This window comes from Hyperoodon ampullatus (assembly GCF_949752795.1).
Source record: "Hyperoodon ampullatus genome assembly, chromosome: 10".
NCBI lineage: Eukaryota > Metazoa > Chordata > Mammalia > Artiodactyla > Ziphiidae > Hyperoodon > Hyperoodon ampullatus.
Window position 1 is genome coordinate 92,413,729 of NC_136923.1, and position 144,179 is coordinate 92,557,907.

General features: G+C 41.1%; 1 protein-coding gene and 1 pseudogene across 2 annotated transcripts; both read right to left on the bottom strand.

Moving 5' to 3' along the window:
- Positions 1-53,779: 53,779 nt before the first annotated feature.
- Positions 53,780-85,867, bottom strand: STMND1 (stathmin domain containing 1; the record flags this gene model as incomplete). Its single annotated transcript, XM_079712694.1, is given in 8 exon segments — positions 53,780-53,884; positions 53,888-54,064; positions 54,759-54,821; positions 55,029-55,110; positions 68,035-68,173; positions 73,399-73,494; positions 73,497-73,578; positions 85,541-85,867. Coding segments are annotated over 8 exon segments (1,071 nt in total).
- LOC307058682 (actin-like protein 6A) lies at positions 77,259-78,545 on the bottom strand (annotated as a pseudogene). The gene has a single exon. The product of its transcript is annotated as an actin-like protein 6A (transcript).
- Positions 85,868-144,179: the final 58,312 nt, after the last annotated feature.

Below are 144,179 nucleotides of genomic sequence, written 5' to 3' on the forward strand. Positions count from 1 at the left end.
TAGAGAAGGAGTAATCGTTCACAAAGTGTGGTTTGGAGGGTCTTAGAGAAGAGTCTCCTGCCCCCAAATGCCTCATTCATCCAAGTGTCCAACTGGCTGGAATTTCACCATGTGGAAGTGCTAAGCATTTTCCGGCTATTTTTTTTCCCCAAAAGGCACATTAAATCACTAACAATTTAGTGTGAATGAGATGATCCCATTTCTTTCAGAAAAGAGGAGAACCTGAAGCAACAGGAAAGCACTAACTTGTGGATTTGGAGGTTGGGAAGAGGCATTTAATAGGGGGAAATAGTTTAGAAAGAAGTGATACGATGCTCTGGAGCTTTGCAGATTCGCCTGGGGCCCAGCCCTGCCCCATGGGTAATGCTCTCTATGGGGGGTGAGGGGTGGGGAGGAGTCACACACTCAAATGTACACCTGGGAAAGAAACAGGAGGGTAGAAGAAAGACTACAGCGCTGGCGTAATAACGAGTGAACCCGAGACAAGGGAATGGTTGGAACATGGCACCTGTGGGTCTCACTAAAGGGACGACCACAGCTTAGCTCCAGCCAAATCTTGCAAAGGAGGAACGCAGGCCCTTTATTGGCAGATCTTTCAAATTTTCAGAATCTGGAGGTTTATGTAAAATCTTCTGGTTTGGGAATGCTGAGCATGATGCCAAGACTCAAACAAAATATTTCTTGTGAAATCGCAAAAAGACAAATTCAGAGAAACAGAGAGTAGAGTGGTGGTCACCAGGAGGTGAAGAGGTGGGGGAAATGGGGAGACAATTGCTCAAAGGGTGTAAACCTTAGGTTAGAAGATTAACAAGTTTGGGGATCTAATGGACAGCATGGTGATTATAGGTAATAATTCTGTATCATATACTTGCAGTGTTGCTGAGAGTACATCTTAAATATTCTCAGCACAAAAAAGAAATGTAACTCTATGATGGGATGGAGGTGGTAGGTAACATTATTGTGGCCATAATCTTGCAATTTATAAATGTATCAAATCAACATGTTGTACATCCTAAACTTACACAATATTATGTGTCTATTTCTCTCAATAAAGCTGGGAAAAATTTTTTGAACAAAACAAAATAAGAACAAAAATATCCAAATATCTCTGCTGCCAGACATGGCCAAGGCTACCAATTTGTGGTCTCTAACATTACAGTCTATGCAATAAGATCTATAGCTACATCTATTTCAATGAAGCAAGCGGCAGAGGCTCCAGAAGTAGCAGCTTAAGTAAGATACAAGATTCTGCCTTACCACTCCTTAAACCTGAGAGGGGCTTCAAGGAGTCTACTTGGAGAGCTTGAAGTGCGTCTCCTGGAGTTGGAGGGGAAAGAAAGCATGATGCCCGATGATTCATATTTGAACAATCTAAGGGGCAGGAAGCTGTGACCGTCTGCCCACAATGATGGGTCAGAGAGAAAGGGAATTCCATGGGAAGCAAATAGCACTTTGCAGTTCTGTGTGTGCTTGTGTGTTACCAAGCGAGTTTGAAAAAGCTATAGAAACTGTCTGAGGCAGAACTAGATGACAGAGTGTGTTTGTACAGGTAGTGAAGATGGAAAAAATACTCAGGTATGTCTTCAGCCCATTCAATAAAACACACACACGCACAGAGACACAAATCTATGTGGTTTTTCTTTTCTGAAACTTCTTATCAAGTTAAAGTATATTGGAGATTTCTCTGCATCAGTATCAGCCTTATTCTTTTCCTCATTTGTATATTCAATGTACAGATTTTGTCTGGATTGTATGGATTTCTCCCGTCTGCAAATTCAATTGTATCCATTGCTCCTATTGTAGGATTACTAAAGTGGACTTGCTGAAAGCCTGTGCACTTATTATTTTGAAGGGTGTTACCAAATTGCCCTCCAGACAGGTAATGTAAATGCACATGCCCACCAGCAATGCATGCTACACAGGGTGTGGTCAGTGGGCCCAGTGCAGGCATCAGCAGGGAGCTTGTTAGGAATGCAAATTCTCAGGCCCCACTCCAGACTTTATCCATGAGATCCTGCAAGTTAGTCACATCTCCAGGTGGTGTCTATGTATGTAAGATTCAAGAAGTCCTGTTGCCTCTTTATTGACAGCTGTCATTCTGTGTCTTTTTACGGTTTTATTTTGTATTTCATCTCGTATGAGTAAGGTTGAGAATATTTTTAGGTACTTTAAGAGCCATTTGTAAGGCTTTATATAGTAAGGAAATTATCTCCATGTCTGTGATATGGGTTGCTGTTACTTTTCTAGGTGATGGTTGTCTTGAATTTTTGTTTTTTATTTGTTGTGCAGAATTTTAAATTTTCACATGGTTAAATTTATCTTTTTTATAGTTTCTGTGTTCTGAGTCATAGAAAGTTCTCGCCACTCCATAATTATTTAAAATTTTTTTGTTTTCTTTAATACTCTATGGTTTTATTTATATTTAACTATGTTTTCTACCTGGCATTTATTTTGGCTCAAGGAATGAGATGTGGATTTATTTAATTTTTTCCAGGTGGCTACTTCCTTGTCCTAGTACCATTTATTGAATAATTGAAATTTCCCCATTTATTTGAAATATCACCTTTAATACACACTAAATTTCCCTATGTGAACTCTCCATCAATTACTTATTGTATCATGCTGGCTTTTGATTAACCAAGATTCTCCACTGAAATGCTGAATATGTCCTCCCAGGGCTGTGCTTCTAGCCTCCAGATAATAATTAAAAGGATCAAAAGTTATTGCCTTGTACCCCATCCCATCAGAATTCCTAGAGGTGACAATTCATCTGATAAAGAAATGCAGGATAAAGGCTTCCCAGCATTTACAGGTGAGTTTTTTTTCTTTCATTTTGTTTTGTTTTGTTTTAAATAATGCCTCTAAACAAAGAAGTAACTGAAAGGGATAAGAAATTCTAGAATAGGTCAGGTTTTTAGAACTGATTATTTTATATCACAGAAGCAGTGGCTTATTGTGCTTTCCCAGTCCTAGTTCTAAATTAGGAAACTAGACTTAAATTCTCCCCCCTCAATTTTCCTAAGTTTTCAGAGCTGTTCGTTGACCATCTAGCACTCTTTCTATTGCTGTCATCATCTTTATCACCTTCTTGCCTCCGATCCATTCCTTTTTCTTTTCTTTGACTCAAAACTTTAAAGTACTTAAGTTTCTTGACATTCTTTTTAGCATCTCTCTCTTTAAAGAAATTTGTGCAGCAACGCTGATAAGGGAAAACAAGAACTGGACCTCAGCTATTATCACTTAAAAATAGGAATATCGGTTTTTGCTGTATGTTTTTGTCATATTCCTTCTAAATATGATGGAGTTATTTTCTCTGATGACGTAAAATGAGGACATTATGACCAGAACAAGGCTGGTTCCTTGTGGGTCTCAAGATATTCCTCAAACACACTTGTGCGAATGTTAGCAGATGACTTTATGTGAAATGCAGGCAGTTTTCCACTAAGAAATGAAATTCTGGGAATTCAACTGAAGATTCCTTCTTAGGGGCACCACACATTTTAACCACAGTTTAGTTTGGAAGAAGAAACTCCATTAAACTCAATAATAAGAGGGATATGTTAAATTTCCTCGTCTCTTATCATGATAATTTTCCTCTCACCCATTTTGGAACAATTTTAAGTGCCCTCCTTTTGTCAGACTCGCTTGAATTTTGCAAGCCTGCAATCTGGGGACACTTGGTTGTTACCGATACCATTAGCAACAAGCACATGGTAGCATAATGTACAGTGGATTGAAATTCATTTTCCTCTTTAAGAGCTCTGTGTGATAACATTGTCACAGAGCCTTGGCTAAAATCCATGGAAGGCTTATGCCATCCTGCTCTTGTGGTCACCCCCGCTGTCTTAGCCTGGAAACACATAGTCAGAGACTAGGGTTGGTGCGTAGTCTCAGACTAGAGCAGCCAGTATACTTAGGGACTTGAGCCCAAGAAACAGAAGGAGGGGGCACTGGGGAGAGTGAAACGGAGAAAGAAGGAAAGCCAATTCAAGGAGGCATGATTGAACTTGTTACGCCTGTAATCAACGGGGATCTAGCCCACTGTGGCCCCTCTGAGAAACTTTCTAGAATGTACTTTGGGACTATCCAAAGAGAGGGAGCATGGGGGTATTTACTCCTTGTCTCGACTTCTCTTGCTCAAGGATTATTCTGAAAGTGTTGACTCCCTTCTCTCCCAGAACTGTATAGAATGTGGGAGTAGCTGTGGCTGAGTGGTCTCTGCAGACATCCCAGGTGGAGAGCTCCCGGCAGCCAGCAAGAGAGAAGCCACTCCACCTGAGGGCGCCTGGCGACCTCGGCAATGGGCAAAACAAAAAGAGGTGCTGAGAGGGTACAAAACAGGCATTAAAGATGTCCCCCAGCCCATACACCAGGAAACCTATTCCTAAATGTAACCGGGCTTCTGACTACACGTCATCACCTGCTCCTGGCACCGGGGTAGATGTGGACATGACATTTTAACACCAGCAGGATGGTGAGTGACAGAGCACTGCTCCTTGTGGCTTCCATCCACAGTTCTCAGGGCCTGGGGCAGCATTTGCAGAGTCCCACAGAGGGCAGGGCACCCAACCAGCACCTACCGCCTTGTCCACTTGGGAAGCGTCCTTGGGCTTCTGTAATACCACAGACCATTTCTACCTACTGACACCGGCCAGGCCTCAGTGCTAATAAAAGAAATCACATCACAGGGAAATAAGTTCTGAGGTTTTGTGGTTACCTGCTAGTGCCAGGAACACGGCTAATGCTGCAGGGGGCGCTGCACAACTCACCCAGATTCAGCCAACTGGGGCTAAAGCCACACACATGTCATAAAGCTATTTTTATGGGCATCAGGTACGTACTAGCCCAGCCTTTGGCAAATGATGGGTACCAGTTCACAAAACTTTCTCCGGTGGCCTCAGATCATTTCTGGAATAAAATAGAAACTCCATCCTTATGTCTATATAGGTAAGCATAGCTATAAACATATACATGCCAAGACCAGTCCTAGTGTGAAGACAGACAACTGTCTATAAAAATCCTCTCGGGTTGTCTCTGAAGATCCAAGTCAAAGAGATGTCTGATGAGGGAACAAAAGGATATGTGGCCTTTCAGGAAGAGAGAAATTTTATTTTTCTGGGAGAACCAAGAGCAGGACCCAGCCTGATCCTGATACTCCAAGAGACGGCAGATTCAGGGAGCAGTCAGGTGTGGATGTGCATGCCTGCTCAGCAACATGGGATGCGGGGCGGAATTCTGACCTGGCTGGACAGCTCACTTTACACCCAGGCTCCCTGCCCCTCTTTGTTGTGTGTTAGCTGACCATCTCAGCCCCTGCATCTTCACAACTTGTTTGAAAGCACTTAAGAACACACATTATATGTCAAGCATTAATCTAAGAACCTCACAAGCACGGACTCACTTAGCTCTCATAAAAATAGTATGAAGTGCGTAGTATTACCACCCCCATTTTACAGATGAGGAAGCAGAGGCAGGAGAGGCTACGGAATTCAATGCAACGGTGAGGGAGGGGAGAACTGGGACATAGGGTGCTTTCTGTGCCCTTATTTTGTCTGCCACTGAAGATGGATTCACCACTTCCCCCCTTTTCCACAGTGTTTATAGTTGTGGTATTTGATTCTAGTCTGACCTATATGATTCTCAACTGTTTTGCATGTTTGTCTTGTTTCCACAACTAGATTGTGAGACACCCACAGGTAACATGCAGAAGCTTACCAAGTCACTGAAATTGTCAAACAGAGTCTGAAGGGTATGACCTTTCAGAGTCCCCAAATTGTCATTGGGGGCTTATTAACTCCACTGATAATCTTAGCCAGCTTAGGTGTCTTATTTCATGTAAAGAACAGACCATCAGCAGAAAATCAGAAGTGGGGAGGTTGGAAGAGGCAAACACACCAATGGCAGGGGGCACAGTGGAGAGTGACCGAGAGTGTGGCAGCAAAAGAGAAGCAGACACTGCCTTGTGGCTGCGTCAGACATGTCAACCTTGTCCCTCAAGGAAAACTTAAATGATGTTCTATCTTTTTTTTAAGAGATGAGAGGAGATCCACTCTATCACGAGGCAGTCAACATGCAGTAATAGACTAGGGAAATTAACTGCCTTTTACAGAAAGAGGGGAAAGCAGTGTTTAATAACTAAGCATACGAGTGCAATTTCTCAGCTCTGTTGAGAAGCCAGGTTAAAGCACTTACTATAAGCCAGGCATTGAGTGTTATTCCCAATCCTCCCTACAGCCATTGGAGGTGGGTATTATTATCCCTAATTTTATGATAAGAAAAGAAAATACAGGGACATTAAGTCACTCGCTCTAGGTCCCAACCCTAACAAGTTGCTAACACAGGAGTCTAGCCTTGAACATCTGATCAAGTTCAAACCCTCTCTCACGGCCGCACTGTATAATAGAATGTGGATAAGTGAAAGGCAGGCAGAGAGATGGAAGGATGAAATGATCCAGGGCAAGGCTGTGAGGTGGCATTTGGCTAGAGAAAATGCCAAGAGTAACCAAGAGCTGTTCTCTTGGAGGGAGAGCTGAGATTCCCTGATGGATAGTAACACTGGACTTTACTTGTCCTGCCTCTGTATTTTGGGGGGGGAAATTGGGAAGGCGCAAGACGCAGGTCTCAAAAATTCAGCAGGAGTAAGTGTGTTGTGAAAGGTTGTTGTGTGGTAGGAGGTCTCCCTGCTGCTCCAGTGGAAACCTAATTGAGGCTGTGCTTCGAAATGCAGCCAGGGAGTATCCTGGTAGCAGAGGGGAAGGGGGAGGTTTAAAGGAGAATAGACATTTCTCCAAAGAAGATATACAGACTGCCAACAAACACATGAAAGAATGCTCAACATCATTAATCATTAGAGAAATGCAAATCAAAACTACAATGAGATATCATCTCACACCAGTCAGAATGGCCATCATCAAAAAATCTAGAAACAATAAATGCTGGAGAGGGCGTGGAGAAAAGGGAACCCTCTTGCACTGTTGGTGGGAATGTAAATTGATACAGCCACTATGGAGAACAGTATGGAGGTTCCTTAAAAAACTATAAATAGAACTACCATATGACCCAGCAATCCCACTACTGTGCATATACCCTGAGAAAACCATAATTCAAAAAGAGTCATGTACCAAAATGTTCACTGCAGCTCTATTTACAATAGCCAGGACATGGAAGCAACCTAAGTGTCCATCGACAGATGAATGGATAAAGAAGATGTGGCACATATATACAATGGAATATTACTCAGCCATAAAAGGAAACGAAATTGAGCTATTTGTAGTGAGGTGGATGGACCAAGAGTCTGTCATACAGAGTGAAGTAAGTCAGAAAGAGAAAGACAAATACCATATGTTAACACATATATATGGAATTTAAGAAAAAAAAATGTCATGAAGAACCTAGGGGTAAGACAGGAATAAAGACACAGACCTACTTGAGAATGGACTTGAGGATATGGGGAGGGGGAAGGGTAAGCTGTGACAAAGCGAGAGAGTGGCATGGACATATATACACTACCAAACGTAAAATAGATAGCTAGTGGGAAGCAGCCACATAGCACAGGGAGATCAGCTCGGTGGTTTGTGACCACCTAGAGGGGTGGGATAGGGAGGGTGGGAGGGAGGAAGACGCAAGAGGGAAGAGATATGGGAACATATGTATATGTATAACTGATTCACTCTGTTATAAAGCAGAAACTAACACACCATTGTAAAGCAATTATACTCCAATAAAGATGTAAAAAAAAAAAAAAAAGGAGAGGAGCCCAGAGAAGAGAGAAGGGATATTGCATTTGGCCTTGGCTGAGAAATCAAACAAGTATTTGGATGCAAACATGTATGACAGTTTATTCGCTCAGCTGCTTGGTCTTTCTGGTCCATTTCAGCTGAGCCACCAAGCAAATCACTAAGAGGCGAGCTCTCTAGGTGCTGGAAAACGGGGACTAGAAGAGCTTCAGCTCCTTAAAAACAAACATACCAATCCCTGACTCCAAGTCTTTTGAAAAGAAAATCTAGACCTTAGAAAATAAGCAGCCATTGATAAACTCGGGGTAAATCTTGTCTAACTGGCAAGGAACAGTGGCCTCCTGGCTGGGGTGGGGGAAGGCAGCGGCTGAGTGTGTTTGGACCATGTTCCTCCTTTTAAAGGCCCCTTGGCCAGCTGGAGGCTTTACAAGGGCCCCTACTCAGGCCAGCCAGCAGGGAGTTAAAGTAATCTAATTTTAATTATGTGACAAAAGCATGAAGAATCATTTAAAGGTCTGTCGAAGGGAAAAATGGCTCCAGTCTGCCAGGACTCCTTAGATGGTAATAAAGAAACCTATGGGCTAAAAGCTGGGTTTTGGTGCTTAAAAAATAAAACTCACATAATAACCAGATTGTACACTATTGAAACAGAGACAGGCAGTGAGGAGACAGCCACAGCTCTATCAGATAAAGACAAAGGCGGCTATGAGGCAGCCGGCTGCATGACAGTAATTCTAAATTGTTATTGGGGTTAAACAGTCATAAAAATAAGGTTAGTATTCTCCATTTCTCTAAAGCCAAGGAAGAGAGCATTTCTCTGGATAGTAGCAAAAAAAAAAAAGTTCAAAAAGCACTTTCAAGTACCTTATCCAATTGGGGCTTCAAAAATATTAGCTCATCAGTCCTTTAAGGAAAGTTCTTAGCTTTAAGTAAAAAGGGTTGATTTTGAGATCTCATCTGTTTTAATTTACCACTGGCTATTATTTATGTAACAACGAAATGTCCTTTTGACTAAATGCTATATTCTGTAGCACTACTTTGAAATTTTGAGAGCCTAGAGCCAAGAGGTCAGTTTTTCTTTGGAGCACCTGGCCTTGACAAAAAGATTCTGGAGGGGCTTCCCTGGTGGCGCAGTGGTTGAGAGTCTGCCTGCCATGCAGGGGACACAGGTTCGTGTCCCGGTCCGGGAAGATCCCACATGCCGCGGAGCGGCTAGGCCCATGAGCCATGGCCACTGAGCCTGCGCGTCCAGAGCCTGTGCTCCGCAACGGGAGAAGCCACAACAGTGAGAGGCCCGCGTACCGCAAAAAAAAAAAAAAAAAGATTCTGGAAAATTGGAGGCAGCCTAGTGCTATAGAAAGTCTTCAACATCGGTTGAATAAATGAGAAGGAAGTGTTGAAATCATTAAGCACATTAAGACCAGTGGCTTCTTCAAAGGTGTTGCCACATCTTTTTCCAAGTCAGCACAGAATTCTTTCCAGGCTCGACTCCAGGTAAATGCAGTAAGGTTTACTGAAAAGTTGGTCACAAAAGGCATTAGTCAGGAGATCAGTGGGGACCTCAGAGAACTAGGCAAATAGATACAAAATTATCTTGCCTCACAATGTTCGTATCTCATCTGTCTTTGTGGCTCCCATCAAGTGGGAAGGTAGCCTTCCTGAGTTGATTTCTAAAGTAGTGGCCATAGTCTTTCCTCCCTTACATAGTTTTCCAGTAAGAAGAAGAGCAGAATCTTTTCCCCATTTTCCTCAGAGACCACGTGAGTCAGAGTAAAGCTAGGTTATGCTTCAATAACAAATAAAGCTCAAGTAATTCTCAGGGGCTTAATGTAACAAAACTGTATTCGTGCTTGTAACAGGCTAATGCAGGCTTCCCTTGGTAGCTCTCATCCAAGCAGAGATTTTGGAGTCTGGGCTTCCATCTTACTGCTGTGCCATCTGTATCATACAACTTCCGGTCACTGTGCAGAGGGGAAGGGAGAGGAAGCACTTTAGCTTTGAAGTGTCCAGGCTTGGAAGTGACAAACGTCACTTCTACTTGAAGTTCATTGTCCAGATCTAGTCATTAGGCCCCTAACCCAGCTGTAAGGAGTTGTGGGCAATGCAGGGAAGCCCACCCATATTTGGGGGATATTAACCATCTCTGTCCCTGAGGACTCTGTTCAGCACCATTTCCCACTACACCCTTGTCCAGTTATTGTGAACCAAAAAGGAAGTTCTTTCACATGAGAGATCAGGTTTATACAAGAAAATGGTGGTCTGTGTTACTACTGACCAGAACAAATTTTTTCCTTGCTTCTCTCATATGACTATCTACAAACTATTTTAAATTTTAGATTCCATCTGCCATAGAGTACAGGCATACCTTGGAGATATAGTGGGTTCAGTTCCAGACCACCCCAATAAAGATAATACTGCAATAAAGTGAGTCACATGAATTTTTTGGTTTCCCAGTGCATATAAAAGTAATGTTTGCACTACACCATAGTCTATAAAGTGTGCAATAGCATTACGTCTAAAAAATCCAGTTTACATATATTAATTTAAAATTACTTTATGGCTAAAAATGTTAGCCATCACCTGAGCCTTCAGCTAGTTGTAGTAGTAACATCAAAGATCACTAATGAAAAAGTTTGAATATTTCAAGAATTACCAAAATGTGACACAAAGACACGAAGTGAGCAAATGCTGTTGGAAAAAATGGCGATGATAGACTTGTTTGATGCAGGGTTGCCATAAACCTTCAATTTGTAAAAAATGCAGTAAAACGTGTAAAAAACACAATGAGAACATGTTTTGTTTTGCTTTTCTCTCGTGATGCTGAAAAATCAACTAGTCATGGTAACTGCTTGTTAATAAAAGTAGATATAAATGCTGAAAAGGTGGAGTGCTGTCCCAAGGACCTTGCATTTAATGTACAAGGGGAGCAGAAAGTCTCTGGGGCAGCACTGCAGCTCCCAAAACTATGTTCCTATTTACCTGATATTTGCATATCTGGAACCAGCCTCAGAGTGGGGGGGTGCATCCATGGAGCAAGGGAAAGTACTTAAAAAAGCAGCTCCACCCCCTTATTTGTGTTTCTCAGAGAATGTCAAAAGGATCCCTTTCATAATCCACAGTAACACTTTTTCTCTCCCACCTAATTCTCTCACACCCCAAAGCTGGTCCAGAACAAAATTCTCTCAACAAACAGCCAATGCAGTTTTCTGGTATTTCTCCATCTTCCAACTTCTGCCATCTAGATTCCCTTCCATCTGGGGGGCGGCGGGGGAGGAAGAGAGTTGAAGTTAAGTGGACAATCCAAAATTCTCTTCAGCAGTGGGGAAAGGGCAATGCCATGAACACTTAGGTGCTCATAACTCGTGCCCCATCACGGTGGCCTGCACTGCGATCCACAAAACATCTTGCACAGTCCTGGTTCTTATCACCTCTCCCCACAGTCTCCCTTAGCATTCACGTTACCACTCAAAATCAGAGGCCCAAATATGGATCGTGCTCATGAACGCCTTTGAAATAGCAAAAGAAAAACAAAAACTTTTAACGTGGGGCTAGAAAAAGACATTTGAAAGGGAAATTAAAATCAGAATCCCTCTCAGCAGAAAAATATCTATTTTCTACTCAACTGTGAAGAAAAACTTTAGTTGGTGCTAGGGTACCTTCATTTTCCATTAGTCCAAAGTTATAGAAATAGAGTTTTCCTTTCACATTCTTCCAGGTTCCACCCTGTATTGTCACGTAGTCTTACAAAGAGTGCCTCCTGCTCTCTTCCTAGTGAGACATCCTCACAGACGGACTTCACGGTGGACTCTGCCAGCTTCCAGTCTCTGTAGCCCTCTTCCTCACGTATCTGGTGCCAGTGACTCCTTTGTAGCTCACGTTGCAGACTCTCAGATCCTAACTCTCCTGTTCCGGAGTTCTTAATCCTGGGTGCATGTTGGAATCATCTGGAAAGCTTTGACAAATCCCAGTGCCCAGGTGCACCTCAAACTGCTTAAATCAGCAGCTCTGGGGGTGAGACCCAGGCACCAGTATTTTGTAGAGTTCCCTAGCTGATTACAGTGTGGAGCCAAGGTTGAGAACGACTGCTCTAACCCAATGCCTCTCTCTTTTCTTTTAAAATTAATTTATTTTATTTTTGGCTGCATTGGGTCTTCATTGTTGCTTGGGCTTTTTCTAGTTGCGGTGTGCGGGGGCTACTCTTCATTGAGGTGCACGGGCTTCTCATTGTTGTGTCTTTTGTTGTGGAGCACGGGCTCTAGGCTCGCAGGCTTCAGTGGTTGCAGCACGTGGGCTCAGTAGCTGTGGTGCACGGGCTTAGTTGCTACACGGCATGTGGGATCTTCCCGGACCAGGATTCGAACCCATGTCCCCTGCATTGACAGGCATATTCTTAACCACTGTGCCACCAGGGAAGTCCCTTGACTTTTAAAATAATGATTTAAAATGGTTTTACACTCTGTCATCATCCTGTCACAAAGCCCAGTATCTTCACTCTACTTGAGCCCTGTGTTATCTCCTCCAAGGTCTCAACCCCTTGAGCAGTGTGGTGTACACAGTGGGTACTCCATAAATGCTAATGATTTCTTATGATTACAGATGTGTATATACAACACACACATATCCTCCATCACTCTTGAGATTGTCACAATTTATTAATTACAATCCATGAATTGAGTGACTATTACATGTGTAGGACTGCATTAGATAACCCCTGAAGATAAAGTCACATATACATGCTACTGCCGCTCAAGGGTTCCAATAAAAAAAATCTATAGTCATTTTAAAATATATTAAGTGGAATGATTGGTACCTTTTAAAATGTACTGTTGCAAATTCAGAAAGAGATTATATCATTCTGTAAGAGTTTTTATCAGTAATCCCTTTTTTCTTAAACATTTTCTTCTTTATTTCAGGCTTTCACTTTAGGGAGTCAAAATAATTTCCCCTAAAACAGCCTCTTCTGTCATGCCCCATGCCGGCCCCTTTGTTATTTTTATAGTATAGACTCAAAGAAACATAGCCTTGTAGAGCTGGAAGGAAGGCTGGATACATATCCCTTTCCAATTTTCTCTTTGAAATGTGTGTCATGTTACTTTCCACTCCGTTATATATATTGTGCAGCTGTTCAAGTTTTGAACATGGGGAAGGTCACTGGTATAAATAGGACACCTCACCAAGTGGGGGATGTGCTCCCAGGACCTTTGGAAGTGAGGGAGCTCAACACCGTCACCATCACTAAGATGGAGATTTACTGTTCCCCTTGCTCCTTAGTCACTGCAGATGGGAGAGGTAAAAGGGATTATGGAAGCTGAGCAGAAGCTGGGAGAGGACTGTGAGAAGTGATTTCCTCTGCCAAGTTGTGGCCTCAAACTAGTTTGGTGTTTCCAAGGTTCAGGTCCTTGGAAATGGCTTGGGAAAAAGTCCTCAATAAGTAAATTTGTGTAATGCCCTTGGTGGTATTCAGGCCCATCTCCCAGTATCATTAACTGACTTTAGGAGGGAAGAAAAACATAATCCAAGGTGTTAAATCACCCAGAATGAGGTCTTTAACCACAGAGTGTCTTAAGAGGCCTGGCATGTCGTCAGGTTGGCTAAATAAAGTTAAGGTCTGTATTAATTTCACCTGTATTTATAACTACCATATATTTTAGAAATACTGATTAATTTTTCTTCAGAATGTATCTTACATTTAACATATGAATGATAGGAATAACTTTCTTAACTTTGGAGCCTGCCAACAGGAGAATTCACAGTGGAAAAGAGGAGCGTATTTGACCACATAATTATAAAGAACATTCATTTATTTATTTATTCAACAAATATTTAATGAACTCTCATTTTGTGACCAACTCTGTGCTCAGGGCTCGGGGCCCTGCTAAACTTGATCATTCCATCTCTGTATGTTGAAAAATAAAAACTAAACACAAATATAGTAGGAAAATATTTCCATGAAACTGGCGAATTGCTCTTCTATTTACTATATAAAGTTCAGTAGAATATAATTTGTGATACTGATACTATGCCAGGCTAGGTTATTAAAACATGAAAAAGCTGACAAGATAATAAGAAATTAACAGGTTAAAATCTAAATGGAAATGGGAACCAAGAGGACTAAATGGGAACCCAAGTTCTTAAAACTCTTGTGCCCTGAGGGCATTTGTTCAGCCAGGTAAATGTAGGCTTACATTTTGACAAGGTCCCTGATGCGAAGGGGACAGATGCCAAAGGCAGCTTCCCCCTAAGGTAGGGAGCCTCCTAGGAGCTTCTCACTGTTATGGCTAAATATTGCACCCCCTTCCCAAACTCTTGCATTGAAGCCCTAAACCCCAGGATCTCAGAATGTAACCCTTTTGGAGACAGGGCTTTTAAAGAGATAATTAAGTTAAAATGAGGCCCTTAGGGTGGATACTGATGCAATCTGACTGGTGTCCTTTTAAGAGAAGATTGAACTAAAGGTTCAAACTAAAGACAATACATTTTAGGCAGTATAACTTATTCATTTAATGCCCAAATTTTGTAGACAGATAGATAGACAGACAGAAATGTAAGTAAAAAGACAAATCCACAGTCATAACAGATTTCAACATACACCTTTCAGTAACTGATAAATTGAGCACATAAGAATTAGATAGGGTACAGAAGATTTTAATAGCATTATTAACAAACTTGATCTAATGAACATAGATGTAAAACTGAACCCACTAACTGCAGGATTCAGTTTTCCCTGGCACACATAGAGTATTTATAGCAAAGGACCAAATACAAGGTCATGAGGCACGTCATAATAAATTTCAAAAAACTGAAATTTTACACAGCTTGGTTCCAATTGCAATGTAATTAAGCTGAAAATCAATAATTAAAATGAGTAGAAAAGCTTACATTTTTATAAATTAAATATGTAACTCCATGTAACATACAAGTCAAAGAAGGCACCATAATAGATATTACATAATATTCTGAACTGATTATAAAACTAGTATATGTTTAGCTGCTTATGGAATGCCGCTAACATGCCTTATAAAGGAAAATATATATTAGATAAGAAGAGTGGCTGAAAATTAATGAACTAAGCAGCAGAAAATACCCACTGTGCCCCCCCCAGAGTAGAAGAAAGGAAATAAAGTACAGAAATAAATTAAATGAACATTAAATGAAGAAATCATATGCAGAATCAATCATGGGAAAGGCAGTTCTTTGAAAAATATATATACTGAAAAATGTCCAGGGCTTCCCTGGTGGCACAGTGGTTGAGAGTCCGCCTGCCGATGCAGGGGACACGGGTTCGTGCCCCAGTCCGGGAAGATCCCACATGCTGTGGAGTGGCTGGGCCTGTGAGCCATGGCCGCTGAGCCTGCGCGTCCAGAGCCTGTGCTCCGCAACGGGAGAGGCCACAACAGTGAGAGGCCTGCGTACCGCAAAAAAAAAAAAAAAAAAAAAAAAAAAAAAAAAAAAAAAAAAAAAATGTCCAGTGAGATTGTTTAAGAACAAAAAAAAGAAGGCACAAATAACCAATAACAAGAATGAAACCAAGTTTCCACTACCAATGTTCTGGTAATTTTACAAATAAGAGGATAATATGAACAACTTTATTCTAAAATTAACATCTAACAACTAAGATGATGACCTCATTTCTAACTACCATGAGAAACTGGAAATAGAAGAGAACTTCCACAGACCTCGACCACCCAACACAAGCACCCACATATTTCTTATTAACATAATGAACTTACCCATGCTCCTAACCCTTCCTTTGTGCCCTAGATCCCATCCCTCTCTCCTACTTAAGGATATTGCTTTATCAATTCTCCCCTCTTCTTGTTCCCTATTCAATTTTTTACTCGTTACTGGGTTATTTCCACCAGTGCGCAAACATGCTTATTTCTCCATCCTAGGGAGAAAAACTCCTCTCTTGGCCCCAAATCTCCCTCCATCTACCCATTTTTCTGCTTCTGTTTCTGCTTACCTTTCCTGTCCTCCCATTCTTTCTCCACTCACTCATGTCTTTTCTCCTACCACTTTACCAAAACAGCTCTTGTCAAGGACAACAAATGACCCTGCTAAATATAATGGCCAAACTCTGCTCTCAACTTAAGTTACCAATCAACAGCATTTGACAGAGTAGGAGTGCCCTTATTCTTTCTTCTTGAAGTACCTTTTCCTTTGGCTTCCATGACAGCACAGTCACCTGGTTCTTCACCTCCCTCACTCTCTATTCATCCCCTCTCTCTTTTGTGGATTCCTCCTCTTCTCCTCAAAGTCTTAATGTTAGGGTTCATCAGGGTGAACCCCTGAATCCCCTCTTCTTATTTTTATGTACATACACTTCCTTGGTAACCTCATCCAGACTATTAACTTCAAGTATCATCCATATGCTGAGAACTCCTAAATTTATATTACCAGCCTGAACTTCTCTCCCAATTTCAAGATCCAACTACCTAGTTGACAAAACCACTTGGCTGTCTAACAGAAACCTCAAACCCAACACGTACCAAAGTGACCTTGAGATTTTATCTGCCAAACACTCATAACCATTCTTCCAGCCACACATGTGAAAAAAATTTGGAGCTTGTTTTAATTCCTCTTTTTTCCCCCTCACTCTCCACATCTAATCGGTCAGGAAGTCCTGTGGTCTCAGCCTTCAGAGCATATCCAGAATCTAACCACCGTTCACCAGCTCCACTGTTATCACCCTTCCTTGAACCACCACCACCTCACGCTTGGATTATTTTAATAGTCTTCCCTGTTTCCAAGCTTGCCGTCTTATAGTCTATTCCCAACACAGCTGCCAGAGTGGTCCCTTTAAGGTGCAAGTCAGATCATGTCATGCCTCTGCTCAAAACCCTCAGTGCCTCTCCATTTCACCCAGAGAATCCCAAATCTATCAATAGTCTACAGAACCCTACATGATCTAGCCCTTTAACTTTCTGACTACCTCACCTACTGGTCTTCCCATTGTGACTCCAGTTCAGCCACACAGACCTCTTTGCACTTACTCTTGCTCTTCCCTACTCCTAGAACACTATTCATCAGATATCCACATGGCTAGTGCCCCTTATCTAGTTTAACTCTTTTCTTAGCTGTTATCTTTTCAACAAGCCATATTCTTATCATCTTATTCCACTGCACCCTCCCATCCTATCCCTGAATCTCTGTATCCTCCAGCCCCTGCTCCATTTTTCTTTATTCCATAGAACTTTTCATCTTCTAATACACTGAATAGTACTTATCAATTATGCTTAGTTATTCTTTTCTGTCTCTCCCTGCTAAAATTTATGTTCCATGAAGGTAAACATCCTGGTTTGTTTTGTGGATGTGGAACTGTGCCTGGCACATTGTATGTGCTCAATAAATATTTGCTAAGAGAATGAATGAATGAAATATATAAATTTCCACAAAAATCAAATCCATCAATATTCTAAAAGGGCAATATATTATGACCAAGTTATGTTTGTCCTAGGAATACAAGGTGATTTAGCATTAGAAAAGTCAACTGCAGTAATCCACCACATGAAATTCTTACAGAAGATTCATCCTATTATTTCCTTTATAGATTAAAAAAAATACGTTTGTTAAAATTCTGCATCCATTCATAATAATTTAAAAGATACTTTTAGAAAACTAAGAATAGAAGAAGAATTTCTTATGTTCATCTGAGTATCTAAATAAATCTTAAAAAAAAAAAGGAAGCTTTCTCTTTGGTTAGGATCAGACAAAGATATCCACTATCACCACTTATATTTACCAGAGATTCAAGTCGGAATGATAAGACAAAAATAAATAAAGATAGTAAGATTGAAAAATAAGAAATAAAGTTGTCATTATTTGTAAATGATATGGCAATGTATGTACAAAATACACAAGACTATACAGATAAATTATTAGAGTTAATAAATGAGTTTATCAAGGTTGCTGGATACAAAACCAACATGCAACATTTACTTGTATTTTTAGTGCTAGCTACAAACAACCAGAAAGTGAGGTAAGAAAAAGAATGCTTTTAACATGAACAACTAAGCATACCTAGGAATAAATCTAACAACAGATGTGCAAAAGACCTGTATGGAGAAAATAATAAAACCTCATTGAACATTAAGGAAGGCCTAAATAAATGGAGAGTTAAACCATGTTCATGAATTGGGAGATTTAGTGTTACTTAAACATGCTAATTGTCCCTAAATTGAACTATAGTCCTTTTAAGCATAACAAAAATTAAAGCAGATTATTTATTGAAATTGACTCATTGCTTCCAAAGTGTATGGAAATGTAAATAATTTTTTAAAAAGGCCAAAACACTCTTGAAGAAAATATAAGGGGTGAATTTGTCCTCCCATATGGTATAAAGCTACAGTAATTAGTGTGGTATTGATGCAGAAATGGTAAACAGAGTGATGGAATAAAGACCCCAGCAACAGAGATATACTCATATAGAAAGTTGATATGTGACCACTATGTCCTTGTATATCAGTGGGGGAAAGTGGACTTTTCAAATGGTACTGTGGAGACAAGTATTATTCCGTAACATCCAATGGGGAAACCGAACGAACTTTTTGGCCAACCCAATAGGTATCCATATGGAAAAAAGCAAAAGTGGATCCTTGCCTCACATTGTACATAAAAATCAATTCCAGGTGGAGAAGAGACCTAAATATGAAAGGCAAAATTATAAAGCATGAAGAAGATAGGAATATATCAATGACTCAAGAGTAATGAAAGATTTCTTAATCACGAAGGAAAAGTTGATATATTTAATTTTAATAAAATTAAGAATTCTGTTAATCAGAAGACATCATAAAGTGAAAATGGGGGGGGAAAAAAGCCCGAATAGAAAAAAATAGTTGGCAACATGTGTTTCCAAAAAGTCTAGTATCTTGCATATATTAAAAATTCCTACAAATCAATAAGGAAAGAACTGAGAACTCATAGAAAAAAATGAGAAAAACTCCCACATAAACAGGCACTTCACAAGAAAAGGAAATAAAATAGCCAACAGACAAATGAGAAGCTGCCCAGTCTAACTGGTGGTCAGGTAAAGTACTTTAAAGTCACATATAGAATCTACATTTTAAACACTTTCTAGGAAATTTTTAATTCTTTTTAAAGTTTCAGAACTATCTTGTAGCCCATGAATTATTAAAATCAATGTTGCATATATGTTTTTCTCCTTCTTTGGGTGATTTACTTATCAGAAATTAAATGACTACATCAAAGGAATAAAGAAGAACTAAATAAATGGAAAGATATTCCATGCTCATGAATAGGAAGACTCAATATTATCAAGATATCAGTTGTTGCCAACTTGATCTATTGATTCAATGCAATCCTAGTTAAAATTCCAGTAAGTTATTTTGTGGATATTGACAAACTGATTCTAAAGTTTCTATGAACAGGCAATAGACTCATAATAGAAAGCACAAAATTGAAGGGCAAGAATAAAGTCTGAGGACTGACACTACCTGACTTTGAGACTTACTATTAAGCTACAGTAATCAAGACAGTGCAGCATTGGAGAAAGAATCGACCAATCGATCAATGGGATAGAATAGAGAGCCCAGAAATACATACCCATACCTATAGTCAACTGATCTCTGACAAAGTAGCAAAAGGTAATACAATGGAGTAGAGATAATCTTTTTAACAAATGGTGCTGGAACTACTGGACATCCACATGCAAAAAAAAAAAAAAAATAGAATCTAGACACAGGACTTATACCCTTCACAAAAATTAACTCAAAATGGATCACAGACCTAAATGCAAACACAGAACTATAAAACTCCTAGAGGATAACATAGGAGAAAATCTTGATGGACCTTGGGTTTGGCAATGACTTTTAAGATACAACATAAAAGGCATGATCCACGAAAGAAAGAATTGATGAGCTGGACTTCATTAAGCTTAAAAATTTCTTCTATGCAAAAGACACTGTCAAGAAAATGAAAAGACAAACCACAGACTGGGAGAAATTATTTGTAAAAGACATATTTGATAAAGAACTGTTATCCAAAATATACAAAGAACACTTAAAACTCAACAATTAAAAAAAACCTGATTTAAAAATAAGCCAAAGACCTTAACAAACATCTCACCAAAGAGGATATACAGATGGCAAATAAGTGTATGAAAAGATGCTCCACATCATGTGTCACTTGAGAAATGAAAATTAAAACAAAGACCTACCACTAGCACCTATTAGAATGGCCCAAATCCAGAACACTGACAACACCAAGTGCTGACAAGTTTGTAGAGCAACAGTAGCTCTCAATTATTGCTGCTGGAAGTGCAAAATGGCACAGCCACTTGGGAAGACAGTTTGACAGTTTCTTTCAAAACTAAACGTCCTCTTACCATACAGTCCAGCAATCACATTCCTTGCTATTTATCCTAAAGACGTTAAATTTATGTTCATATAAAAACCTATACATAGATGTTTATAGCAGCTTTTTTTCACAATTGCAAAAAGTTGGAAGCAAACAAGGTGTACTTCAGTAGGTGAATGAATAAATTGTGGTATGTCAAAACAATGGAATTTAATTCAGCACTTAGAAGAAATGAGCTATTAAGCCATGAAAAGACACAGAGGAAAATTAAATGCATATTGCTAAGTGAAAGAAGCCAATCTGAAAAGGCTACGTACTGTATGGTTCCAACTACATGACATTCTGAAAAACGCAAAACTAAGAAGACAGTAAAAGCATCAGTGGTTGCCAGGGGTTAGTGGGGAGGAAGGGATGCCTAGGTAGGGCACAGAGGATTTTTAGAGCGGAAAAATGACACTGTCTGAAACTAGAATGGCGGATACATATCATTACAGATTTGTCCAAACACACAGAACGCACAACACCAAGTGTGAACTCCAATGTAAACTGTGGACTTTGGGTGATAATGATGTGCCAGTGTATGTTCATCTATGGTAATAAATGTACCGCTCTGGTGGGGGATGTTGATATGGGGGAGGCAGTGCAAGAACAGGAGCAGGAGATACATGTGAAATCTCTGTATCTTCTGCTCAATGTTGCTGTGAACCTATATCCCCATATACTGGGTAAAGATAACTATACCACAGAGACCTGACATTGGAATGTTAGCAGGGAGTGCTGGAGTAGTGGAGCATGGAGTGAAGTAACAGGGGAACTTGGAGTTAGGGGGACTGGATGATGGACCCAGGAGGATAAAGTTAAGCTGGATGTGAGAGCACTTGGTGCTCTTGGGAAGAGTAATGGTCCTTCTCCCAGCTGGTCCTTTACCTCTCCTCTGCCTTGTTCCTCCTCGGACCTCTCGGATCTACATTCTGAAAGATGACCAGACAAAAGAGAACTACTGTATTCCAGGACTTCCCTGGAAGTCCAGTGGTTAAGACTCCGTGCTTTCAGTGCAGGGGGCACAGGTTTGATCCCTGGTCAGGGAACTAAGATCCCACATGCCATGCAGCCAAAAAAAAAAAAAAAAAAAAAGAACTATTCCAAGAGATTTTAAACACAATAATTTAACTGTACACCCCCAGTGGGTTATACCTTTAGGATAAACATAATGGGGAAAAATCTAAACACAAGTTACAGTATTCATATTGTCAGTGAGTAGTGGCATTATTTCTCTAAGACCGTTGTGAATATATTGTGGGATAAAACAAATGAAAAATGGTATGATATTCTACTTGTATCATTTCCAGTGTCACTGACAACCAGTTTTATTGATGCAGGAAAAAGGACATATCTAAGATAGAAAAGGTTAAATAAACCCTTTACTCCTGAATTTGAATTGGAAGTATCAATATGTTCTCATGATGTATTTTGTCTTTTAAAAATTAAAAATAAAATCTTTTTCTAAAAAAAATTCCTAGTTCTGTCTACAGAAATAGCCAAAAAAATAATGATCAACTTCATAGCAATGTATATCCTGAGTGGTCCGATTGTGATCTTACAATACCATTTCCCACTATAAGGAAAGATTTCTCTGGAGAGATGACTTCTTCTAGGTCTGGGTCAGGAAACATACAAGAAAAACCTGGAATATGTGTTCGGATCAGAAATCAAGGAGGAAAGGATGACAGCAGGCATCTTACTAAGGCAGGTCAAAAGGACTTGGGGCTGACCTCAGAGGCTCTCCCTAGCTAAAGATTGAGCAATTTTAACATTATTAAGGGCAATAATTGCAATGGATCAAAACACATAAAATATGTTGAAATCCACAAGTTCACAATGGTACAAAAAAACAAACCAAAAAAACCAACTCAGATTAATTACCAATTGGTCCCCTTTGGAGAATGCTGGTGAACCAACACATTAATCTGAAGCCAATAAACAAAGGGAAATCACCAGGATTTATCCTGATGTTGCTATCTAAACTGTACTGGATAACTAAATAGTAGATGAGGGAAAGTTTCTCTTTATAGAATTATTCCAGCTAATAAATAAATAAGGATCAACAGAATATTATCATTTTCATCCCTTAATGAATTAATGGATCTATGTATTAATCATCAGTACCTGCCAACATCACAGAAACAACTAAATATTATTTTCATTCACATGGAAGATCACAGCACCCTTATAAAGCAGTCTTAAGAAAATTCGCCCTGAATCTTGTCAAGCCTATAGATCCAACTAGCCATTTATAGGAGATCACAAAAGAGAGAGGAACATTTTAAAATACCATGAAGATAAAACAAGCAAATCCAAACAGGGGAACCCTATAGGATAAATCGTCTGGCTTTCCCCACAATGACAATAACAAACAACAACAACAAATTCAAGGCAATAAAATAATGAATGTGGACCCAATAGATTATAAGAGACTTAAATGACATAGAATTAACTGCCATTGATGGCCCTTTTTTGGACATTGACGCAAATAAATTATTTGTAAAAATAAAAATGCACACATTTATGAAACAATTGGAAATGTGAATATTGGGTACTAGACAGTTGACGGTATTGAGGAATTCCTGGTAATTTATCGGGATGTGATCATTATGGTTATTTCTGAAAACTCCTTATCTTTTGGAGATAATGCAAAACATTTTATGGATGGAATTTAAAAAAGAAAGAAATCACCCCAGAAATAATAGAGAACTCACCACAGATGTGAAAGAAACAGAACTAGTGTCAGGAAAGTTTCATTGCCTCCTCACCACACCCCTGAGAAGCCAGAGTTTACTGTATTGATTCATGGATGAACAAGCAGAGCCTCCTTGGGAGGTGGATCTTCAGCTACAGACAGAGAGGAAGGCAGATGAAGAAATGGTTCCATGTTGTCATAATCTTGGCTCTGACACTATGCCCCCTGTATCAGTCACCTCAGGTTGCCATAACAAAATACTGTAGCCTGATGGCTTAAACAACAAAAATTAATTTTGTCACATTTCCATAGGCTGGGAAGTCTAAGATCAAGGTACTGGCTGGTTCAACTTGTGGACAGCCACCTTCTTGATGTGTCCTCATGTGGTACAGGAGGTGGGGAGAGAAATGGAGAGACAGAGAGAGAGAGAGAAATAGAGAGAGAGGAGAGAGGTCTCTTCCTCTTCCTACAAGGCCTCAGGTCTACGGTATTAAGGCCCAACCCTTATGAATGCATTTAACATTCATTACTTCCTAAAAGCCCCATCTCAAAATACCCTCACATTTGGGGTTTAGGGCTTCAACATATGAATTTTGGGAGACACAATTCAGTCCATACCACCCCCATGCAGGACTCTTCTGCTCAGTGCTGGGTCCAAGCCAGGTCTCTGTGTCAGTAGCCAAGTACCTGGAAGGATCCAGCTACATGAATATTTGCTGGGCTTCACCACAGCCCATATGGCTTTGCACTGTCCGCCAGGGCTGAATGAACTAGATCAGATCAAAGAAGAGAGCCCAACAGGATACTGCTTTTCGCTCGTTCTTTCCCTCATATGAACAAATACTAAATATAATTAATCATGTGACAGAAATGGGGAAGGTTGGTTTTTTGTTTTGTGTTCATTTGGTTTCATTTTGTGAGGGATTTCTGCAAGAACCCTGCCCACACGTTTAACTCACCTGCTTTTTAACATTAAGGATAATGAACATGAAACAAATCTAAGGAAACAACAGATTCTACCGGGAAGACGTCAATATTAAGAGCAGTTGAAAGGCAGGGAGGAGCAAGAAAGACAAAAGAAATAGAGAGAAAAAGAACAATAACAAGAGAGAAGGCCCCGCCCCCCCCCCAAAAAAAAAGAGAGAGAGAGAAGGCCCAGGGCAAGTCTGGAAGGAGGGGGAAGAAGCACAAGGAGGACAGGGGGGAAGGGGGAGGGTGAGGGAGGGGAGGAGGAGGGAGGGGAGGGGGCGGAGAGCTCCCTGGAGAAAGGGCAGACACCAGCCGTATTCCAGAGCACAACTAACAATACAGCCACTATGGAGAACAGTATGGAGGTTCCTTAAAAAACTACAAATAGAACTACCATATGACCCAGCACTCCCACTACTGGGCATATACCCTGAGAAAACCATAATTCAAAAAGAGACATGTACCAAAATGTTCATCGCAGCTCTATTCACAATAGCCCGGAGATGGAAACCACCTAAGTGTCCATCATCGGATGAATGGATAAAGAAGATGTGGCACATATATACAATGGAATATTACTCAGCCATAAAAAGAAATAAAATTGAGTTATTTGTAATGAGGTGGATGGACCTAGAGTCTGTCATACAGAGTGAAGTAAGTCAGAAAGAGAAAGACAAATACCATATGCTAACACATATATATGGAATTAAAAAAAAATTGTCATGAAGAACCTAGGGGTAAAATGGGAATAAAGACACAGACCTACTTGAGAATGGACTTGAGGATATGGGGAGGGGGAAGGGTAAGCTGTGACAAAGCGAAAGAGAGGCATGGACATATATACACTACCAAACGTAAGGTAGATAGATAGTGGGAAGCAGCCACATAGCACAGGGAGATCAGCTCGGTGCTTTGTGACCGCCTGGAGGGGTGGGATGGGGAGGGTGGGAGGGAGGGAGATGCATGAGGGAAGGGATGTGGGAACAGATGTATATGTATGACTGATTCACTTTGTTATAAAGCAGAAACTAATAAAAAAAAATTAAAAAAAAAAAAGAAAGACAGGGGATGGCTCAGGAGCCCCTGAGGTTGGTATTTCTTTTTTTTTTTTTTTAACATCTTTATTGGAGTATAATTGCTTTACAATGGTGTGTTAGTTTCAGCTTTATAACAAAGTGAATCAGCTATACATACACATATATTCCCATACCTCCTCCCTCTTGGGTCTCCCTCCCACCCTCCCTATCCCACCCCTCTAGGTGGTCACAAAGCACCGAGCTGATCTCCCTGTGCTATGCGGCTGCTTCCCACTAGCTATCTATTTTATATTGGGTAGTGTATATAGGTCCATGCCGCTCTCTCACTTCATCTCAGCTTACCCTTCCCCCTCCCCGGGTCCTCAAGCCTATTCTCTACATCTGTGTCTTTATTCCTGTCCTGCCCCTAGGTTCTTCAGAACCATTTTTTTTTTTTAGATTCCATATATATGTCTTAGCATATGGTATTTTTTTCTTTCTGACTTACTTTGCTCTGTAGGACAGCCTCTAGGTCCATCCACCTCACTACAAATAACTCAATTTCATTTATTTTTACAGCTGAGTAATAGTCCATTGTATATATGTGCCACATCTTCTTTATCCATTCATTGGTCAGTGGACACTTAGGTTGCTTCCATGTCCTGGCTATTGTAAATAGAGCTGCAGTGAACATTGTGGTACATGACTCTTTTTGAATTATGGTTTTCTCAGGGTATATGCCCAGTAGTGGGATTGCTGGGTAGTATGGTAGTTCTATTTTTAGGTTTTTAAGAAACCTCCATACTGTTCTCCATGGGATTTCTTAAAATAAACAGCTCCCATTTCTTGCTGAGGTTGATTTGGGCTGAAAGCATAAAAGATGAAATCATAATCTTTTCTAATTGTAAGGTTAGTTAAATATTGTTCATGCACAGTTCTTTAGCCTTAAGTCATGGGACAGTCTGTTCTAAAATCTCAAAGCCCCAAGTGAATAGAGTTTGTTTTGGCATTTCAGAATGATGTCAACACGACTGTAGAAAGGAATCAAACCGAGGACCAAAACGTTTTTATCCCTCAATGTGCGCTTTTTAATTAGTCGGGGAGACATCATTGGTGGCCTCCCCAATAGCCATTCTCCATTCTTCGTTGCTAACAGAAGAGCAATTTTGTTTGAATGGCAATGTCCCCCACCCCATGGAACAATCCCATGTGCCCTTGGTAGTGGCAGGACTAGGGGTGAGCAGAGAGGGATAAGGGAATGTCCGCTTGTGGGTTTATGGGAAAGATTTTCTACCTAATAAAGGAGAGAGTTCCTTCTTGCTCTGGGTGCTATCGTGTGAAAATAAGCTGCTGCAGCCAGATTGTGACCAGGTGTAGCAGGCCACGAGCTGCTGCCCTAAAATCCTGGTGTTCTTGAACCACTGAGCAAACTCTGAAGCTCCCTCCCTCAAGGCTTCTTGTAACGGGGGACAATTCAGTGCCTTCTCGCTCAAATTCTAGCTATTTTGTCACTTTCAACTAAGCACCCCTAACTGAGAACATTAAGTACAAATAAAGCTAAAGGATGTGAGTAGGATTTGGCTCAGTTATGAGGTACAAACCCCCAAATAGCAGTGGTTCAAAGGAGATAGAAATGTATTTCTCTTTCATATAAGAATCTGGGGCCTCCCTGGTGGCGCAGTGGTTGAGAGTCCGCCTGCCGATGCAGGGGATACGGGTTCGTGCCCCGGTCTGGGAGGATCCCATATGCCGCGGAGCGGCTGGGCCCGTGAGCCATGGCTGCTGAGCCTGCGCATCCGGAGCCTGTGCTCCGCAACGGGAGAGGCCACAACAGTGAGAGGCCCGCATACCACAAAAAAAAAAAAAAAAAAGAATCTGGAAGCCATCCGTCCATGATGCTGTATAGTGCCCTACAGCCTCGGGAACTCAGGGTCCTTCCAGCTTAATGATCAGCAATCCATGACCTCATTTTCCAAGGTCACCTTCTGGTCTATGTTGGCTGTTATAGTTCAGCCACCAAGTGCATTTTTCAACCAACGGGAAGGAGTAAAGGGGGGAAAAGGGGCACAGACATATAGCTTATGTCCAAGTCCTCAAGAAATAAAGGTATAATAATAACCCCAAGTAACCATCCACGTAACGGCCTCTGCTTAATGCCTGGGAGGAGAGCCTCCGTTTCAGAAGCAGCCACGGAGCGGGGCTTTGGAGGGTGCTGACCAGAGAACACGCCTGGCTGGTGGGGCTGGTGGTGCAATCCCCTCACTTCTCACTCCACCTGGATGGAGGCTCAAGGTGGGAGAGGGGAGCAGGAGCCCCTGGGGAGGAGGGGACTGCAGAGCCAGAGAAATATTTTGCATTATTGTCAGCAGACCTCGTTTTCCCTCTGCGTCAGTGTGAACCGGGAAACGTAGGCTCCACAACCGCGCATGCGAGTTACGCACCGGAGAGGCCGCGCCGGGCAGGCAGGACCGTGGGTAGATGATGTGGGAGACGTCAGGCAACTCTCCAGTCCCCAGAGCTCACCCCACTTCCAAAATTAACCCCTACCCTTAGGTGAGCATGAGTGCAGCTGTGGCTTCCCCAGCTGACAGGAGACAGCGAAGGGAGGAGAAGCCTGGGGCCAAGCTCTCGGGAAAGCTACAGTTCAGCTCCCAGGAGAACAAACGAGGCAGCGCAGATAAAGACAGATCTGGGTTTGAAGCTGGCTGTTGGACTTCCCAGTTCTTGCTCAAGAGACCACCTGAGTTCTGAACCAAGAGAATCCCAGGGGTGAACATGTCTTCTTCTTTAAAAGAGAAGTGTTTCTAATTCTTTTTTTTTTTTTTTTTTTTGTGGTACGCGGGCCTCTCACTGTTGTGGCCTCTCCCGTTGTGGAGCACAGGCTCCGGACGCGCAGGCTCAGCGGCCATGGCTCACGGGCCCAGCCGCTCCGCGGCATGTGGGATCCTCCCAGACCGGGGCACGAACCCATGTCCCCTGCATCGGCAGGCGGATTCTCAACCACTGCGCCACCAGGGAAGCCCATGTTTCTAATTCTTAAATATTCATTCCCCCCAAATAGTAAATTCTACCAATTAAAGATTTGTAAGAATCCTCTCTAAAAACGGAAATGTTTTGAGCAAATGATGGCATTATCTATTCTGATGAGAACTGATTCAACCAAATAGATTTTCTTTGAATCTTTAACTGACATGAGCCACATTTCAGAAGCAGGAGCTTTGCTCCAAAGAAGACATACAGGCACATGAAAAGATGCTCAACGTCGCTAATTATTAATGAAATGCAAATCAAAATTACAGTGAGGTATCACCTCAAACCAGTCAGGATGGCCATCCTCAAAAAGTCTGTAATAATAAATGCTGGAGAGGGTGTGGGAAAAGGGAACCCTTCGACACTGTTGGTGGGAATGTAAATTGGTGCAGCCACCATGGAGAACAGTATGGAGGTTCCTTAAAAAACTAAAAATCGAGTTACCATATGATCCAGGAATCCCACTCCTGAGCACATATCCAGAAAAGATGAAAACTCTAATTCAAAAAGATACAGTCACCCCAATTTTCATAGCAGCACTATTTACAATAGCCAAGACATGGAAGCAACCTAAGTGTCCATCCACAGATGCATGGAAAAAGAAGATGTGGTATATATACACAGTGGAATACTACTCAGCTATAAAAAAGAATGAAATAATGCTATTTGCAGCAACTTGGATGGACCTAGAGATTAAGTCAGACAAAGACAAATATCAAAGGATATCGCTTCTATGTGGAATCTAAAAAAAAATGATACAAATGAACTGATTTACAAAACAGAAACAGACTCACAGACATAGAAAACAAATTTATGGTTACCAAAGGGGGAAGGGGAGTGGGTAGGGACAAATTCGGAGTTTGGGATGAACAGATACATGAGAAAAAAAAAAGACGCGGGGCCTTTGATAGTGGGATGGGGAAGTGGAAGGTAGAGATGAGACGTAGTAGGGGGTGAGAAGATGATGTGTAGAAGGGAGGTCTGTGTGGCATGGGGATGGATGCCAAAGGGCTTTGAGACTGTATGAGTGTCCTGTGGCTGCTGTGACAAACTGTCACAAATTTGGTGTCTTAAAATAATAGACATTTATTCTTTGACAGTTCTGGAGGCTAGAAGTCCAAAATCAAGGTATCAGCAGGGCCATGCTCCCTCTGAAGGCCCTAGGCAAGACTCCTTCCTTACCTCTTCCTAGTTTCTGACAGCTCTTAGCATTCCTTGGCTTGTGGCAGCATCACTTAATCTCTGCCTCTCTGCCTGCCTCTTTACACAGCCTCTTCTCTATCTGTATCTCTCTGTGTCCTCTCTTCTTATAAGGACAGCAGTCATTGGATTTAGGGCGCCCCCTAGAGGCTGGATGATTTCATCTCAAGCTTTTCAACTAATTACATCTGCAAAGATCCTATTTCCAAATGAGGTCACATTCTGAGGTTCTGGCTGGACATGAATTTGGGGTGGGACACTCTTCAACCACTATATAGGCATTGCAAGAGTGGGAGAGATGGGAGAGGGCCTCATAGGTGGTGCTGGGTAGGACATGTACAAGCTGCAAAATTTAAATGTGTACTCTAGAACTGGTCCTTTTTCCTCTTCTCTTTGCCAGGTGAGACGTGGCTTCTCCTTTTGGAAAATCAGGCCCAAGGGAGCAGGAGATGGTACCTGCAGATGCCCACTTAGAGGGTCGAGCTCTCTTCCATTCCTTAGACCTGCTGTGTATCTGGAGAACCTTCTCTCCTGCCTTTCTCCTCTGCCTGCTTACTCCTCCCTACAGAGGACCTGATTCTAAGGTGCCTGGGAAGGCTTCACAGGGACAGGGCTATAGTGTTCTGAACATGATAGGCTGGTGTTTGAGGTTTCTGCCCAGGAAAGAAATGACTAGTGGCATTCATTCATATAAATGGCATTCTCCAGTTGCCTAAGTGTAATTGTTAATTACTGACAAGACGTGAATGTGATTGGATTCCCTCAACCTCTCTATAGAGCATCATTTTGAAAATTTCGTCTCTACGTTCAAAGGCTTGCGTTTCACGGATTCCTCAGCTCAGCTTCTTTCAGGACAGAGCACAAGCCCCGGGTGGAGTGTTAGATTCCTATTAACATTTTCCACCAGCCAGGCTGTGTGCTCTTATGCAGATGTGCTGAATGCTTTCCTTTTATGTAAATATTTGTCTGATCCGCAACACGACTAGCCTGTGCCTGCTCTCATCTTGCTCAGTCCTTTTAAGGTAGGGACCATTTGGCAACTCCATTAAAGAAGCTGGCTTCCTTATATCAAGAAGTTAAAATTCTGACATAGTCCTGAAATTTCTTGAGACAAATAGTTCATACAGTTTCAGTTTGATGGCATGTTAGTCGTGAGTTGTTTTTTTTCTTTGAATGTGATAAAAGATCAACTCAAATGAGCTTATGTACAAAGAGGGATTTGATAGGATATGGGAGTTTCTTATATCATCAAAGGAAACTGACACCCAAAGAGCAAGAGGGGTGAGGACGAGGATGCAGCCCCGCTTGAGAAACTATGATGAGAGACTGAAATATCACAAGGATCTGCGCTTTGTCTATGCTTTTCTCTACCTGTCGACTTCATTATCACTACACACGGGTCCACATTTTACATCTTGCTACTCCCACAACTAGAACAGGACCAACCCACTTTCTTCTTGGTCCCAAGGTTAAATAAAATGCCAGGGAAGGGCAGTGATTGGTTCAACTTGGGCAAGCACGTCACTCCTGGATGCAAGAGCCCTCAGATATCTGGAAAAGTTGTTTCCTTTGGACAGTTTATCAAATTATATTGAGTGCTTGAGCCTAAATCATCTCTTTTGTGTAATGCAAATCTTGATGATTTTGCTGTGTACATGTCACTTTTTGAAAAATGGATGCTTTGAATATGGTGTTTGTTTCCTTCAACAGAACCTTTCTGGAATGAGTGGAAACATCGATCCATCTCAGCAAAAAGTCTGCCGTTTATTAAAATGGGTCGGACGTTCTGTTTAAAATCCTGTATTAAATGCTATTGTGTAAAAGATATTTAGTGTTGTGAATAATCTATAGATTTAATAAGCACTATAGCACTGTTTCTAGCAAGAAAAAACTGTTTTAAATATACATTTCATTTGTTGAGGAGTTAAAGCTGAGGTTTTGGGGGGAAAGTTGATAAAAGCAGCTCTGGGCTATGTGCCCATATTTTAAAATAGGAATGAGCACTGGTAGTATGTATCACCATCCTTTAAAAAGCCAAGTATCGATTGCAGCAGAATAGCAGCCCGGGTCCCACCATTAGGTTCAGCCTTGTTGCATTCAATCATCACTTCACAGAGCAGAATTCTTCCTTTATCCCGCCTACTCCCCATTCCCGGTTCCTAGGGGTAGCTAGTACTTCACTGGGGATATTTGTTTGCCCCCTTTGAAGGATGTGGACAAAGTCTGGAAGACCAAGCAGAAAACCTTGCTCTCACAAAGGGTGAGACTTGGAGGCAGACTGGTCTGGATTCAGGTTGAGACCTGGTCACGTCCTGTGTGGCACTGACTAGCATACCCAACATTTTAAAGTTTTTATGTTCTCATTTGTAAAACCGGGATGATATTGGGTTGTCCAAAAAGTGCCCTCAGTTTTTAAGTAAAACTAAAAGACACATTTTTCATTTTCACCAAGAACTTCATTGAACAAACATATTCACCCTTTTGTTCCACTACCTTCTGCCATTTTTCAGGCAACTTCATAATTCCATCTTCCCAAAACTTATTTATCTTTTTGAGCAAAGAACTGTTCCAGGTGCCTTGTACAGTCTTCCAGGAAATTGAAATTTTTTCCATTAAGAGAATTTTGTAAAGACCGAAATAAATGGAAATCTGAAGGAGCAATGTCTGGTGAATACGATGCATGAATCAGAACTTCCCAGCCAAGCCGTAACAGTTTTCACCTGGTCATCAAAGAAACATGCGGTCTTGCGTTATCCTGATGGAAGATTACGCGTTTTCTGTTGAGTAATTCTCAACGCTTTTCTTCGAGTGCTGCTTTCAGTTGATCTAATTGGGAGCAGTACTTATTGGAATTAATCGTTTAGTTTTCCAGAAGGAGCTCATAATAGAGGACTCCCTTCCAATCCCACCATATACACAACATCACCTTCTTTGGATGAAGACCGGCCTTTGGTGTGGCTGGTGGTGTTTCATTTCGCTTGCCCCACGATCTCTTCTATTCCACCTTGTTGTACAGTATCCACTTCTCATCTCCAGGCACAATTTGTTTTAAAAATGGAACGTTTTCATTAAGTAGAGAATTGCATGAGGAAATACGGTCAAGAGGGTTTTTTTTGCTTAACTTATGTGGAACCCAAACATCAAAGCAATTAACATAACCAAGCTGGTGCAAATGATTTTCAGTGCTTGATCTGGATATTCTGAGTATGTTGGCTATCTCCCTCATGGTATAACGTTGATCTCAATTAATGTCTCGATTTGATCGCTATCAACTTCAACTGGTCTACCCAACCATGGAGCATCGTCCAGTGAGAAATCTCTAGCATGAAACTTCACAAACCACTTTTGACATGTTCAATCAGTTACAGCACCTTCTCCATACACTTCTCCAAAAAGAGAGCACAAATCTCTGTTTGCACTTTGGTTGAGTTTTTACCTTTCTTGAAATAATAAAGCATAATATGCTGAAAATGTTGCTTTTTTTCTTCCATCTTCAATATTAAAATGGCTACATAAAAATTCACCAATTTTGATAAGTCTTTTTTTAAATGCATGCTGATATGACAGCCATCACATACAATCTAACAAAATTGTTTTGAATGAAGTTAAAGACAACTAAGAGCTACTAGAGCCATCTTACGGGAAAAAACAAATGAAACTTTTGGCCAGCACAATACTATCACCCAGGGTTGTTTCGGGTATTAAAGGAGATTGTTGATGTAAAGTGCTTGGCACATGATGACTTGGTGAGAGTTGTATTTGGTCACAACCAAACTCTGACCTCCATCCCCCTTTGCTGGGTCATCCGAGTCTCTCTCGGTCCCCTCTGCTCCCCCCAGCACAGAGGGGCATGTTGAGGATGAGCCTGACCATACCCACGTTAGCCTGACTTCCAGTGGCACTGCTTAACTCACACTGTCCCTTCCCTCTCTGTTGTTTTCACATGAACTGCAGGTCATGGCTGGTTGGCTGGCCTCATGTAGGACAAGCACCCATTTGACGTGGATGGTCTGCCTGTCCTGTGTGTCCAGCTTCCCACTGAGGTGAGAAGTCGGCCTTGAGCAGAAGGTTGCTCTTTTAAAAGCTATGACTTAGGTGTTCCAGTCCTGCATCCTCTCACCTTCCATGTTTACTTTTGTGTTCATTCCAAGTACCCCAGGTTCTTGGAGAACATTTCTTAGAAGGAGGAAGCAGCGTTCGTGTAAAAGCACCAGCACAGATGGTGGGGCTCTGCTTTGTGCTGTGAGAGGCTGGCTAACCCTATCCACAGCTGACATGGGCCCTGGGAATGACGGGAAAGAGAATTAACTAGCAATCAGAAAGAGCACCATGTAAACACTCAGGCACCAATATCCTCATCCAAGAAGCTGCTACGAATGTCAAGTGCATCATATTTGCTGAGGCAGGCTCAGAGACCAGCCAAACTCTAGGCCATACCAGTGGAAGGATGAAATACTACTGTCGTTTTCCCTGCTGTTAATATCCAGTGTTCTGAGGTTTCCTCACACTGAGGAAACCTAGTGCGAGAAGGAAGCAAACATGTCTCTGTCCTTCTCTGGCTCTTGATATCAAGCTTAGTTTTATGAAGAAGCACCCAGGCTCATTCCAGTGGTCTATCCATATCAACAAAAATGTCAGAAAGAATCTATGGGGTAGGACCTGAACTTAAATGTGGATGAACGCAGGATACACTGTGGCATTTGGGCTTCCTGGACGGTCAAGAATCCTGCCCTTTCCAGAGTAGCTGAAGGAATGGCAGTGACCAGCTGCCTTTGGAAATTCTGGTCGAGCTTCGTGAGAATTTGCACAAGCACCATGAGTGGCAACTCCACCCTGACCTGCCTTCTGCTGAATACTGTATATTAGTCTAGCCAAGGGCTCAACCACCCAGGCCTAGGGCCAAGGACAGTCCTATTTCTGTTGAGAAGAGTCAGGAATGCTTTTCTTTTAATCCTGTCTCAAATAACATTCAGATGCTTTAACACATAAAAATAAATTCAATTCTCTGAGGTCTAATGTGTGTTTGGATCTTTATATATAGATGATGGGGGCTGTATTTCATTATTGGCTTTAACAGAAAAAGAAGGGACTGAGTGTCTGTACGATGAAGCCTGTGGAGCCATTTTAAAGCCTATAATTATCTTGATAATTGGGTGGAGATGCAGTAGAATTCAATAACATAATAAGGTAGATTTTAAAAATTCTAAAGACAATATTTGGATTGATCGTTATAAATACTGTTCAAGCAGGCCTAACTTCATTTCTCAATTAGAGAAAGGTAAGAAAACTATTTCTGATTGCTGTAGATCCAGACCATGAATGAATAGCCATTTCTGCCACAGAAAGATTGAATTTCTCTAACCGGACCCCCAACTGTGGCAAAGGCAACAGCTTATGAATTTGTCCAGAGCACCACCTAGTGGAGAGAAGTATTGCTGCAGAAACCTCAGGGGGCGATAGTGTAATGAGATTAAATTTCTTGTTAAGAGAAATAACGTGAAAACCCTCTTTAATCTCTAGTTTGTAAAAGATTTTTCTAATATGTACATATATATTTTTTACCTCAGTAAATGTAGCATAGTGAACGTAGCCAACCATTTCTTAGGCAAGTTGGAATCTGATCATGCTTTAAGGTCAGCCTTTTGAAATGATGCCACTGGTTGATCAAATTATAGGTTATAGTTAATTAAGTGGCACACATGGGTATATATACGTGTGTGTGTGCAAATACATGTATACAGGTGTGTGTGTATATATATACATACATATACATATATATAAAATCACTCCCTGGGCTTCCCTGGTGGCTCAGTGGTTGAGAGTCCGCCTGCCAATGCAGGGGATGTGGGTTCGTGCCCCGGTCCGGGAGGATCCCACATGCCGCGGAGCGGCTGGGCCTGTGAACCATGGCCGCTGAGCCTGCGCGTCCGGAGCCTGTGCTCTGCAACGGGAGAGGCCACAACAGTGAGGGGCCCGTGTACCGCAAAAAAAAAAAAAAAAAAATCACTCCCTTATGAAAACATTCAGAATGTGCTTTGCCCCCCAAACCGCCCAGCTGTGAGCTCCCTGAGAGCAGGGGTCACTGCATATGGGCCTTTGCAGCCTGAGTGCCTGGTGTAGTGCTCCTGTGGCTGCAGATTCAAAACAGTGGTTCTCAACCTCGGCTGTACTTTGGAATCCTCAGGGGAGCTTTCCAAAAACAGTGATGCCAGGTCCCACCCCCAGAGACTCTGATTTAATTGGTGTGTAGAATGTGCTGAGAGCTGGGAATTTTAAATGCTCCCCAGATGATTCTAATGTGCCGTCAATGTTGGCAACCAGTGCTTTCAGGAATAAATTCTCCCAAGTTCAGAAATGGCATTCTCACTCCTCTGAGGGAGCAGAGGCCAGCAAGAAGGAAGAGCGTCACACAGAGGCGGCTGGGGATTTGCCTGGAACCACATGGCAATTAACTGGGTACCTAGTGTCACCCACCGAGTTACCTAGTGTGAAAATAGAGCATTACGGGCATCTTTCTGTCCTGCCAGTCACAGGTAGTTGAAATGAGCAAAAGAAAGAGCTTGAGGACATTAGAAAGTTCCAGAAATAAACCTGCCATTGGTTTACAAACTATCACAAAAACAATTCACAAAAGCAAAATAAATTAATAAAGAATATATGGAAAGTGTTTAATTTCAGTAGTAATTATATGGGTGCAAATGGACATTTCTTCCCCCTTAATTACAACGAAAATTATTTTAATGATATTCAGTGTTAACAGGGAGAGAGTGAAACTTATCTTCAATTGACTAAATCCATTTTGGAAAACAATTGAGCAGCATGGATCAAGGCTGATAAAAATGTTTACCGCTTGACCACATAATTCCCCTGAGAATCTAAGGAAACAGTTCATAATACGGGAAAATCTAGATGGACAAAAATGTTCATCATGGTTATCCCTAACAGTGCAATTTCAGAAATATCCAAAGTATTAAACAACAAAAGAAAGTTTAAAAAAGATAAATTTTATATACCCACAGGGAGGAATATTATGCAGCCATTATAAACATTGATAGAAATAAAAATGTTTCACATCCAAATCTTTATGCTCTACTGCTAAGTAAATCATGATATAAGGCTGTTTGTAAACTATGATTTCAATTGGGTTTTTTTTTTAAAAAGTCACCTGGGACATCTTTAATTCCAAAAAATTCTTCTCCAGGAAGGACTGCTATTCTGACACACCAAACATTTGCTGTCTCTATTGATTGGCCTATGATGGCACAATTTTGGCTTCAGGTCTTTGATCTAAACTATCATTTGAAATAGCTGTTGGTTCTTTTCATGAGAGCTTACTATGGGTACAGACTCTTTTAAAACTCTCTCTCTTGCACTTTCTTAGATGAGCCAGAGATCAATAAAAGGGGAGCTAATCAAATCCCATGGAAATGTTCTTTTTGTCCTGGAGAGAGGAGGAACAAGAAGCCCATTCCGTTCATCTTTTAGATGAACTATTCCTGGGGCCCCTCCCCTTCAGATTGAGATTTCTGGGTGTTCTTAAAGGGACTTGCCAACCACCTTGAAAAGCAGTTTAGGGGCACGGTGCATTACCAGCAGACCAGGGTCTCCAACTTGGGCAGTGACAAAAATAACCAAGCAGGAAAGAGGATGAACAAGAAGGGGAACCGCTACAAAATGAATGAGAATCATCTCGCAAATCCATGTGAGGTTTTCAGAACTTATGTGGATTTTGGCGCTTTGGAGCAGAATCAGTTATGTACAAGAAAGCAAAGCAGCTGCTTGACACATAGGCCACAGTTCATTTTTTCTGCTAATGAAACCAGTCAGCACTTTTAGATTGTACGGCAAAATGTGCCACAGCCAGTCCACACCAATTAGTGAACACACTGAGCTAAATGAAGATTCAGTTGTGGTAGAGTACATGTACTCCATTATTAACCTATTATTTAAGAAAGGATTTACAACATTGTAGTCTGAAGGATAAAAGTCAGGCTGGATCCTATAGTATGCCTTTTCCCCTGTTTTTTAAAAAAATTTTATTGGAATATAGTTGATTTACAGTGCTGTGTTAGTTTCATCTTTTTTTTTTTCTTGAAGGAAAAAAAAAAGGAGTTTGATTGTCTCTCCCAACTGAAAATGCCAAAGGGTTACTGTTTCAGGTATTACATGACCCAGGGGCTCAAATGATGTCACTAAATCTCAGTCTTTGTTCATCTTTTGACTTTTTATCTCCTCTTTGTTAAATCATGATTCCTTTCCAGCAAAGAGGATGGAAATCCTTCTAACCAGATAAGCAGCAACCCTACGAGTGAGGTGATAAGTGGGGGTTATTTGGACCTTACGACTCTATCTATCTATCTATCTATCTATCTACCTACCTACATATCTATCTATCTATCTATTATTGTGGTTAAAGAAACATAAACTTTGCCATCATAGTTTTTTTTTTTTTTTTTTGCGGTACGCGGGCCTCTCAATGTTGTGGCCTCTCCCGTTGCGGCCTCTCCCGTTGCGGAGCACAGGCTCCGGATGCGCAGGCTCAGCGGCCATGGCTCACGGGCCCAGCCGCTCCGCGGCATATGGGATCCTCCCGGACCGGGGCACAAACCCGTATCCCCTGCATCGGCAGGCGGACTCTCAACCACTGCGCCACCAGGGAGGCCCCATAGTTATTTTTAAGTGTACAGCAGTGTTAAGTATATTCCCATTGTTGACCTCTAGAATTTTATCATCTTGCAAAACTGAAATTCTATACCCATTGAACAAGCACTCTTCATTTCCCCTCCCCTCAGCCCCTGGCAATCACCATTCTCCTTTCCTATTCTATGAGTTTGACTACTTTGGATACCTCATCTAAGTGGAATCATACAGTATTTGTCTTTTTGTGGCTGCCTTATTTCACTTAGATAAAATGTCCTCAAGGTAAATACATCCATGTTTCATCGTGTGTCAGAATTTCCTTCTTTTTTAAGACTGATAGGCCTCTATTTTTTTATTGTTTGTTTCCTTTAACCTACAAATATGCTCAGTGATTCCATCTAAAAATAAACATACAAACATAATCATAATTCCCTGTCTTTTCTCAGATAAACCCTCAAACTTCTGTTTTTCCTTTTTTTCCTCATTATTATAATAAAGGTCTACTTACCCTGTACTCAGTCCTTTACTCTTTGGGATCCAATTTCTACCTCACCACTTTTCTAAAACCATTTCCTTGAAGAGTATTAGAATCTTCTTCAATTAATTTTAAAAATAAAGTCTTCTTTAGCATGATGTACTCATGGGAAATCTACTTCTACTTCTTGGTTTATGTTTTCTTCCAGACTGGGTTCTTTGCCCATTTTCTGCATGCTCTTTTTTTTCACTTTTAATTTTCTTTTAGTTTAGTTTTGTTTTCAGCCACAGAACACCTGTAGAGCAGACAGAAGTTATTCATGCTTTAAATAGCTCTGTTTAGTTGTCTAATTGCTCTCATTTGGTGGAATGGATTCTACTTGATGTGTTCCCCACCTTATTTTGAGGCCAGGTTATTGTGCCTTTCCAGTTTGAAGGAAAGGTGTTGCTCTTAGATCACTTTCCTGTAGCCTGCTGGTAGGAAGACTGTGGAGGTGGAGCCAAGCTAGGGCTGAAGTCTGAGCCTAGGAGACATGAGCTCTGAAAGTGCTTGGAGATTCTGTCAAGTGTAACAGAGCTCAGTCAACCCAGCAAGGGATACACCCAACTTCTGTGAGGTTTGGCTCATCACTCCAACTCAACCCAATGTCTTGGAGGATGGGAAGACCTTGTAGTCTTTCCAGCATCTTTCAAGGGCCCCAAGGGAGAAAAGGGCTTCTAATCTTGAAGACTTTCCTATAGTTTCTCCCCGGGATGCCAATCCATGCCCTTGGTCCTCTTCTCTGCAAATAGGAAGGTGTTAGTGAGAAGATTCAAGATTTTGTTGGCTTGATATAGTGCTTCTGGGGAGGAAAAAGCAGAAGCCACAACAGACTGTACCACTCCAGGATCACCTGGTTCTTCTGTTGATGCCTCTTTTTCAAAGTGTATGATGTGAAGTTTCGCCTTTTTTCTTATTTAGTTGAGGCTGGTAAGTTTTCATTGTTTCCTTGGCTTTTGTGTGTTTTCAGTATTTTTTTTGTTGCTTTAACTCTTGGGGAGAGAAGAGAGCCCATGAGTTGGCTTTGTTCTGCCATCTGTCTGGAAGTCCAACAGTATCATCCTCATTACGAATCATAATGATCTTTTTTGGTACTCAACCTCCTTCACCTTTTAAGCATTTTAATACAGTTGATTATACCTTATCTGACCCAGGTTACATGGTCTGCTCCTCCTTGACCCTAGGATCTTTTTTTTCCTCTTTTTTCCTAAAATGAAGCTGTTGGACTACATTATAGTTCTTATTGCTGGTTGCACATTAGAATCACCTAGGGAGCATTTTAGAAATACATCACTCCCAGGAACTCTAATTTATTTAGCTTGAAATTGAGCCTGAGCACCAGCATTTTAAAATAAACTGGCCAGGGGACTTAATGAGTGGCAGGAATTGAGATTCCTGGGTCTCTTCGTGGTGACAGCGCTTCCCAGCTCTGATGCTGTAAGGCCATCTTTCTCCCTAAAGGAAGCAGGTGGTACTTACAGATACTCCCCCAAAGTGCAAGTAGTTGAACAACTTTAGCAAGAAGGAAGATTCCATGAACAAACACCACAAAATGCAAAGAAGACATAGGAGCAGCAGAAGAGGATCCCCAAACAGGATGCCAATTCTGTTTCATGAGTCAAGAGTGGGACTCAGGACTTCTCTGGTGGCTCAGTGGTTAAGAATCTGCCTGTCAGTGCAGGTGACAAGGGTTTGACCCCTGGGCCGGGAAGATCCCACATGCCGCAGAGCAACTAAGCCGGTGAGCCACAACTACTGAGCCTGCATTCTAGAGCCCGTGCATCACAACTACTGAGCCCACACGCCGCAACTACTGAGCTCACATGCTGCAACTACTGAAGCCCACGCGCCTAGAGCCCATGCTCCACAACAAGAGAAGCCACCGCAATGAGAAGCCCGCACATCGCAACAAAGAGTAGGCCCCTCTCACCACAACTAGAGAAAGCCCACGCGCAGCAATGAAGACCCAACACAGCCAAAGATAATAAAATTTAAAAAGTAAAATTTAAAAAAAGATAAAAGAGTGGGACCCAGAAGGTAAAATTTTTAAAAGCCACCCAGAAAATGTTGGTGAGATTTGACAACTGGTGCTCCAGATATCCTTTGCTTATCTCCTGCCAAGTGTAAGGTTTCAGAAAGTTCTCTCTAATGCATCCTGTCCTGCCCACACTCATGCCTCTGGCTTCTTTTCAGGACTGAGCTATGTGGAACAGCCTATCAAGCTTCAATTTGTATTTACCCCACTGCATCTTCCCTGTTGTTACCGGAACAGTGGTTCTTAAACTTAAGTGTGCATCGGAATCAGCTGGGCACCTTGATACAGCACAGAATTCCCAAGCCCCATAACCAGAATTTCTGATTCTGAAGTCTGGGATTGGAGCTGAGAATCTGGAGTTCCATCAAGTTCCCAGGAGAGGCCACTGCTGCTGGTCCAGGGCCAAACTTCGAGGAGCGCTGTACTGGAATGAGCGTCCTAAAACAGACTGATGGGTTTGTCCATTGCCTAAAAGCCTTGCATGTTCACAGCAGAAAGCCCAACCACTGAGCAGGGTCCACAGACACTTCAGCTCTCCCAGTGACCTCTCCCTCCTGTCCACATCTCTGGCTCAGGTACACCAAACACTTCCCTGTGCTACCACCATGCCGTGTTCCTTCGTACTCGCAGTCTTTGCAGATACCAGTCTCTCCCTGGAGAGATTCTCCTCTTTCTATATTGGGTCAACTCCCACTCATCAGTCAAGATTCTGCTTAAATGTCACTTTCTCCATGAAACCATCACAGGATCCTTCAGAAATATCATTCCTCTCTCTGCTCCTCTGTGCTCTGATGTGGAATACAGTGCCTTGCATTTTGATTCTGTTTGAATATCTAGATTATCTGTTTGCATATCTTGCTAATGTTTCGTGAGCCTCTTAAATAAAGCTAAATTTTATTCTCTTTATTGCTTGTTCTCTATATCCCTAAGACCTAGCACAAAAGACATGCTAGATTAACACTTGTTGCACGAAAGACTGGATAGTCAAGGGCACTATAGGCAAAGAGTTGGTTGGCTTTTTCCTTAAAGCATAAAAGTACTTAAAGTAAAAAAACAGAATCACTGTTTAGATGGGGGTTAAGCTATCAGTTAGCTAGATCTGGAAACTGTTTAAGGCTGGACAGTGTGGAAAATAAACAGATTTCATAAAGAATGTCCTTAGAACACTATCCTTTCTACACAGGAATTAATGCTACATTCTCCATTCCTTACCCTACCATCCCCAAAAGGTCTTAGCATTTAAAATTTGGTCCAACAAAAGAGTTTGGGTGTGGTCTCTCTCTTCTGAGCAAATAAACTGCAAATAAAATTACTTCACCTGACAAAAAAGAGAAATGGTTTAATAACACCCATCACATTTGAAATATAGGACACGTAATTTGGAGGATAGAGACCCAAAGTCCTTCCTTTTTATTCAGATTAATGCAAGTATCTTAGAGCTTAAAGACACATAAGTGGCTACTGGAGAAACTTATCATGGTTTACAAAAATAAACTACAGTCATCCATTCTCAGGGTTCTAAAATGTTGGCTAGGCTGACAAAATCCTAAATTTATAGATGATTCTAAGGGTGAGGATGTTTTTCTCTCACTGGCTGGTATTTTACAACACATGTCATTGTGTTCAGCCTTGTAGAATTTATGCCATTAGGAGTCATACATTCAGATAAAAGCTGGATCAAGGAAAGAGGATTGTTGGCAGAGTATTTGTCGGTAAATGATTTACAAAAGCATGTGAGTTCCTTTGTTCTGAGTTTCAATCTTCCTTTTCAATAAAACCTTGACCAAGGGCTTGGAGATCTGCCCATGCTTGTACCTCGGAAGGGCAAAGTACTCTATGTCATGAGGGCTAGGTGACATTGGTGTGCTGAGAAATACTGGGATTCAACCACTAATTCAATGTAGAGTCATCATTTATTTATTCACTCATTCAACACGTTTTTATTGAGGGCCAGTCATGTGCCAGGCACCCTTGTTGGCCCTGAAGATACAGCAGTAACAGAACAGATACAAGTCTCTTCCCGCATGGATCCTACACTCTAGCTGGGGAAGAGATGGGTTAAAAAAAAAAAAACACCGAATGTGTGCATGCGCGTGTGCGTGTGTGGGCATGCCTGTGCGTGCATGCGCGTGTGTGAACCACCCCAGAAGAATAAAGCGGGGAGCAGGCTAGAGAATTATGGAAGTTGTAGGACTGGTTTTCATCCAGGGAAGAGCTCACTCACTGGCTGTCCCACCTGGAGAGGTGGAAGAGTGACGCATTAGCTGTCTGGGGGAGGAACCTTCCAGGCAGAGGGAACAAGAGGCACAAAGGCTCTGGGTGGTGTCACGCCTGACACGCCTGAGGAATATGGAGGGACTAGTGTGATTGGAGCAGGGTGAGTGAGGGAGAGTGTTAGGAGATGAGATCCAAGAGAACAGGACGGCGGGAGTTGGGGGGTGGGGTCTGGTCTTACATGGCTCTGTAGACCACTATTATTTTGGCTTTTACTTGGGGTGAGGTCAGCAGTCTTTGTATCGTTGAGTAGAAAAGCGATAGGATCTCTCCTATGTTTTAACAGAGTCAATCTGGCTGCCGTCTCTGGAACTGACTGAAGGGAGACTGGGCAGAAGCAGGGAGATGAATCAGAGGGCTGTGACGACAATCTCGCTGAGAGAGGGCTGTTGACTAGACAAGGATTTAGTGCATAGGTGGTGAGAAGCGGCCAGACTCTGGATCTATTTTTAGAGAAGAGCTGACAGGATCTGCTGAAGGACTAGACAGAAAACGTGAGAGAAGGAGAGAAGTAAAAAATGATGCCAGGAGGGCTTCCCTGGTGGCGCAGTGGTTGAGAGTCCGCCTGCCGATGCAGGGGACACGGGTTCGTGTCCCGGTCTGGGAAGATCCCACATGCCGCGGAGTGGCTGGGTCCGTGAGCCATGGCCGCTGAGCCTTGCGCATCCGGAGCCTGTGCTCCGCAACGGGAGAGGCCACAACAGTGAGAGGCCCGCGTACCACAAAAAAAAAAAAAAAAAAAAAAAAATGATGCCAGGGTTTGTTTGGGGGGTGCAGGTGGGAAAGGCTTTGAGAGAAGCAGAGAGCTCTATCTGGAACATGTTGAGATGCCGATGAGACATCCAAGTGGAGCCTGGACTTAAGGAAGATGTCCATGTTGAAGATATAAATTCGGCGGTCATGTGCATGTAGATGGTATTTAAAGCCATCAGACAGGATGAGACCACCAAAGACGAGTATTGTAAAAGTAATTAATGAGCAGAAATCGCAATTAGAGCTGGGAAACCAGAAGGGGGAGCTCTCACACCCTGAGCCATGCTTAACGCAGCAGGAAGAAGAAAGACTCCTTTCCTGGCAAGGACTCAACCAGTGAAAAGCTATGGACTCTCTGTTTACTACAGCCCTCCCAACTTGCTTTTCCTTTTATAAAAGTGTTCCTCTCTTCCTCTGCAGGGACTCGCATGTGGCTCCCCATGGTTGCAGACCCCGAATTTCAATTCTCTGCTGATCCCAAGTTAACCCATCCTTGCTGGAGAAATATGTCAGTCTGTTTGTTTCAGGTCAACAGTATGTATATAGATAGAAACGAGAAAAAGTCCAAAGCAAAATGTTCTGAGCTCTCCAATGGGAAGAGATCAGGGATATAAGAAAGTCAAGGAACCGAACCAAGAAGTGAAGGATGTGGGAAGGATCTTCCACGAGGATATTGAAATCACCAAGAATTAAGACAAGAGGAGTGTTGGAGAGTGTAACAGTGACCCAGAAGCTAAAATATTCAAGGGATAGACCATCCAAAGTTTTGATTATTATGCAGTCAAGTAGAAGGACTCAAAATGCTGTATACTCCAACAGATTTTTAGTCTACGGTGGAGATGCCTATTTTCTATTAACTATCCTTTAGTGCCACCTGCTGGACATAGATCAAAGCAAATATCAATAACTACAGAAGGATGAACCCTTTAAGGAAAGTCCTTGTGATTAAGAGAATTTCACAGCAGGTGGGAAAAAAAAGTTCTTAGTGTACTGTGATTAATTAGATAATCACTTTGCAATTTCACCAGAGGTAATCAATTTCACAAAGCTTGGTTTCTGAACTATCTAGGGGAAAAAACAGAGAACAAAGGAGGATGTATAAAGAGGGAAGTAGAATTTGGAGAAGACTAAAAACATAGGCACACAAAGGGATAAAAAAGAAGTGGAAATGAGACAGAAGAATTGTCTAATTATTCTATGATTTGTCTTTTGGGAAATATACTATCCATTTTTCAAATTTTCTCATGTGTACATGTGCTATCCCCTCCCCCAAAGGTTAAAGTTTTCTGTAATCAGGTCTCCCGTCTTACACATTACTAGTGACATGCCTATCCTACCACTGTATCTATGACAGAGCCAGGCAGAGTAGATGCTTACTATTCACCAAGGACTGGAGTAAGAAGAAACAATCAAGAGTAAAGATAGTTTAAACAGACTCACAGACATAGAGAACAGACTCTTGGTTACCAGTGGGGAGAAGGAATGGGGGAGGGGCAAAATAGGGGTCTGGGATTAAGAGATACAAACTACTATGTATAAAATAGATAAGCAACAAGCATATCTATTTTACATATGTGTGTGTACAGCACAGGGAAATACAGCCATTATTTTGTAATAACTTTGAATGGAGCACAATCTATAAAAATATGGAATCACTGTGTTGTACACCTGAAACTAATATAGTATTGTAAATCAACTATACTTTAGTTAAGAGAAGAGTAGTTAGTTGTACAATATGAATATACTTATTACCAAACTGTACACTTAAAAATGTTAAGATGATTCATGTTATGTGGTTTTTAAACCCACAATTTAAAAAATTTAAAATAATTTTAAAAGCGCACCATGAAGCATCCTTGTGGTGATGGAAATATCCCAGATCTTGATTGAATTGATGTTAATTAATATCCTAGTTGTGATATTGTACTACAGTTTTGCAAGATGTTACCCCTAGGTAAAGGGCGCATGGATCTCTCTATGTTATTTCTTACAACTGAAAAATAAAAGTTTAATTAAAAAAAAGAATATCTAATAAAATGATTTGGTATTGAAAATAAACTGCTCAAAGACCAGAGCCTGAATAAATTAGATATTGGTGAATTGAAAGGATGGTCTAAAGTTCACTAATGTAGCTTTCTCAAATTCAGCCAAGATGAAAGCAAATTATTCAAATCCCTTAGTGATAAATAGCTGGCAGGAGCAACAGCAGGAGACAATCAGACAGCAGCTTGGGAGGAAGATGCGCTGAATAATTTTAGGGTTTTGGTAGGGAATCTTAAAATAGCTTTCTTATGTGAAATAACCATGACGAAGAAAACCACACAACAGTATGAAAAATTCAACCTATGATATTAGCAAAATGAGTCCAGCATCATATTAAAATAATAACACCTCCCAACTGTGGTTTACACTGTACAGCACCCATTTGCCCTCCTCTTTTCTGAATGGAACCCAATTTTATTCAGGTATCCACCCCTTTCCAACTTGCTTCCAAGAAAACAATTCTGTCCCCGACTCCAAGGGGGGGATTTGATTGTTCCAAAGGTAACTCCCGTTCCCTTGACAGCGGCTGGCTCAGGAATTGGCATAGACATGATCCAGGCATATGGAATGCAAAGGGATGCTTTCAGGGTTCTTTAGGAAACCTCCCCCTTGCTTTTATGGGAGCGCTTCCTGAAATGACTCTCTTCTGCCGAAGGTAAGTGAGCATGTAGCCCCAGCTGCTACTTAAAACCATCCCATGACCACAAGGAATACCTGCCTTAGAAGGAAGCTAATGATGTGGGTAGAAGAACGAGAGCCGGAAAACCTGGATCCAGGATGACTGCTGAGCACTGGATCCACATACCATGGACTCGCCTTGCCTTTTATTTCTGATTATATACATCAGTACATTTCTTTATTGTTTAAATTGGTGCAAGTTGAGTTCTTAATTATTTTTACGTGAAAGAATCCTAACTGATAAAATGACTTGGTTGAGGGTTTAATTCTGGGAGTGACAGTGTTGTTCAGTATTGGCAAAGATGCTGTATATTCACCCCATCAATAGGTCAGAGGAGAAAAACACCGTAACCATTTTGAGACCGTGTGTGTGTGTGTGTGTGTGTGTGTGTATGTTTGTGTATGTACGTAGTGTGTGTGTGTGTGTGTATGTTTGTATATGTATGTACATGTAATCTCAGAAAAACTGGGAATTGGAGTGACGGGGTAGTGACTAAAATCATTCCGAAACTTTCAATTTAAGACCATGGGAAGGATTTGGGATTAGCAGATGCAAACTATTATATATAGCATGGATAAACAACAAGGTCCTACTGCATAGCACAGGGAACTATATTCAATATCCTGTGATAAACCATTATGGGAAAGTCTAAAAATCAATGCATATATATGTATAACTGAATCACTTTGCTGTACAGCAGAAATTAACACAACATTGTAAATCAACTATACTTCAATAAAACAAATTTTAAAAAAGACCAAAGGAAGGAGAAAAAAAATGGAAGCATATTCACTGATCTTGTTGAAGCAACGTGGGAGATGGGGAGAAACACTTCATGAAGTGGGCACCCCTTGGAGGGCTCAAGCTGCCTGGTGGTTGGGAAGTTGGGGGGTGTGGTCACGGTGAGGGTCCTGAGTCCCCCACTGAGGCTGTCCTCACACTGGCCTGGGGAAGTGCTGTCTAGGCAGGCCCTGAAATGCTCCTTGATCATATGAAAGAGCAGGCTTTTATTAGACTGAGTGACATAAAATTGCCAGTGACTGGACCACATTTAACCTACAACTTCCATATTACAGCGAGTTCTAGCACCTGACTGGCAGTCCAGCAGCTGTTCACCTTGGGCTGAGGACTAAGGTCCAGATGAATTTCTCCACCTCAGCTACAGCTGGTAATTACTTGTTTTTTTCTGGTGTGGGTTTCCCACATTCAAGCTGCACAGATTTCAACAAGTCTGGAAGGACAAAGGGATAAACAGTCCCTCCTTGAAGAATTAAATAAATGGTTCCAAGTATTCTGGGCTAATCTGGCAATCGCTCATTATCACCATATTCCTGTGGAAATAGCAATTCTCTGCATCATCAACTTCTCTGCAATGCTAGACACAAGATCCAAAATGAAAATGTCCATTTTATAGAATTTATGAGATGAAATTTAAGACTAATAAGCTGGCATTTTGGTGATGACTGTAGAATATTGTTTATAATAACTTACTGATAAATTGAAAATAACCAAAACCTCCAACAAACAGGCATTGGTTAAATAAATAGTAGCATCTTCCAACTTTTTAAAAACTGTAAACCCCTTAAGCGGTTTAAAAAAATATTTTCTGCAATTTTGAATGGCATGTGAGAAAAAAACTCATTTTAAATTTAAAATGTTAAACATTTTGGGGTCAATATACTAAAGACTGTGTTACAAAATTTCTTAAAAATACAATAGATGAATCGTGTGGAAGATTATTCGTTAATAAAAATAGTCAGTTAGACAGGAAGTCTTAAAAAACAGTGCATATATACCCTAAATATTTTGTTTTAACTTAAAACATTTATATATACTTTCACCTGAATATACTGTGATGTAACATCAAGGCATGGTCAGGAGTCTTACAAAAACCACATTTGTAATGCATTATCTACAACTGCAGGTTTAGTTTCCTTGAACTGGAGGGTGAAATTTGTACATTTTATGAAACCATGTGAGTCTAGAAGCTTCAAAGATTTTTTTTTTACAATCTTGTCTATTCCTTTATAGAGCACATTTTTTCAAAAAGCATTTCAAAATTAAATGTAATAGCCAGTTGTTGGGCTGCACCCCACAGGCTTGCAAGCCTTGTAGTTGCCCAGCCTCTAGACCAAAGAAAGAAAGAGCCCAGAGACAGTGACAGAGACATCAACGGCTATCGGATAGGGGATCTTACGCATCTGAAGCAAAAGGTCCTGGACTGACATCCTGCCATGTACAGCAGACAGCAGGCAGGACACAGCTGCAATCTTCAGTACTCGCAAGAGAAGGAGGCTACCATTTATATGGGGAATTGACATCAGGTTGACTCATCAGTTACCAGGGAAACCAGCGAGTAGGGCAGGGGGCAAGCAGGTAGGCAGCTGATTAAGCCTTATAATTAAGAGAATTGGATAGTCATGAGTGAAGCAGGGACTGGTCAAGCAGGGGATGTACAGAGAGCAAGAGTACAGCCATCTTGAATGGCCTGACCATACATCAGTACAAATGGTGTTAATAGGTTTTAGAAGAGACATAACTGACTCTTGGTAAGTATTCAACTTGACCCTTGGGTGCATGGGTACTTGAACTTGCTGGAAAGTGGCCTACTAGTCATAAATGGGCAGCTTACTCTGGGCATGGCTGGATAGGCTTATGGAGTGAACGAACACACAGGGCAAACCTGAGTGTGCATCACCTGGAGGGCTTGTTAAATTCAGATTGCTCAGCCCCGTGATTTGATACAGAAGGTCTGGGGTGGGGCTGAGAACTTGCATTTATTACATGTTCCCAAATGATGCTGATGCTGCCAGTGTGGGGCCACACGCTGAGAACCACTGGCACAGGCCAATCCCACAGGGTTGGTTAAGGGCTAATCCTCTGTACAGTCTTTCTCCCCTTTAACAAGTGAACACTGCTAGTTCCTCCTTAAGAGGAAAAAGCATGAAGTGTCATATACCTTTTTTTTCTTTGTCATATACTTTTTTAAGCGATATGGTTGGTTCAGGAATTGAACTGTTATTACACAGAGAGGAAATGTATGTTTCAATTACTAGAAATGACTAGGAATTGAATTACTGCTTTCATGATCCTGATGTTTAGAATGACTGCATTTGGTGCTTAAAATAGCTGATCGCTCAATTTTTCTGACAGTAGTTTCTTGTTTCTAAATGACAAGAGAAAAGGTTACGGATCCTTAACTGCAAGCACTTTTCTGTCAATAACACTTTGCAAATGTAGGTAGCCTTTATTCCTGATCAGTGAAAAACTAACTCAGATATAACTGATTCACTTTGTTATAAAGCAGAAACTAACACACCATTTGTAAAGCTTTTGAAGCATACTTGAGATCTCAGTGTGCTGAATACAAACTGTGATGAGGTGAACACAGTTTCCTGAAGAGGAGAAGAGTCTGGAGGTGAATTTGCAAGACTGGTCATTTGCAGGGACAGGGACCAAGAATAAGGTCAACGGAAAGCGGGGTCCTGGACAAGCAAGCATGGCAGCTGTCTGCCTTCCCGGGGGTTCCAGACTGTTGTTAAGCGGGGAGTGTTCAAATTATTTTACTCACCAACTTATAAAAAAACAGAAACAGAAATGTGTTATGACTGGCTTTAAGGATGAGAATCCCTAAACACATAACAGGGAAACTAAACAATGTTACAACAAGAATGATACTGTGGGAGCAGATTTATTTACACGAAAAGATATTGTACTTTTGAGTGAAAAAAGCAAGTTACAAAACAGTTTATGTTGTATTAGTCCATTTATGCGAGGAAAAAAGTTACAGTACCTGCAAAATGTTCCCATTAGTTTTCTTGGTAGGAGGGGAAAATGTTGGATTCTTGGTGTTTTTTGATGCTTATGTTTTTCAGCGCATATTTCCTATAACATATTACTTACGGGCTTCATAAAAATTAAAACAAAGAGGTGGCTATTATTTTTAAGAAGCAAATACAAGTGACACAGAGAGGCCGTAAGGGTCATCTCCCATTGTTTATTTTAAAATAATGCCCTTTATCAATCTCCTGAGACAAAAATTCCACCATCCTACAGGAAGGCGCTGTATACACAGGTTATATGGGTGCAAAAGTGATCTATCTGCTGACACACCGTAGCATTATATATCTTTAGAATGCAGCATTTACTGTATAATTACTCCTTCAAATACGAGCTATTTACTGATAATGAAATAACAAAGACAGAAATAGGCACAGTCATAAATTACTGGTAGTCACTATACCAACACCCTATAATAAATTCTATTTTTGTCCTTGTGATTGCAAATTTTCTTTTGTTAACATAAGAATCTTACATTGTGTATCTTTTAAATATATGTGATATATTTTTAAATACTTCTTTTAAATATTGTTTTAAATAAATATGTTATCCGTAAGTTTTTTTCCCCCAGAAAAACCGGAGGATTTTTACTAGATATCAAAGTACCTTTTATTAGACACAGCAAGGCCATCTTTCACAAGGAGATCAATACAAGGCATGTTTTCAGCCGCCCTCAATTAAAATGCTTACAAAGATGTTTATCTAATCCCATCTCTGACTCATAACTTTCCTGAAGGTTGTGGTTTGGTTTTAATTGAAGTATGCTGGTGATGTTCAAAACTTTGTTTTAAGAATGAGAAAACCAATTATGTTATTTCAATAGATAAAATTAACATTATTCCCAGAGGCAATATTTTAGAAATCTCAATCCTTTAACGTTCAGCGTGAATCATCTTTAAAAAACAAAGAAAGTTGATCATGGAAAAAAGTCACATTTACATTTGAAGTTGTTGGTTTTGTTTTGTTTTGTTTGTTCGTTTTTTAAATTTTGCAGAGATGGGGTTAATGGCTCATTAGAGGCAGAGTGGATTCAAAAACAAGCCTCCTGCCCAGTTGATGCTAGTGGCTCTGGGAAGGTGGGAAGTGCCTACAGTCTCTGAGCCTCCTCTTCACCCCTAAACCCTGAGAAGGTTTTACAAGTAGTAACACGCCTAAGGTTTTAGGGCAGTTCCCAGAATCCAGGTGACTCATCGTCCCTCCATCCTGTTAAAATGGATGGTCTTGCTAAGAAAATATATGGCTGATCGTTTAGGGTGTGTTACGGCATGTTTCACTCTATATATAGAGAGAGAAGTTTTCAAGCCAGGGTATCAGTGATAATGCTCACATCTATACTGTATATATTTTAACTCAATAAACATGTCTTCCAAGCCACTATAAATAGCATAAGCAAGAGCATAAGATTTCAAGAGAAAGTGTTATTTGGGTATTTAGCAAGTTTGAGGATTGATTTAACTTACAAGAATTACTAAAATTTGAACTGAATGTACTTTTGGTCATTTAAATTTTATTATTTGCAGAGACCTGAATGATAGTCCAACTTTTCCTAAGTGTCCCAGTACAATCATTTTGTACTAGTAAATCATCAGCTGATCTAATATTTCATAAGACTGGCACATGCCACCATGAGATCATCTCCATAGCAAAAGCAACGGACAGATGAAAAACATCATGTTGCCCACGTAGCATTTTATATAAATAATATGTTATAAATATTGCAGCATATTCTAGTTCGCACAGTACTTTTAAACATTATTTCATTTAGTATAATTCCGGGAAAATGGCGATCCCAAATTAACATATACAGTAAGTCCCCTACATATGAACGAGTTCTGTTCCGAGAGCGCATTGGTTAAGTCCAATTTGTTCGTAAGTCCAACAAAGTTAGCCTAGGTACCCAACTAACACAATCGGCTAAATAGTACTGTATTGTAATAGGTTTATAATACTTTTCACACAAGTAATCCATAAAAAACAAAAAGTAAAGAAAACATTTTTAATCTTACAGTACAGTACCTTGAGAAGTACAGTCCAACAGCTGGCATACAGGGGCTGGCATTGAGTCAATAGGCAAGAAGAGGTACCAACTGGAGGAGGGAGAGGAGGTGGGAGGTGGTAGAGCTGAAGGATCGTCAGCAACAGGAGACGGAGGGCAAGCTGCAATTTCACTCACTCCTGACACTGATGGAACGCATGTTCACATCTTTGAAAGCTCTCAACTAGACGGTTCGTATGCAGCGGACTTACTGTAAGGTAAAAGAGGTCCAGGGAGCCTAAAGGATTTTCCAAGGTACCAATGTAAGAAGTAGACTGGTTCTTAAAGGTTTTGGTTCTGGAATGAGTTTGGAAAGAAGCCCCCTCCACCACCACCATCATACCTCACTGCTGCAGGAGTCCTCAGTCCTACAAGCTATAGGAAGATGAGGTGTCCATTTGCAACATCCCAAAGGGAATGTACAAACAGGAGGTGCCCAGTGGTCTTCTGCTCAAATCAGCACTGCCATGGGTTCCCAGGGAAACAAGCCATCTCCTGGGGCTGTCCTCCAGCTTCTGGAGGATATATGGGTATACTGATTTATCCACAGAAGAAACACTTACACACCATGTATAACGTGCCATTCACTTTCCAAGGTACAAAACGGAAACCATGATCAAGACGGACCCATCCTCCGTCCTGTTAGAACTGACACATCTACCGGTAAAGATGGACACGCACCCGGTAATTCCAAAAGAGGGTGGCAAGTGTGACACTGAGTAATCTGGGCTGTCAAAAGGCAACTATGAGAGAGAGCCACCAACCCAGACCAGGGGCTTCAGAGGAAGTGCTGTCTGAGTGGAGACGTGAGAAACAAGAAGGCATCAGGCAAGTAAAGCAGTGAGATGGGGAGAGAGGAAGGAGGGAACAGCATGTACAAAGATGCAGAGGCTAGGGAATGTGCTGAGTGTGATGAGCTAGAAGGTCAGCGGGAGTGAGTCATGAAAGCTGAGGGTCTTACCAGTCAGAAGAAGAAGGCTGGACTTTACCTTGACCATAAAAGAGAGCCAGCAAAGGGTTTCAGCAGAAGACCATTGAATAGGGACTTCCCTGGTGGTCCAGCAGTTAAGACTCTGCGTTCCCAATGCAGGGGGCCTGGGGTTCGATCCCTGGTCAGGGAACTAAATTTCACATGCCACAGTGAAGATCCCGCATGCCACAACTAAGACCCGGAGCAGCCAAATAAATAAATAAGTATCAAAAAATAAAAAAGAAGACGGTTGGATAAATACTAAGAAGACTGTTGTAGTAATATAACTGAATAATGGTCGGGTGGTCTGAACAGGTAATGACAGGGAAAAGTATGAAAAGGGATGCAAGAGATCTTCATAGAATGTGGATTCATAAGACCTGATAACTTTTTCATTTTTCATATGAAGAAAACTCCATACTTCATTTAATTCTGAGAAGTGGATATTGCTTCCTTAGGCTATATGGATGAAACTATAATTCAACCAACTTCAGGATATTGCTTTAATCACAACACAACACAAAAAGAATTAGAAAAAAACACACCTAAACACAGAGCATAAGAAGCATACAGATCATTAAAATACTTAACACAAATCCATACAATTTGTCTTAAAGGACCCTCAGAGGGTAGACACAGCCAAGGGGCAGGAGCCAAAAAGAAGGATTTCATTTGGCACGAATACATTAATGGAAGCTGAAAGGTGCTCATAAATGAAAGACATTTTCACATGTTTGAAGCCACGTTGAAGAAGAATGACAACTTTATAAAACCAAAGCTAGTCAAATCTTCCTCTTCTTTTTTTTAAGCTAACATAGCCATTTGGTTTACTCAGCTAAGTTCCAGCCCAGGCAGCTCGCATAATCATTCCTAAACCCAAGGCATATCCCAGTGGGTGAGAGGTCAGAGTGTCAAAGAAAACATGAGACATACTAAGAAAGTCACACCTTGGGGAAAGGATGCCTTTTCACGAAATTCACACAAAACGGCTCATTAGAATACGTCATCTGCTTGGTTGTAAGACATGTCTGACTCCACGACCCCAATACCTTCGTACCTGTAGTTTCTATCATTTGAGGTTGTATCACTTTTACTCTTCTACCTTTTCAACAGCTTTCCTTCCGGCAGGTCAGAGGATTCAAACGCGGCACAACTCACCGTTTTAAGTCCTTTGGCAAACGGAGCCTCCTTCCCACCCGCTTCAGCTGAATCTGAATGATGGGCTGGGGGCAGAAGTCGGTCACTCCGCAGCCTCTTTCTTATTTCTTCTTCTTTAGTCTGAAAAGCAGTATTAAAGAGTATTAAAACGAGTCCGAGTGACTTTCTCCAAGTTCTCATTACTACTGCCTGTAATGAACATTCCTGGCTTCCCTATTTCATTATGCAATCGTTCGACAAGCAGAGGTTGAGAAATTACTGTTGAAGAAGACAGAGCTAGCCGCCAGCCCCCACCCCATACCCTCCAGACACCCTCCAGACATACCCTCACAGGGCTATGGTCTGTCCTTGCTCTCTGAGAGGCCAAGTAGAGACACGGAAGTAGAGGCTGTCAGACCAGAGCTGTGAAGGCTGGTTCCGGCAGAAGGGCAAACAGAGGGTTTATGGGGACCACGCGTGTGTAAATGTTGCAGAAGTTGTCTGAGGGTCTGCACGGCCTCCTCTCATCTCCCATCCTCCACCTGGGACCTCCTGCCACCCCTGGCTCCAACTGAAGTTCCTCTTTTTTTTAATAGGAAAAAAACACCATACTTAATTCTCAGAAGTGAATATTGCTTCCTTAGGCTACAGGGATGAAACTAATTCAACCAACTTCAAGAGAGTGCTGCATTTCTTCACCACACAAAGAGAACTTTAAAAAACTAAACATACAGCATAGGAAGCATAGAGATCACTAAAAGTATTAATACAATCCGTGCAATCTGTCTTAAAGCTGGCGACTGGAGAGGATGCGCGCATTTCAGAGGCAGCACCCCTCACGCGAGACCTGGGCTACCTTCCTGCACTCCTCCACTGCCTGAATCTTCTCTTCTACGTCCTACATCATGAAATCTTTTACTTCCTTTTTTTTTTTTTTTTTCCTGCTGCGGAGCACAGGCTCCGGACGCGCAGGCTCAGTGGCCATGGCTCACGGGCCCAGCCGCTCCGCGGCATGTGGGACCCTCCCGGACCGGGGCACGTACCCGCGTCCCCTGCATCGGCAGGCGGACTCTCAACCGCTGCGCCACCAGGGAAGCCCTTTTACTTCCTTTTTGATTTTAAGTTTTTTCAGCCTGGCTGGTGGCTTTCTCAGCAGCTTCTCCGTCGTGCTTACATGCAGAAAGACACTTTTTAAAATGCAGAAACAAATGTATTTATTAGCAGAGGAGAAAGATAAGAGAGAGAGAATAAACATTGTTTAAGGTTTTAGTCCTATAAATCTTAACAGATTTTTGGATAGATTTGTAAAAACAAATTACGTGAAAACTGGTAACAATTGAACTCATCCCTAAAGACTTTATGCCTGGTAACAACAGAACTAATTCCTAAAGAAAAAATATCTATTAGATGTCTAGGAAAAAACAGGCTATTATCAAAAAACATGAAAGAAACATGCAGTGATGGAGGAGGGCTCTTGAGAAGTAAAAAAAAAACCTGGAGAACAAATACAAGATGGGAAAAGGTGGCGAATGAATGATGCATTTGTAGTTCAAGGTAAAAAGTTAAACCCCATGATTTTATAATATTCCATAAGCTACAAGTGACTTTCATTTGGGGTCGAGATTAGTTTTAGGACTTTTGGTCCTGTGAAGGAGAGAATTAACACTGGTCTTTGCTGTCAGTACTTTACAAATGTTTTCATGACAATAGAAAAAAACCCATACTATTTCCTGATTGACTACCCTTTATGTGTTTAGAGCAGTGATAATGACTTTGATTATAATTTCTAGTTATTAAAAAAGGTTAAACTGTTGTAAAGGGTTTGTAAAGTTTAATTTTTATTTTATTTTATTTTATTTTTATTTTTATTTTTTTTGCGGTACGCGGGCCTCTCACTGTTGTGGCCTATCCCATTGCAGAGAACAGGCTCCGGACGCGCAGGCTCAGCGGCCATGGCTCACGGGCCCAGCCGCTCCGCGGCATGTGGGATCCTCCCGGACTGAGGCACAAACCTGTGTCCCCTGCATCGGCAGGCGGATTCTCAACCAGTGCGCCACCAGGGAAGCCCTAAAGTTTAATTTTTAAAAATTGGTTTTTTAAAATAATATACCTTGGTTATAAAAAATTTTAAATGATACAGAAATGGTCCCCTAATTCTCTGTTTAACCAGCTGGCCCCCAATCCCACTCATCAGCATGAACCATTTTAAAGAGTTTGGTGTGTGTCCTTCCAGACATTCTCTGTGCACATATATCTATATACACATATATTAACAGTGCATCTGTCATGTTCAACCAATCAATGGGATTATACCATATACACTGTTTTGCAATTTACTTTCTTCATTTAATATGGACATCTTTCTAGGTCAGTATATAAAGAGTTATTAAACTGTCTTAATGAACACCAAGCCTTCATTATAAAATGAACCAAAACAGGCAGACCTCATTTAATTGTGCTTCACAGATATTTTTGTTTTTTTTTTACAAATTGAAGATCTGTGGCAACCTTGCGTCGACCAAGTCTATTGGCGCCATTTTTCCAACAGTGTTTGCTCACTTTATGTCTCTGCGTCACATTTTGGTAATTCTTGCAGTATTTCAAATTTTTTCATTATTATTGTATTTGTTATGGTGATCAGTGATCTTTGATGCTACTATTGCAAACCAATAATGACTCGATGAAAGCTCAGATGATGGTTAGCATTTTTTAGCAATATAAGTATTTTTAAATTAAGATCTGAACATTGTTTTATTAGACATAATACTACTGGACACTTACCAGGCTACATTATAGTGTAAAGATAACTTTTATATGCCCTGGGAAACCAAAAAATTCATGTGACTCGATTTATTGTGATACTTGCTTTATTGCAGTGGCCTGGAACCCAACCCGCAATATCTCCAACTAGGTACTCCTGTATTGTTCTAGATAATTTCTCTAAAGACTTGTAAAGACAAAGGAGCTATTGATAACCATTGTCATATCGAAAAGACTGTCTCTTCAGATTGCAATACTGTAGTTACTGAGAAAGTAAATCACACAAAGAGAGACAGGTCAGCATAGCAGGAAAGGGTACCAGATCCAGACACATACAGCCCTGGGTTTGAATCCTGGCTTGGTCATGGTGTGGCTTTGCATGAATTCTTAAACTCTGTAAGCCTTCCCTTCCTCATTTATAAAATAGGTTTTATTTCACAGGATTTTTTTTTAGAAAAAAGAGGAAAATCTTTGCCAACTTGGTCTAGCAGCCAGATCGCTGCTCTGGTTGAGGCACTGACTGGTGCATCTCTCCTGCCACATCTGGCACAGAGAAGCGAGGCCCAGCCACCAGTGGTCAGAACAGAGCAGGTAGTGGGATGGGCCACGACCCTGGATCAGTCAGGGGAGGAGTGGTGCCTGCCGAATGGCATGCCAGGGTCGGCTGATATGCAGCCCCTAGGGATTTCCAGGTGGTAGTGCAAACTCTGCGGGCAAAGGAGGGTGGGCAGGAGGGTGCCCAGCCCATAGTCAAGGAGTACTGGGATGTACAGCTGGTAGGAGAGTAGGAAGAGGCGGAAGAAGAGGAGGAGAGAGTTGGACAAGGAGGAGGAGAGATGAGGGAGAGGATGAGAATTATGTGGACCAAGAGGAAGAGGAGGACGATCCTCCTGAGGGCAGTGCACTAGATTCTGCTGCTGATTTTAAATTGGGATATTTTTTCCGCCAAATTATGATCCCAAAGTCCGTATGGTTCTAAAGAAGAGAGTGAATATCAATATGAAAACGCTGATGAAGAGGAAGAGGATGGAAATGAAAAACCAGAAGAAGGACTTAAAATGGATATGGTCTCAGCAGAGGGCAGCTCTGGAGAATACAGTTGGAAGGCATAAAAAGAAATGGACAGCAAAAGAAAAGATGAATTTGTTCTTCATGGATATTCTAGTTTTCATTAGCCCAAAATACCAATTTTGTTTCAAAGTTCAACACCCCAAAATGATATTAACTCACATATGACTTTGCTCTTACCTTTTAGAGATAAATTTAACAGTTATTGTTCACATGGAAAATAAAAGCTTGTTTGAAATGAAAAAAATAAATAAATAAAGAGGAAAGTATACAGTAGCCACTCAATAAACGGTAATTACTTATTCAGTGAAAGCAGTGACTTTTTTCAATGACAGCACACAGAATCACAACCAAATACAGTTTTTGTCATGAAGGGGAGAAATGAGACTCAGAATCACAGGGGCCAGCAGGCAGGAGGCCTGGGCTCTGTTTAACCCCGGGTCACTGTGTGACCTGACACAAAGCACTTCTCTTTGGACTCACTTTTCTCAAAATTATACCATATACGCTCCTTTGCAACTTGCTGAGGATGGCTAAGGTTACTTCCAGCTTTAAAATCTATGATCCTTGGAAAGAATCCTTCTAAAGGATAAACATTTATTAAAGTTCTGGTTCAGTTGCAGCCTTCAGACACTTTTATGTGATGAGAAAATTTTCACTACAGGAAAACTAGGAGATGTTTGTCAAAGCAAGTTCCCCCTCCCCCATCCTTGTGTTATTTTTTATGATAATTGGCTTTTAGGCTCCCTGCTGACAAAAGCCATCTGCTGAAAAGACTGGGACATGCTTGCTATGGAGGCTCGACTAGAGATACTGTGAAATTAGGATGAAACAGTTTTTGGGGGAAGTTCACTCATAGAGGGCTAACAGAGAATGGAATAGTCATCTAAGATCCAATAAAGCAAGTCTCCATCAGGCTTACATAGGAGTCTGAGCCTTGATTTACATCATGAGATCAACAGTTTCAAGAGAGCTTGGGCTTTCTGGTTTGGGTGACCTCTTCCTGTGGCTTTATCCCAAAATGACGCATAAGAAATCATGTACTTCCTTTCCCTTGTGGAAGTTAATCCTACCTGTGCAGCCCTTGTCCTTTCTTGAGTTTGACACTTTAAAGAAAAGCATTGAAAGACCTGAGGAAAGCTATCTGTATTCTTTACCACTGGATTTTATAGTCAGGAGTTACCAGTTGTTGGCACTTAAAAAATGACAGCATTATATGATCACATAATACGTAGAGAGGTACTACCCATAGAAACTCTAAAAAAAAAATTAACTTTAAAACCTATAGAAGTTACTAGTTCAATTATTCTCTTTAAGAACACCAGCAGGGGATGGAACAACCAAAGATGCTGTGATAAGAAGGGGATCTCGTTTCTAGCCAACCTGCTTGTATACATTACTTCTTGCATCCACTGTGTCTTCCTCAGAGCTTTACTAGTTAATTATTGACCCACAGATAAACCTACCCTGGCTATGTTCTCTTAAGAGGAGTCTTGTGCATAGAATAAGCCAAAGTTTCTCACAATAGATCTGTCACTCCTGCTCTGCCACTGTTAAAACCTCCTAAGATGGTCACTCTGAGCGTTAGCTGCCATTCTTTTGTCTTTACCCTGGTCAACTTCCTCCTCCTTAAAAGACTCCCCAGGAGGTTGAGCAAATAATGTTACAGACTCTGATACATTGTCAACAAACTCCCTAACTGCACTGAAGGTTATCAAGGACGGAGGTTGCCTGGAAAAGGGAATCAACTTGGACTAGAGACAGAAGGGATCAATAGAGGATTGAGAGTCTTGTGTAGGGAAACCCAGAACGTGAGAAATGAGTTTGGATGAAAAACACCTAAAGTGGATAATACCTATGTGGATAAATGAGAGCCACTCCCATCTCTTTAAAGAGATCTGTACTAATCCATACATGTATTTACATGTGTATATAAAACTAATATACATTTATAATACAGCCACTGGAATCCCACTAGAATGTTTTAAAATATACTGGAAGATTCACTTAGTCTGATAATTTAGCTTCTTAACATCGTATTACTTACATACCATTATAATTCTTTCTGAGTGAGCGTAACATCTATTAGCGCGAATGTGCTTGCAGGCAGGTTACCCAGAGGGGCTATGGAATGGCTGTAGTACTGGCTAAAAAGCAGATGATGAAAAAAATTAAGAAAAAAGATGATAGGGGGCCCTGGGGACACAGATACTGCTGTGGATTTCTAGGAAGAGACTAGCTCATAGGGGAGTCCCCTTTTCAGCATCCTTTATTATATTTCACTCTAAATGATAACTGAATTAAAGATAACAACCTGGCTAAGACAGGGACAGATCTATGTCTAAAATTCCCTTGTATTTATATATAATATTGGTCTACATAAGGAGCCTTGTTTTTAAGTATTCTCACTTCTATTGTTCTTTTTCTCATAATATTTCACTTAAAGTTTTTTTTAAAGCAATGAAGAAATGGTGTTCACATGTCTGATTGGATTCATCATATTGTAGTATCTGCTGACATTAACATCCCTTTTTTTGACTACCCCCTTTTTGTTTCCTTTGGCTCTTTGTTTCTTTTTTTTTCTTTTTTTTTTTTTTTTGTGGTACGGGGGCCTCTCACTGTTGTGGCCTCTCCCGTTGCGGAGCACAGGCTCCGGACGCGCAGGCTCAGCAGCCATGGCTCACGGGCCCAGCCGCTCCGCGGCATGTGGGATCTTCCCAGACCGAGGCACGAACCCGTGTCCCCTGCATCGGCAGGTGGACTCTCAACCACTGCGCCACCAGGGAAACCCCGGCTCTTTGTTTCTTAGTTAAAAGTATTAACTGTCTCATAATATTTTCATTTTCAGTCCTTCAATATTCATTCTCATCTTTTTGTATTGGCCTCAGAACTTTCCCCCGAATATCCAAGACATCTGGTGTCTGACACACATGTTCTCAGCTACACCTGGATTGAAAGAGACTTTACCTGTGACACTGAGCAATTATATCTCTTCATTTCCATACGCTTCCTGGGTATCACCTTAGTCCTATAGTGAACACATGTTCTATTTTCAGGAATATTTTAGGACTCTCTTTCACAGTGAATGGGGGATTTCAGTTTTGAAAGCTTTAACCCTTCCCAGCTTGATAATGAATTTGAGGGCTTGGTGTACATTTTTATTGAAACTTCATGGCAGTGGTTCTCAGCCTGGGCTGCCCACTGGAATCACCTGGGAGCTTTCAAAAGCACCACATGCTGGGCCCACCCCAAGCCACTGGTCCCAGGAGTTTTGAAAGTTTCCTGGGTGATGCAAAGGTACAGGTTAAGGACTGCACTGGGCAGTAAGATGCACAGCTGTGCATTACAGCTCTGGCCGGTTGCAAGTCTGGCTTTGGTTGGCCATCTTGGCCCAATTCCAAAGCAAAAAGAACGGTGTTATTCTTGCCTACCTTTGCAGTCCTGTCACATTTAAATCCTTTTAAGAACACTCCAGGGGTTTCCCTCATGGCTCAGTGGTTGGGAGTCCGCCTGCCGATGCAGGGGACACGGGTTCGTGCCCCGGTCCGGGAAGATCCCACATGCCGTGGAGCAGCTGGGCCCGTGAGCCATGGCCGCTGAGCCTGCGTGTCCGGAGCCTGTGCTCCACAACGGGAGAGGCCACAACAGTGAGAGGCCCGTGTACCGCAAAAAAAAAAAAAAAAAAAAAAAAAAGAACACTCCACCTATGCCCCTGACAACCATTCTATTTCTACATAATACGAATACGATCAGAGTCTTCATCTTTGGCTCTCTTAATGACATTATTGAAAGTCAAGCCTGTAGTTTTCATTTCTTAATAGATATGTTTCCTTCACAATGTAGCTTATATTAATTAACCTTGCTGGTGCTCTTGCAAGGTCCGAGTCGGAATTCATTCATCTCTGGCACTGGAATCGCTGAAAAATGTTTTAATGTTACTCCCACTGACGTGAGCATCAAGGGTCCATAGCATGTCTCTTCAGAAGGCTTGCTTAGCTACTGAATGTTCCCACAATCTATCCTCCTCCAGATGGCTCTCCTGTCTATTCTTTTTTTTTTTGAATTTTTGAATTTTATTTTATTTATTATTTTATACAGCAGGTTCTTATTAGTCATCAATTTTATACACATCAGTGTATACATGTCAATCTCTATCTCCCAATTCATCACACACCCCCACACCCCCACCGCTTTCCCGTTGGTGTCGATACATTTGTTCTCTACATCCATGTCTCAATTTCTGCTCTGCAAACCAGTTCATCTGTACCATTTTTCTAGGTTCCACATATATGCGTTAATATATGATATTTGTTTTTCTCTTTCTGACTTACTTCGCTCTGTACGACAGTCTCTAGATTCATCCATGTCCCTACAAATAACTCAATTTCATTCCTTTTTACAGCTGAGTAATATTCCATTGTATATATGTATCACATCTTCTTTATCCATTCGTCTGTCGATGGGCATTTAGGTTGCTTCCATGACCTGGCTATTCTAAATACTGTTGCAATGAATATTGGGGCACATGTGTCTTTTTTTTTTTTTTTTTTTTTTTTTTGCGGTACGCAGGCTTCTCACTGTTGTGGCCTCTCCCATTGTGGAGCACAGGCTCCGGACGCACAGCCTCAGTGGCCATGGCTCACAGGCCTAGCCGCTCCGCAGCATGTGGGATCTTCCCGGACCGGGGCACGAACCCATGTCCCCTGCATTGGCAGGCAGACTCTCAACCACTGTGCCACCAGGGAAGCCCCACATGTGTCTTTTTGAAGTATGGTTTTCTCTGGGTATATGCCCAGCAGTGGGATTCCTGGGTCATATAGTAATTCTATTTTTAGTTTTTTAAGGAACCTCCATACTGTTCTCCATAGTGGCTGTATCAATTTACATTCCCACCAACAGTGCAAGAGGGTTCCCTTTGCTCCACACCCTCTCCAGCATTTGCTGTTTGCAGATTTTCGGATGATGCCCATTCTAACTGGTGTGAGGTGATACCTCATTGTAGTTTTGATTTGTATTTCTCTAATAATTAGTGATGTTGAGCAGCTTTTCATGTGCTTCTTGGCCATCTGTATGTCTTCTTTGGAGAAATGTCTATTTAGGTCTTCTGCCCATTTTTGGATTGGGTAGTTTTTTAATAAAAAACTTTTCATCTGTAATTTCTTTCATCAGTGTCTTATAGTTTTCTGCAGTACAGGTCTTTTACCTCCCTAGGTAGGTTTATTCCTAGGTATTTTATTCTTCTTGTTGCAATGGTAAATGGGAGCGTTTCCTTAATTTCTCTTTCAGGTTTTTCATCGTTAGGGTATAGGAATGCAAGAGATTTCTGTGCATTAATTTTGTATCCTGCAACTTTACCAAATTCATTGATTAGCTCTAGTAGTTTTCTGGTGGCATCTTTAGGATTCTCTATGCATACTATCCTGTCATCTGCAAACAGTGACAGTTTTACTTCTTCTGTTCCAATTTGTATTCCTTTTATTTCTTTTTCTTCTCTGATTGCTGTGGCTAGGACTTCCAAAACTATGTTGAATAACAGTGGTGAGAGTGGACATCCTTGTCTTGTTCCTGATCTTAGAAGAAATGCTTTCAGTTTTTCACCATTGAGAATGATGTTTGCTGTGGGTTTGTCGCATATGGCCTTTATTATGTTGCGGTAGGTTCCCTCTATGCCCACTTTCTGGAGAGTTTTTATCATATACGGGTGTTGAATTTTGTCAAAAGCTTTTTCTGCATCTATTGAGATGATTGTATGGTTTTTATTCTTCAGTTTGTTAATATGGTGGATCACATTGATTGATTTGCGTATACTGAAGAATCCTTGCATCCCTGGGATAAATCCCACTTGATCATGGTGTATAATCCTTTTAATGTGTTGTTGGATTCTGTTTGCTAGCATTTTGTTGAGGATTTTTGCATCTATGTTCATCAGTGATATTGGTCTGTAATTTTCTTTTTTCATAGAATCTTCATCTGGTTTTGGTATCAGGGTGATGATGGCCTCATAGAATGAATTTGGGAGTGTTCCTCCCTCTGCTATATTTTGGAAGAGTTTGAGAAGGATGGGTGTTAGCTCCTCTCTAAATGTTTGATAGAATTCACCTGTGAAGCCATCTGGTCCTGCACTTCTGTTTGTTGGAAGATTTTTAATCACAGTTTCAATTTCATTACTTGTGATTGGTCTGTTCATATTTTCTATTTCTTCCTGGTTCAGTCTTGGAGGGTTATATCTTTCTAAGAATTTGTCCATTTCTTCCAGGTTGTCCATTTTATTGGCATAGAGTTGCTTATAGTAGTCTCTTAGGATGCTTTGTATTTCTGTAGTGTCTGTTGTAACTTCTCCTTTTTCATTTCTAATTTTATTGATTTGAGTCCTCTCCCTCATTTTCTTGATGAGTTTGGTTAACGGTTTATCAATTATTTTTATCTTCTTAAAGAACCAGCTTTTAGTTTTACTGATCTTTGCTATTATTTTCTTTGTTTCTATTTCATTTATTTCTGCTCTGATTTTGATGATTTTTTTCCTTCTGCTAACTTTGGGTTTTGTTTGTTCTTCTTTCTCTAGTTCCTTTAGGTGTAAGGTTAGATTGTTTATTTGAGATTTTTCTTGTTTCCTGAAGTAGGCTTGTATTGCTATAAACTGCCCTCTTAGAACTGCTTTTGCTGCATCCCATGCATTTTGGATCGTCGTATTTTCATTGTCATTTGTCTCTAGGTATTTTTTGATTTCCTCTTTGATTTCTTCAGTGATCTCTTGGTTATTTACTAACGTATTGTTTAGCCTCCATGTGTTTGTGTTTTTTACGTTTTTTTTTCCCTGTAATTGATTTCTAATCTCATAGCATTGTGGTCAGAAAAGATGCTTGATATGATTTCAATTTTCTTAAATTTACTGAGGCTTGATTTGTGACCCAAGATGTGATCTATCCTGGAGAATGTTCCGTGCGCACTTGAGAAGAAAGTGTAATCCGCTGTTTTTGGATGGAATGTTCTATAAATATCTATTTAATCTATCTGCTCTATTGTGTCATTTAAAGCTTGTGCTTCCTTATTAATTTTCTCTTTGGGTGATCTGTCCATTGGTGTAAGTGAGATGTTAAAGTCCCCCACTATTACTGTGTTACTGTCGATTTCCTCTTTTAAAGCTGTTAGCAGTTGCCTTATGTATTGAGGTGCTCCTATGTTGGGTGCATATATATTTATAATTGCCACATCTTCTTCTTGGATTGATCCCTTGATTATTATGTAGTGTCCTTCCTTGTCTCTTGTAACAATCTTTATTTTAAAGTCTATTTTATCTGATATGAGTATTGCTACTCCAGCTTTCTTTTGATTTCCATTTGCATGGAATATCTTTTTCCAACCCCTCACTTTCAGTCTGTATGTGTCCCTACGTCTGAAGTGGGTCTCTTGTAGACAGCATACAGATGGGTCTTGTTTTTGTATCCATTCAGCGAGCCTGTGTCTTTTGGTTGGAGCATTTAATCCATTCACGTTTATGGTAATTATCAATATGTATGTTCCTATGACCATTTTCTTAATTGTCTGGGTTTGTTTTTGTAGGTCCTTTTCTTCTCTTGTGTTTCCTACTTAGAGAAGTTCCTTTAGCATTTGTTGTAGAGCTGGTTTGATGGTGCTGAATTCTCTTAACTTTTGCTTGTCTGTAAAGCTTTTGATTTCTCCATCAAATGTGAATGAGATCCTTGCCGGGTAGAGTGATCTTGGATGTAGGTTCTTCCCTTTCATCACCTTAAATATGTCATGCCACTCCCTTCTGGCTTGTAGAGGTTGTGCTGAGAAATCAACTGTTAACCTTATGGGAGTTCCCTTGTATGTTGTCATTTTTCCCTTGCTGCTTTCAATAATTTTTCTTTGTCTTTAATTTTTGCCAATTTGATTACTATGTGTCTCAGTGTGTTTCTCCTTGTGTTTATCCTGTATGGGACTCTCTGTGCTTCCTGGACTTGGGTGGCTATTTCCTTTCCCATGTGAGGGAAGTTTTCGACTATAATCTCTTCAAATATTTTCTTGGTCCTTTCTCTCTCTCTTCTCCTTCTGGGACCCCATAATGCGAATGTTGTTGCGTTTAATGCTGTCCCAGATGTCTCTTAAGCTGTCTTCATTTCTTTTCATTCTTTTTTCTTTATTCTGTTCCGCAGCAGTGAATTCCACCATTCTGTCTTCCAGGTCACTTATCTGTTCTTCTGCCTCAGTTATTCTGCTATTGATTCCTTCTAGTGTAGTTTTCATTTCAGTTATTGTATTGTTCATCTCTGTTTGTTTATTCTTTAATTCTTCTAGGTCTTTGTTAAACATTTCTTGCATCTTCTCAATCTTTGCCTGCATTCTTTTTCCGAGGTCCTGGATCATCTTCACTATCATTATTCTGAATTCTTTTTCTGGAAGGCTGCCTATCTCGACCTCATTTAGTTGTTTTTCTGGGGTTGTACCTTGTTCCTTCATCTGGTACATACCCCTCTGCCTTTTCATATTGTCTATCTTTCTGTGAATGTGGTTTTTATTCCACAGGCTGTAGGATTGTAGTTCTTCTTGCTTCTGCTCTCTGACCTCTGGTGGATGAGGCTATCTAAGAGGCTTGAGACTCCTGTCTTTTCTTTTTTAATACATTTTTAAATTTATTTATTTAATTTATTTGGCTGCATAGGGTCTTCGTTGCTGCAGGCAGGCTTTCTCTTGTTGTGGTGAGCAGGGGCTACTCTTTGTTGCAGTGAGCAGGCTTCTCATTGCAGTGGCTTCTCTTGTTGCAGAGCACAGGCTCTAGGTGCGCAGGCTCAGCAGTTGTGGCTCACGGGCTTAGTAGCTCCGAGGTGTGTGGGATCTTCCTGGAACACGGATTGAACCCATGTCCCCTGCATTGGCAGGTGGATTCTTAACCACTGCGCCACCAGGGAAGTCCCTGTCTTTTCTTTTTGACCCACCTTTTATTTTCTGACCCCCAGTGATTCACCTACAGCAAGAAAAAAAATCTCTCCTTGTCCCTTCCATATTAAAGATTCATCATTGTTTTAGTACTTTTAAGTAAGATAAGGTACTCGAAAATGCCTTGCATCCTGATAGCTAGCCTTGTGCAAATGTAAATTGTCATTATGTTGCTATCAGTTTTTCCATTATGTGGTCCATTTTTACCTTCCCCTTCCCCCCAGTTCCTCTTATTATTGGCAGCCTGATAATATCATTCATAAGGCTTAACAAACTTCTTTCCTTGCCAAATACTTTCTGCAGTACTTATTTTTCCTTCTTCAAAAGAAAATGCCACTTTGGCTTTTATCTATGAGTTCTCAGCAAGTCCCACACACAGAGAAGGAAATTACCTTTATTGAAACACTAAGTGACTTGGTCTAGGTGCAAACTTGATTTCACTAATGAATCTTTTTATTCCCTATTGTTTTCTCTACAACACAGGGGACTGGGCACCACTGAGGTGCCTTTGATATAATTTCTGGTCTTAATTTCCATCACTTCTGTTTCTTTCTTTTCTTTCCTATTCATTTTCCCTTAAGCCTCTTTTCTGTGTTATTTCTTCTTTTTATCTTCTTTCCTCTGTCTATGCTTTAGGATTACCGGTGCTGCTGGCAAACAGTGGCTTAAAAAGAAACCCAAACCAATGAGAACTAAACAAAACAAACAGCAAATCTGCCATCTTCTTCATAGGTTTACAAAGAAGTTATTAAAAAGTCAAGAACTCAAGACTTTGGCCACAACAAGTTAAAATCAAGCTACAAATAATGCTCACACTACAGAAAAACAATGATAGATCAGTCAAGATGAATCAACAAAGAAAATTAAGGGTATAACAATATTTATCATTGTATTTATTACCTCATGGTTGACCTCAGGATGTGTATATAAATGTATCTATTTTAGCTTTGACATTTAGGCCTATTTTCTTATTGGATAAGTCAGGGTTCAGTTTTATATTCACATGCCTAGTACATAGGCAATGTTTAATAAAAACTGCTGGAAGAATGAAGGCATTTTATTCAGTGGGGCTTATCATGTCTCAAATTTGGTAAAACCCAAGATATGTTTCATTGGATTCATTAATCATTAACGATCAGGCAATTCCTGAATCCGTAGAGAAGGATGGTGTGCAGAGGGGTGAGGAGTTTATGGGAGAAAAAACTGGCTTAGATAAATGCCGTAATCTGTACTGTGACACTAAGATGCATATTGGTGGAAAAAATAACTCGTGATCAGTCATATTCTGTTGCTATTTTAACTATAAGCTACTGTTAATTACAAAATTACTTGCCGTGACATCATACGATTCTCCATTTCTAAATACTCTGCTGTGGCTTTGTATTATTCCTTGAACAATTAACTCCTCTAGGATGTCTGATGACTTTTGTTGCTCTCGATTCTCTAAGTGTTGGGGTTTATGGATTAATCCACTGATCACTAGGTCTTCCAAAGGAAAAGAAAAAAGAAGAAAAGAAAAAAGAAATTTAAGCACGAAGATTTTATCAATCAAATGCTAAATACATGCCTTATAAATCATGCTAATTAACTCTTAGTCTCAACACTTGTACTTAAGAATCTGTTTCTACTACAAATCTTTATAATCCTTTGAACTTCAAATCCTTAATGTTCTTACAGAGGATACACATCAACATAATATACTGTTTACTTAGCAGGTCGAATATTAACATAACAAAAAGTCTTTCTTGTGCTGCTATGTACTACTTTTTTGTTTTAACAACACTTACACACTTGGGTACGATTACACAGGTTCTGTGCAGTAATTATGATGCTAAACCATAGCCACGAATGAGATAGTCTTTCAGTGACTCTGAGTTGCAGTTTGGTTTCTATGCTTTGTATACAAAGGATAAACAGCGTGATGTTGCCAAGAGACTTCTAGTTCTGCAACCCTGAGTTTACAATTACGCCATCTGCTAAATCTACATAAGTAAAAGCATGCCTTTTTGAAAAGAGTCTTTGAACCAAATCAGAATTGGAGTCGAGTGGTAGCTAAATTTTTATTCTAAAAATGGCACTGAAATAGTTTATAGGGGAGCACTAATGAGAGAGACCGTTCCCATTACAAATCACCCAATTATATAAATAAGCAAGCAAGCATCTGTTTTTACAACCTCATAAAATAAAGGTGCAATGAGGGGTCCTCAGAAATGAGCTCTCTTCTATTTTAAGAAGTTCATTTCATCCAGTGGATGGAATCTTTTTATGAAAATTTCTAAACCCACTGGTTAACAAAGATAGTTTTCATGAATTTGTAATGGGAAGACAGGAAAAACACACACGCGCACACACACACACAAACCAGATGTCTCTCACTTCAGAATATTAACCTTCCTGGTATCAGAGACTTCTCTAATTGCCCAGTGCAATTAACTCCAACGAATTTCCTATAGTCTTATCACCTTTCCAGTGCTACGTCTTCCACTCATACACGTGTTTGAACTAGAGTCAGTTCTCATTTGAAAGTGTTCTGTACAGATTCTGGTACAGAGTAGTAAAGCATGGGTTTCAAGGAGGTAAACTAGAAACTAAAAGAACAGAAAAAAATCAATAAAGAAGAGGTGAATCCTCTTCAAGGAATTAGAATGATTTTTTGGTTAGAAGGTGGGCTTATCTGCAAGGGTCAAAATAATAATAATAATGACCCTTTATTGAGCACTCATGTGCCCGGCACTATATTAAGTACTTTATGTTCTTTGTAAGATCTAATTCAAACATAGATTCTGTGACAGAGGTGTTCGTATCTCTATTTTATACATAAACTATATGAGAGAGGCTAATTAACTTGCTCAAGGTGACACAAGCAGTAAGTGAATTAACTAGGATTTGAATCCAAGTCTATTTGACATTAGCATCCACGCTCTTCACCACCTCACTGTACTCCTTCCCAAATAGGTTATGTATCAGTAAATGGCTCCCACTGGTCATGGTCCACTTCTCTCTCAGGATGTTCTTAAAAAGAATGTCATCATTGACATCTGTCACTACCATAATAGAAATATTTTAACCATTTCTATCCATTCTTTTCTGAGTCTACCAAAGTACTTGGCTTGACATTTACAGTAGCTCACTTATACAGAAATCCCTGGACTACATCAGTCATTTCAACTAATATTCATGATTTCTTGGGACACTGAAGACTATTGGGGGAATGTTTAAAAATAACATTGGGCGGGCTTCCCTGGTGGTGCAGTGGTTGGGAGTCCGCCTGCTGATGCAGGGGATGCAGGTTCGTGCCCCGGTCCAGGAGGATCCCACGTGCCGCGGAGCGGCTGGGCCCGTGAGCCATGGCCGCTGGGCCTGCGCGTCCGGAGCCTGTGCTCCGCAACGGGAGAGGCCACAGCAGTGAGAGGCCCATGTACCGCAAAAAAATAAAAATAAAAATAACATCGTGCTTCTTTCTGATTATAAAAGAAATACGTGGTTATCAGAGTAAATTTGGAATATATAAAAAAGAGTAAAGAGGAAAATTAAAATGTCCATACTCTTACCTTTCAGAGGTTGCCAGTTAACATATGAAATTTAATTTTTATAAATTTGACATCATACTGAACATCCAGTTTTATTTCTTATGTAGTTAATATTTACAGTAGCATCAGTTCATGCCATTAGAAATTTCATAAGCATAAGTGTAAAAAGTGAAATTATGCAAGAAAACATGGGTGGCTTTGTCTTTAATCTTGGTGTAGAGAAAGGCTTTCTAGCTATGTCTCAAAATCTAGATTCAATGAAAGAAAGATTGATAACTTTTACTACATTAAAAAAACCCTTCAGAATGGCAAAAAAAAACCCCAAAACCCACAGTAAAAGTCAAAAATAGGTATCACGTACCTCCTGATTTGATGTACTAAGCAGGATACAGTATCATTTTTGGTATTCTTGCTAAAAATGTATATTCTGAACCTAATCATGAGGAAATATCAGACAAACCCAAACTGAGGAATGTTCTACAAAGTAAGTGGCTTATATCTCCAAATATATCAAGGTTTTAGAAGACAAAAAAAGCCAAGGAATTGTTCCGGATTAAAAGAAACTGAAGTCACATGACAACTACATTAAACGTGTGATTCTGCATTAGATCTTGAACCAGAAATTTATTTCTAAAGGACATTTGTGAGACAACTGACAAAATTTGAATAGGTGAGATAACAGTACTGCATCAGTGGTAATTGTCTGATCTGGATCCTTGTACTGCGATTTTGCAAAGAATGTTCTTGTTTTTAGGTAATGCACACTGATATATTTAAGAGTAAAGTATCACGATGTCTGTGACTTACTCTCAGAAAAAATATAGATGTATATGGGAGAAGGGGGGAGAGGGAAGAGGGAGGGAGGGAAGAGAGGGGACAGTGATAACACAAATGTGGTACGACATTAACTTTGGGGGAATCTGGGTGAAAGAATACAGGCATTCTTTGTTTTGGACAACGTTTCTTATCTGAAACTTCTCAAACTCAGAAGTTTTGTTTGTTTGTTTGTTTTGTTTTCTTTGTTTTTGTTTTTGGCCGTGCCATGCAGCTTGTGGGATCTTAGTTCCCCGACCAAGGATTGAACCCGGCCCCTCGGCAGTGAGCGTTCAGAGTCCTAACCACTGGAACACCAGGGAATTCCACAGAAGTGTTAGTTTGTTTTGTTTTCTTACTAAAAGGAAATACTTGGGAAATGTTAGTGTGAAAGTTGAAATTAAAAAAAAAATTTTATTGAAGTATAGCTGATTTACAATGTTGTGTGAACCTTGAAATTTTTTTTTTTTTTTTTTTTGCGGTACAAGGGCCTCCCACTGTTGTGTCCTCTCCCGATGCGGGGCACAGGCTCCGGACACACAGGCTCAGTGGCCATGGCTCACGGGCCCAGCCGCTCCACGGCATGTGGGATCCCCCGGACCGGGGCACGAACCCATGTCCCCTGCACCGGCAGGCAGACTCCCAACCACTGCACCACCAGGGAAGCCCAACCTTGAAATTTTTAACAAATATACTCTGTGGCTGTGAAGAGCAGGGATGGAGAGAGGAGACAGAGAGGAAACTGGGTAGAGAACAAATAGAAAGCTCAGGGTACTGGTTCTTATTCATCCTGTGGGAAGAGCTTTCCTGAAAACGAATTTACACTACATTTTGAAAACACCTGCTTTGGTGGTTCAGTCCCTCCCGCGCTGGTCTCTCTTAGCACCATCCTGCTTACCTGGGGCCCTCCCTCCCCATACTGCTTTCAGCGGTGTACAGATGGCAGGACTGCCTGTCCGAGGGCACCCCTGTCCTCCTAACAATCTCTAGTCTGTTAACACATGGATATTGAGCATTCGTGTTGCAGTCTCGGAGGGATTCTCATCAACAGAATCATCAGAGAGAAAAAATACATGTGCTGGCCCAACCCAGAGGTAGAGGAAGGGGCCATCCCTGCCCTGCATCCGCCATCTCCTCCTTTATCCTCAGAGGTCATGCTACACCCTATCAGAAGCACAAGACGAGGGCAAATGTGAAATTTGTGATGGACCTAGAGAATATTATGCTTAGTGAAATAAGTCAGACAGAGAAAGAAATATACTGTATGATATCACTTATATGTGGAATCTAAAAAGTAACACAAACAAATGCATTATGCAAAACAGAAACAGACTCACAGGTATAGAAAACCCACTAGTGGTTACCGAAGGGGAGAGTAAAGAGGGGAAGGGCAAGATAGGGGTAGGTGACGAAGAGATACAAACTACTATGTATAAAATAGATAAACAACAAGGACATATTTTATAGCCCAGGGAATTACAGCCATTACCCTGTAATTACTTTTAATGGAGTATAATCTGTAAAAATACTGAATCTCTATGCTGTACTCCTAAAAACTAACATAATATTGTAAATCAACTATACTTCAACTTAAAAAATAAATAAAAAGCGTATTAAAAAAGGAAATTTGTCATAACCCGAGTTGCCACAAAAGTCCAGGAAAAAGAATCTTACTTACTATCCAATCTATTTTCCAACTCTAACTGGTCCCTAGGGAAGAAACTACAGCAATGAGGAAGGAAATGAAAGCCTCCCCCTACCCCAAATAAGTCTTCCTTGAAGTCTGTTAAGTTCAATTTGTTTCAAAGGCTGATGAAACAGAAACAAGAGCTCTTAACAACAGAAGGGTAACTCAAGTAAAGTGAAAACATACCACAGGAAAAACCACAAATAGTTTCTAAAGAACACACCAGGTCAACATCACATCTTTCATGTTTTTGAAAGATATTTTTATTGTACATTTGCTTATAACTTTGAATGGGGAGAGACAAGAGAAAAAGTTTGATGTAGATTTTTACTTATTTTTCAAATGTAGAACTTTGCCTTGGAAAGATGTTAACATAGTGGAGGTTTTGAGGAATTTAACTAAAGCCTGTGCAACTAGTATTCCCAAGGCCTTATCCCAACCACCAATAAAGGCTCTTAGTTTAAAAAAAGATAGTTTTAATTATGTCATCAACAAGAAGATTAATGGTTAGTATTACTTACTCACCTAATGAAGGCCTAAGGCTATGTCTTGGAGATGGGACGTTGACATGTGAAGCACTGCCTGGCTCACAAAGCTGTGATAAGTCACCAAACACACATTATAAAATATATTCAGAGAAACAGTATTTTATATAGATCAACATGAACAGGGGCTGTTACCTGAATTTATTCTTCCGTTTCTTTCACTAGGAAATGGGGAACTTTCTGGAATGGTTCCAGGTAAGCTTCCCAACTGGGCCTGCTTCTCCAGCTTCCAGGGCTGCCCACATTATCCTTGGGCAGCGTAGCTTCAATCTGGGGTCTGAAATTCTCCCCGGAATGAGCCGCACCGACGTCAGCCTGTGAAAAGGGAACGGCTTTGTAAGAGTCAAGATTTCTTAAAAAATGGTTTCTTGGAAAATGAAAATGCCACACGGTCTGCTTTGTGAATAGCTGAGTAGTACCCAGCACCCTGTCAATGTGACCTTATGTGGCAAAAGGGACTTTCTTTGCAGGTGTGATTAAATTAAGGACCTTGTGATAGCAGGAGTATCCCAGGTTATCCAGGTGGGCTCTGAATGTAACCACAGGTGTCCTTAGAAGAGGGAGGCAGAGGAAGATTTGATCACAGAGAAGGAGATGGTGATGCGACGTCAGAAGCACAGACACAGTTGGAGATGCTGCAGTACCAGCAATGAAGATGCAGGAAGGGCCACCAGCCGAGGAAGCTGGAAAAATCGAGGAAAAAGATTCTCTCTTCAGAGCCTTTGAAAGGAACCAGCCCTGCAAACATCTTGACTTTAGCCCAGTGGAACCAATTTTGGACTTCTGACCTCCAGAACTGTGAGGGAACAAAATTGTGTTGTTTGAAGCCACTAAACTTACATTAATTTGTTACAGCAGCAGTAGGAATCTAACACAGTGACTAATAGGAATCTACCAGGTACAAGCTATTATGCTGAGTATTCTGGAGGATACCAAGATGAACAAGTTTAATCATCAATGTGAAAAGCAAAGATACTGCTATGTATAAAGCCTTTTTATTTTTTTTTTAACATCTTTATTGGAGTATAACTGCTTTACAATGGTGTGTTAGTTTCTGCTTTATAACAAAGTGGATCAGCTATACATGTACATATATCCCCATATCCTCTCCCTCTTGCGTCTCCCTCCCTCCCACCCTCCCTATCCCACCCCTTTAGGTGGTCACAAAGCACAGAGCTGATCTCCCTGTGCTATGCAGTTGCTTCCCACTAGCTATCTATTTTACATCTGGTAGTGCATATATGTCCATGCCACTCTCTCACTTCGTCCCAGCTTACCCTTCCCCCTCCCCGTGTCCTCAAGTCCATTCTCTACATCTGTGTCTTTATTCCTGTCCTGCCCTTAGGTTCTTCAGAACCATTTTTTCCCCCTAGATTCCATATATATGTGTCAGCATACGGTATTTGTTTTGCTCTTTCTGACTTACTTCACTCTGTATGACAGACTCTGGGTCCATCCACCTCACTACAAATAACTCAATTTCGTAAAAGCCTTTTTAAAAATGAAACTACCATTATTGTTTTTGTTCCAATCAAACACTAATCTAGGCTTTGCTGTTATGGTATTTGGTAGATGTGGTTAACATCTACAATTAGTTGACTATAAGTAAAGGAGATGATCCTCAAATAACCTGGGTGGGCCTCATCCAATCAGTTGAAGGCCTTAAGAGTAGAACCGAGGTTTCTCTGAGGGAGAAAGAATTCTGTAGATGCAGCTTCAGCTCCAGCCTAGCTTTCTGGACCACCTATTCTATTGTGTGGGTGTTGGACTTGCTTTGCCAGCCCTTATAATTGCATAAGCCAATTCCTTATAATACATCTATTTATCTATCTGTTCATCCATCCTACTGGTTCTGATTCTTTGGTAAAACCCTGACTGATATAGAAACACAGTAGAAAATAAGAAAGACCATTCCCTAGACAGAAGCATTATTGACATCTTAGTATATAACTTCCCAAATATGTTTGATTATATAACTATAATCTTTAAAAATAAATTGGAATTGGCCAGTAAGCATATGAAAAGATGTTCAATATCATTGGTCATTAGGGAGATGTAAATCAAAACCACAATGAGATATCACTTCACACACACTAAGATGACTATCATGAAAAAGACACATCATAAGAAGTGTTGTCAAGGATGTGGAAAAACTGGAACCCTTGTACATTGCCGTGGGAATGTAAAATGGTGCAGCCACTTTGGAAAATGATTTAAGAGTTCCTCAAAAATTTCCTCTTAACATAGAGTTACCAGATGACCCAGAAATTCCACCCCTAAGTATACACCCAAGCAAAATGAAAACGTCTGTTCATACACAATCTTGCACACAAATGTTCATAGTTATTATTCAAATATATAAAAAGTGGAAACAACCCAAATGTCCAGCAACTGATGACCAGATAAATTAAATGTGCCCTATCCATACCAAGGAATATTATTTGGCAATAAAAAGCAATGAAGCTTTTTATTGACTTACGTGTATCAGTAGATACACGCTACAATACAGGTGACACCTGACATTATACTAAGTGAAAGAAGCCAGTAACAAAGATCATTCCATATACATGACATGTTCAGAAGAGGCAGATTAATAGAAACAGAAGGCGGATTTAGTGGTTTCTCAGGAAATGCCTGTTGGCTGCCAATGGAGAGTGGTTCCTTTTAGGGGGACAAAAGTGTCCCGAAATTAGCTTGTGGTGATGGTTGTGAATTGTGCATTTTAATGGATGAATTGTATCAATATATGTGGATTACATTTCAATAAAGCTGTTTAAAAAACAAAAGAAATCAGATTATATATTAAGTGATATATTGCATTTCTGTAAACTTTTTTTTTCTATTAACTATTATATATCAGAGACATTTATCTATGTCAATACGTATAGGTCTATCTCATTCTATTTAATGGTGAGAGTAGTTGTTTATTTGACGATTGCATTGCAGTCCATTATGTAACTAAACCACCTACTGAAGGACATCTAGGTTTCTAACTTCTCGATATAATAAACAGAACTGGTATAATATCTGTGCATATACATCAGTGTGAACTCACCCAATCCTTCCATGAGAATAAATTCCTAGATGTAGACCTGCTGAGTTGGAGGACATACACACTTGATATTAATATGTGTTTCCAGAGGGCCTTCTATAAATCCTGCACTGACTTACAATCCCACCTTCTCCTTTTAAGGATGTCTATGTCTCCATACCACAGTTTCACTGCTTGTAAATAGGCTGAAACATGGCATAAAAGGGGCTTATAGGTGATTTAGTAAACCACCAACTCCAAAATGCTGGTCCATGTCAAATTTTTCATAATTCCACAGTAAAAGAAGGAAAATATAAGGAGTCTTTCAGAAAGCTAAATTAATTTGATTTAAAGAACTGTCATTTATTTTGAAAGGAAGTAAATTAATATGTTCAGAAAAACTTTTCTTTCCCACTCCTCATTCAATGGAAGTCAAGGCCTCTAGTAGATGTTATCAGCCAACTTCTTCTCCATCTAAGACACACTTACCAGAGGAATCCTCTATAGTATCCCTAGAAGAGGCAAGAACATAAGCATCTACTACAGACTATTGTCTTCTAGCTATTTTCGGGGGGGGGGGGGCTAGTAATTTTTATTTAATTTTAAAAGCTTAAGGTAAAAAATATAGGCAGTAAGTTTTACTAGTCAATAAAAAGCAATTCTACCAACCCAGTGGTAATATACTAAACGGAGTTGGAAAGCATTTTACTGAAAGCAAAATATTTAGAGAAAATAGACATTTATACAAAATTATAAAACGCTTATAATAAGAATAAGTGCATTTCAAGGAAAGCACAAACTTATTTTAATTTATAGAGCCAGTTAAAGCCTTAAAAAATTTAAGTGGAAACTGAAATATGCAAAAATGTATAAACATTCTACAAAAGATGGTTGTTCTTTTCCTGAGTATACTAAAGCTATGAAACATAAGGTGACATAGAAGGTAGAGGTTTGGGAACTCTTCTCAAGGGCATTTCCTTTCTACACACGGCTTCCCTCCTTCTTCATATTCTTGTTTGGAAATCCACATCTGCTGAAAGGTGCCCAAAGAAGCTAGAATGGAGCCACCGATCCATGAACTAAACCTCTGTTCCACTGTTGTATTATTCGCAATCAGTTTCAACCGCATACTTGGGGGTGTTTTCTGAGAGAGTTCTCTATTCAACCTGTCAGTAAAGCTCTGTATTAGCGTGTTTCCTCCTGCCACTATAACGCTGCCACAGAGACCCGGTCTGATATCAATATCGCACATTCCAACACTTGTAGTGACAACATGACTGACGCCCAGCATTGTATTTCCTGATAACCCCTTTACATTAGAAGGGTCAAATAATCCTTCAGGAATCTTTAACCATTCTGCTCCAAAATCACAGTTGTAGTCATTGGGGAATTCATAATGAACAGCTGGCGTCTGTGTGGCTACTTGTTTACCGTAAGTTGAATCTGATACTTGAAGTACTGAGCCTTGAAAATCCTGGATAACACAGTTACACATGTAATTGTGCCAAGACCTTGTAACCTGTGGCCACTTCTCTCTTCTTTTCCAGTTTGCTGGAGATCCTTCACAAACAGCTTCTTTTGGTGCAATCATATATGGAGCAATCAGTTCTATATCCATTTCTTGGAAGAGTTCTCTGCAGTGCATAGTAATACAGTCTCCAGCAAGAGGGGATTTTACAATGCCTTGCTGAAGGACATAGCCATCGTGAACTGGAACTGCAGTGGTATGAGTGGCTCCACTGTCCAAGATAAGCCCAGTAGAATGACCATTAGCAAATGCTGTCAAAACAGCAGTTTTGCAAAGGAAGAACGCAGGGATGTTGCAGTGTTCAAACATTAACTCTGTCAGTTTCTCTCTTTGCTCTGGTATTCCACGGTGCTTCTGACATGAGAACAGGATGCAGGCTGGCTTCTGATTTGACATGCATTTTGGAGGTATGAGCCAAAATAGCCTGGAAACTACCCCAATCTTCAACCATCCCATTTTTCAGTGGTGGAATGGCCTCTGTATTCTCCCTCGGAACACGCAGGGCATTAGTATCTATGTAATAGGTGGGACTGCCTTGTTTGCCTTTATCACCATCTATTTCCATCAATGTACTTCCATCACCTCTTTCTACACCAGACCAATAGCCGTAGGGAAATCCACCTTGGGAGAGTCCTCACCAGCATAACCAGCTTTCACAGTATAGGATCCAATGTCAAAAACAAGGGCTCCAACTTCATCTCCCCCGTACACCCCGCTGCTCATGGCTGCTCTCGATGTGACTCCTACGCTAAAGGCCACCCGGCGAAGTGACTGCAACAGCCGCGACTGCGGGTCCCGAAAAGCACTGGCCACCGACTCCCTTAACTTCCACCGCCACCCGCCTCAGGCAACAAAGCGGCGTCCACACCCTTCTAGCTATTTTTTAAATGTCTACTGATTTTACTATTTTGGCCCAAGGGGTGATCTTCTTCTCCTCTGAAACTTCAAAGGGCCTCAAGACTCCACCCTCCAACTCCCACTCTTTTCAGCACAGCCCTGTCACACGGATACACGTGTGTGTCTTGTTGGGGGTCACGAATGGTATCAACGAGAAAATGCCTGGATTGGGTCTTGATGAAATATGAGCTTCCAGTGGGGAAGGAGAAAAGGTCACTCTAGACACAGGAAAAAGTACACACAAAGATAGGGTGTGAAACAACACGGTGTGCCGAGGAACTTGATCTATTCCAGTTTAGCAGAAATAGACTGGGGTAGAAAGTGGTGGGTGCTGAGGTGGGAAAGTCTTTTGCGACAGGTAAAGACGTGTCATTTTATTTTGAAGGCAACGGGAATCTTTTGTAGGATTTTTACACATGGATGTAAAATAGAAGCATCAGGTATGATTTTTAGAAAACTCACCTTTGGGTTAGTGCAAATGGCAGGAGTAGAAGGAAGAACAGAGCGACCAGTTACGATGACTACAGTTGGCCACGTGGGATTGGATTACGCATGAACTAGGACCGTGGTAGTGAAAATGGGGGAAAGAGGTGGGCCCCGAAATATTAGAAAGGTGGATAACGGACCTCTCAGAGCTTCAGTTTAAAGGAGAGAGGTCCCTTCTGGCTCTAAATTATGACTCTAGGAACTAAACAGAAAACATTCCCTTCAGGAAAACAATAAAAAGCCAGGACACTGACATGAAACTCTTGGGACTTTCACAATAAAAATCATACCAATTTAAAAACCTAAGCACATTTGACCACTTTCTGGAAGCATTCCAAAGCTCCCTCAGAGGCTAAGGAGAAATCACCATAGCCAGGTTGTGGGTCCCTGTCACCCCCGGTTCTCAGAATTCAATTAGCGATTCTCACACGTTCGGAGGGAGACTCGCATCGCTTATCACCCTGTTTACAGAACATGATCACTCCAGCCAAACCAACATCAGTTCATTGTGTTGATGGTTAATTAGTTCTGTGGCTCAGAACTACATGGGAAAATACGAAAAACCAACCAACTGAACAAACAAGTAAGCAAATAAAAACTCAACAGATCTGTACTATGACTCAGCACAAGGAGAAAGTGTGAGAGGATCTACATGCTTTTCTCTTTCTCTCTCCATCTCTTTCTTCACAGACTCAGTTACTGCCCATGTAGCCCCTGAATGGTAAGCTGACCCAGGAAAAGAGTCTTTACATATTACATGCTATGTTAAATAACAATCATATCAGACAGGGCCTCCTTTTCCTTTGTTATACGAAATATATATAATATGAAATATATATACATACACATATATACACACACACACACACACACACACACACACATTTTATATAACAGCAAAAGGAGGCCATGTCTGATATTTATCTTTTAGGGGCTCACAGTTCACCCTGAAGGTAAAGATTATATCGTCCCTCTTTCCAAATGAACTATTAAAAACCAGTATATGGGCTTCCCTGGTGGCGCAGTGGTTGAGAGTCCGCCTGCCGATGCAGGGGATGCAGGTTCGTGCCCCGGTCTGGGAAGATCCCACATGCCGCGGAGCGGCTGGGCCCGTGAGCCATGGCCGCTGAGCCTGCGTGTCCGGAGCCTGTGCTCCTCAACGGGAGAGGCCACAACAGTGAGAGGCCCACGTACCACACACACAAAAAAAAACAAAAATAAAAAACAATATCTACAGTGATAGTAAGACAGTTATTTTGACGAGTTCACTTTGTTTCACAGATCCATCGTTTTCTGAACCTAGTAAAGCACTGAGTTACACACAGGGACTAATTTTGCCATTTAAGATTTCCCAGTGGAGATCCTGAAACAGGGAACTGATTTAACAACAACAATAAACAAAATGCCCATATTGGAACTGAGAGCAGACTTGAATGTTTTCAGTCTAACACGTGGCTTTTCACAAAGATAATCTGTCAACTACAAGTCAGAATAGATTTAAATGCCACAACCCTGAACAACCTCCCAATTGTTTCAACAAAGCAATTCATCCAGGCCTGAGCAAGGAACTTTCCCATTTATGCTTATTTAGATATGGTCTGCCTTCAAGCTCTGTCAGTGACCAAAACTTAAATTGTAGCCAATGAAACACAAGCTTCCAGCATAAAAGAACATACACCAGCCTTCAGTTTCCAGAGCAGAAATTTAAGGTTTTTCTCTTTTGCAAACTAAGAAGTCTTTCAAACATCTTATCTATGTGCAACACATTCTGGAAATTTTAACACCAAATTTCATAATCTAGACTTGAGAATAGACATAGTCCAAAGATGAGAGATATTTACAAATTAATTAGATCTATGCCTCACAGGGATATGGCATAGACAGTTTTCCTGGTCTACCTATGCGTGCAGTTTATATTTTCACACCAATAAGAAGTCTGTCTGCAATGGTACTGGGGGAAGGGGGTGGGGAGGTGGGTGGAAGGTTTTATTTTTTCCTTGAGATGAAGTTGTAGCAGAAGTACAGGTTCAATGTTTCCACATTTTGTATCAATTTCATTTTATGCTTCATTGTCTTAATAAAAATTGATAAATTTTAGAAAGAATTGAAAAACTGTGAATTCCAAGGTAACAGCTATGCATGGGAATTACCAGCATTCTGAAAAAGGTATTACTTTTAACTACAGAAAGATGTTTTGTTTGTTGGTTGGCTGGTTGGTCTGGCAGTATTATATGTTGTGTTCTAAAGCTTTGGGGAAACAAAGTTGCCAAACAGCTTGGAGGGAGGGAGTCATTTGTCAAGGCTCCCTGGAGCTGAAACCTTCTTAAATCAAATTATTGGCAGATGGGGCTTCCCTGGTGGCGCAGTGGTTGAGAATTTGCCTGCTAATGCAGGGGACACGGGTTCCAGACCTGGTCTGGGAAAATCCCACATGCCGCGGAGCAACTAGGCCCATGAGCCACAACTACTGAGCCTGCGTGTCTGGAGCCTGTGCTCTGCAACAAGAGAGGCCACGAAAGTGAGAGGCCCGCACGCCGCGATGAAGAGTGGCCCCCGCGTGCCACAACTAGAGAAAGCCCTTGCACAGAAACGAAGACGCAACACAGCCAAAACTAAAAATAAATAAATTAAAAGAAGGTCAACATTAAAAAAAAATTATTGGCAGATGCATTTTATAAATATATTTGTCTGTAGACATATAGGAAGAATTTTCTCATCAAATTTTGATTTTTTTCTAGTGTACTTCAAATAAATGTAATAATAAATAGCAACCCTCCAAAAACCAAACAGAAATATATATTCATATTTTAACATCTTTATTGGAGTATAACTGCTTTATAATGTGTATATATATATATATATTTTTTAATTGCACTTTAAAAGTTAGCCCCTTTTACTGACGACAAACAAGAATTTTCTTGTCAAAGTTTAGGGGAAAACTGTGAAGGATACTTAGAGATCATCTATTCCAATCTAGTCTCTCCCCTTTTATATTAAGCAAGAAGCTCTGAGTTAATCACATAGAAGAAGAGCATTTCTACAAATAAGAAAAGTTTCCCATGCTTTCCTTATTATGCATTATTTTATTACCATGTCCTCTTTCCACTTTAAGGGAGAGTGAACAGAAACTCTGGAGGCAGATCTCAAGAAGTTTGATTCAGAATATTTTGAAGTCGTGCCACTAAGAAACATAAATATTTCATGCAAGCAAACATGTTCATCTCATTTAAAAGACACTGCCGAACTAGTAAACTCTCAGCCCTATGCATTTATGAAGGTAGCAAAAAGTACTGTTCTGACAGCCTGAGAGTGTTTAATTAATAATCATACTTTTCCCAGATCAGATTTCCAAAGTCAAATGCTTGGGGTAGGGAAAGAGAGGTACAGACCTGAGTCCACTCTGAGTCTATTTTCAGGTTATTTTCGTATTAAATTTCCTCCTTGCTGACTGTCATTAGTCTAGTTATGCTACTAGGAGACAGGAAGATGCTAAGGAATTGAAGGAGCTGGGAGGGACATGCAGTCACCCAAGAAACAGGCGTTAATGTCTGCTCTGCACCAAGCACTGTAGCGAGCACTGGAGACACAAAGACAAAAAGCAGTTCTTTTCCTCAGTAATAGCTTAGGATGGGAGGCAAGCATGGAAACAAATAAGTACAATGAAATGTTCTGAAATATGATAGGAGAAGGTGTAAGGTCCACTCTGCCAGCATGGGGGCAGGGGCAGGGGGACTGCAAAGAGTGGTCTTGAGTCATATTGAAACCTGGGGGCATATGTGCCTGTGGTCCAGGAAGACAAAGAAGGAAAGGTCTGAAGGAAAGAGAACAGGTGCAAAGGAACAGAGGTAGCAACAGAATGGGGTTGGGGAACACGTGGTGAGGTCTGACCAGAATCGGAGGGAAAGGAGAGATGAAACTGGAGAATTTGACAGGCGTCAGCTCGAGAGTCGCTAGTAAGGCACGCTTAGAACTTAGGATTTTATCTCACATAAATCATGGTAATAATAGTGATTGTAATCATTAATATCAAGTGCTTATTCTGTGCCAAGCTTTGGTATGAGCACTTAATGTGAATTCAATTCATTTAATCCTCACAACTCTATAAAATAACTATTATTACCCTCATTTTACAGATAAGGAAACCAGGGCACAGAGAGGTCAAATGACTTAACCAAAGTCACACAACTAACAAGTGGTGAATCCAGAAATCAAACCTAGGTAGTCACATTCTTGACCATTGGTTGGTGGGTCTACCTAGTGGGTCACTGAATTTTTTTCAGCAGAGAACTGACATAATCAGATTTTATTTTAGAACGATCCCTCTGGAGGTCATGTGGAAGATTGGAGCTTCAGGGCAGGTGGAGGCTGGTCATGAAGGAAGCACCCAGGGAGACTAATTAGGAGTCTTGTACCAAAATCCAAGCAAGGAAATTCAGGAAGAAACCCAAACCCCTCCCAGGCCTTGAGATGCTTGGCCCAAAGGGACCTAGTGCATTTGACACTTGGAGAGGATTGCTTTTTAGCACTCCTTCTTCTCTATACAACAAAATTATTTTCAGTAATAACCATGAAATGGGACAAATGATAAATGGCCAGAAAACAAACTCAAATAGTGAAACTTTTCTTCTACTGAAGTCTTATATGTAATCAGGCCAGTAAAATAAATTTTAAAAGATCTTTGCACAAAAAAGGAAAAGCAAAATGGATTAGTACTTTAAAATCACATTATTTTTTGGAAAAGGAGAGGGAAAAACAGCATTCTTAATGTTACTCCACAGCAGTGATGAATAATAACAAAGATGACCAAATTGCTCCCAAGAAACCCATAAATCTATTAGGGAGAAGCAGCTTTAAACAAACATTTACCACGTGATAAGGGAGCACCAGAGTATTTGGGCAGTGGTGCTTGGGCTCAGCGCAGACAGGAGAAGTAGGATTTCACGAGGTGGACGGGAAATGGGGCCCAGGAAGGCATTCCAGGAAGACGGAATGGCATGGGGAAAGGCATGGAGCGTGAGGAAGCCTGGAGGAACTGAGCACTGCAGGTTCTTGGCTTGGCAGGCCTGAGGGTCCACGAATGAGAGCGCCTGGGGATCAGAGGATGACATTACAGAGACCGGTAGGACCAAATGTAAACTTGTGCACACTGCGGGGAATTTTTTTCTTAGCAAGATAGCCTGGTTAGGGTGGTGATGGGAGAGGCAGAAAGACCCAATAATAGGTAATGGGGCCCTAAAGGCAGACAGTGGCGGTTGGATTGGAAAGCAGAAAACAATGTTGAGATGGGCGGGCATCTGGGGACAGGCATCCCCCAGGGCACCAGGGACTAAGCCTGAGTCCCAGCCTTTAGCTGCCTCTGGTTTGTTTTTGATGGACTCACACACAGTAGGTGCTGTAACTGATACTGAAGAATATCTTGCCCATCACCTGCTGAGAGAAAGTGTGTGCTCTTTAAACTGTAGTTCCAAAAATGCGCTTCAGGAGGGGTGACCTTAAGTCTTGGTTTGAGGCAGACAGTATGGGCTTATATCAGACTGTCTGGGCAAAGTTATTAATAGGGTTCCCTTCCATCCTTAAGAGTATTCTGCTTTGGATGATAAATTATATGGTAACACTGTCTTTGGGTAACCGCTCCGGAAGGAACCTTTGTGGGTTCCTAGTTCTGTTTGTGGAATCTCACCCCGGTGGTGAGGATGTAAAGAATCATGGACCGCATTTCCGCCTCCCCCAGCCCATCCCTCCAAACGCTACCCTAGAAAAAAGGGCCTATTCTTTTCTCCAGAAGAATTACGGAAGATGCAACCTTGAGGGAGAGTGGGCAGAGTCCTGGGACGAGACTCTTGACAATTAGGCTCTATCTCCAGCTCTGCCCCCAAAGGAGCTGTGGAGCCTCGAGCAAGTCGTCCACCTCTCTGGGCTTCTAGATCCTCTTGTGAGCAGCGCGAGGGCTCAGCCAGACGGCTGCTAAGATCTCTTCCAGCGCTAAGGAACTCCCAAGGGGCCCACTTTCCGGAAGCCAATATTATATGGCGGCTCCCAGGAACTCTCACCTTCCCCTGCGAATCACCACCAACCCAGCTCTGTGCCGAACGCCCCGCTCATCCCGTTATTCCTACCTCTGCCCTGGGGTGCGACCACCTTCGCGGGCTCTTGAAACACAAAAGCTAGTCCTGTAGCAGCACGAGACCCGGTTAAGACAGCAGTTAAGCGGCCCCTGAAGAAAGCCGCTCCCTCCCCGCCCACCCACTGCCCGTCGTCCAAGCCGCCTCCAAGCGTGGGAATCGCCAGGCCTGACGGGTAGAAGACTTTGTTCCCGTTTGTCTCTTTGTTTTTACCTTGAATCCCTCTTCCCAGACCTTCTGAGGCGCGGGAACACGTCTCTGTTCTGCAGCGGCCTGGGAAGTTCCGCAGCCCACGGTGCGCGCCGCGCGCCGCTCCTCAGGACGGGCCGCCCCTTCCGCGCCCTCGAGCGCTCCTCGCCGCGTCCCTGCGCCTCTGCGTTTCGGCCCCGCGCGCTGCGTCTCCCTCCGCCGCCCTCCGTAACTCCAGCCTCTCCCGCCTCGCGCACTTAAAGGCTCCGCAGGAGGCGCTCGACACCAGGGCCGTGGCCCGGAACCGACACCAGGGCCGTGGCCCGGAACCGTCGCCACGATAAACCTCATCACGCGGACCTAGGACCTGGGCGGCAATGGGACTTTTGTAACTGGGACCTGCAAGATCGGAGGCTTTTAAGGGACACATGGGATGCCCTCTCCCGAGCCTGGTGAGGGGAGAGACCGCTGCCTGGCCACGTTGGTTTTAAAAGTACCCTAGGCGCCAGCATTCTGCGGAGACCTCTTTTTTTTTTTTTCCTTTCCAAGGTATCGTGGGGCACGTCCCCACCCCTGCTGCCTGAGCCGGGCGCTCAAGCTATTGGCTTTGGGGCTACAGACCCTGTGGGGACTGTGTAGAAGGAGGTTGCGAGGAAGGCGACCGTAGGAGTCCCGCCGGCAGAAGCAGCGCTTGAGGACAGGTGGACGGTGGAGGCGGCCCGGCTGGCAGCAGACGGCAGTGGCGCAGGGAGACCCTGGAGGGGACGGTCGCGCAAACAGAAGCCCACTCAGTGAAGAAAACCAGACTTTTAGGATCATAAACAGCTCAGCAGCCGCGAAATGGGTCATGCAAATCATTTTTATGGAAGGTGCATTTTATGAGCTGTTACCTTGTAAGGAAAGAGGGTGGATGGGTGTGCATATTTCTCTTAGAATTAAAACGGTGGCATCCATCAAAGAAAGGCAGACCAGGCGGACTGCCCAAATGAGCAACAAGTTGTTTCTTCCTGGATTTTTTTTCTTTTTATCCTATTTCCAATTAATTTTTATTTTCCAGAATAATTTTTTTTTTAAAGCTGAAAGGGATCTAGACATTATCTACCAGCCCCTTATTTTCCAGGCTGCAAACTTAGGCTCAGTGAGGTTGAGTGACGTAGACGGGGGGGGGGGGGGGGGGCGGGGCGGGGGGGCAGTTAATGAGGGAGCTGGAATGAGGCACCAGGTGGCCTCACTGTCCCGTGTATCCGTAACACCAGGCAAATACGAGAAAGGATTCTTGGAAATGTCGTAAAAGTTCTGGATCCTGCTAAGGAAATTAATGGTCAGCTCTGTTATAGGAAGCTGATTATTTGCTTTATACCATTTAAGCTCATTTCGCTCTCTCTCCTTACTGCCGTGAGGATGCTGCCTGTCAATTTTCCTTTGGCTAAAATTGAAGAAGAGGAAAGAGGAGATGAAACTCAAGCCAAGGCATTATGATTGTTGAGCGACAGGCATTAAAAATTTGTGAATGAAGAGTTGAAACCAGGCTAAAATGGTGTTTTGGGAACATCTCTGAAAGTGTTAACTCACGGGTGTAATAAGTCACATGAAATGTTCCAATTGGAAACTGAAAAATTCTCAACTAGAACTCAATACAGAGGACACCTATAAAACGTTCTTGAGAAAGTTTAACGGAAGTTTGTAGGATGAACTGTAAGAGTGAAATACTACAGATCATTTGTTTTTTCCTTTGAAGGCAATCTGTGAACAGAGGTTTGCTAGGACATCAGTGTGAATGAATGATACCCAAAAGTATTGTGCAGCTATCTTTTGAGGCATCCTATCATTTACAGTCCAAAGTTGTGAAAAATGCCCCCTTTTTTTTAACATCTTTATTGGAGTATAATTGCTTTACAATGGTGTGTTAGTTTCTGCTTTATAAAAAAGTGAATCAGCTATACATAAGCATATATCCCCATATCTCCTCCCTCTTGCGTCTCCCTCCCACCCTCCCTATCCCACCCCTCTGGGTAGAAAAAATGCCCTTTTTAAAGGTATATGCTGGAGCCTGCTTGTACTGTCTCATGAGAGCCAATTCTCGGGAATATTTGGAACTAGGTGTTCAACACAGCCATTACTAAAAATTAAATTACATAAACTCACAAATTAGTTATATTAAAAACAAAGGTAGGGCTTCCCTGGTGGCGCAGTGGTTAAGAGTCTGCCTGCCGATGCAGGGGACACGGGTTTGTGCCCCGGTCCGGGAAGATCCCACATGCCGCGGAGCGGCTGGGCCCGTGAGCCATGGCCGCTGAGCCTGCGCGTCCGGAGCCTGTGCTCCGCGATGGGAGAGGCCACAACAGTGAGAGGCCGGCGTACCGCAAAAAAAAAAAAAACAAAAAAAAAACAAAGGTAATAAGTACAACTCCTCAGTTTCTAATTGAAGAAGAGGAAATTATTTTAATCAGTTTCTAATTATTACAACTTACTACGTTTCTGAGTTTATTGACGTCTCTTGTATCTGTATGGTGTGCTACTGTGTGTCTCTTCCCAACTCCACCTTCAGTGATATCACATTGATAGTTTAAAATCAGCCAAGGTCAGCCAAGGTAGGACTATGTACACCATGAAAACTGGTAAATGCTACAAATCAAAGGCTTTCTCCTCAGCCCCCCTCCCTCAGAGAGCACACCACTGACTGTTTATTCCAGAATGCCAAGGAATGCCTCTGCCCTCTTCACTGTCCTCTGACCTCTCTCTGCAGTGAAGTGGCCTCTGTTACCCCCAGCCTGAGCCACAGAATGTGTGCTGGTATCATTTCCACATCTCCCTTCACTGGAGCTGGGGCGCCATTCTAAGGCTCCAGGCTCTGTGTCCTTAACTATCCTGTTCTGGTCTTGGATAACCTGTTTCCACCTGGATGACTGCTAGAGGGAAAAATCCTTCGAGGCTCACCCAAGTAGGGCTGTCACTTGCTCACTTTAAAGTTTGACTACTACTCTCCATTTTCCTCCTCAGATATGAATAATCTCCGGAAGGTCAAGTTTTTACTTCCCTCCGGAATCTATTTAAGCCTGAGGTTTGTCTTGAGCTTTTTTTTCTCTGGAGCGAAGAGGGTATTGTAAGGACTTGGGCCTCCCAAACTTTACAGTGCTCACCCTGGAGATCTTGTTAAAATGCAGATTATGATTCAGTAGGTTTAGGGTGCAGCCCCAAGTCCCACATTTCTGAAAATCTCCCAGTGCTTCTGTCGCTTTTTGCAGAGGGTCACACTTGGAGTGGGAAGGGTGTACAGCTCGTCAGAATATCAAATCATGACTTCAAAAGGCAGAAAGGAGAAAGGAAAAATGGGAAGAAGGAGAAAGAATCGAGGAGGAAAATGACAGGGAAGAATAAAATGAAGTTTATTAGACAATCAAGCATAGAGGAAAAGAAACCCTGGCCTCATTTTATCAAGGTATCCTCTGTCTAGGAAGCACCTTTATCACATAAAATTACAACTAGGAGCCTGGGTGCCACACCAGCTTCTCATCCTCTTCCCTGGTAGAGAAAGGATCTTTGCAAGTTAGTGGCTCAGAGTGAAGAAGAAAAGAAAATCCTTACTTGCCATCACCCAGGCTCTGGAGGTAGCTTTTCCTCTTCCATCTGTTCTGAAAGTTACCCTTCCAGGGATGACGGGCAAACCAGAGAGCAGACATGTCTCCCCGCAGCACTGGGAAGGTTAGTATATCAGGGCGGCGGGGGTTGGCGGGGGCAACGGTTGGTACCACGCAGCCAAGGGGTTTCAGAGCTCACATTGAAAACTCTACAATTTTAGTTCAGACCCTAAGCTTTTCTAGGAAGTGGGACGTCAGAGAAATCAATTCTAATCCCACCACCAAATCCACTGAGTTTACCAGCATTCTTCCTATGCATAGAAAAATTCTGTGCTGACCTTCAGTCCCAAACGTGTCCCAACTGACTAATTATATCAGTAATAGCTGACATTTTTGAGGGCTTGCTAAGGATTAGGTAAATGAGGGAAGCTGATGACTGTGTTGGTATTTCTATTTTATCAGTCAATTGGCTGAAAGCAAGGATGGGAAAACTATGGCCCACTGCCTGTCTTTATCTGACACATGAGCTAAGAATAGATTTTAAATGGTTGAAAAAATATAGGAAAAAAAGAACATTAATTAGTAATTCCTGAAAATTACATGGCATCCTAGTTCCATTGTCTGTAAATAAAGTTTTATTGGAACAGAGACACTCCCATTCATTTACATATTATCTCTGACTGCTTTTTTGCTACAATGGCAGGGTTGAATAGTTGTGACAGAGACCATATGGCTTACATAGCTGAAGGTATTTATTATCTGGCCTTTTATGGAAAATGTTTGCTGATCTCTGATTTAAAATGATAAAGTAATTCCCACAAGGGCATGAAATAATTCTGCGGAACCCTAACGGCCTGAAAGAGCTTGTACTGCTTCCAGAAGGGCCAAAAACTCCCAGGAAATAGCTGCCATACGAGGGGAATTTATCTCATTAACTAACAACTCCCAGGCCCAGGAAACATTTTGTTAAGTGGCTTCATTCAACTGCTAAAACCCTCCCCTGCTTCGATGGAGTGCCCTGTTCAACAGAATGGCTATGGAGTAGGCAACAAAACTTCCCTGTGCTGCTCAGCTGTTTTGCATCCTAAGACTTAGTGCAGGGATGCTTGTAGTGTCTGGAAAAAGAAAAAAAGAGCACCAGATTGTAAGAAAGAGGGTGGTATTTCAAGTGTCATCTTGAATTTAAAGACCTAATTTAAAAACCCCATATTGTTCTGGTTCTTCACATTCCTTTGTCAGACGCCTCAACCCAAACATTGTGTTTCTGGAAAACAGTCCTCCCCTTCACGCACACATTGTGTCGCTCAGACGTGAAGTTTATATCTGAGGAATCCACTGGGGCAGGTTGCCTCAGTAACAGAACCAAGCACATTTAGAAACCTCATGGATCTGTCTGTGAACGGTTGTGTGATAAAACTACTATGAATCAAAGCAAGTTATACCAGCATATTGTTAAGAAACACACAACAACACATTTGCATAATCAAGATTTTTGCAATCCCTGTGCGAAAGCTTGCCATGACACCAGCGATGAATTAATGGAGTTGCCTAAAATGCAGAGTGCAAGCGTATTTTAGGCCTCCCTCTAAGGGACTTGATAGGACAGATTCTGGCAGAGAACACTCAGAAATAAATGAATAAGCCCACAAACAGGGGAACAATTGTTTACCAAACCTTGGCATTAAGCCACCAATCTCGATGTTGGCTCATTCAACACAAACTGGGTAAATACAGAGAGAAAATGCCAATCTCAGAGGAATACCTCGGCGAATGGCAGCTTCACAGGAAATGTAGCCATGATAATCTCATAGAATTATAAGCCTTCCATTTACATCTACCCTTAAGAACCAGTTCTGAACCACCTTTAGGTCTTTTGTGGGTCTAAGACTGCACTGAGGCCTTAATGGGGATGTGTAAGAGGGCAGCCAGTCCTCGCTGAATGGCAGTTGGAAAGGCAAACTCGCTTTTTAGAAAGCTGTAACAACTCTTAAGGTTACACATGGCAATTTTCACACGCTGATATTCTCACAATTAAAGAAAAGTAATATTTAAATGATTTTCACTGCTTCTAATTTTGCCAGTACGTGGGCACACAGCACTGAGACTTTTAGAATGAGTGGTGTGATTTTTCCGCTCTGGCCTTGAACATATTGTTTGATGCTCTAGGGGAGTTTGGCTGCCTGCAGAACTGAAAGACTAGGGGGAGAACAAAGCTTTCTAAGAGACTTGAATTTTTTCTCCACTGGAATGTGGTGGAAAGAATGCTGGGCCAGCTGGCTCGGTAGTGGACTGGCCTCCAGGAAGTTGTTTAACCTCTGGGGGCCGGCGCCTCACTCTTGTAATAAAAGGACTTGACTAGGAGGATGCTGAATATTTAATAGCCCCTGGAGCACCTATTCTCAAAGTGAGGTACTGTAGCATCTGTTTCAGAATAATCTCTGCATGTTGTCATAAATGCAGGTTCCCAGCAATATGAACAAACACATTGGATCAGAATCTCTGAGATGGGTGCCCCAGAATCTGCATTTTTAAGAAGCAGTCGGAGTTATTCATATGCATAGGAATGCTTGCCACATTGCAAAGAGCAGAGGGGAGAAGAATCTGGGCTTCAGAGAAGATCAATCGTTGACCTTGGGAAATTATTTCACCTTCCTAAATCTCAGTGTGCTCATCTTTAAAATAGGAGATAGCAATAATACCTACCTCCTAGGGTTATTGAATTTATATTTAATTGTCCTAATATATATATTTAATATATAACTAACTAAATATATATATAGGCATGGAAAATGCTTCACTCACCCACAGTAATTACAAAATTCAGGGCAGCTAAGATGATTTAGGCTATATTTTGACATTTAGGGTTGACCTATTTTTTTTATTGTAAAGTTGTAAAATTCTAAACTCTGACTGAAAGTCCACAACTTTATCAAACTAACATCACTGCAAGTGAAGAAAACAATTTTTGTTGGATAATCTAGCTTTTGAACAAGATTAGTTTTTTGGTTTTTTTTTTTAACCACAAGCTTGCTGACATCTCATTTTTAGACTCACGAGGACAGTTCAACTGCCCTCTAGCCCTCATGCATCAGGCCCCGAAACTCTAGGAAAATAATAATTTTTTAAAAAGAGTGCAGATATCACTTGTCATTTACCACCAACTGAAAGCAAGCATTGCCCTTTTCACAGTGGATGCTGCCAATTTTCTTTCTTCTGGAGAAGCCCCCTTCTGAGCGGGTGGGGTTCACACAAGCCCCATGATTCCCTGCTTCGCTCTCCTTCCCTCTGTCTTGTCTTTGATCAGACTCTACAATTATAGCAGCCCCAGCGAGCTGCCTGCTCCGTGCTCTCTTTTGGAACAAGCTGTGGTGAGGGCCTGATAGTCCGAATTACTTGGAGGGAAATTATACCTCTTCTCCCCTCAAAAGTCTGTTGAGTCTCTCCAGGAGATCCATCACAGGGAGGCTGTTACTGATTTCCCTCTCTCTGTGAAGACTGAAATTCAGGTACCAGTACTCTTTTTGAGAGTTAGGGATGGGGGAGGGAGACAGAGAGAGAGACAAAAAGGAAACAGAGAGAGAGAAAGATTTTTTATGAAGGGAAAAGGTTAGGACACCTTTCCCAAACAGAATCGTGTGCGTGAGTCTTGAGTATGCTCTGGACCAGCCTCCGGTGGGAAAGAGGAACTCAGTTCTTCAATTCCCTGTGCCTAAATGGGCTTCATCCCCATACCAGGTGGCACCAGTGTCTTTGTTTGCAGAAATAGCTCCCCTCCATTTAATTCCCCAAACATGGATTGGGCATCTACTAAGTGTCAGGTGCTCTGCTGAGCTCAGAGTTGGTGTGTGATAACATCTGCTTTAGCCCTACCTTTCAGCCAGGTGTCGGCAGGTGGAATTCTTGTAGGGACAACTATTAAGAGTAGAAGGGTCATGCAGAGACTGTGGACCTAGAATGAAAAAATGTCATTCATTCTTAAAAAAAAAAGGTCCGTGTTCAGAATGCCAGCTCGAGGGCTAATGCTAAACTCCAGCTCAGTTTTGTGAATGCTCTTGAGTGGCAGCTGATGGTCACTTTTTGCACGTGGTGAGGTACCTGCCACCACACTTTCAGGTGCTAGTATTAAGTAACTGTGTGGGTCCAAAAAAGCCTGTGCTGTTCCACTCTCCATGGAGTGTACATCAGCCAGCTACGGGATGACGGCCGCCCCTGTCCTTTCAGAGGCTCTTCTTACTAATTCTTGGGGAAGTGTTTCAGACCCAACCTGCCCCATTTTTCTCATGAATCCTTCATCACCTTCCTCGATCGCCCCTCAGGCACCCCAGCTGACACCATACCTATAGGCTCCTATGAAATCTCCCATTGTCTGATGTATTGAATTTTAATTTATGGCCAAGCATCATTTGTTACTTCTACCTAACCAAGCCAATCTTCTTGTCATCCACACATACTTATGTAGCCTGCCATTTGTTCTACATGTCTGCTTGTTTATTCACTCAACAAATATTTATTGAGCTCCTACTGTGCACCAGGCACCGTTCCAGGTGCTGAGGGTACAGGAGAGGCCAAAACAAAGTCCCTGCCTTCAAAGAGCTTTGAGTCTAGAGCGGCAACGGAATAAACAAAAGAGTAGACGGATACCCTGGGAGGTGGTGAAAAGTGCTGTGCAGGAAAATAAAGCTCAGAAACGGATAGAAAGTAACTGGGAGGTGGGGGGGAGCTATAATTTTAGATTGGGGGTCAGGAGAGGTAGAGAGGAAATGACCTTTGTGGATGGAGGGAGACGGCGTTTTCTCAGCAGAGAGAACAGCAAGCAAGAATGCCCTGCGCCAGAGCATGCTTAGACCATGCAAGGGAGAGGGTGGAGGCCATTGTGGCTGCCCGGGAGTTAGGAGAATATAGGGTCCAGGTCAGTGAGGCAACTAATGTCAGCATCATTGCTCATAGGACCGGGTGGAACCCCAAGAGAAGTAATACCATCTTCTTGTTCTTGGGGAGGTTGTGTATTATTATACTCATTGTATAAGGTGTGTGAGGGTCAGAAAGGGGCTCATTTATCAACCTATGGGCCCACGATATGGTTACACCCAGTGATCCTAAGTCCACGTCGCCTACATGAATCCCACTGTTTCTTCTTCCCTTAGCAGAGTTTCTCCAGCACTCAGCAGAGGATCATACTGTATTTCATGACAAAAATCCTCCTTTTTTTTCCAAATATATTTTTACTTTACAAACAGACAGTGGGGACTCTGACGGGGACCCCAAGATTATGCCCGAACAGTGATGTGCTCCAGAAGCACTGCAGCAGGGAACATGCTTCTCTCCTGACAGGATTTATCACTAATGGATCCATCAATCTCTTTCAGTGCAGTATCTGAAGAATTAAAAGAAGTAATTGAAGAACTGTCCGTAGTGGGCAAGCCTACAACTTTCCTGCTGAGTTTATTCTTATTCCCCTTCCAGAGTGAATCCCAGCTGACTATTAATTAGGCTGACTATTTACCAGCTAAGTGCTGAAAGGGCGACAGTGACAGATATTTGCAGTGATATTAGCAGTGATGCTCACCTAGGAGGGAGAATCTTACTTTCAAAGTACACCACACAATGCAGTAAAATTGTACTTTCAGTTGTTCAGAGCACATGTGATATCCCTTCAAACTGCTAGGGGGGAATATTCAGCTTGTTATCTTCTTATACAATACATTTAGCTTGGGTTGAATTCAATTTAGCAACAATATAAAAATTCTTTTATTTCCCATTCTGTTAGGAAAAAAAAAGCAAAGAATGCTTCAAAGTTGCCACAAGAGGAAAAAAAGAGACATCTCCCCTGTCCTCTTTCCTCAATCTGTTATATATTTTTTTTAATTATCTGTTTTATGATTATTATATATCTTGACAGCGTCAAAAATTTGGTTAAGTGATGCCTCCAACATTCTTCCCTTTCCCCTGATGTAACATGATTCAGGTAGACTTCCAATCAAGATCGAGTAATAAGAAGCAGACTTACCCTCCCACTAGAAACAATTAAAAACAAAATATGTGGAACAATGGCTTTTAAGACAGTGGACACCAGGCAATGAAGGACAGTGGTTCCTGAGAGATGGAAAGCAAATAGAGTGAGCCTATGATTACCTTTATCTAACTGCCTTGAGAAAGATTCCAGATGATGGTACAGGGAAGGAAAACCCCAAACAGCCAGCAGAGTCCCTGAATTGAGGAGAAGATGCTGGGAGTCCAGGGAGGGAAAAGGTGGCAAGAGTTTGCAGGGCAAAGTACCTGAGAGGAGACAGAGAGAACTCTGGGGACTGCAAAGGGTCCCCTTGAGTACTCAGCGGAGGACTGATCAACACAGGCATGTAAGAAAACTACTCAAGGCTGGGGAAAGAACCACCCAAAATGATTAGAGGGAATGGTACTCTGAGCTCTTACAGTGCCTGTTCTCACCAGTCAGACTAGAAAACCTCAGTAGGCATAGGTTAGAGTACTCAGAAGGTACTAAGTACTTGTCCTTAGTAGTGGGGAAAATTTAGCCCTTCACTAAGCATCACTATGGCCCCACCTAACAAATCATAAAAGCAATATCTGAAACTGTGTGCAAGTAATGGAACTGCACCCCAGAGTTTAGGAATATTTATAGAGACTCAAAGCTATCCAGGACCCAACAAGATAAAATTGATAATGTCAGAATTCTAATTAAAAAAACTGGACCAGGCATGCAAAGAAACAGGAAGATACAATCCACAATTAGGAGAAAAATAAGCCAACCAAAACAGACCCAGAACTAAAACAGATGTTGGAATTAGCAGACAAGGGCATTAAAACTTATGATTACTGTGTTCTATATGTTCAAAGAGCTAAAAGAAAGATTAAGCATGTTAAGATTAGAGCCAGGAAAGATTTTTTAAAAGACTCAAACTGAACTTTTGGAGATGAAAACTTCAATGTCTGAGATTTAAAAAAAATAATCTGAATGGGATTAATGACAGCCTTAATCCAGTCAGGATGCTATAACAAAGTACTATAGACTGGATGTCTTATAACCAAGATGTTTATTTCTCCCAGTTCTGGAGGCTAGAAGTCTGAGACCAGGGTGTCATCATGGTTGAGTTCTGAGAAGAACCTTCTTCGGGTGGCAGACTTCTCACTGTATTCTCACATAGTGGAAAGAGGATGAGAGAGCACTCTGAGGTCCCTTTTATAAGGGCACTAATCCAACTTGTGAGGGCTCCACCTCCAATACAATCATATTGGGGGTTAGGATTTCAACATATGAATTTTGGAAGGGACACAAACAGTTAGTCCATTGCAATGACCAGTTAGACATTGCAGAAGAAAAGACTAGTGAACTTGAAGACATAGCAATAGAAGCTATCCCAAATGAAATACACAGAGAAAAAAGACTAAAACCAAAAATGAACAGAATATCAGTGAACTGAAGGCCAACTTCATATAACCTAAAATATCTGTAGTTGGAGTTCCCATTGAAGAGGAGTGGAGGGATAGGAAAAGTATTTGAAAAAATAATGAACAAAAAAATTCCAAATTTGATAAAAACTATAAATCCATAGATCCAAGATGCTCAAGAAATCTGCTGCACAAGAAACATAAAGAAAACTACACCAAAGTACATCATAATCAGCCAATTAAAACCAGTGATGAAGGGAATATCTTAATAGCAGACAAAGAAAACTTGCCATGTACAGAGGAACTATAAAATAGCATCTTAAAATACTGAAAGAAAAAGGGGGGGCAAGTTATAATTTTATAACCTGTGAACATATCTTTCAAAAACAAAAGCAAAGGGCTTCCCTGGTGGCGCAGTGGTTGAGAGTCCGCCTGCCGATGCAGGGGACGTGCGTTCGTGCCCCGGTCTGGGAGGATCCCACATGCCGCGGAGCGGCTGGGCCCGTGAGCCATGGCCGCTGAGCCTGCGCGTCCGGAGCCTGTGCTCCGCAACGGGAGACGCCACAACAGTGAGAGGCCCACGTACAGCAACAAAAAAAAAAAAAAAAAAAAAAAAAAAAAAAAAAAGCAAAACAAACTTGTCCAGATATACAAAAATTGAAAGAATTTATCACCAGCAGACTTATATATAGAAATGGAAGAGGAAGTCCTACAGGCAGAAGAAAAATGATAGAAGATGGAAATATGGATCTACACAAAGGAATGAAGAGCACTGGAAACAGTAACTACATGCATAAATAGAAAGGAATGTTTCCTACTATTTAAATCTTTTAAAAAGATAATTGATTGTTTGAACAAAAATAATTACAACATAGTATGGGGTTTATGACCTACGTGATACAGTGTATGACAATGATAATAGCACAAAGGCCAGGAGGGGAGAAATGGAAAAATATACTGGAAATGTTATTAAAAAACCAATGACACGATCTCTTAATAAACTCCTAAATATTTGGAAATTAAAAAGCTTTCTTCTAATTAACCCATGAGTCAAAGAAGCAATCAAATAACTGAAAGAAAGAGTCTTGACATCTAGTCTCTTTTCCCAATTCTTTGGGAAATTAAAACACCAGTAAATATTATGGTAGGATTTGGGGGGAGTAATAAGTAATAGTAATTACTTGTAACAGTAATTGGGGGGTGTATTAGTTTTCTATAGTTGCGTAACAAATCTTCACAAATTTAGTGGCTTAAATATTGCGGTACGCAGGCCTCTCACTGTTGTGGCCTCTCCCATTGCGGAGCACAGGCTCCGGACGCGCAGGCTCCGGACGCGCAGGCTCAGCAACCATGACTCACAGGCCCAGCCGCTCCGTGGCACGTGGGATCTTCCCAGACCGGGGCACGAACCCGTGTCCCCTGCATTGGCAGGTGGACTCTCAACCACTGTGCCACCAGGGAAGCCCAGCACACATTTATTATTTCAGAGTTTCCATAGGTCAGGAGTCCAGGCATAGCTTAGCTCGGTCTTCTGTTCAGGATTTCACAAGCTGCAATAAAGGTGTTGGCTGGGGTCTCAGCTGGGACTCAGGATCCTTTTCCAAACTCATGTAGTTATTGGCAGAATTCATTTTCTTGCATCTGTGGAACTCATTGAGGATTGCTTCTTCAAGACAAAAAGGAGAGATTCTCTGCTGTTTCTTTTTATCTTTGACCTGCAGACTCTCCTTTAAAGGACTCACCTGGTTGCCAAGGGAGAGAGGGGTGGGAAAGGGATGGATTGGGGGTTTGGGATTAGCAGATGCAAACTGGTATATATAGGATGCATAAACAAGGTCCTACTGTATAGCACAGGGAACTATATTCAATATCCTATGATAAACCATAATGGAAAAAGAATGTATATATATATGTATAACTGAGTCACTTGGCTGTCCAGCAGTAATTAACACAACATTGTAATTCAACTTTACTTCAATAAAAAATAAATTAAAAAAATAAAATCAATTGCTTAACAAAACAAGGCTCACCTGATTTGGTTAGGCCCACCCAGGATAATCTCCTCCTGATTAACTCAAAATAAACTAATGTGGAACCTTAGGTGAAATGCCTTCACCTTTGCCATATAATTTAACCTAACCGTGACTGTGACACCCCATCATAATTACAGGGTCTACCTACATTCAAGGAGATGGGATTATACAGGGGGTATACACTAGGGTCCTGGGATATTAGGGGCCATCTTAGAGTTCTGCCTGCCCCAGGGAGACAGGAAGAAATAAGCGTAGAAAATGAATATTATTTGTCAATTATTTGTTATTCATAATATCTCCTAGAAGAGATTCATAATCTCTTCTAAAAGAGATTCTCTTCTTAAAAGAGATTAAATATTGCTCCTGAATGCAAACGATTAGCTTTGATTGGCTTTATGTTATTTTTTTCTCCTCAAGATCATTCATACCCTTCTGAATAACCTTAAGAATAATTACAGTTATGGTAATAGCTACTGTTTCTTGAATGCCTAATATGTGCCTGGCATTTTGCATAGTATTTTACATATAATATTACATTCGAACTTCACAACAAGTGTAAGAGGTGGGTATTATTATACCCATCTTGTAGATGATGAGAAGATCCTAAGGCTTAGAAATCTTAAGTCACTTACCTAAAGTAGCACAACTGGTAAGGAAGGAGTCAAGATTCAGACCCAGAACTGTCTGATTCTAAACCCAGTGCTACAGAGAATAAAAATGGGAATGCAGATAGCAGGGAAAACTGCGTTTCCACTGCTAGTTCTCCTTTTTGAACAGTCAGTCACTTCTTATTGAATTGTTTCCTTTAACAATAAATGCAGCCATCTCTGCAGATATATATAGATATATATTTTCAACTCTGTTAAAGCATTTTCTATCAATTAGAAACATTCCCCTTATCCACTTTTTCCCTACTTCATCTCAAAGGCTAAAAAAGGGATATACAATTTTGAGTAGCTGACTTGTGTCTCTTGGGTAAGCTTCTGATTTGAAGAGTGAAAATGCATTTGGAAACATGAAAACATGTGTACAGGTGACACTTCCCTAGAATGCAATTATTGTATGCAGTTATTATACATAACCTCAGATGTCTGATTGTTGGTAATTCTTCTATTATTTTATACATTTGAAACAATTTGCCGCCTGAACATCTATGTCCCATGTGAAAGCTAGCTCCTATCGGATAGAATATTGTTCTCTAAAATGGGGGTCCCCAAGCAGTTGTTCTTTGAGACCAAATGGCTAATCGCTCTGGTGGTTTCCTCCCTGGACAGCGACTCAGAGGGTACAAAAACGTCTCCTGGGGGAAGGGACATAAAAGGGAGGGAGCAATCGCCCTTAAGGAAAAAAATGCATGTGGAGCCGACACAGAAGTTTTCATCAAGAGAATGCCCTCACACCCTTTGTCTCTAGTTTTACTCGGAGAGAAGCAAATACCATGATCTCCAGGGGAAAATCTGTGGACCCCGGTTTAAACAGCAGCATCTTCAAACGTGCAGGGCTAAGTAATTAACGTCGCCACCAGGGGGCAATAAAACCACAGCCATGCTGGAGTAATAATAAGCTTGCCTTTATTGTGTCCAAAACATCTCTAAGGATAATCTTAGGTGAATGGATTTTGTGCTATTCATGGTCAACGATGCAATTAAGAACGAATACACTAATTTCATTTCTACTTTAAAGTAACAATAATAATCAGCCTATGCAGCTGGGCAGTACAGTTGGGCAGGCTCTGTGGGGAAAACTTTTATTCCCCTCTGCTACCTTCCCCCATAGAAAGAAATCTTAGTCTTAAAAGGGATTGTGATGGGAATCATGGGGTGGGTTGGGGGTGGGCATAGACAGGAGCAGGGAAACTTCCAGATAAGGAAAATGAAGCCCAGCGACATGAAAAGTGGATCGTCCAGCACCATTCTTCTAGAAACAGGCTCGGACCCCAGAGATCCTGAGTCCCATCTACTAGGAACCCCACAGGACTGTGCAGCCTTCTCAGTGAGGAACGGGGGGCACCAATCATATTCTTTGTGTGCCCACAGTATTTAACACGGGCTTAGTGAGTTCCTAATAGGGTCAAGGCATTGAGGTATACTGGAGGGAATAATAATAACATAACAACAATAATAATACAGACATGACCCCTGCCCCCAGGAACTCAGGGTCTGGTGAGGATACAGATAATGAGTTAATGATCAGACCAACACCTAATCACAACGATATAAAGGAAAATACAAGTTAGTGTGAGATCATATAATGAGGTGGGAGTGGGGGTTAGACACTTAACCTGAGGCTTGAGGGGAGAGACAAACAAACAGACAAAAACCTGGAGAAGAGCATTCCAGGCTGACACCAAGTTATACTGGATTAGAGAGAGAGAGAGAGGCTGGTGCCACTGAGCGCAAAGTGCCCCCTAGGCCATGTCAAGGGTTTGGGATTTCATTCTAGGTGCAATAAAAAGTGTTGAAGGGTTTTGTACAGAGGATTGACATGAATGCAATTATATTTTTGTAAGATCAGTCTGGTTTCTATTTTGAGAAAAAATTGAAAGGGAACAAGAGTTAAAGCAGGGAGAATTATTAGGAGGCTGTTATTGTCCCCCGGTGATAAACAATGAATGCCTAGTAGTGAAGATGGAGAGAAGTAAACAGATTCCCTCTGTGGTTTGAGTGAGACTAGATCTACCGTTGTCTTCGATGTTAGGGTTAAGGGAGAATGAGGCATCGGTGATGACCTCCCCAGATACTGGGCACATGACGGGGTGGATGGGTGACATTTACTGAGTTGGGGGAGGCAAGAAGAGGGACAGAGATAAAGCGTTCAATTTCAGACACGATAATTTGGAGGTCAGGAAACCATCCAAAGGGGATATAAGGTTGGAGCTCAGAAGGAAGGTGGTAGCATAGAGATTCAATTTGGGGGATCATCTGCACAAACCCAGAGAGTCGATGAGATTGCCTAGCAAAACAGGGTTGAAAGAGAAGAGGGCTGAAAAGCGATCCCAGGAAGACCCCAGTATTCAGAAGACAGGCAGGAAATGGATTCATGCAAAAGTGACTCTGAAGGAGCTGCCAGATGTGTTTAAGAAAAGCTAGGAGAAAGTGGTACCATGGAAGCCAAGAAAAGAGGATCTTTCAAGAAGGAGGGAGTAATCCACTGTGTCAAATGCTTCTGAGTGATTACTACCTAAGGTAAAGCCTGAAAGGAGAATTGGAGGAGGTTGGTTGGGGGGGTGGTGGGAATCAGAGCTGTGAGAGTGGGGACACAATGAATAATCAGTCACTGTACAGCTGGGCCATGTCAGGTGTCCACTTGAGGTTAGAGATCATGAGTTTATAGTGATATCAATTCTCTCATTTGTATAATCACTTTGGCTGAAATGTTCAAAATCAGGGAGTATGCACCCCTCCCCACCTTCCCCGACATACGTAGCAATGTGCCACAGTGGCCACTCAAAGCCGCATGATAAACACGGCCCAACTTTTGGAAGGTAAATTTACATGACAATAATTAATTTAAAGCATTTTTATTTAAAACCAAGAACACATATAAAATGGATTCGAACACAAAGTTCAAATAGATTTTTATAGTAAATCGGAGTATTTAAAAAATGTTTTTTAATTGAAGTATAGTTGATTTACAATATTGTGCTAATTTCTGCTGTACAGCAAACTGATTCAGTTATACATATATACATCCTTTTTTAAATATTCTTTTCCATTATGGTTTATCATAGGATATTGAATATAGTTCTCTGTGTTATACAGTAGGGCCTTGATGTTTATCCAGTCTATATATAAAAGCTTACATCTGCTAACCCCAATCTCCCACTCCATCCCTTCCCCAACACCCTCCCCCCTGGCAACCACCAGTCGGTTCTCCATGTAAATCGGAGTATTTTAAACAGGATATTATGATTTCAAGAAGTTTCTCCAGGCCCTCCCTCAAATTCCTGAGTAAGTGACTTGCTTGCTCCCCTTTGCAGATAAGGGTTCCCGTGTGAAAAATTTGAGAACTAATGACTTAGGCTATCGTGGGTGTGGGAGTCCCATAGAAGCCAAGTGGAGATTAGGAACCATATTTTTGGACTCCAAAGCATGTGATTTTTCTACCTTCCCACATACATCTAAAGATTGTTCTTCAAGATTGTTCATTTCTGTGTTAGAATGTTCTGTTAAACTGTGCTCTAAATGATGCATACAACAATCCTGTATTTCTTTTATTTAAGAGACAATTGTGAATGTGGCTCCAGATGCTGGCTATAAATAGAATTTTATTAAAACCCGTGGCAACCCTGGCCTGCCATTTGGCTGGTGGACTATTCAGCTATTTGGGGCCTTTCTTTTGGTAAAATTCAGAGCTGTGCAAACTGGGCTCAACATTGTACTAATTCTGGACGCTGTTTAGGGAAATACATTTGCATTTATATCATCCTTGCTGTTTGACAGATGAGTAGAAGGAGTCACAGAGGTGTTGCTTGCTTGAAAGGCTAAAACTCACAAGCAGAAGCTGCTAGTTTCCTATTCTGTCAGAGTAAATGGTGCTACTATTTTTGGTTCAGTGTTCTTTTCCATTTCTGGTTATAGTGATCAGAGAGAGACAAATTCTACTTTGTTTCTAAGATACTCTCTGATCTCTTTCAGGCAACTCACAAGCCATGTACTGTCACTGAAACTCTCACATAGTAAGGTCCTTGGGTGATGGTGGCAGGTGGGGGATTACGTGCTAAAGCCCCTATAACAAAATAAAAAGGAAATATTACCTCCAATTCTGTGCCAGGAATGATGATGAAATCTGTGGACTTAACCCTTCTTAATAACTTGTCAAAACCTGTTATCTCCTTAATGCTATGCCCTTTGAAAAGAGCCAGAGGTGACTAAATCTCACCGGTAATGAGTAACATTCATTGAAAAAACATTTAAAGAGTGTTTAAAAGGGTAAAAATTATTTTAAGCATTTAGGAAGACCCAAAATTCTATCTATATGCTAAAAAGGGTAATATGATAATGGAGTCTAATAATATAGTAGTAATCAGATTAGGGTGAAATTTAGGAGATAGGAGACTGGGAGCCAGTGACATTGTCATCCCAGGAAGGGGCTCGGTTTCAGGGGTACAAGAGAGGTGCACAAATTCCCTACAGTGACTGAGAAGATAGAGGGGAAAAAAAGCAAATTAGGAGGTTGTTATAGATCCAGCCAGAATTTTCTATCATGTTTTTCAATTGGGAGGGTATTTTACAATGCAGGGCATATGGATAGAAATTTACCAGTCTCCTTCTAGACATGGAATGGCCTCTCTGTGGCAGGGAGACTCTTAAGCTGCTCCTGCCTCAAATACCCACCTTCCAGTACACTTGCTTTTGTGTAATCTTCTCTCCTCGGGTGTGAGCTGGTCTAGTAACCGGCCTCTAATCAATGACATCCAGCAAGATGATGGGTGACCCTTCTGGACTGAACGACGTAAGATGCTAAGTTCCAAGTTGCTGGCAGACTCTCCACTGCTGTCTTTGATGAAGCAACTGCTGGGTTGGGGAAGCTCTTGTGGCCTCAGGAACTCAAGACAGCCTTTGGCCAACAGTCAGCAAGGAACTAAGGCTGCCAGACCAACAGCCTGCACGGAACTGAATCCTGCCCAAAACCCCATGAGCTTGGAAGTGGATCCTTCCCAGGTCAAGCCTTAAAATCAGACCCCACCACTGGCCCACACCTTGAAGGCAGCCCAGTGAGAGACTCTGAAACAGATAACCCAGTTACACCATGCTCAGACTCCTGACCGTGGAGTCCTAACTGTGAGATAATAAATGTGTGCTAAGTTGGAAAAAAATACCATCTTCTAAGGTCAGGAATTCATCATGCTCTCTCATACTTGCATCCTTTGCCCACCTATCCCTTCTGCCAGGAATGTCCTTCCTCATCCTTCCCTTCCATTTGGAAGACTCCAGATCTTTTTGCGATAGTCAGCCATGACATTTCTTCCCTGAAACTTTCTTGCATAGTCAGGCTTTTCCCCCTCTGTGCCTCTTTGGCAGCTTGTGTCATCTCTTGTCACACGTGCTGCATTGTCATCGATCAACGATCGGTATGACTGTTCACTAGACTGTGAGATCCTTGAGAGCAGGGGCTGAACATCTCCATCCATTTCCCCAGCATCTACCAGAGTGTCTACCCCAGTGTTTACAATAGTAGTACCTGCCAACTGGATAAACTGGGTCCAGAAGAAAAATACCCAGACTGTGACTTTGTAAACATGCGAACGATCACAAACTCACCCTGGTCAAATCACATTGTCTTAGAGGTTTAAATTAAGCAAAAGACTTCCCAGTTTGTGCTGCTGGCCCACCAATTTTGAAATCACACTCATGTGGTTCATTGCATTAACATTTCAACATAGACAAAAGACCTGAGATACTCAGATAATTTATTGCCAGGAAAGTTTATTTCAATAACAGAATGAGCCCTGGCTGCCTAAGATGCTGCCCTGCTTTCCAACCCTTTCCCCACTTTGCATCCATTCCAGCTGTCCCACTTCCACATCCCTCCTCCTGCCATCATCTTTTGTTTCTCTGTTGCCCACCCCTCTCCACCATGGCCTCCACACTAGGTGGTATGCAGAATCATTAATAGGGTGTCTAGATGGTAAAGGTGGCCCCATTACCCTCCCTGGTCTGCCAGTGAAATTGCAATCTGTGGACACCTCCTGTACAATATGAATTAATATTAATAATAATAGGAGCTTTATGCTGGATCTTCCTTTGCTTGGCAGTACCAACCAGTTACAAAGCCAGTTAAAATATTGTGCTGGGAGATTTTTTACCGCTTGGAGGTTAAGTGCATGAGCTCCAGTTAGACTATCTTGATTCAAAACCACTGCTTCTGTTTGCAAGCTGTGACACTTTGGGCAAGCTATTTCTCTGTGCTTAAGTTTCCTTATCAGTAAAACAGGGTGATAATAATAATGCTTCACACACAGAATTGTTTCAAGAGGACTAAGTGTATTGATATGTCCCAAAGGCTCTTGAAATAGTCCCTGGCACTAGATAACTGCTTGCTCTCGTTGAAGATTCCAAAGTTTGCCAAATAATTAGAAATGTGGTAAAAGGGATCTACATGATAAGTTCTGGCCAATACGATGCTAGAGAAACACCATACCGGAAGCATTCAATATTGTGCCTTTGGGCAAGTCCAGGTTATGTTAATGGATGCAGTTTGTTCAGGTTTTTATGCCTATCTCTTACTTTCTTGCCTTTTCTACTTGGTTAACAAGATAATGTTCTTCCTTCAGGTATCTCTGCATCCTGGCACCTTTATCCCAAGGATCTCCCTTGGTAATCATCCCTTCCCTCCGTGAGAAAGGATAAGTGTTACCTCCAGTTTTTCAAATGTGAAAACTAAGGCACTAAACGATAAAATAGGAACTGATGGATATACTTTGGCGTAAACTTATTTAAAACTCTTTTAGGTGCAAGGTTTCCTGTCACAGCTTCATGAATAATGGTAGTCCACATTAAGTTTTCCTTTTTCTAAAGCCTATAATTTGCTCCTTGCTCAATTAGACACTATTTTGTTGTTCTCTGTTTCATGCATATTAGTTATGTTTCATCAAGGATACTGGAAACTTCCTAAGGCTGGGGACTGTACTCTGGGCCACTCTCACCCTGTCCTAATCACCCCAGGGCCAGATACCTGATGAATAGGGACGGCCCCTATGACCCAGAGCCCACAGAAATTATTCAATCTAGCCAGTCCTAAGCCTGCTTCCTTACCAAGCCCATTATTTCCCTCAGAAACCACAATAAAGGCTCCTGCCAACTGTTCCCCTCTCTCTCTCTCTGCCCACTCATCTTACCTCAGTGCTTCCTGTGTGGCTCTTCCTGGCACGCTGTGCCTCCTGTTTCTAGGAGACTGTGAGTATAATAAAAACTTCCTCCTCTCTGGTGACCATTTCCATGTCTGTGTGTCTTACCACAACTGCCTAAAACAAATCCTGCTACCAACCGAATGCCAACTCCAATGGTTTAAACATTAATGAGATACAGTACTTCACATAGCAAGAAGTTCTTGGATAGGGAAGATCTAAGATCCAGTTAACTCAGTGGTTAGATTGTGTCATTCTTTCTGCCCTGTCTTCCTCAGAGGGTCAACCTTGACTTTGGCTAGCCTCTTCTGGGTCAGAAGAGTGTTGCTTCTGTTCGAAGTATGACATCCAGATACTACTACAAAATGGAGTGGAAGAGGGACCATTTCTTCTATTTAAGGAAACATTTTTTTCCATAGGCCCCTCCCGGCAGATTTATCCCATGTCTCATTTAGCCAGAACTGAGTGACATGCACACCTTAAATAATCATTGGCAAGGGGGAATGGACCACCATGATTGTCTGAGGCTCATAAATATTTATTCATGCGTCACAAAGAGGAGGGAAGGATACCCAGACAAAAAAGTAAGGGTCCTGCCAATAACAGAGAAGTTTGGATGGAACCAGCAGTTGCTACAATACTCTTCCATACTGATTTATCCTTTAATCTTAAGGAGATTCTCATTTGCATAGGAAGGAGTCTAAGAACTTAAGTATAGAATAAAGACTTACTATTTCTGGGTTAATATATCAAAACACATTTTCTGGAACAACAATGTCCCTTATTTTCCAATTTTGTCTGCGGATGTAGAGTTCCTCCTGATGAGGGTCTATGGTACCTGAAGACCCCTCTTCAGCATATTCTGCTCCAGGTGTCATCTTCCTTCCACTCTCTCTCCCCTCTCTTTTCTCTCTTTGCTCTGCTAAAATTGTATGAGTTTACTACAACACTTCTCTCTTCTTTCTTCCTGCAGTTTTACTTTCCAAGGGAATTTCATGGCTTCCCTGACACATCTCCCTTTGTTGCATCAGGACAGGCAGAACTAAGGTTTCAATTTGCTTCAGAAACTGAGCTTTGAGCTTGTTGCCATAACTTGACGGACTTTGGGATCATCTTTATGGAGATGGGACAAATACGCACCGTGAGTATATAAAAATATCGGTGAGCCAAAAGGGTGGACTGTGGCAGACAGCACGCATTCCTGTTGTTCCTGAAATCTCTTCTCTACCAAATCCTCCAAGTGTCGGTCTCTTCCATCCTAATCTTGCTAATTCTGCTAATGAATGATGACTGCAAGGGAAATGTTTGCCAACTATATCCTGCATGACAACGTCTGTGATCTAGTCTCTTTATCTAAGAGGCTCGAAATATTTGATAATCCAAATTAGAACCAGGGCTGTGCAGAGGGTTACAGTTACTCCAGACTTGTCCCCAAGAAAGGCCAAAATTAGCTATGATGTGGGTGCACATGAAATCTACCAAGCTTCTTTCAGCCATCTCAAGAGCAGACAAGGACTTCATGATGTCACGTGTGTGTTATCATAGCATCACATGGGAGGCAGAATCACCGTGCTGAAAGGTGAGGCCTGGAGCCAGACTGACCTGCGTTTGAAGCCTGACATTGCTGAATCACTTTGAGCAGCATCCACACTTTCCCTCACCTCCATTTCCTCTTCTGTAGGTTGGTGATAACAGTAGGATCATGGTAAAGGACAAATGTTTGTAAAGCCCCTGCCTATTACAGTGCCTGGTATGGAATATGTATTTGATCAGTGGAAACTGCTACTATTATCACAAAAGTATATACAACTTAAGTCATCACTTCCTGGTCTTGATTAATTGGGTAAATAAGTCTTCCTGATTTCTCAGTTTCCTTAGTCTCCCTGAGGGTGAATCTTCCCAGAAGACAGAATTACCTAGAATGCCTCCATCAATACTTTCCCATTTTCAGATTAAGATCAGGTGTTATCATTTTGCTTTGTATTACTTGTGAACATAAAAAAAATTCCTAGCCATTTAAATGAAAACAATAGCATCTATATTTAAAAATCCACGTCATAGGTTAAAGTATTAAAAGTGACAGCAGGACTTCCCTGGTGGCGCAGTGTTTGAGAGTCTGCCTGCCGAGGCAGGGGACACGGATTTGTGCCCCGGTCCGGGAAGATCCCACATGCCGCAGAGCGGCTGGGCCCGTGAGCCATGGTCGCTGAGCCTGCGCGTCCGGAGCCTGTGCTCTGCAACAGGAGAGGCCACAACAGTGAGAGGCCCGCGTACCACAAAAAAAAAAAAAAAAAAAAAAATGACAGAAAGGGCCAGAATGAGGTTTTAGCAATATCTGAACGGTGCACTAAGAAAACTGCAAAATGTTTGCTTTATCCCCATCCTCAAGTCATCAGAGTGAGCACTAGGAGGATTTTTATTAATAATACATGGGACACCATATCAGACTGACAGCAGGGACTAGCTGTCTAAAATTCTTTTGGGGACAGGGCAGATATAAACAAACCAACCAATAAAAACTGTAACCAGGGAGACTTTCTCCATGGGAATGTGGTTTAGGTGGAAAATTCCTATGCACCAGTTAAATAAACTATCTTAAGTTTTTTCCTGTGGCATAAAGGCCATTTTCTTGTTAGTCAACATCCAAATGCCCTGTGCTAAACATGGAACTCCTAAACACAGAGGATATTTGCATCACTCCATATAACATCCAGACGAGGCACTAATAGATGTCCTAGTAATGGGGACCTGGATAATTTTAGTTTCCCTTGATTTGTGTTCCATTTAAATGTGATAGGATCACAATATGAGAGGGCAAGACATCTGAGAGATTATAGCCACACAAATACTATATGAATTTAAACCTCAGAAAAACCCACCACACAAAGACAAATGACCAGAAGATATTCTGCTTCAGATGCAGGGAACAGGGCTGCAGTCCAGGTGACTGGAGTGCTTTTCTTCTCGTTCTAAAGCTGCTTGATATGTGTAAAATATCATCATAGTTTTAATACAGTTAACTACCCTTACCCTCACAGCAAATATAAGTGCCATAATAAGTGGTATATCTGCTAGAATCTCATGAAATTATTGCAAGTCAAGGTGACGTGAATGGTTCAGAAATGAATGTAAAATGAAAGGGTTCATTCATGAGAAAATAATGGTATATATTGAGTCTTGCGTGAATTCACTTTAAAACCTATATTTTTGTGTTATGGTTTCTTCTCAAAGAAAAGTGCTTCAAGGTCCATCTTTAATGGCTGTTTAAACATCCTGTGTCTGAATTAGCAGCCTCCTGGTACTGAAACGTGACCATAATATGTTCTTTGTTGTCTAAGGAAGCTTCTGTGGCATATTAATTTCTTTCAGTAACTGATATTTACTTTGAACAGGGACTGTGGAAGAGCTGTGATGATGATTCAGAAGACAAACAAGTGAAGGAATGAAATAGCACAAGATAATAGTTGCTCAGGTTATGCTGAGGCCAGCTGTATACACATGGAATTAAGAGAGGAAATGATTTTGGACCAGATTGGGGAAACTTTGGACTTGGAGCTAAATTGATTCTTCAACTTCAATTTAATCCTCAGCACAAGACAAATAACAAGAGCCTGTATTTTTCCTTATCCCATGGTTACCCAAACACAATTATATCATACAAAAGTGACCACTGGCAACTTCTTTAATGGGGACCTGGATGATTTTAGTTTCTCTTGATTTGTTTTCCATTCAAATGTGATAGGATCACAATATGAGAAGGCAAGACATCTGGGAGATTATAGCCATGCAAATATGAATATGTAGTCAATTGAATATATATTTGAATATATGTATTGAATATATATAATTGAATATTTGTGTTTGAGTCCTCCAGAGAAACAGAGGCAATAAGATATATATGTATATGGGGAGATTTATTGTAGAAATTGGCTCACATGGTTAAGGAGGCCAAGAAGTCCCACGATCTGCTGTCTGCAGGCTAGAGGACCAGGAAAGCCAGTGCTGTAATTCAGTCTGAGTCTGAAGGCCTGGGAATTGGGGGGACTATGGTACAAGTCCCGGTACAAGTCCAAACACCTGGGAAGCAAGAGCACCAGTGTCTGAGGGTAGGAGAAGATAGATGTCTCGGCTCAAGTAGAGAGAATGAATTCACCCTTTCCCCATTTTTTTTGTTCTTTTCAGGCCTTCAATGGATTGGACGATTCCCATCTGCATTAGTAGGGTTGACCTTCTTTTTTCAGTCTACTGATTCAAATGCTAATCTCTTCTGGAGACACCCCCAGAAATAATGTTTTACCAGCTGTTCGGGCATTCCTTAGCCAAGTCAACACATAAAATTAACCAGCACATGTGATGTCACTCCTGTGGTCATGGTAAATTTTACAAGATTTTATCTTCCTCCTTCTCAGGAGGTCCATGTTTAGCACAGGCCATTTGGATGTTGTTCTAGTCTCTCCATTCCTCTCTCTCTCTGTCTCTTTCTTGTTAGCTTTGAAGAAACAGGCTGCCATGAATCCTACAGTTGCAAGAAAATAAATTCTTCTAACAACTTGAGGGAGCTTGGAAGTAGGTCCTCCCCAGCTCAAGTCTCCAGATGAGAACTCAGCCCTGGCTAACAGCTTGATTGCAGCCTTGCAGTGGACCCAGCTAAGCTGTGCCTGGACTCCTGACCCAAAGAAAACCTTGAAATTCTTTAAACAGTATAGTTTGTGGTTATTTGTTATACACTGTAGAAAACATACAGTTGATATTTCTACAGAGTAACTTTTTCTATCCTTTAATTTCAACCTTTCTGGATCCTTATGTTTTGAATGTTTCTTATAAACAGCACATAAATAGAAAAAAAATCAACCATCACAGTATTCAATTAAATATGTATGCATATATATGTGTGTGTATGTATAAAACCTATATATGTGTATGTATGTATTCAATTGCTCTCCTTAAATCTTTGGGTTTTACTCCATCCATCAGTACTTATTTTTAAAATTTTCAACACTATTTTTTTTCTTCCTTCTACTTGTCTCCCATTCTCTCCTTTAAAAAGAGCCAAGAAAAAACAAAAAACAAAAAACTCCTGTTTGGGGCTTCCCTGGTGGCGCAGTGGTTGAGAGTCTGCCTGCCAATGCAGGGGACACGAGTTCGTGCCCCTGTCCGGGAAGATCCCACATGCCGTGGAGCAGCTGGGCCCGTGAGCCATGGCCTCTGAGCCTGCGCGTCTGGAGCCTGTGGTTTCTTCTAATTTGTTTTCTTGTTAACAATCTTAAATACACAAAGTGGCTGAGCCTTATATTTGATATTTACCTGCTTTTTACTTATATAGCCACTGAAAAACTTTCTCTCATGGTCAGTGACCTTCTACAGAAAAATGTCCCCACCCTTGTTCTAAGTAAACAGTGGAGCGGAGCGCCAGACAATGCAGCCTGACTATGGAATGTGGGTAACAACTTTGCAGGCCAGCCAGCCTGGCAGGGAAAACATTCAAGAGGGCTCTTTGTGTTAGAACAAAGAAGCAGGATAGGACTAAGGGCAAAAGAGGTAACACAGGCCAAAGCTTGCTGGCATCTGTGGGATTGATTCCTACAGGTTTAATATAGCTCAAGTTAATAGAGCACATGTGGTTGTGAAGTCAAGCGTCACTAGGATGGACTATTAAGGTTGGCAATGGGGACCTGCAGGCAAAATGCTTGAAACAAATGTATGGTTTTTCTCCAAGATAGGCTGGGAGAATATGCCCCATCATGATACTACAGTTCTGATTTGTGCCTTAAACTATGTGAAAGCAAGTAGAGCAGAATGCTGAGGATTTTGTCATCAGAATGAGAAAGATTCAAACTCCAGCTCTGTGTTTGCTACTGAGCTATCTTTGGCAAGATCATGCAGGAGATTTCAGACCTTGGATCAGTCTGGTGAGATAGATTTAATGGGGCAGACTAAATGCTCAGCACTTCATATAGACATAATCAATCCCAACTTCCAACTATATAAAAATAGGACCAGTCCATCAGGGGCTAAGGAGGCAATACATTGTACTCGTGAAGATCTACTTTGCTCCAGGTTTCTAAGGACTATGGCTAATTTAAAAGCGGATTCTGGCTCCCAAGCTAAAAAATCACATCACATCTTTACACAGTCCTGCTTGCTACACAGAGTCTGTGTGGGGACATTAGCTTATGAGAGCCTCTGGTGAATATAACCACCTCAGCAATATCATTCTTCTCTCTATCAAATATTGTATTCAGATTCTTAGAAATCTGAAGCTAAAAATGTTCCTTCATCTTATTTTGGGGGGGGGGAGGAGGATTCTGAATTTTGTTACTTACATTATAGCTAATATTAATTGAGTTCTCATATATGTAAGACAATGTGTTAAGCACTTTACATGATTTCATTAATCCTCTCAAATCCTATAATTCAGGATAACTTTTTTGAAATAGTAATGTTTTGAAACTATATATGGAAAAGCCACCCCATACACCTGAGAACATCAACCTAGAATGACTAACACCCAGGCTTACTCCAATAAAATTACTGGACCTTAAAGAAAAGGGAAAAAAATCCATTGGGCATCTAGCTAAAAAGAACACTCAATTTATACAGGAAAAAAAATTGGATTATTGTCAGACTTTCTAATAACAACAGAAAATAAATTATATATATATAATATTAAAGAAAGAAAAATGTGAGCTAAGGATTTTATATCCAGCAAAACTGACTTTCAAACATAACTAGGACAAACTAGTAAACATGCATCAATGCAGGGAATATTATTCATATGACTTCCTCCTGAAGCATCTACTAAAGAATGATCTTCAGACAACCAAAATAACTAGAGAGATACTGACATTTGTTAATATTGGCAAACATTAAGTGTACTGTTACTTTTAGAACTAAGACTAAAAGAGGCTCAAAAGGAAAAGGATATAGTATGTAATGGATATATGCTCTGACAGTGTAGATACTGGAAAATTGTGAAAAATGGGGAGAGTGTGAAAAATGGGGAGAGTGTGAAAACTTTAAAAAATATTTTCAGTAATTACATGGGTGGTGGTAGAATTAGCTTGCTTTTATGAGACTATTGTATATGCTTTGTGGTTTAAACAAATAATTATGGTGTATTTTAAGTCTATTGTCCTCAGTATCCTTTGGAACTAGGATTCTTAGTGTGGAAGAAAGGAGATACGAATGTAATACAGAAAAGTTCAAGTAAAAAATCTGTAATCTTGAATTTAAATAGAAAATATCAGTTGAGCTCATTAGATATTTTATCTCATATATATTTTTTCTAGGTCTATACACTAAAACTTCCTTAAAAACAATGACCTACGCAGTAGCAATAATCACCCCTAGCATTTAGATGATGGTATTGAAACACAACTTGACTTCCCACTGAATGATATCAATGATTCTTGGGGAAATGGCTGATTCTAGATTTGGAGTAGGAAATACACAAAAAGTCCCTGGAATATCTTGCTATATCAGGTAGCAAGGAAGTTATCAAAGATGACTAGAGTCATATCAAAAAAAAATTCAGTAACCAACTTGAAGAGGATCACACTCATCAAAGATGGAAGAATCTGAGCTTCAGTAAAGGTAATAATTGCAAGGAAAGAGAAACATTATCCTGACCTCCCTATTATAACTATACCCTTGAGTAACCAAATAACAGATAGAGGGATGTGCCTCTCTTTATACGTATTCCAATAAATCAATAAAAAATAAATTATGGAAGTTAATAATGTCATTTTTACCATTCATTGCACCCACTAATGAATTAATGGATCTAGAGGTTGAATATAATGGCTGTAAAGATTATAGAAAAATAGGCAAGACATTATTTGCCTCCCATTGAAAGAATATCCTATCACCTATAGTTTTGCTAAAGTGATCAAACCTGAGTCTTAATCCACAAAATCTAGAGTGTGGGAAATGTATTACAGCTCAAATGGTCCAAGTCCTTTAACAAATGAATCATAAGGAAAAGAAAAGGATGGACGGGAACATTAAAAGAGGCCTAATATAGATATTAAATTGTCTTTAATTGGGAAAGACCAGACTTCCAGTCTCAGTTGATGGAGTAAGCATGCTATACACTATCTCTCCTACAACTTAGCACTAAAAACCCTGGACAGAATATACAAAGCTACTATTGGAGGACCCTGAAAATAAATGATAGCAGGTAGATTGGAGAAGGAATTAAAAAGTTGAAGAATGGTGCATAGGGTAACAACTTTCCTCTTTTTTTCTCTTCCTATATCTCCTGGATTAGTCCCACTGTAGCCTGAACTCGGGAACTGTGCTATAGGCAATGGTCAGAACAAGCTCCAGGAGAAAATCCTTCTTTCTAAGCAGAGGAGGAAGACCGGGGGCCGGGGGGTGGGTGGGGAGGAGGATGGAGAGTAGGAGGAACCACCTGTTTTCTTGTCTCCTGGCCATTCCATGAGGCAAGACCTAGTCCTGAAAATGAGTCACTGCTGCTAACACTGCTGCAGCAGTGCACAGGCACCTAAAACTCCTGGAGAGAAAAAAATTCCTTCCCTCTGTGGAAAGAAATGGGGGTAAAGGGAGTTATTTACCTGATAGTGGAGGGGAAGTCCTGCCATGGTTTCTTTTCTTTTACTGCTTCGCTCAGGAAGTGGAACCAACCATGGGAAGTGTGAAACAGAAGGTGAAAGATAAAATCCTATATTTTGGACCCAGGAACTAGGAAAATGGGACTCTGGGAGCGGGAGAGACTGGAGAAAATCATGATGAGAAGGAGCTTGAGGAAAGAATCCCATAAAACTCTCCGTGAAGTCCCAAGCTGTGCATGCGTGTGGCTGATCTGAAACAGAAAATAGAGGAGAGAACACTTCCCAACTCATGTAGAAGATCAGCATTACCTTGATCTTAAAATGGGACAATGACAGTACAACAAAAAACAATATGCTGCATGAAAGTAGATGCCAAAATTCTCAACAAAATATTAGCAAATGAAATCCCACAATATGGACCCAAAAAATCACATCTACATGGATTTTATCTCAGGATGCAAGTTTTGTTCACCATTTGAGAATCAGTGTACTTCACCATATTAGCAGACTAAAAAACAAAAACCACATGATTATCTCCAAAGAAGCAAAGAAAAAGCATTTGACAAAATCCAAAACAACTTCATGATAAAAACACTCAGCAAACCAGTAACAATAAGGAACTTCCTCAACCTGATGAACATCAACAACCTGCAGCTAACACTAGAGTTAATGGGAAAAGACTGAATGCTTCCCCCTTGAGATCAGGAGCAAGACAAGGATATCCATTTTTATCGCTTCTATTCCACATCACAATGGAAGACTTAGCTCCGCAATTAGGCAAGAAAAAAAGAGGCATACATATGGGAGAGGAAGAAATAAAACTATCTCCCTTCAGAGACAGTATGATTATCTGTATAGAAAATACCAAGGGGTTTACAAAACAAGCCTCTAGAACTAATAGGTCAATTTAGCAAGGTTGCAAGATACAAGGTCACCGTACAAAAATCAATCTTATTTCTAGATACTAGCAATAAACAATTGGAAACTGTAATTTAAAAAAATTACCATTTGTAATAGCTCCAAAAATTAAATATTTAAGTATAAATATGACAAAAGACTCGTAGGATCTATATGCTAAAAACACAAAACATCATTTAAAGAAGTCAAAGATGTAAATAAATGGACATGCTTTGCTAATATATTAGAAGACTCAAAATAGTTAAGATGTTAATACCTCCCAAATTAATCTACAGATTCAATGTAATTTTAATAAGAAAATAGCAGAATTTTTTGTAGAAATAGACAAACTGATTCTAAAATTTGCACAGACATCAAAGGAATTAAAATAACCAAAACAATTTCATGAAAGAATAGAGAAATCACATTACTGGATTTCTATGACTTACAATTATTGAGGGTAGTGTGATTCTTGCATAAGAATCACATAGAAAATAAATCTAGAAGTAGACCAACACAAATATGGCCAATTTATTTAACAAAGGTCATTCAGTGGAGAAAAGATAGTCTTTTCAACAAATGGTCCTGGAACAATTGGACATCTATATACCTCACACAGTATACAAAATTCAACTTAAAATAGACTTTATATTTAAGTCAAGAATTTTTTTAAATTACAAAACTTTTAGAAGAAAATGGGGAAAAAATCTTCATAATCTTATTAGGTTAGGCAGAGTTCTTTGATATGACACCAAAACCGTGATCCATAAAAGAAAAAATGATAAAGTGGATATCATCAAAATTAAAATAGGAAAGGCAAGGTTAAGAGAATGAAAACAAGCCACAGAGATAAACTATTTGCAAATCTCATATGCATCAAAGGACTTGTATCCAGAATATATAAAGAACTCTCAAAATTCAATAAATAACCCAATTTAAAAGTGGGATTGGGATCTGAGTAGACACTTCTCTAAGTAGGATATAGGGATGTCAAACAGGTGCATAAAAAGATACTCAACACCATCACTCATTAAGGAAATGCGAACTAAAACAACAATGATATACTACTGTACATCTGTTAGAGTGGCTAAAACAAAAATAAAAATATAAAACTTGCAATTCTTGTGATGGCAAAGAAACAAGGCTGGTGGGAATGTGAAAAGGTGCAGCCATTCTAGGAAAGAGTTTGACAGTTTCTTGCAAAGTAAAACATACCCTTACAGTCTGATCCAACAATCTCACTCTTACGTATTTAACCTAGACAAATGAAAACTTAAGTTCATCAAAAAACCTGCACATTAATGTTTATGGAAGCATTCTTCATAATCACTCAAACCAGGAAACAACCCAAATGTCCTTCAGTGGGTGAATGGATGAACAAAACTGTGGTAGCCCATTCAGTGGAATACTAAGCAATAAAAAGATACCAATTACATGGATGAATCTCAAATGCATTATGCTGAATAAAAGAAGCCAGTCTCATGGTTACATGCCATATTGTTCCATTTATATTACATGCTGGAAAAGGCAAAATTCTAGAGATAGAGATCAGTGGTTGATAGAGGTTAGGGGTGGAGGAAGATTTGAATACAAAGGCATAGCATGAGGGAATCTGGGGGTCAGTGGAACTGTTCTGTGTCCCAGTTGTGATGGTGGTTACATAAATTTATGCATGTGCTAAAAGTCAATGAACTGTACAGCCCCAAAGTTAATTTTACAGTATATAAATATTGAAAAGATGGATAAGACTATACTTGTATCATAAAGAATTTCAAGAAATTGGTTACTATAAAATTTAAGACGGCGGTTGACTTTTTTCAGGATAGAGAACACGGAGGAGATTTTAGAATGGCTGGCAAATTTCTGTTTCTTTACCTTATAATTATTCATTAGGCTATATACCCTTGTGTGGTCTTCTCTATCTCTATTTTATTTAACAATAGAAAGGTATATAGCTATGGAATCAATAAAATTTTAACAAAAATTCCAGTATGGTTTTATATGGAACTTGTCAAGAAGAGCAGTTCTTTTTTTTTTTTTTTTTTTTTTTTTTACGGTACGCGGGCCTCTCACTGTTGTGGCCTCTCCCGTCGCGGAGCACAGGCTCTGGACGCGTAGGCTCCAGACGCGCAGGCTCAGCGGCCATGGCTCATGGGCCCAGCTGCTCCGCGGCATGTGGGATCTTCCCGGACTGGGGCACGAACCCGTGTGCCCTGCATCAGCAGGTGGACTCTCAACCGCTGCGCTACCAGGGAAGCCCAAGAAGAGCAATTCTTAAGTACTGATAATGTTCTGTCTCTTAAGCGGGATGATAAATTTTTGAGCATTCATATCATTAGTATAGTTTAAACATTACACATATTATTAGTATAGTTTACACTGTACACATATGTTTTATACACTCTTTTGTGTGTGTGATCTATTTCACAGTAAAATCCTTTTAACTGAACATCACTTGGAGCATTTTCAAACATGCCAAATGGCAATATTCTATTTATAAAGCTGATGTTTTCCTAAACACTTATTTTATGCCTAGTATGTGCAAGATCTTTTCAGGTAGACAAGAAAAGTACAAAGCATTACTTGAATATTTTACATGGAGAATGTATTCATGTTTTATTCCTGTAAAAAGATAAGTAGAATTAAAAGTAAGAAAACTACAAAGCTTATTTCCTGCTTCAAAGAATTAGAATCTTATTCAGGAGATGAGAACACGAATGATAGTCTTGGAGAATCGTTAGACCGATCTTCTGGACCTCCTGTTATGAGTGGTGACTGTGTAAATGTGTATACAGTGTGTCGAGGATGTGCATTTTGGGGAAGAATTGCTGCAAGTAGTTGAATCTCAACCTGCGTAGGTATTCATCCCAGTCATACTGAAGTGAAAGTTTATTAGACTTTTAAGTCCACTTGTTCCAGGAGAATGCACAAACACTGAACGACATATTTTAAGTTGAAATTCAACAGGAACATAAGCTATCATAAACAGAAATTTATTTTACAGGCAGCTTTTCAGAGTGGTACTTATTCCAAATGGCAAAATACACCTACTTACATATTTAGCGTAAGGAAGCTGAAGGAAGAAGTAAGATTTTGATTTTTCTATTTTGCTGTAATTCATTACACTTTGTTATAGTTCACCTGCATTCCGACTTTCCCCCATAACCTTGATACCTTAACATTCTTCCATCTCTTTGCCGTCCTTTTAGAAATGGGACAGCCTAAGATTATTAGCTTACTGTTGATTTAGAAGTCAGTGGATTGTTGTTCTCGGGAACTCTTTTGGGGGAAGCACTAGAAGTGATTCCCATTGGGATTTCGGCATCTTCTTCTGAGCCTCACACATGAAGCTGAGCATGATTAGGGGACCATATAATTTAATGTCCACTGGTAATTACTTGAGGATAATGTGTGTAAACTAGGGCTGTCCTAGACAAACAGGGACATAGGTCACCCTGGGTGTAACCAAGCTGTAAGGTACAGAAGAGAGTGACCAGGAGGGCACTGGTAACTGAAATGGTGATGGATGAGGCACGGTGGATGTTTGGCCAGGTAAAGAGATGGAGGCAAAGGTGCGATGACCACCTGGCCTGGCTTCATGCTTTGGATGAGTAATTGAATTGGACAACCTCTATGAGTCTGTACAGATTCCTATCACAGAAGGAAAAGCACAGAAGCATCAAGGCTGTGAGTGTGTGTTGCATGGGAGAGTGTTTCATGGTGTGAGAGTGTGTATGTGTGTGAAGTGTGTGTGGCAGAAGTGGCTTTTGTCAAGGTCCTTCCCTCTCCCTCCCACCTTTTGCTCACTTTCTGGATCCTGTTCTATTTTTATAAGGATACTGATCTTTTATAGAGTCGGCCCACGGCTTGCCTTTCTTGAGTAGCCATAAAATCTGCTATTTTTTCTAGAGGGTTCAGCGTGCCTTTTTCTTCCTGAGTCATAACAGCTTATGAAGTTACACCCGTGGGTCATGAGCACGTGTGTAGAGGTGCTGGTTAGATGAGATCTTTGCTTGAGAGCCCAGAGACAAGATCAGAGGGCAACAGAGGGCTTTGGAACGCACTGAGAATAAATCCTTGATATACAGTGAAACAGAAGCAGGAATTCCCCAGAAACCATCTCACCTAAATATGCAGCTACTGTGTCCTCACCTCTTTCTCATCACACCTTTGCTCGTTGGTCTCTAATATACATACATCTAATGTTCTTTCATTCATTAACAACACATATTTATTGGGTCCCTACTAAGCACCATTCTAGAATGCTGGGGACAGAGTGGTGAACAAGACAGGGGACTCCATGCCTTGGTGAGGACGACAATAAACAAACACAAACAGTTGAGATAGTGTCAGAGAATGAGGTGTGTCACATAACCCTAAAAGCTTAATCAATAGTTATTGAGTGTTTACTCTCCATCAGACACTGATTCACATGTGTTAATTCATTTAATCCCACCAATGCTTTTATGCTGCCACTCACATTATTATCATCCCCATTTTATAGAGGAGGAAACTGAGGCATAGAAAGCAAGATTAAGCCACTTTCCAAGGTCACCCTGCCAGTAAGTGGTGAAAGTAAAATTTAAATTCAGACCACCTAATTCTTGAGCGCACAGTCTTAGCCATTATGTCACGTGACTCCTTTACTGCTAGGAGGGCCATGGGTCAGTGGAAGGGTATAAAGTGCAAAGGGAGACTTAAAGCTATGGCTGGGATGAGGAGCCTGCGTTAAATAGGGTAGTCAAGGAAGACTTCTCTAAGGAGGTGGCATTTGAGTTGAAACCTAAATAATGAGAAGTAGTCAGATATGTAAAATACTGAAGGTAGAACTTTCTAGGCAGAGAAATCAGCTAATATAAGGATCCAAAGGCAGAAACAAGCTTGAATTGTTTGAAGGGCAAAGAGAGGGCACTGAAGTGGTTATGATCTTCGTGAAAAGGGAATCCAGATTTAAGGCAGAAAAATCTGGCTTACTATTTGAGTCTCACTTTCTTCATTTATAAAAACGAAATGACGAGTCGACCTTACTTGTTACAGAATTAAAGGAGATCGTGGTAGCTAGTATGATAATCACTGTTATTAATAATACGTCCACAGTAAATATAGACAGGATAACTTGCTTTTTTCCGTAAGATCACATCTGTGTTACTTGCTAAAGCTTAATTGAGCAGGTCCTCTGTACCTAGCACAGCACACATGTATTTTAAAATCATCACATCTATTTTGGGAGGTACCTGTTATCTTCATCTTGTAGATGAGAAAACGGAGGATCTCAGAGGTTAAATAATATTTCCAGAGACAAATATCCAATGTATGTGATAAGACTGCAGTCCTAACCCAGTTTTGTCTTACTTCAAATCACAAGTGTTTCTTCTATACCATACTCCTTTGTAAACAGCAAACTCATCTACAGCAGGCAGGGAGTGATGTCTTGCTGTATTATAGCTTCGTCTCAGATATAGATACTGTGTAATAAATCTTTTTTAGATGGAAGTTATGATGAAGATGATGGTAATGTTGGACTGATGAAGATGAGGTAAAACAAAGTGAATTGGAGAAATGGATGGCTTTGGCCATGTTCCTGTCCTCAGCTGCCCAAAGGCTTCTGACAAAAGCATGCTCTTTCCACTGCTCTTAAGCTGTGCGGGCTTGGCCTGAGAGAATCAAGAATAAAGCTGATTGCAAACTTGGTGCATAACAGAGAAAATAAAGACATCATTTACTGACTGATTTGGACTAAGAAAAGATGTATTTACTTGCAGTTTATTATGTTGGATGTGACAGGCATACATTTGGGCTTTTTATTGAATGATGACTTACTACATACAGGAATTGGTGCAATTTGTAATGCAGATTATGTTTTTAAACAAAAAAGGGTGCAAATACACTGATGACTGTCACATGACTTGCTCTGCACTTCTCAAAAAGTGGCTTGAGCGTGGGTGGAACGACAAATATACCCTAGATGCACAAATGTAATTTCCAAAGAAGATGATTCTGGGCAGCTTCCAATTCAGTCGGGCAGATTTAGACAGAAGAAATCCATGGCTAAGAAAAGCTAAGGATCTTAAAATAGCCAGAATTGGAGTAGGATCATTTGAATCACTCCCATTAACTGCTGAAATGCCTCCAGACAGAGCATGAAGAGCCACAACGAAAATCAGGATGTGGGATGAGAGAGTACATGTCGCATCTTTGCAAGATTACATAAGTTAAACACCTGGGAATCCCATTTTTACTTCTCATAACAGGAGATGGGGGCAGGAGAAAAGTGGAAGAGATCTCCGTTCAACAGCGGAAAGCAATAGAATGAGAGCCTGGTCCACTGCATATTTTCTGAGTAATGAGTTTGACCTCGTCAGCTTCTGGCATTGGGCCAAATCTTGTCTTGTGATACATTTGTGCAGTTCCTCGAGGTCACAGACTTGGGTTTTCCACCTGGAGCACATTTGTGAATTGACCCGAGAGCAAGATTCAGTCTACTTTTCCTGATAATCAACTACCATATTCATTTCCCTCAGCACATAACTGCACGAACAATCCACGTTTCTTTCAGATGAAGGCAAATTCTATTAATTGCTTTTCTCTGTCTGACTGTTTGGGCTTTACAAACGATTTCACCCAGGATTCAGCCATTAAGAAAGAGTGTTCATTCATGCTAATAACTTCCAATAAAGCTGCCGGTGAGTTGTATCAGAGAGAGTGTGTGAGGAAAGGTGCAACCCATGCAAAGATTTGAAAAATAGTGGAAACATTTTTATTTCAAGACTTGTATTTGCCATAAGGGAAGGCAAAGCAGGGCAGAATATTTTCAAATCATGGGTCACGGCTTTCCCATGATTTAAAATGAAAGCTTTTCTTGTTTAACAGAGCCATAGCATGCATGACATGACACATCAGAATGGTTTCTTCTCACAGACTCTTGGAACTTCACAGTAAATTCTGCTCTGGAGATTCTGACTCCTATCCCGCCTCCCCCCACCACTTGGTAATTTACCAGGGCAATTTCCCCTCCTGCTGATGACGGGCAAACCCTGCAGCTCACACAGGCTGGAGAGCCCTGCCCCTCACGTGAGAGCCAGTGCTACGCCCTCATCCACATTTCGAAGAAAACCTCAGCTTGCCAGCTCTTGTCAAAAGTTCCCACAGACAGAGATTCCGTTTAAGGTCTGGGTGCAGTGTTGGAGGCTGGAACAATTCAGGTCTACACCACAAATCCCACTCCCAACACATGCGTGTGATCCAGGCTCACAGAGAAGGGTCGTGCTTTGCTTTCCTAGGTGGTGAGGATTCCGGTCTAATTTTGGACAGCGCAGCATGGATTTCCTTGCCTTGCCGTCCACAGATGTGCCTTGTCCTTCTCTGATTACCCAAAGGGGGCCTGCGTTTGTGCGAAAACAGGTGAAACTCACTGGGTGATGAAAGAGCGAGAGGGTGCTGCCCAAGGACCCTGCCCCTCAGAGATGCCAAGCCGCGTGGGCCCCGATGCTCTGCCTAGTCTTAGAGCTAGCTGGTCTTTTGACCCAGAGGTAAGTTTGATGGATGGCGTTTGGTCTTATTTTGTTCTGTTCAAACGCCCGGCAAGAGGTGAAGTAGGAAAAAGGGACCCACACTAACCATCCCTCCCCCTCCCCCAACTTACCTACACTGATTCCCCCCACAACCTCACCACATCCCCCAGACGCCTCCAGGATAAACCTTAGGAGCTGACGGGTGGGGGGCAGTGGTGAGGAGGCGGAGGAAGAGGAGGTGAACTTGACCTCGTCTAGAAGTAAAGAAGTGGCCTAAGGACAAGTTCCATTCTCCTTCAGCACATATGACACTTTGGGTGAGCTATTGGAGAACCTTAGTTTGCTTGGTGTGTAACAAAGTACCACAGAGTGGGTGCCTTAAACAGAAATGTATTGCCTCACAGTTCTGGAGGCTGGAAGTCCACGATGAGGTGCCAGTAGGGTTGTTTCCTTGTGAGGACTTGAGGAAGATTCGGTTCCATTCCCCTCTTCTAGCTTCTGGTGTTTTGCTGGCTATCATTGACATTCCTTGGCTTACAGAAGCATCAACCCAATCTCTGCCTTCATCTTCACGTGGTATTCTCTCTATGTGTGTGTGTCTGTGCCCAAATTTCCCATTTTTATAAGGATACCAGTCATTGGATGATAGCCCACCCAGATGACCTCATTTTAACTTGATGACCTCTGTAAAGACCCCCTTTCCAAATAAGGTCACATTCTGAGGTCCTAGAGGTTAGGACCTCCACATATCTTTCTGGGGGACATATTTCAACCCATAGCAGAAACGCTGTTTACTTTCTTTTCTAATTCTACTCCCTGTGTATCTGCAACCTCTAGCACATGGGCCAGCTCTTTCCAAATTTGCTGCTGCTGTTCCTGCGGTGATTTTGCAGATGCTTTTGGCATTCTTTGAACTTGATATTACATAGAAGAGTAAGAAGTTTTCCTTGCCCCTGGCTTTGACTTTCCCGTGCTTCTCCAGGCAGAGAAGAGCCAGTTCTATGACTGTTCACTTGATACTACTCTTGAGGGCCAGGACCATTAAGGGAAGAAGTTCTCCCCAGATCTGCCAGATACACCTGTGTGCCCCTTTCCACCTGCACATGAGGAGGATGGGGGAGTCAGTCAGCCAGTCAGTGTCTATGCCAGGATCAGAACTCACTTTCTGTGTCTCAGGTTTGCAGGTGGTACTCTTACCTGTGACCTGCTAGACTCTGGACCTGGCCAGGCTGCCTTCAGGTTGAGAGGATGCTCTGGACTAGCTCACATCTACCTGGATCACCAGGGCGCATGTGATCCTTTACATATGTTTTTCCCTCAGTAATTTGATTCCTCACCTGCCATGGTTTTAACCAGGCCCTGCGTGGCAAGTGGGCTCTGCATCCTGTCCCCATCTGAATTCAGCACCCCAACTTCCCCTCCAGAGCCATTCTATCTCTCAGAGAGCCAGGAGGGCAGTGGAGGTAGGAAGGAATGCTGGTCTTGCCTTCCTCACAGGATCATTGGCTGGAACAAAACTTGTTGTGACCCATGAGATGTTTCACAAATGTCAGGTGTTACTACAATTAGATAGAGCTGATGAAATCACACGCAGTGTAGACAGAGTGCTGTGTATTCTTGCCAATGTGTGGCCTTCACAATAGGTCTCTGAGTTATTGACCATTTCCATTTTACAAATGAAGGGACAAAGATGAGGTTTTTTTTTTTTTTTTTTTTTTTTGCGGTACGCGGGCCTCTCACTGTTGTGGCCTCTCCCGTTGCGGAGCACAGGCTCCGGACGCGCAGGCTCAGCGGCCATGGCTCACGGGCCGCTCCGCGGCATGTGGGATCTTCCCGGACCGGGGCACAAACCCGTGACCCCTGAATTGGCAGGCGGACTCTCAACCACTGCGCCACCAGGGAAGCCTGAGGTTTTTTTTGTTTGTTTGTTTGTTTTTGTTTTCTTTGCGGTACGCGGGCCTCTCTCTGTTGTGGCCTCTCCCGTTGCGGGGCACAGGCTCCGGACACGCAGGCTCAGCGGCCATGGCTCACGGGCCCAGCCGCTCCGCGGCATGTGGGATCCTCCCGGACCGGGGCACGAACACGTGTCCCCTGCATCGGCAGGCGGACTCCCAACCACTGCGCTACCAGGGAAGCCCCAAAGATGAGTTTTAATGAAGGTGCAGTTAGTGATGGATACATTTGAGATGCAAAGGTAAGATTTCTGATTTTGAATCCAGTGTTCTTTGTAGTATCCCAAGAGTAATGGACTTGAAAACACGCCACTCAGATCTTCTGCTGCAGGAAGCAAAATTGAAAGACGGTCAAAACTGCTGTGCTCCAAATCTACCTCTGTGTCCACGCCCAGGCCGCGCTTACCCGGAGTCTGCTCCAGGCAAGGATCTGGCTCGGCAGAGTCCTAATGCAGCCTATTGCTGTGAGACTCCTCCCACCGGGGACTTTAGCTTAGGGACTCCATAGCTGCTACACCAAGATTCTCTTAGAAGTGTGCTGCCGTCTGAGAGTCTCCCTAGCCAACCCTCCTTCCTTTCCTTCTCTTTCAATAGGGCTTAGCCCGGCATCATGTTCTAAAGACTGTTCCCACCTCCACTGACTCTCTCCTCTTTTTCCCTCACAGACTTTTTAGCCCGATAAATCTCTTACATAAGTGAGACTCCCAGTAATTCTCATTCTGTCTCGTTATTTACTTCTCAGAGGACCTGAACGAACATGCCAGGCTACCCCACTCTACCTATGAAAGGAGTTCAATGTCAATTCATGATTTGGGGAGTATCTTTCATGTACTCAATATTTGCAAGGCCTGGCTGGGGGTAGGGGAAGGAGGCATAAAAATGGCAAAGAAGGAAAGAATGAGGGGGAGGGACGCAGAACCATGACAAGCCAAGGTCCTTGCCCCCAGGGTAAGACTCCGGCACATGAAACGTTAGGGGGATATGACAGCTATGTCATCAAGTGCCAACTTACGTGTGGAAGAGGGTGAGTATTGTAGGAATCAATGGAGATAAATATTGAGACCTGGAGTTTTCAAGAAAGATAAGTTGTCAAGGAGAAAGGATAATGCTGGCAATTGGGCTTTAAAGGATTAGTAGGATCTTTATAACTAACAGGTAGATCGGTGACATTTCAGGAGAGGGAAACACCGCAGGTGAAAGAAATACGACCTTCCCGGGATACAGGGAGGTGAGATACGTGAACATGGGTGTTCTTTGGGTTCATACACCTCTCTGTGCTTCTGTTTTCTCCGGTGTAAAAATGCGAGGTGATATTACCTGCTTCACAGGGCTTTTCTGTCAGTTAAAGTTTTAATATGTATAAGGCATTTAGAAAAGTTCTGGGGAAAATACAATTTAAGTGTTTGTTAAATAGATTGGTGGAGATGAGTCTATATTTGAGGAGGCAGAGGGAAGGAGTTTGAGGTTAAAAAGTGGAAACAGTCAGAAAATGAAATGCCTCATAGCAGGAAATGAGAGCCACTTGTCCAGCGAGGAGAAATAGTGGGATTAGAGGTTACTTTAGGAGAGTTTTTTGTTTTTTGTTTTTTTGGCAGTGATAAGAGGCAGACATTGGAAATGGGGAACCTGGGACCAAAAAGGCCACACCTCAATACATATTTATTCTGTTCTGGGAGTATATGTACATGCATATGGGGAATGAAGAAAAGAGGAAAATTAAACATGATTCCAAACTTTAAATCATGAGTGATTGAAAGGGTGTTGGTAGCATTAACAAAGACAGAAAAGATAGCAGCTGAAGTGTATTTAGGGAAAGAAGATACAATTTTTGGAAAGGATTGGATGTGGAAGGAGATCTGAAGTGAAAATATCTAGTGAGTAATTGAAGATGTGGAACAAAGTCAAAGGGAGGTTTCAGATCCAGATTTTGGATGCGTTGACATTAGCTGTTGAGATAAACCAAGAGGTGAAAACCTCATGACTGAACCACATAAGGGCATTGCCGTGCTGGCTAGAGGGAGTTCCTCAAAGCTGGTCCTAGTTCATGGTCTCATGAAGGCAGAGCAGCTCAACGACACCTGAGCTAATGATCCGTGTGATACCTTCGTCAACGTGTAAAGTAACTCAGCAGGTATGGAAACAACTAATAGTTCATTGAGCTTTAAAAACCCTCCGTCCTTATTCCCCAATTTTCTTTCTCAAGTGGGGCTATATGTGGAATATCTCCATGAAGAAGGCTGTATTATTTAATTCCTTCATATGTAGCCACACCACTATCTGGATTGGTATATTATTTTAGCTCACAGTCATTTGGGAAAAGCAGAAAATATTTTAAACATAATCACTAGTCTGGCTTCCTGGCCTGTATTTTCTAGTTTCAAGTCAGAAGTTTTCAAACTTCTTTTGACTGTGACGTTGAGAAACGTATTTTACATCACTAGACACCTGTACCTCAACTGAAACCATTACTATGTGCAGTGCCCTTCATTATCTTCTCTTCCATTCCAGCCTATTTTATTTATTTTCAAGAGTGTTCTTTACTACCCACTAAACCAATTTCATGACCATGGATGGGTCATGACCTACAGCTTGAAAAACACCGGCTCAGCCTATACAACCGTCAGCTGCAGGCTGAGCTCTAGTAAGTCAGCAGAAACTTTCTCAGCTGAGTAGATCAAGGTCAAGGCACACTTGCTGCTCAGCTGACTGACTTTCACCTATTCTATCCATCAGGCTCTTGCTTTGTTTCTTGTGCTCCAATTCCAATCCTGGATCACTGTTTGGGGCTCCAGCACAAGACCCTCTTTGTGATTTATTCTTCTTACACTGAAGTCTTCTTGCTCATGTGGTTGTGTTTCCACTGCATGCTCTCAGATTTCCCCAACACTGGCTTCAATTGTCTAGCAGCTACCATAGCACCCTGCAAAAGTGGCCTTCATTGGCCATTGAATAAATACAGGTATGGTCATTGTTTGCTGCTTGTTACTGAATCAACAGGGTGCTAACTTTTTGCCCCCTTGAACTTCCGGCTAAGCCCATGGGAGTCCTCTCAGGAGGATCTCTGTGCCCTCTGCAACTCTCCTTGAGTTAAATGAACCCCAGCTCTGCCGCTGAGGGAAGAAATAGAAGTCTGAAGCCAATCAAATGGGGGCTCTAGAATGAGAGGCTTTGGATGACAGGGTGACAGGAAAGCACAGAGCATCTGAGATGGAAAGTCAGGGAGGCAGTGGAGGAAGAGGCTGGTACCAAAGACAAGGCTCGCTAGAGGAATTGGAGCAGTGTAATGAGTCCCACAGACCAGGCACTTATTTAGTGACTTGTTCACCCCCAGCTCTATACCTCACTTTGTACCCCCTTAAATTTGGAATCATATTACCATCTAATAAACAAGGCTGTTGTAGGCATAGATGAGATAGCAATCAGTGCATTTAGCAATTATTATTTTGTGATTTTGCTTGAAGCTGAGTTTGATAACAGCTTGAGCACAGAGTTCTTAAACTTGGATATGGCCAGCCTTAGGCAGATTCTGGTGTCCTCTTTTCTTCTTTTTTTAATATTCCCCTCCCTCCCCATCTCCTACTCGCCTAAAAAGGAATCTATATGAATTATTCCTGCTAAAGTAGCTGGGGATAACGATGTGGAGAGTTTCCCTATCCTATGGATGTTGGCATTTTAAGAGAAGACTAAGGCAAAAGCTCTTACTAACATAATTGAACAAATTGCTACTAATGGAATTTCAGGCATTAAGATGAAAGTGGAGAGTACATTTTGGCTAAGGGAGTCTCATTGGTATCTCTCAAAACGTTGTAATTGGGGTAGAGTTCAGGTTTAGAAGTTGGCACCACTCATGGCTTCTATTTATGCATTTAACCTTGACCCCAGTATTATATAAAGCAGACAAAATATTTTTTCGGCTTTGCTCAAAGATCAGGATTTTTCATGTTCTTAGGAAAAACCCAGTGAAATCAATCACTGGTTTACCATGAAACAGTGGTACATCATCATACAATTTAATTTAACTAATTCTAATTATTCATTCATTTACCTCCCAAGAACTCTATCTCCCACTTCTCAGACTAACTCTGACAATGATATTTTTTCAAGTAAGGTATTATATGTGGAAAATCTGGGTAAGTCGTGTGTAATTAAAAATGGATTAGGTACTCTTATCCCAAAACAGTCTTATCACACTCTTTTGTTTACACCTCTCCCAAGATAGTGTATATGTGTGTATTTGGGTGTGATATGTGTACATATATATATATATATATATATATATAAAATCTGGATATGTTTATAATATTCAGACATATGCTTATAAATATTCATTAGGCAATTTATATATAACTGAATAATTTAAATTCCTTAGCATCACCTGATCTGTTTATAGAATTCCTGTTCTGTCCCAGTTGAGTGTCACCTCATTAAGCTCTTTCCAAACCCCTCCAGCTAGCATTCTGAATATGCCTAATGCAACTGATAAAGTTTATAGAACTGCATTAGTTTTCTATTGTTGTATAATAATTGACCCAAAACTTTGTAGCTTCAGACAATGCAAATTTATTATCTTTCAATACTGTAGATCAGAAGCCTTAAAAATCAAAATGTCAGCAGGACTATATTCCTTCTGGAAGCTTTAGGGGAGAATCTGTTTCCTTGATTTTTCCAGCTTCTAGCAGCTGCCTGCATTCTTTTGTCCATGGCTGCTTCTTCCATCTTCAAAACCAGCAATAGAGTAACTTCAAATCTCCCTCTGACTTTGTTTCTATCATCACATCTCCTCTGACTTTTGACCTTCCTGCCTCTCTTATAAGGACCCCTGTGATTACATTGGGCCCACTTGGAGAATCCAGGGTAATCTCTTCATTTCAAAATCCTGAAATTAATAACATTTGCAAAATCCCTTTTGCTGTATAAGATAACAGGTTCCAAGGATTAGGACATGGACATTTTTGGAGGACTCTTATTCACTCTATCACACGTAGAAAAGAAAAAGTTTAATGTAATAATTTTATGTCCGTCAAACTATTTCCTGCAAAAGGAAAGAATGGAGTTTCCACATGATGACACGTATGCCTGCTCCAACTCTCTTGGTGCCATGCTTTCGACGGCTTTATCACTTGAAACACCAAATATATACAGGACTCCAAAGAATGAATATAGGAGACTGCAAACAGGCCTCCAAGGTTGGGAAGTCTTAAAAACAAAACAGGAAATACTTTAAAATTATTAATAATTTAGTTCCCTAACTTAATTTCTAAAAGTGTTAAACCTTACATGTGTAGGATAAAAAAGCATTGCAATCTTGATATTCTCCCTAGATAAAGTCAACATATTTAAAATCACTCATTCTTTATTAAATCATTGATTTAACCAAACAGTGCTTACTGAGCACCTGCAACATACTAGGCTCTGCACTGGGCACTGGGGGCTAACGTTGACCAAGATTGACAAGGCCTTTGCATTCCTAAGCATACAGTCTAATGGAGGATAGGAAAAGTAAAGAAGTGATTATAATACTATATAGTAAGTGTGTGATAGAAATGTTTTTCACTATTGTCCAGTTACACCTAAGTCTTAGTGCAGGGACTGTCTACTATCTCATCTCTGGGTGTCAGGGCCCCAACCCTCTCTGTTGGGAGAAGAATTTATGAGTATCCTAAGCTTTTAAAAAATGGAGGAGAGCAGTGACTACCCATACATTTCAGATGGAAAGCAACAAACAATTGAACCATTATAATGGAAGCAGCCAAGGACAAGATGAATAGTTAACACTTCACCATTTGGGTAGAGTGTCATATGCCCTAGAATGGCAACAGATGGTCTGCAGGCACTGGTTCAGCTTCAACAGGAATTCCTAGTGCTGTTCAGTCTGGTTAGCAATTCTTCTGTGCTGACCCTGCTTCTCTGTATTTGTCCTGCCCAGTCAGACCTCTCATTCCCAGCCCCCACCTTTTCTAAGGTCATGCCCATCTTCTACTCAACACTCCTGATCCTCAGCCCAACAGACCCTCTATTTATATGTAGTGGTGGGGAGGCAATGCTCCACTTTTCTTTTATCCTCTTTCTACTTCTATTTTTATGGTCTAAATTCTGATTCTCTGATTCCCTCAGGAATTCTCTTCAGATATTCAAAAGTCTGTTTAGAGGTTAAAAAAAAAAAAAAGAAATTCTGAACATTGACTGTTTCCTGCTTTTTAAATTCCTAATTTAACTCTCCTACTTTTCCTCCAGGCAAAGTAAATGCCTCTGACAAACAGAAAAGTCACGCAAGTATATGGATGCTAGGAAAAGAAAAGCACAAAGACAGACATTTCAAGATATTATCATGTAATTAGTGTTATGGCAGGGAAAGTTCAGAATGCTGACGAGCCAACCACCAATCAGATTACACAGGGCCCATAAGAATGTTAAGAGAGTTGGACATCATTGCAGAGCCAATAATGATCTTAAGCAGGGAGATGTCATGATTAAACCTCAGTTTTAGAATACCAGTTTGGCGGCAATTTGGAGAACAGACTATAGGGAGAAAAGACTGAGTATGAGGAGAACAGTTAAAATAAAAATGTAGAATCGAAGTGAGAATTGACGGTAGATTGCACTAGTATAATGCAGTGGGGTTGGAAGGGATTGGATGGGCTTGTGAGATTTTTAGGAGGTTCACTGGCAAAATAATGACTGACTGAATGTGAAGGACTGAGGAAAAAGAGGAGTCAAGGACGACACCCAGGATTCTGATGTGAACACCTGGACTTCCCATTCCTGTGAGATCAGGAACCCTGAAGAACGAGGTGGGGAGACAATGTAGTGGGTTCAGCTTGAGGCATGTGGAGTTTGGACACTCAAGTGGAAAAGTTAAATAGACAGTTGGATATAAGATCTGGGGCTCAAGAGAAAAGTTTGGTCTGGAAATAGAGATTTGGAATTCATCAGGGTAGAAACAATAATTGAAACAAAAGGAATGACTGGGAATGTCTGGGAGAATTTTTTGGAAATGAGGGAACAAAATGAAGTCAACTTCTTTAATAGATATAGAATAATTTAGATTTTCCATTTCTTTTAGTTTCAGTCTAAGTTATATTTATCAAGAAATTTGTCCATTTCATCTAAGTTGTCAAATATTGGTAGTCATAATATTTTCTTATTATCCTTTTAATATCTGTGAAATCTGCAGTGATGTTCCCTCTTTCATTTTTGATATTTGTAATTTGGAGCTCTAGTCAAGGCAATAAGACGAGTAAAAGAAATAAAGGAATTTAGAGGGGGAGGGGTAGAAAAGAGGGAGTACATAAAGGCACAAAAAAACTTGAGTGTAATGGGTATATTCACTATCTTAATTACAGTGATGGTTTTATGGGGCTATACGTGTGTCAAAACATATCAAATTGTAATAAGTATGTTCAGTTTCTTCTATGATGATTTTTATCTTAAAGCTATAAGAAAAGAAGGCATAGAGATTGGAAATTAAGAAGTAAAGTGGTCTTGCAGATAATGTGATGTTTTATAGAGAATACTAAATATTTTACAGAGCAACTACTAGAATAAGTAAATTTAGCAAAGTCACAGGATGCATGATCAATATGCATAAATCATTTACACTTCTATAAACAAACGGTAAAGAATAGGAGAGTAAATTTTTAATCCCTTTAAAACAGAATTTTAAAAAATAATAAAATACTAAGGAATGAATTTAATGAAAGACATACAAGAACATAAAATACTAAGGAATGAATTTAATGAAAGAACACACAAGACATTTGAGAACTATAAAATATTCCTGAGAAAAATTAAAGAAAATGCAAATAAATCGAAGAAAATACCATCTTCATGGATAAGGCAATTCAATATTCTCAATACATCAGTTGTCCACATATTTATCTGTAGATTTAATATACAGTTGACCCTTGAAGAATATGGGTTTGAACTGCATGGGTCCACTTATATGGCTTTTTTCCAGTGGTAAACACTACAGCACTACACTGTCAGCAGTTGGTTGAATCCATTGATGCGGAACTGCAAATCTAGAGGAACCACGTATACTAAGGGTCAGCTATTAGTCATATGTGGATTTTCAACTCTGCAGAGAGTCAGTGCCCCTAACTCCCATGTTGTTCAAGGGCCAGCTGTACTCTCAATCAAAATCACAACAGGTATTTTGTCAAAACTGAAGAGTTCATTCTTAAATGTATCTGGAAATGTAAAAGACCTAGAATAGCACACAATCTTGGAAAAGAAAGAGAGAAAGAGAGAGAGAGAGGAAGGAAGGAAGGGAGGGAAAGAAAGAAAAGAAGGAAGGAAGGAAGAAAGAGAAAGGAAAGAAGGAAAGAAAGGGAGGGAGGAAGGGAAGAAAGAACCAAGTTGGGAGGCCTACAGTATATGATTTAAAGACTCACTATACATTTCAGTAATCAAAACAGTGTGATAATTGGTGTTAGAATATACAAATGGAGCAGTGGAATACAACAGAGTCTAGTCATAAGCTCACATATATATGGTCAATTGATTTTCAACAAATGTGTCAAGAGAATTCAATAAGGAAAGTAAAGTTTTATTAGCAAAATAGTTCTGGAACAGTTGAACAAATGCATGAGGAAAATCAACTTTGAATCCTACCTTATGCCTCATAAAACTTAATTCAGGCTAAATCATAGATCTGTACTTAAAAGCTAAAACTATAAAGATTCTAGAAGAAAACATAGAAGACTATCTTTGTGACTTGGGGTAGGCAAATGTTTCTTAGAAAGGACATAAAAACACTAAAACTAACAGGAAAAAAGCCAACAACTTGTATTTTATGAAAAAATTTTAACGTCTTGTATATGTATAACTGAATCACTTTGCTGTACACCTGAAACTAACACAACATTGTTAATCAACTGTACTCCAATATAAAATAAAAAGTTAAAAAAAAGATTACCTATAAAAAATGTCATTGTTAAGAAAATATTCCCTGTACATATATCTGACAACTACAACTATCCAGAATATACAAATTAAGAAAAGGTTGAATTATCAGACCAACAGCTTCTGTGAGAGCCTACTAAATTTAGACGGAAGTAAGTATGGTTGACAGTCCTGTGGCACCCTGGACCTGGCCCTAAGGCCCCAGGGGAGAGATTTCTAATTAAGAATAGGCTTTTCCAGACAAAGACATCTCAGGACATGATTCACTCTCCTAGTTCCGTTTATTCACGAAAATATGGTTACTAAAATCTTACCAAAGAACTTTTGTAAGTCAACTTATAACACTATATTTTCATGTAATATTCAATTTACCTAAACCCTCTGAAGTTTGCAACTACAGAAAAACCCTGGAGGATATGGGAAGCTGCTCCAAGATATTTCTGAAAATCTTGCATGTGGTTTGGTAATCAGGGCTGTGGTAATTTTAATTCAATAAAGGATAAATATAGAAAGTTATCAGAGAGTCTAAGAATCTCAGAAGGAAACATTTATACAGTTTCTTTTCTCAGGGAGTCATACATCAGAGAATTGGTTGGTGGGTCCAGTCACAAGGTTTATATAAGTGTTCGAATTTCTGTCTTTGAGTCTACAGTTTTCTGAGGATGATTGTTAAAGTAATATTGGTATATTGTAGAGACTTTGCAAGACCTCAAAAAATCAAAAGGAAAAAAGTACTCATAAATCCACATTCAGTTTTTCTTACTCCTATCATCATAGTTTAGATAATATCTTGCTCCTTTTCTCCTAACACTGTAACATTTCTCTAGATTTAAAATTATCTGCAAATCATTTTCCTTAACTATTTCCCTAACGGTAGATATTCAAATTCTTTCCAATTTTTCTTTCTTTATGCAATGATGAATAATACTGTAATGAACATCTCTGTTTATTATTTTTAAAATCATTTCAGAATATATGCTTAGAATCCTACCCAGAATTCTATGTTACTATGTCAATGGATATGAAAAAAAATGTTAAGGATCTTAATGTTCCATCAGACTGATTTCCAAAACCTTTGTGTCCTTTTATGAGTCCCTAAAAGTCCCTTTTCCACTGTATCTTTAACAGCACAAGTTATTCTCAGTTTAGAATCTATGCCAATTTAGTATGTGAAAAACACTCTCTTTGAATCTACTTTAGAAATGAGTAACTTTAGTTAATTTTCACTTATTTTAGTCACCCTTTCCCAACTTGGAATATATTTATTCCAAGTTTTAAAAAAGCACTTTCCTCCAGTGTTTTTGTACACTCTGATCATCTTTCCTATTCTTTCTTACGCTCCACTTTCCTCCTCCCAATTATGAAAATTGGTTAAGATTTCACTCAGAATGTCCACCAGATGTTGATGTGGCCGCTGGATAGGAATGTGGGGGAGGGAGGGATACAAGAGATTGCCTTTATTTCTATTCATCAGAAACTTGTGGAAGGCTGGTTTGAAACATTCTTATAGCAAGGATTGAATACAATCAATTTTCTAAAATCTTCAGAAGAGCCTTCATCTGAATTCTGATGGCATCATGTGACTTGGGCTTCAGCTCCATGACACTCCTTGTGAAGTTATCGAATTCCTGATTATTGCCTGGGTGTGGTTAGAAGACGGGGCACTCCATATTCCCAGAGGCATGGCATGCCTCTTCCTCTTCTCTATATGTCTTTTGGCAGACTGCTAGACCATTCTTTTTTTTTTTTTTTTTTTTGATCTTACTTTCCCAACCAGGGATTGAAACCTTGGCAGTGAAAGCTCAGAGTCCTAACCACTGGACTGCCAGGGAATTCCCATGCTAGTCCATTCTTAAGCATCCAAATCTTGGGAATACAAAAACATCAGTTTCTTCTTCCCTGGAAAACCCTTATCCAATCAGGTCTCTATAGTACAAGAATAACCTATAAATGGGGTAGGTCACACTGGCTCATGTGACCAACTAGTGGCAGCCATTTAACAATAGGATTTTCTTATTTTAATGAAAGGGATACACTGGGAAAAATAACATGGGAGAAATAGACAGATAAAGATAGACACAGTCACAGAGATTGAAACAGAAAGAGTGGAAAGTCATGAAAAAGACAGACTGATACAGAAAGAGACAATCAGACCCAATGAGAAATGAAAAATTGTATCTGTGTGTCTCAGTGTGTGTGTGTGTGTGTGTGTGTGTGTGTGAGAGAGAGAGAGAGAGAGAGAGAGAGAGAGAAAAATACTAATGTGAAACAGGGGATTTAACTTTCAATATGCAGTGCTGACGTCCCAAAATATACCTTTGCCTGCAAGGCTCCTGCAAGTTCATTTCAGCACTTGGAAAGGCTGGCCTGATTTGCATGGTCTCTCAGAGGCTCCTGTGGTCCCTGTCTGTGAGGCTGTCCCCTTGTAGATGATTGCCAACAGGCAGAGAGCTGCTTCTGGACAGCAGGAGAGGACAGGAGGCATCCAACTATTGAGCTGATGTTTCCATTAGATGATTCTAGAATAAGTAAGTAACCAGCAAAATAGAATTCAAAGAGACAGAGAAAAATCCACAGATTAAACATAAAAGACAGTATTTATGTTTTTTAGGGTAACCAGAAAGCCTTTGGGAATCCTAGAAAACAGTGACTAATTACTAATGAGGAATTAGGATCTTTCAGACAATGAGAGAGACCAGAAGGCTTGAGAGTTGTTCTTTGGTGGAATGTCTCCCCAAGGTCCTCCATGGAGGAAGTCCTACCTGCCAGCCTCTTCAGATTCCGAGACAAGAGGCATGCTATAAAAAAGCACTCCAAAGAAGAAAATGACTCAGATATTTCCTCTGAGCTCGTGGGTTGCTGCTTCCAGAAGAGCAGGTGGGCAGCACACACTATGAGGTGATGATGGTCCATTCTCGAGGGAAACACCTGGAAAATGTAGCAGTGGTTTCGGAACAGAGAGAGAAAGCAACTCTTCTGTGATGTTATCATCAGCTATTCACAGTTGGATATATTTGTCTTGGTTCTGTATAGGATTAGGAGCTAAAGTTCCCCACGTTCATCAGAAGGAAGATAGGTGAGCTTGGAAATTGTCCTACATTCCCCCAACTTCCTGAGTATCCCTTAGGGATAGACTATACCAAGTAACAATACAACCTTTGCTTGTTGATGTTTAATGAAGTTAACTGAGCTTGGCTGAAGGGTGGCATGCTCAGGGCTTCTGAAAAGGAGCTCTCGTGAGACTACGTGCATGATTGTTTCCTTGTCATCACAGGTTAGATCCCATCTTTTTATCACCTCCGAGATTTCCTGGCTTTAGGGTGTGCTGTCCTTGCCTCGTGCAGCAGGTGGAGCTCTATCACTATGCAGGGAATGACATGTCTAAGCCTGGAGATTTTTCTTCTTTGATTCAATAGAGATCAGACGTTTTGGAGAGGGTGGAATACCATGGACTATGGTGACACATTTGTTCTTGTGGGATTTTCTTCAAAGAAAGTGTTTCTTGACGCATTGCTTCTGAGAGTGTGCAGCTATAGAGTTCATGATAAGCATGTTCTCTTTTACTATGACTGGTATTCTTTGTAATTATTCCAAGTCAATTAAGTTTGGTTTGGAGGATTAGATTTATTAGCGTTATTAGCACACTCAGCGCTGGTAATGATTGCAGTTTGCCAAGTGCGCATTGGGGGGTTTACTGTTTAACTTAGAACCGTATGATCATCTCTCTCCATTTGCTCATTAGGCCTTGAAGTCCTAGCTCTACTAAATCCTCAGGACTTTTACCTATTTACTCAGGTTTGCTTTCCCAAAGCAATGTAAAAAAATTATTTTGCTTTCTTCAAAAGGTAACTTTCTGGACTTCCCTGGTGGTCCAGTGATTAAGAATCTGCCTTACAGGGCTTCCCTGGTGGCGCAGTGGTTGAGAGTCCACCTGCCGATGCAGGGGACACGGGTTCGTGCCCCAGTCTGGGAGGATCCCACATGCCGCCGAGCGGCTGGGCCTGTGAGCCATGGCCGCTGAGCCTGCGCGTCCGGAGCCTGTGCTCCGCAGCGGGAGAGGCCACAGCAGTGAGAGGCCCGCGTACTGCAAAAAAAAAAAAGAATCTGCCTTACAATGCAGGGGACGCAGGTTTGATCCCTGGTTGGGGAACTAAGATCCCACATGCTGCGGGACAACTAAACCCGGGCGCCACAACTACTGGGTTCACATGCCTCAACAAGAGAACCCACGTGCCGCAAACTACAGAGCCCACGCGCTCTGGAGCCTGCATACCACATCTAGAGAGAGAAAACCCACACGCCATAGCTAGAGAGAAGCCCGCGTGCCACGATGAAGAGCCCACGCACCGCAACGAAAGCTCTCGCAGGCCTCAACTAAGATCCCGCATGCCGCAACTAAGGTGATGCAGCCAAAAATAAAAAAGAATAAAAATAAATAAATAATAAACAAATCTTTTTTAAAAAGGTAACTTTTCCTAAAACATGGCATATTTATCATCAACGCTGATAAAAGTGCTTATGAGTAGATAAAAATACTGATAATAAATGTGTTAAGGAGAAATGACACATCCATATTGTCTTCTTTTCTCCTACTTTTTTTTTTTTTTTTTGCGGTACGCGGGCCTCTCACTGCTGTGGCCTCTCCCGTTGTGGAGCACAGGCTCGGGACGTGCAGGCTCAGTGGCCATGGCTCACGGGCCCAGCCGCTCTGCGGCTTGTGGGATCTTCCCGGACTGGGGCACGAACCCGTGTCCCCTGCATCAGCAGGCGGACTCTCAACCACTGCGCCACCAGGGAAGCCCACCCTCTCCTACTTTTAATGCTGAAAATTCTATAAGAAATACTACAAATATCATATGATATCACTCATATGTGGAATCTAATTTTTAAAAGATACAAATGAACATATTTACAAAACAGAAGCAGACTTACAGATATCGAAAACAAACTTATGGTTGCCAAAGGGGAAATGTGAAGAGGGGGATAAATCAGGAGCTTGGGATGAACACATGCACACTACTATATATAAGATAGGTAACCAACAAGGACCTGTTGTACAGCACAGGGAACTCTACCCAATATTCTGTGATAACCTATATGAGAAAAGGAACTTAAAAAAATGAATATATGTACATGTATAACTGAAACACTTTGCTGTACACCTGAAACTAACACACCATTGTAAACCAGCTATACTCCAATAAAATTAAAATATTCAAAAAGAAAGAAAGAAATACTGAAATGCATAAGACTTTAGTGTCTTGACACCATTTTGTGATAGAGTTTAAGCTTAACTGACATTAATTGGTGAATGGATGGGTGGATAGGTGGATAGGTGGATGGATGGATGGAAAGAGGGACAGACAGATGGCTTGAAGTTTGGATGCTCCTTGCTGAAATTTGTCCGCAGTACAAATTTCAGGACTGCTTCAGAGAAATATACAATGATTATTGTTATGGAGCTTACTAAGAAAAGTTAACCAAAATAGATATTGTTTCACTTCCATCCATAACTTATAACAGGCTATTGCATATTTTGTCTCTAAGGTTTGCAGACTTCTGAAATCATCAGCAACTATAGACAAAGAGTACAGTAGCACTTTTATTTTCTCCAGCACAGCAGAAACAAGGACAATTTTTAGAACTGGTATAAACTGGTTTTTATAAATTTGAGACTTGCTTGCGTAATATTTGCTAAGAGTTGTGTTAAGACTAGAATGATGAAATGTGTAGTTGTTCAGTCAGACATATATTAGCTGAGAACCTACTATGTGCCAGGAAGTGTACTAGGCCCTGGGGGATCAAGAGTGAATACATCCATTTCTGACTTGGAGGACCATAGAGTCAACAACCTCATGGAGAAGGTACCATATATGAACAGATGATATTGGGACATTATGGTGAAATTACCACAAGGGATCTAGGAGGAGAATTAGACTATGGTATTCTTGAAAGCAGAGACCACCTGATTCATCTTTATTTCTTAGTATCTAGAGAGTCTCTGGAAGACTGTATGGGTTTAAAAAGTATTACTGAATATAGTTAGGGAGTGTGGGATTGACATGTGCACACTGCTACATTTAAAATGGATAGCCAACAAGGACCTAATGTATAACACAGGGAACTCTGCTCAATATTATGTAACAACCTAAATGGGAAAAGAATTTGAAAAAGAATAGATACATGTATATGTATAACTGAATCACTTTGCTGTACACTAGAAATTCTCACAACACTGTTAATCAACTATACTCCAATATACAATAAAAAGTTAAAATATAATAAAATAAAAAGTTAAAATAAGTTAAAATAAATAAAAGTTAAAATAAATAAAAAGTTAAAATATAATAAAATTAAAAGTATTACTGAATGAATGAATGAAACCTGGAAGTTGAACAGAAATTTCTTGAAGGAGATAATGTCTAGAACATCAGTAACAATAAGGATACTAATGATGATGGCTAATATTTGCTGAAAGTTGATTATGTGCATTGTTTAAAATTCTCATTTGTGTCATCTTCACAAAAACTCTCTGAGATACATACGATGATTATCCCTATTGTACTGAACTGAGGATAAAGCTCAAAGATAGGTTAAAAATTTGCCCCAGATCATCCACTAATGAGTGTTAGAACCAAGATTCAAGCCCAGCACCACCCCAAATATGGAGGGGCATTCCAGGCACAAGGAATGGTAAGAGGAAAGTCAGAGTGTAAATCAATGTTTCCAGAGATCTACTAAGGAGGTTGAATTTTCTGCTGCAGGAGATCAGAAATCACTGAATTGCTTAATCAAAGAAGTGACATAGTTAGATTTGTATTTTAGCTAAGGCATTCCAGTTGCTGGGTGGAGGCTAGTTGTAAACCTTGGGGGTAAGATTGCAGGGGTACTGAAGGATGAAGAAGAGTTCACCATGTGAAATATGTGAGGAGACAGAAGGGTTCGGGGCTCTGGGCAGAGTGTGTGTCGAGGCTGCACGATGAGAGAGTACGGCATTTGCAGGGAATCTGAAGTACGGCACTCAAGCTGTAGCATAAATTGCAAGGGTAATAAGAGACAAGGGCGATGAGAGAAGATGTGGAAGTGGTAAATGGGGACCAGATTGAGGAGCTTGAACTTGTTTCTTAAAAAAAATGCAAGACCACTGAAGAGTTTTTGAGCACGGGGTGAAATGCTTAAATATATATTTCAGAAAGTTCCTTCCATTAGGTAGAAAATGGATTGGAAACTTGCAAAACTGAGAGCAAGAGATGATGGCAACAAAAATGGGGGCACCAGAGCCTGAGAGGTCTTCAGGAGATGGAATTGACAGGACTTGATGATTGATTGATGATTGATCATCAAGTGGTGAGAGAAAGTAAGGAGAGAGTCACCATGGGTCCTGGTTTGTCCAGAACAGTTCTGGTTATGCCACAGTAATTACGATGAGCACCTCCTTTCACTCTCAGGAACACAATAGTTTAAATGGTAAATTTTATGGTTCCTCCTGTTAGAAATGAAAGGTGTCCCACAGGGTTTTGGTTTGAGCCACAGAATGGATGCCATTCACCGAGACGGGGAAAGAGGAGTAAGAGCAGGTCTGAGGATGAGGTGATGAGTCTAAATTCCGGACATATTGAGTTTAAGTGACTGGAGTTAGAGGACAATGGGATTCTTGAAGATCTCATGATGTGTCAGGGCCAGAGATGTAGCTTTAGGCATCATCTGCATAAAAGAAATGGTATCAGATCCAGTGAATACTTTAGCGCTGCTGTCACAGCCGAGGCAATGCTCTGAGACATTTTGTCTTTAGGACCAGATGATTGGTGAAAATTTGGAGAAAATCAATTAATCGAATATTTTCTGGGTACCTTCCATTGAGTGGATGGATGTTTCCAGTACAGGGCTGGTTAGTGGTAGGCTTCTAAGTAGGGTCATCACGTAATGGGTATGATTGGGACTGCTAGCGGTGTCCCAGGGCGCAGGGACATGCTCCTTATAGAAGAAGTTGAGAGTTGGTTCTTGTCATGATGGACCTTACTGTCAAGTTAAGGAGATACAGCTGACGATACCATCAACTCTTGTCTAGTTAGTGGCACATAAGAAACAATTAAAATGATGAATTTATTTTTAAAATGATGCATTTATATATTCTAAAGTTGGCAGTACAAACTAAGAGCGTTTTAGAATTTCCAAGCGGGGAGAGAACATCGTGGGCTGGAGTAGTGGCAGCCATTTGCTAACTTGGCATCACATTTTCCTGAGATGTTTTTTGGGAACAGGCGTAGAAGGATCGCCGTGAGTGGTTCTCTTGTAGGCGTTTATGCCAGCCCTTACATTGCTGTACACGGTCTTGCCTGATCACTGGACATCTCAGATGTATCAGCAGTCATGTCATTTCTCCAAAGAACGAGAGTTATGGAGACCACGTGGAAAGCTTCAGGGAGGTGTTGGGCCGCCGCATTCAGGAAAGGGCATCCAGAGCTTGGCACACACAATAGGTAACAAGCAGAAAGAGTGGGCTGAAGATGAGTCTGGTGTACATGAGAACCATGAAGGAAACTGGAAGTACTGGAGGGTTCGTGGTGAGCAGTTATGCAGGGAAGGTTTAGGCGAGTCTCTCTTTGCTGGCGCTTCTTCTGCAGACCTAGCAAGTTCTGGCTTAGCTTGAAAAAGCCACTCCAAATGTCATTACCTCCGTGGAGGTTTCTGTGATCCCCCAGGCCATTAGGCTGTCCTCTCTGTGTGCCTCCAAGACATTTATTGATACCTCTTACCATAGCATTGATCATATTGCTCTAATGGAGGCTGATTCCTCCATTAGACTCTGAGTTATTTGAGGACAGAAACTATGTCTTTTTTTTTTCCCTACCTCCTCAGGCCTGTAGTACAGTACTCAGCCTACAGAAGGAACTCAATTAACATTAGCAGATTAAAGATTTAAATGACAGATATGGTGGGACTCTGTTCTCCTACCAGTTAGGTTTTCTAACTGTTCTTGGAACAAGCGTCCCCCTGCTCTGTCTCTGCCCTCCGCACATCTACATTCCCTCCAGGGCAGCACTCTCCTCCTCCTCTCTTAACCCCTAAATCTTGTGTTTTCTTCTATGCTCTTGACTTGACTTGACTTGACTTCTATGCTCTATGACTTCTATGCTCAAAGATGTCAGCCATCTTTGGTTCCTCTGAACTCAAAGACTCTCACTCTCCTAGACCTGAATTCCCCTATTTTATAGTGAAGAGATGGAAAACAGCCAGTGTAGGATTGGCTTCACCCTGAAGCTGGGCAACACACATTCTACAGAGTGAGAGCACAGCCCAGTGAAGCCCCTTCCCGTTGTCCAGGCAAAGAGGGACACAGTTGACCAGTTGAAGGGAAACAACACAGAGGTCCTCTCTGTACAATGGTAGTCCCCGTCTTCCCAGGCTCCAGCTGTATTTCTACATGTTTATGCGTCAAAAGTCTCCCAGCTCAGCCCTATAGCTGCCTTTGCTACCTGTGTTCTGCTTTGTGATTACAGTGGGTAAAACTCTGTCCAAGGGAGATACACGGACACCTTCTTTCTAGAGCTGGCTGACCTCCTTGCCTAAACTTCTAAGCACAGCCGACCCTTAATAACGTTGCTTTTTCATTAGTAAGTTCTTAGCAGAGCATTATATCAGGTAACCCCAAACGAAAGTGCCAGGACAAATAGTTCAAACCCTTCAGTGTCTCTGAGTGGCTGTCCTACCTGTAGTTAAACTGAAAGGAATGATCATTGCTTTTGTCCCCTGGAGAGCTTTCACCATTTTCAAAGTGGGCCAGTAACTCCCTGAACAGAAGAAGAAGCAAACTATATTTAAAGCAGTGCCTGCTTGTTTCTGTTTTAGCCATTTTGGCAAACCACTTGAAAAATGAAATCTTTTGGCCTAAACTCAGTTAAATCTCAGATGCCGTTGCTGTGCCATGATAATTCCAATGTAGCATCACCTTACATTATTTA